Source organism: Zootoca vivipara, chromosome 5 (assembly GCF_963506605.1).
Source record: "Zootoca vivipara chromosome 5, rZooViv1.1, whole genome shotgun sequence".
NCBI classification, from domain to species: domain Eukaryota; kingdom Metazoa; phylum Chordata; class Lepidosauria; order Squamata; family Lacertidae; genus Zootoca; species Zootoca vivipara.
Window position 1 is genome coordinate 2,856,602 of NC_083280.1, and position 126,210 is coordinate 2,982,811.

Below are 126,210 nucleotides of genomic sequence, written 5' to 3' on the forward strand. Positions count from 1 at the left end.
GCCAGAGCCGTCCCTTCGCCCTGGCTTGTCTTGCTCCTTTGACATGGACTTCTGCTCCTGGACACAGATGGCCTCCAACGTTTTTAACTGGACGTGGCACAAAGGTCCGACACAGACAACAGATACTGGACCATCCTCCGACCACACCACAGGAGGTGAGGAACATCAAACCATCGCCGCCTTCGGAAGCCTTCCAGGAGACCACTTTGGCCTGGACTGGCACATGGCGCTCTCAGTGAAATGGGGCAGGCAGCCTTCCCTCCAAGGGCCTTAGATCAAGGAGTGCTGCACTTGGCACCTCCTCCTACATGCCCTGATGACAAACTGGCCAAAGAAGGTGCTGTCCCTTCTGCACAGGATCTCCCTCCATGTAGATGGCCCAAGCATGGCATTGCATCCAGCAACTCCCCAGGGACCCCCAGGTGAAGCAGGGCCCCGTATCTTACAAGTGTGGTTCTTTTCCCCCCAGAGGGCTATTTCATCTACCTGCAAGGCCATGTTGCCAAAGAAGGGGATGCAACACGCCTGGTCAGTCCTTTCTACAACTTCACCAGGCCCCACTGCTTCTCTTTCTGGTATCACATGTACGGTGCGGCCCAAAGAATGGCCCTGCGAATCTATTTGGCGTTTGAGAGCGGATCCCGTGAGCTAATCTGGTCGCAGTCTGGGAACAAAGGGGACCGGTGGCACAGAGGCGAAGTCAGCATACCCCAAGGGGGGAAAGCACAGGTAACGGAGACCCTCGCAGGTGATGCACCTTGCAGGTGTGGCCTGCAGCACCTGAGCCTTGTCTGGCCAGGAAGCTGATTGGAGATGCCTTTTCTCCCTAGATCATCGTGGAAGGCGAGCGGGGGGAAGACGTCTGCAGTGACGTGGCTGTGGATGACTTCTCCCTGGAAGAGGGAGATTGCCCAGGTAAGATCAGCCAGTCAATGCTGGGTCTGGATGGAAGAGCAGAGCATCAGCGGAGCTCTGAATAGTCCCAGTACAGTATAGCTTGTTTTTTTGACAATGCTGTGCTCTGTGTGCATGAGAGAAAAACATCCAAGCCGTTATAATACATGTTTCATTTGTCTAATTGGTTTTTGATAGTAGGCTCTTTTGACATTCAGCAATATATACATGAACCAATCCTGCTCATGACGTTAATGGTCAGTTCTTCAGAGTCCACCTTGGGTTGTGTCCCAGGGTCAATCTGTCCAACATGCCTCCTCTTCAGTCCCAGCCAGGACTCCCTGGTGTTGGAAGATCAGCCAGGCAGGAGGCTGCATGTCTGGGACCCAGGACAAGGCTTCAGGCACTGGCTACTCCCAGAGTCTCCTGCATAACTGGCCTCAACACCTTTGGAAACTAACCATTTTGGTTTGACACATTTTCCATTTCCAATTCTCATCCTAGGACTGACTCCAGCAGCTCACACACCTCTCCCCATCATCACCAGCAGCAGCAGCACAGCCCCTCCCGCTGTAGCACCCTGCTTGTGGTTGACACTTAGCTGAAATGAAATATTCAACGCAGCAATAGAGAAATTAAAATAATAATTTATTTGTCAGACAAATAAATGATAGGCCCAGTGGTATAGTTACCAAAAAGCTCTGCCTGCTCTAGCCCTGCTGGTCAGCACTTATATTCCCTCAGCCCAGCCCCCTTGCTCCTCCTTTGGCTGCCTCTGTCCAATCAGCTTGGTTGAAATTCCTATTGGCTGTGTGCTAGAGCCAATAATAAAAGATACACCCATTTCCTATTACTTTTTATGGGAGACAAAGAGCTATATTTACTTCTATCATAAATGGTAGACAAGTAGTCATATATCTTACATTTGCCTAAACAAGGAACCTTAATTACCAGATCACCTTTGCCCTTGCATCCCAAAACAAATGGCTAAAACAAAATGATTAAAAGAGATGGCTATGGTAATAAATTCTATCTAATCAAAAGCCTGGATTTGCATTCCCACACACCTAGGAGCCATAAGAATCTAACATAAGAATCTAACATTTCTTACTTTCTAAATCCTTTGCATAACTCCATTAAGCCAACAAATCTCATAAAAGGCACATTGGTTTATAATTGTATACAATATAACAGGAACTTTCAGAAAAGGTTTGTGTACAAAAGACCTCAAGCAGAGGCTTGAAAAGGCTCTTTAGAAATGAGCCCCCCTTTCCTTCCCAGCTGCTGTTGTCATTAGCTCTTCCCAATTGCTCTAACATTCTCAGTAAACCTTAAACTTTAGAAAAATAATGGCTAGGACTCTCTCATGGTATCACTTTCTGTTAAACAATAAATCTTACTTATTTACCAACTCTTAATTAGTGTATTTGCAGCTGGGTTGTATTTTTTAAATATGCAGGGTCATCTCCCAGCCAGTAATTTTAACCTTTTACAGCCTGAGAGGCTGTAAAGGCCTTTTGCTTGTCATAATTCAGGGGCCCTAGCAAGGAGAGCAGGAAAATAAACAAACAACAGTTAGAATGCTTAGCCGGCTGGTACAGCATTCAGACATTTGCAAATATATCTTTTAAATTCATAGAGGCCTCAATCAGGTGCCTCACCGCCACAGGTCAGCTTCCCTGGCATAAAGAGCCCCTTGATTTTCCTGTGTGACTTTTGCTGGCATTTCCATTCCCTGCTTCATTTTCTAATGTTTCCTCTGGATACGAACCTGGATTCTAGCGTTGCTTGTTAAGGGGAGTGAGAGCACTGGTGAGCATCAGGAGTGGTTTTGGAGATGGTCTCCAAGCATCCACATCAACCTTTCTCCTCCATGCTTTGCCAGAGCCGTCCCTTCGTCCTGGCTTGTCTTGCTCCTTTGACATGGACTTCTGCTCCTGGACACAGATGGCCTCCAACGTTTTTAACTGGACGTGGCACAAAGGTCCGACACAGACAGCAGATACTGGACCATCCTCCAACCACACCACAGGAGGTGAGGAACACCTAACCATCGCCGCCTTCGGAAGCCTGGACTGGCATATGGCGCTCTCAGTGAAATGGGGCAGGCAGCCTTCCCTCCAAGGGCCTTAGATCAAGGAGTGCTGCACTTGGCACCTCCTCCTACATGCCCTGATGGCAAACTGGTCAAAGAAGGTGCTGTCCCTTCTGCACAGGATCTCCCTCCATGTAGATGGCCCAAGCATGGCATTGCATCCAGCAACTCCCCAGGGACCCCCAGGTGAAGCAGGGCCCCGTATCTTACATGTGTGGTTCTTTCCCCCCCAGAGGGCTATTTCATCTACCTGCAAAGCCATGTTGCCAAAGAAGGGGATGCAACACGCCTGGTCAGTCTTTTCTACAACTTCACCAGGCCCCACTGCTTCTCTTTCTGGTATCACATGTACGGGGCGGCCCAAAGAATGGCCCTGCGAATCTATTTGGCATTTGAGAGCGGATACCGTGAGCTGATCTGGTCGCAGTCTGGGAACAAAGGGGACCGGTGGCACAGAGGCGAAGTCAGCATACCCCAAGGGGGGAAAGCACAGGTAACGGAGACCCTCACAGGTGATGCACCTTGCAGGTGTGGCCTGCAGCACCTGAGCCCTGTCTGGCCAGGAAGCTGATTGGAGATGCCTTTTCTCCCTAGATCATCGTGGAAGGCGAGCGGGGGGAAGACTTCGGCAGTGACGTGGCTGTGGATGACTTCTCCCTGGAAGAGGGAGATTGCCCAGGTAAGATCAGCCAGTCAATGCTGGGTCTGGATAGAAGAGCAGAGCATCAGCGGTATATTTTCCCTCTCCCCCCTTTCCATCTCTCTCTCTTCCCGCCTGTGGAGCAGGGGCTCTTCCATGCTGCCGGAGCCCTGGCTCTCCCTCTCTGCTTCCTGACTCGCTCCTTCAGACCCTGCGCTTCCATGGCTGCTTGGGGAGGAGCTGCTCTTGATGATGGGGGGAGGTTCTCTATACGCTCTACCCCTTACATCCGCCCCCCTCCAGGCCCCCCCTCCCCCGAGGAGATGGGCAGCTGCGGAGATGATTAGAAGCCCAAAAACTCCGTGGCATCCGAGCTGGTGGGGGTGAAAACGTGCTCCCAGCCTGAGTCCTGCGAGGATACTGGAGGTGGTGACTGAAACCCTAGGAAATCCGTCTCGTCCGATCCCGTGGGAGTGAACACCTGTTCCCAGTCCGTGATCAGGGTCTCTGCGCTGGAGGGAGCGCTGAACTCATACCCCTCTTCCCGATCCTGAAACCTTGCTTCCCATTCCCATAGAGATCCCTGAGGCTCGTCATCCCCTGGGGAGATTTCCCCCCTCCCCTGCCAGTGCCTCTGAGGTCTCCCTCCCTATATATATATATAATTAAATTTTTCCAAATAAACAAACAAAACAAACAATTTTTTTTATACAGTTCATCTTAAATTCACCCATCTCAGTTCATTTTGCTCTGCTGAGCTGTGACTTCCCTCCCTCCCCTCATCCGGTTTTCTTATTCACTCCTATCTTGCAGTTCTTTTGTTTCCCTTACTTAAGTCAGTTCGTAGGATTTATTTCAATCCTGCAAGTGTTTTTAAACTTCTACAGTTCTTCTCCATATAATCCACATATTTACTCCAGTCTTTTTGGTACCTTGTCTCTCCCTGGTTTCGGATCTTGCTAGTCAGTCTTGCTAATTCCGCATAGTCCATCATTTTCGCCTGCCACTCATCAATCGTTGGTAACTCCTGAGTTTTCCATTTTTGGGCTAACAATGTTCTAGCCGCGGTTGTCGCATACATAAATAATACTTGATCTTCTTTTCCAATTTCCTCTCCTATAATTCCTAATAAAAACGCCTCTGGTTTTTTGGGGAAAGTATATTTGAAAATCTTTTTCAGTTCATTATATATCTGAGGTCTCCCTCCCAATGTGCCATGGTTTTGGCCAGTGCGGAAACAGCGCATGGAATTCTTCCACTAAGTATTCCTCCTGCACCGCATGAGCCGGCACCCAGGCATTCTGGGAGGCCAGAGTGTCCTCCCAGGCCATGAGGTACTCCAGACCCCCCTCCCCCCACCTTGAATCCAGGATTTCAGTGGCCACATTCAGATTCTGTGGTACCCTGTCCCTCTGAATGTTTGTCTGCGATGTGGTGCCTTCCTTGAACCCGGTGCTTTCCCGGTAGGGGGATAGCAATGACCTGTGAAACACTGGGTGTATCCTCATGGAGTCTGGGAGCTCCAACCTGAACGCCACTGGATTGATTTGATGCGTGACTGTGAATGGCCCCAAGCGTCTGGGTCCCAACTTCTTGCACCTCCCCATTGCTGGAAGCCCTTCCGAGGATAGCCACACCTTGTCCCCCACCCTGATGACCTCTCCCGGTCACCAGTGGCAGTCTGCACCCTTCTTGTAGGCTTCCTTTGCCCTATCCAAATGCTCCCTAAGTTGTTGGTACACTGTCTCCATTTCCTCCGCCCAATCCTCTGCTGCGGGCCCATCCTCCTCTTCCCATTCCCTCCACGGGAAAGCTCTGTGGTCCCGCCCGTAATTGGCCTTAAAGGGCGATACCCCTGTGGAGACATGCACTGCATTGTTGTAGGCGAAATCTGCCAGTGGCAGACGATCTACCCAGTCCGTCTGCCGCTGGCTGACGTAACACCTCAAGTACTGTTGCAGTATGGCATTGGCTCTCTCTGCCTGGCCATTGGTCTGGGGGTGTCGGGCCGTGGAGAGGCTGACCTCCACATGCAACATGCTCATGAGCTTGCACCAGAACCTGGAGGTAAACTGCCTCCCCCTATCTGATATCACCCTCAATGGTAAGCCGTGCAGTCTGAATATGTGGTCCACGAACAGCTTTGCTGTCTCCTCCGCTGAGACAGCCCTTGCGCATGGTACAAAGTGACACATCTTGGTCAGGAGGTCCACCACCACTAGCACTGCTGTCTTGCCTCTTGAAGAGGGCAAATCAGTGACGAATTCTACAGACACCACCTCCCAGGGCCTATTTGGCGTGGGCAACAGCTCCAGGAGTCCCGCCGGCGCTGCCCTGTCCCCTTTTGCCATCCGGCAAGTGTCACAGCCTCTGACGTAGTCTCTGACGTCTTCCCGCACCCCTGGCCACCAAAAGTGTCTCATGACTAGTTGTGTGGTTTTGTCCCTTCCAAAGTGTCCCGCTGTCGGATTGTCATGCATCTGTCAGAGGACCTTGCCTCTCAGAGAGGCTGTGGGTAGGTACAGGGCTCCCTGGTAAAAGAACAACCCCCCTTTCTCCGCAAAGCCCTTGTCTGTTCCCCTCCCTTCCCTCAGGTCTCGGACTATGCGTTTGGCGAACTCGTCGTCTGCCGTCAGTTTGGTCAGTTCTGCATCACTCACCACCGCTCCCCCAGAAGTCCAGGCAGATGGGGGAAAGATGTGTTGGAGTGTCGGTGGCTGCTCTTCCCCCATGTACTCAGGTTTGCGTGACAGGGCATCTGCCCTGACATTCTGCTCTCCTGGTATGTAGTGGATGGAGAAGTTGAAATGGGAGAAGAACTCCGCCCACTGTATCTGCCGCTGGTTGAGCACCCTGGCCGTCCTCCAAAACTCCAAGTTCTTATGGTCTGTGCACACTTGGATGGGGTGCTTGGCGCCCACCAGGAAGTGTCTCCAGTGTTTGAAGGCGGCATGTATGGCCAGCAGCTCCCTGTTGAAGACCGTATAATTGCATTCTGCTTGGTTCAGCTTTCTAGAGAAAAACGCACACGGTCGCCATTCCCTGTTGGCATCCAATTGCAGTAAAATCGCGCCCAGCGTCCTATCAGAAGCATCCGTTTCAATGCGTAGTGGTGCGTCCTGCACCACGTGAATCAAGTTCTGTTCTGAGGCAAACACCTTCTTCAGGCTCTCGAACGCTGCTTGCGCCTCCGCTGTCCACCTGAATTTCTGCTTGCCTCTTAAGCAGTCTGTGATGGGTGCCGTGACGTGTGAAAAGTTCTTGATGAACTTCCTGTAGAAGTTGGCAAAGCCCAGAAGGCGCTGGGCGTCCTTGCGTGTCCTGGGGCTGTGCCAGTCTAGGATGGCCTGCACCTTGTCCTTGTCCATTGCCAACCCCTTGTCCGATAGCTTGTAGCCCAGGAACTCCACCTCTGTGGTGTGAAACTTGCACTTCTCCAATTTCACATACAGGTGGTTTTCCTTGAGACGCTGCAAGACTTCTCGGACGTCTCTCATGCTGCTGAGGGGTGTCAGAATATATCAGAATGTCATCCAGAAAAACGACGCAGTTCTTGAAGAGTAGGGACCCTAGGACATGGTGCATGAAGGCTTGGAAGCAGGCCGAGCCCCCTTGTAGCCCAAAGGGCATAACCAAATATTCAAACGCACCTAGCGGTGTGTAAATCGTGGTCTTCCACTCATCCCCTTCCCTGATCCGTATCAGGTTGTACGCCCCTCGTAGGTCCAGCTTGGTGAAAATCTTGCCACGGCGTACCGCTGCCAGCAGATCGTCCACCCTGGGCATAGGGAAGGCCACAGGCTCCATGAAGGAATTCAGCCTTCTGAAGTCCACTACAAGCCTCTTCTGGGGCGTGTCTCTCTTGTCCACCCAGAACACTGGACTGCCCCCTGCTGCCTTGCTTTCACGTATGAATCCTCTCTTGAGGTTCTTGTCGATGAATGCCCGCAGGTCTGCCAGCTCCTGATCCGACATGGAATACAGCTTGCCTGGCGGTAGTTGGGCCCCTGGTAACAGGTTGATCCGACAGTCAAAAGGCCTGTGCGGGGGTAGGAGGTCCGACTCTGCTTCGCTGAAAACCTCCTGCAGGTCCCAGTAGGGCTTGGGGATGGCCATGCCACCTTGCACCTGCATCGTGGCCACTGTAGCCAGAGGAGGTCCCTCCCCACGTTGCTGCTGCATGCAATGTTCTATACAGTAGTCCGAGCCAAACGTGAGGGACCTCTGGTGCCAGCTTATGGAAGGGTCGTTGCGCGCCAGCCCGCTCATGCCCAGAACTATGGGCGGGTCTGACAGGGTGGTGACATTGAACGCCAGTGTCTCGAATGTCTCCCCACTTTCATCTGCATGGGTGGTGTCTGATGGGTGATGGCGCCTCCCAGCAACTCCCTTCCATCAATGGTGGAGACTTGCAAAGGGAAATCTAGCTGCAGGAGGTGAATCTGGTGAGCCTCTGCAAACGTCCTATCGAAGAAATTGGCCGAAGCACCTGAGTCCAACAGCACCAGGACGTCCAGGGGGTAGCCATTAGGCAGTGTTAACGTCACTTCTACTATGACTCCTGTGCTGGGAGGTGTGGGCGGGATGTACTCTGTCGTTTGCGGGAGGGCAGGAGGGGGCTGTCTCCTGCAGCCAGGCTTCCCCGTTTCCCTGATGCTGAGCAGTTTCCGCTGGTTCTGGGACCACTATCCCCACCTTCCCTTGCCATTCTCTGCGCCTGGGACATTTGCGAACCTGGTGGTCAGGGGCGTTGCAGAGAAAGCAGTTGCCTCCCCTTCCCTCCTTCCGTTTTGGCGCCATTGGGTTTTGAAAGTTGCGCGTGCGCGCTCCATCAATCTGCATGGACTCTGGAGCTGGGAGGGGGTTGGGAGGAGCTGCAGCTGCAGCGGGCTTCTCCTGAGAGCGTGGGAACCAAGGATGCGTTGGGCGTGCTGCCTGCCTGTCGTTCCATCTGGATTCTTGCCTCACCCCCACTGCTAAGGCTGCTTTACTCAGCTCATCCATAGATTTCGCCCTCAGACCTCTAGAAAGTTCATCCTTAACTTCAGGGTGCAGTCCTAGGTAAAATGCGGGCTGGACTGGCTCTGAATTCAGATCCCATCCCAGCTTGTGAATCAGCATGGTGAATTTAGACCAGTACGCTCTCACCATCCTCCTCCCCTGTGTTAACCCATGCAACTCCTCTTTGACCATGTCAATCTGAGAATCGCTTGAGAACATTATATTCATCGCTTGAAGAAATTGTCTGATATCTTGCAACGCTGGATGTTCCGATGCGATTAGTGGACGTACCCACTCTCTCGCCGATCTCTCCAGGTGCTCAATCACAAAAGCTACTCTCTGGTTATCGTCCGCAAACTCTGCATCCTGCAGTTTTAAGGCGTATTTCATTTCTGTCTCAAAGCCTAGAAAGTCCCAAGGATCCCAATTGAACTTGCTCACTAAGGATGGGACTCTTCTCCCAAACCCCCCTTGGGGTCCCCTCTGGTCTGCTAGCCTCCTTTCATCCAGCTGTGCTTGCAGCTTGGCAACGTGGGCTACGAGTTCTTGCTCCCTCTGGGTCCGTTGTCTTACCTCTTGCAGAAGCTTCTCCATTTCCTGTCGCACTGCGTGGGCTTCTCCTGTGGCCGCATCCAGCTGTCTTTTGGCGTCGGCTGTGACTCTTTGCAGCTCCAATTTGGCCGCCTCGGCCGCTGCCCTCGCCTCCGCCAATTCCACTGAACTCATGGTGCCGCTTTCTCGAGAGTAGCCTCAAAGAGTGCCGGATTGCTGTCAGAGTTTATTACGGCTACTCCTGAGTAATGACTCGCCACATACTTGTCTTTTAAAGTCTTTATTGGTGCACATTATTTACAGTGTGATGAGCTGTCGGTTTCATGTCCGCTTATTCCGTGTCACAATCCGGCACTGCCCCTTTCCGCCCGTTTGACCAACATAAGAGCCTGGGGACAGCGAATCTCCTCCCTTTTCTCCTCCTCCTTAATTCTGGTGCCGGGTGAAAGGGTCTTTTCCCTCTCCCCCCTTTCCATCTCTCTCTCTTCCCGCCTGTGGAGCAGGGGCTCTTCCATGCTGCCAGAGCCCTGGCTCTCCCTCTCTGCTTCCTGACTCGCTCCTTCAGACCCTGCGCTTCCATGGCTGCTTGGGGAGGAGCTGCTCTTGATGATGGGGGGAGGTTCTTTATACTCTCTACCCCTTACAGTAAGCAACAAGAGTAGACCCAAAACAGTGAATTCCAGCCTCAACTTAAGTAAAAATTTTAAAAAAAATGTCCAGTAGCACCTTAGAGACCAACTAAGTTTGTTCTGGGTCTCAGCTTTCGTGTGCATGCACACTTCTTCAGATACACTGAAACAGAAGTCACCTGACCCTTCTATATAGTAGTGGGAGGGTGGGGTGGGGTTTTTCTCAGGAGGGTAGTAGGAGATGGGTGATTGATGGGTGATGGAAATACCTGGTCTTAATAGAGATATTGGATTCTCTGCTGCTCCAGAGAAGCGGACACGGAGCAATGGATTCAAACTACAGGAAAGAAGATTCCACCTAAACATTAGGAAGAACTTCCTGATAGTAAGAGCTGTTCGGCAGTGGAATTTGCTGCCAAGAAGTGTGGTGGAGTCTGTTAGAATATTGGGGTGTAAATCCCAATATTCTTTTTCTATTGCCACTGGCTTCAGTTAAAAAGACAGCAAACAATCGTAGGTTGTTAATCTACGTTTATTTAGAGAGTGTGGTTTAAGTGTGTTCGCCATCACTCTCCGTTCAGAAGTGAAAGTAGAAACAGAACAAAGAAACATCACATGACAGGAGATCAAGTTACAGCCGAGCTCCTGTGTGGGAAAGTACAGCAGTCTCATAAAGTAAACAATCAGCCACATGCAGCATCTGTGCCATGCAGAGGATTTATGCTAACATCTCCCCTGAATCCTGAAATGGAAAAAGATGCAAATGTGAGAGCATCATTAAGAGAGGTGAACAAACAGTTGTCATAAACAAAGTAGGACTTTCCTGCTGTGGAACTCTCTGAGACTGGATTTACCAGTTTTGGCTTCCAGGGGACCAGAGCAGTTGCTCTGTTGACAGAAACAGTGTTGCGTTTGACAACCTGTTGTTGTGGCTTAGCCTGTGTGACTGCTGCCTGTTTTGGAGTTCTAAGCACAGCTAAATTGGCAATTGCTGTGTTGACAAACTCCTGGGAATACCGATTGGGTCCTCTAGTGATCCTTTCAGATCTTCGTAAGAGGTGCAAATCCTGTTTACTGAGATTCTCCCCTTCAGGACTTTTGGGAGAACTCTTACCAATGGTAAACAGCGGTTCAAGTGCTTCTAGCACTTTTTCATCATCCGATGATGGTCTGTTAAAAACAACATGAGTTCCTTTTTGTATGACTGTCTCCCCTATGTCAGAGCTACTTGGGGTGGAGCCATCAGCAAAGGAGTCATCTTCACTACCACTCGTGTCAGTGTGGGAAGCATCAAAAGCATTGGCATCTATGGGAAAGCTATCAAGAACAAGTGTTTCTTGTGGCGTAGGAGTGTGTTCTACCTCTTGAGTAAGAATCACCTCATTGGAAGAAAGCAACAGAACTCTGTATTGACCTTCCTCAAAACCCAACAGAATGCCTTGGACTGGCTTGCCCTCAAGCGAAGCCACCCACATTTTGGTTCCAAAAACCTTAACGTTGCTCACATCAGGCTTTTATTGGAACAGAATCTCAAAAGGAGAACGGTTCTGTCCTTTAGGAACCTGTCTGAGCCACTGGTAAAGAAAAGCTGAGATGCTTTCAGCCCACAGTTGTTCAGACAATTCTGAACTCAGCAGTTGCGCTTGCATGCCTGCTTTTAACTCAGTGTTAATCTTAACACATAAGTTTTTGTCCCAAGCTGCCTGGGTTTTGGCAAACTTGTGGTGAATGCCTTTGTCATCAAATAAGGCTTGAAACTCCTGTGAAGTAAAAAGAGGAATGTCATTGGTTAACAAACATTCAATTTTACAACCATGTTTCAGTTCAACCATAGCAGAAAATTCAGAAAATTTCACAAGAGCCTGCTGAGGCTTTTGCAGAGGATAAAACCACGTATATTTAGATAAGTGGTCAGTTATCAAAAGATAATATTTGGCCTTGCCAAGGGACTTCGGCATAGGACCAAACACATGAGCAGAAACGATCTGGAAACAACGTGTTAGACCTTGCTTGCTTGGTCGCGTGCGTGCCTCCTTAGGCTCCTCTGGACCTGTTAACCAAGCATCAACAACGTTAAAACATGCATCACTCTTATCATAAGATAATCTGAAAAGGTTATCTTTGTCTCTGTGTCCCTCTAAAAGAACTTCTCCATTTTTAGAAATCACACAGGTGCCCTTGTGAGAACACAGCTCAAACCCCTTCTCATCAATTTGAGAAACACTATTGCCACTGGCTTCGGTTAAGAAACCAGCTGTGATGGGTCCAAATGCAGAACTATTGTTGCCCTTGCCTGTGCGTTGCGATTCAACCACCTCTGGCCTGGCAAAACGGGCGGTGCGTTCCGAATCAACTCAACAAGTCCTTGCCGGATAAGAACACATTCCATTTTTACACTCCACGTTGCGTAGTTTGTGTCATTTAACAGAGGACACAAACTCTTGGATATTTGTTCTGAATCCCCGGCCTTAGCCATCTTGCTTTTTTAAGCGTGCCGCTAGCTTCTGACTTCAAAGTACAAAGAAGCTGCAAATTAGGCTTTTGGCAGGCATCTGCAATTAAGCTGCCACTTTAGAGGTTTTATTGCTGCTTTAATTCAGTCCCGGTTACTCACTGCTCCGGTGATAAGGAATGCAGACTTTCGTGCACTTCCTCCCCTGGAACGCAGGAACCCGGTGACTCCCAAGCAGGTGAAATTCCCTCTGGATCAGCTGCATGCAGATTGAGGCCTCCGTACGTGCCTGTTTACGCTTTTCAGAAGTCCGTGGATCGTCAGCCAGAACTCTGCTACCAATGTTAGAATATTGGGGTGTAAATCCCAATATTCTTTTTCTATTGCCACTGGCTTCGGTTAAGAAGACAGCAAACAATCGTAGGTTGTTAATCTACGTTTATTTAGAGAGTGTGGTTTAAGTGTGTTCGCCATCACTCTCCGTTCAGAAGTGAAAGTAGAAACAGAACAAAGGAACATCACATGACAGGAGATCAAGTTAGAGCCGAGCTCCTGTGTGGGAAAGTACAGCAGTCTCATAAAGTAAACAATCAGCCACATGCAGCATCTGTGCCATGTAGAGGATTTATGCTAACAGAGTCTCCTTCTTTGGAGGTCCAGCAAATTGCAGCGCTTTCCCAGGTGGAACTTGCATCCCATCACAGCGTTGAATTCCACCCTCAACTAAGTATCTTAACCTTGAGTCTTTTTACGAAAACCATCCTGGAAGCCACTCTGTGGCTGCTTTTAGTGCTTCTTATTTCTGCTCCAGATAGCATGGGAGATAAGGTCGCATTAAAGAATCTATTCCGCTTCTCACCATTGCAAAAACATTCTCAGCCCCCTCATTTCGCACCTCTAACACCACGATCAGAAGAGTCCCTCCTACCACAGGTGAGTTTTCTAGAGTCACGATCACCACAATTTCAGTTCTCTTCTACATTTTCTGAGATCTCCTCTGCATACTAGATTGGATTCAAGTACTGCTTGCTAAGGCAAGGCAATCACGGCAGACCGGTGAGCCTTAGGAGTGAACTCGGAGCTAGTCTTCAGCATTAGATTCTTCTCCTTCTGAACTCTGCATTTTGGCAGGTGTTGCTCTGGAAGACCGGGAGAGCATTCCTTGGGGAAGAGTTGGATTGTGTTTCTCAGCTGTGCTCTGGGGGATGGAGACAAGGGGAGAAGGAAACCAATTTTGTGTTTCTGGTAATGAGCTGCAGCCCATACTGGACAGCCCACCCCTCCAAGCATCCACATCAACCTTTCTCCTCCTTGCTTTGCCAGAGCCGTCCCTTCGCCCTGGTTTGTCTTGCTCCTTTGACATGGACTTCTGCTCCTGGACACAGATGGCCTCCAATGTTTTTAACTGGACGTGGCACAAAGGTCCAACACAGTCAGCAGACACTGGACCATCCTCCGACCACACCACAGGAGGTGAGGAACACCAAACCATCGCCGCCTTCGGAAGCCTTCCACTTTGGCCTGGACTGGCACATGGAGTTCTCAGTGAAATGGGTCAGCCAGCCTTCCCTCCAAGGGCCTTAGATCAAGGAGTGCTGCACTTGGCACCTCCTCCTACATGCCCTGATGGCAAACTGGCCAAAGAAGGATCTCCCTCTGTGTAGATGGCCCAAGCATGGTGTTGCATCCAGCAACGCCCCAGGGACCCCCCAGGTGAAGCAGGGCCCCGTATCTTACATGTGTGGTTCTTTCCCCCCCAGAGGGCTATTTCATCTACCTGCAAGGCCATGTTGCCAAAGAAGGGGATGCAACACGCCTGGTCAGTCCTTTCTACAACTTCACCAGGCCCCACTGCTTCTCTTTCTGGTATCACATGTACGGGGCGGCCCAAAGAATGGCCCTGCGAATCTATTTGGCGTTTGAGGGCGGATCCCGTGAGCTGATCTGGTCGCAGTCTGGGAACAAAGGGGACCGGTGGCACAGAGGCGAAGTCAGCATACCCCAAGGGGGGAAAGCGCAGGTAACGGAGACCCTCGCAGGTGATGCACCTTGCAGGTGTGGCCTGCAGCACCTGAGCCTTGTCTGGCCAGGAAACTGATTGGAGATGCCTTTTCTCCCTAGATCATCGTGGAAGGCCAGCGGGGGGAAGACTTCCGCAGTGACGTGGCTGTGGATGACTTCTCCCTGGAAGAGGGAGATTGCCCAGGTAAGATCAGCCAGTCAATGCTGGGTCTGGATGGAAGAGCAGAGCATCAGTGGAGCTCTGAATATTCCCGGTATATTTTCCCTCTCGCCCCCCCTTTTCCGTCTCTCTCTCTTCCCGCCTGTGGAGCAGGGGTTCTTCCATGCTGCCGGAGCCCTGGCTCTCCCTCTCTGCTTCCTGACTCGCTCCTTCAGACCCTGCGCTTCCATGGCTGCTTGGGGAGGAGCTGCTCTTGATGATGGGGAGAGGTTCTCTATACTCTCTACCCCTTACAGTAAGCAACAAGAGTAGACCCAAAACAGTGAATTCCAGCCTCAACTTAAGCAAAAAGAAAAAAAATGTCCAGTAGCACCTTAGAGACCAACTAAGTTTGTTCTGGGTCTCAGCTTTCGTGTGCATGCACACTTCTTCAGATACACTGAAACAGAAGTCACCTGACCCTTAAATATAGTAGTGGGAGGAGGTGGGTGATTGATGGGTGATGGAAAGACCTGGTCTTAATAGAGATATTGGATTCTCTGCTGCTCCAGAGAAGCGGACACGGAGCAATGGATTCAAACTACAAGAAAGAAGATTCCACCTAAACATTAGGAAGAACTTCCTGACAGTAAGAGCTCTTCGACAGTGGAATTTGCTCCCAAGGAGTGTGGTGGAGTCTCCTTCTTTGGAGGTCTTTAAGCAGAGGCTTGACAGGCATATGTCAAGAATGCTTTGATGGTGTTTCCTGCTTGGCAGGGGGTTGGACTGGATGGCCCTTGTGGTCTCTTCCAACTCTATGATTCTATGATTTGTGTCTCATTACATATGCTAATCATCAGCATACTATCCCTTGCTTTTTCCTGTCAGATTAATTGCAGTCGTTAACAGTCATCAACAGGTTTACCATACCCATTGAGTCAATCACCCATCTCCTACTACAGTGGTACCTCGCAAGACGAATGCCTCGCGCAACAAAAAACTCGCCAGACGAAAGTGTCTAGCGATTCTTTGTTGCCTCACAAGACAAAGCTTTCTATGCCCGCATCTTGCAAGACAAAAAAATTTTTTGCCGCCTTCTGCTGTTTGTTTCCGCAAGATGAAAATTTTTGTAAGACGGCACGACCTGCAGAACGAATTATTTTCGTCTTGCGAGGTACCACTGCACTCTGTTGCTGCTGGCTGGCTATTGGCAGGCGTTATGTGGAAGTTTAGGGGGTGAGGGCAGGGTTAGCATTGGCATTGGCACAGGGTTGGATTGGGGGTCTCAGATGTACTCTGGGGCTAAGGAACCGTATTGAAGGTCTTGAATTGCAGTTTCACTGACCTTCCGATTCCCAAATCCTCCTGGAAGAAAACCTTAAGAGATTGGCTTTTCCTTAACAATGCATGAATCAGCAGTAGCTTTTATTTATAACATGGTTGACTATCTTAAGAAATCCTTCCGTCTCATCTGAGTTTTTGGTAAAGTGCAAATTGTACTGTTTGATCATTGGAAAGGCAGGCAATTAATCAACACAATCTCTGTGGTTTGCAATCGACCACTGATGTTCACGTCAGGAGACCTGTCAGCAGAAGCCACGAGGGAATACTTACGTTTGTGCAATGGGAACGTCCCTCCTGCGCCCACCAAACCCCCTGTGAGCCCCCTGATGTTGGCAGGGGTTCTGGTGGTCAGCAGAACACCCAGAGTAAAACATGGGAAAGGGAAAGGGGAGATGGTTTCATCCAGCAAATTGCAGCGCTTTCCCAGGTGGAACTTGCATCCCATCACAGCGTTGAATTCCACCCTCAACTAAGTATCTTCACCTTGAGTCTTTTTACGAAAACCATCCTGGAAGCCACTCTGTGGCTGCTTTTAGTGCTTCTTATTTCTGCTCCAGATAGCATGGGAGATAAGGTCGCATTAAAGAATCTATTCCGCTTCTCACCATTGCAAAAACATTCTCAGCCCCCTCATTTCGCACCTCTAACACCACGATCAGAAGAGTCCCTCCTACCACAGGTGAGTTTTCTAGAGTCACGATCACCACAATTTCAGTTCTCTTCTACATTTTCTGAGATCTCCTCTGCATACTAGATTGGATTCAAGTACTGCTTGCTAAGGCAAGGCAATCACGGCAGACCGGTGAGCCTTAGGAGTGAACTCGCAGCTAGTCTTCAGCATTAGATTCTTCTCCTTCTGAACTCTGCATTTTGGCAGGTGTTGCTCTGGAAGACCGGGAGAGCATTCCTTGGGGAAGAGTTGGATTGTGTTTCTCAGCTGTGCTCTGGGGGATGGAGACAAGGGGAGAATGAAACCAATTGTGTGTTTCTGGTAATGAGCTGCAGCCCATACTGGACAGCCCACCCCTCCAAGCATCCACATCAACCTTTCTCCTCCTTGCTTTGCCAGAGCCGTCCCTTCGCCCTGGTTTGTCTTGCTCCTTTGACATGGACTTCTGCTCCTGGACACAGATGGCCTCCAACGTTTTTAACTGGACGTGGCACAAAGGTCCGACACAGTCAGCAGACACTGGACCATCCTCCGACCACACCACAGGAGGTGAGGAACACCAAACCATCGCCGCCTTCGGAAGCCTTCCACTTTGGCCTGGACTGGCACATGGAGCTCTCAGTGAAATGGGGCAGCCAGCCTTCCCTCCAAGGGCCTTAGATCAAGGAGTGCTGCACTTGGCACCTCCTCCTACATGCCCTGATGGCAAACTGGCCAAAGAAGGATCTCCCTCTGTGTAGATGGCCCAAGCATGGTGTTGCATCCAGCAACTCCCCAGGGACCCCCAGGTGAAGCAGGGGCCCGTATCTTACATGTGTGGTTCTTTCCCCCCCCAGAGGGCTATTTCATCTACCTGCAAGGCCATGTTGCCAAAGAAGGGGATGCAACACGCCTGGTCAGTCCTTTCTACAACTTCACCAGGCCCCACTGCTTCTCTTTCTGGTATCACATGTACGGGGCGGCCCAAAGAATGGCCCTGCGAATCTATTTGGCGTCTGTGAGCGGATCCCGTGAGCTGATCTGGTCGCAGTCTGGGAACAAAGGGAACCGGTGGCACAGAGGCGAAGTCAGCATACCCCAAGGGGGGGAAGCGCAGGTAACGGAGACCCTCACAGGTGATGCACCTTGCAGGTGTGGCCTGCAGCACCTGAGCCTTGTCTGGCCAGGAAGCTGATTGGAGATGCCTTTTCTCCCTAGATCATCGTGGAAGGCAAGCGGGGGGAAGACTTCCGCAGTGACGTGGCTGTGGATGACTTCTCCCTGGAAGAGGGAGATTGCCCAGGTAAGATCAGCCAGTCAATGCTGGGTCTGGATGGAAGAGCAGAGCATCAGCGGAGCTCTGAATATTCCCGGTATATTTTCCCTCTCCCCCCTTTCCGTCTCTCTCTCTTCCCGCCTGTGGAGCAGGGGCTCTTCCATGCTGCCGGAGCCATGGCTCTCCCTCTCTGCTTCCTGACTTGCTCCTTCAGACCCTGCGCTTCCATGGCTGCTTGGGGAGGAGCTGCTCTTGATGATGGGGAGAGGTTCTCTATACTCTCTACCCTTTACAGTAAGCAACAAGAGTAGACCCAAAACAGTGAATTCCAGCCTCAACTTAAGCAAAAAAAAAAAATGTCCAGTAGCACCTTAGAGACCAACTAAGTTTGTTCTGGGTCTCAGCTTTCGTGTGCATGCACACTTCTTCAGATACACTGAAACAGAAGTCACCTGACCCTTATATATAGTAGTGGGAGGTGGAGGGGGTTTTCTCAGGAGGGTAGTAGGAGATGGGTGATTGATGGGTGATGGAAAGACCTTGACTTAATAGAGATATTGGATTCTCTGCTGCTCCAGAGAAGCGGACACGGAGCAATGGATTCAAACTACAAGAAAGAAGATTCCACCTAAACATTAGGAAGAACTTCCGCTTCTCACCATTGCAAAAACATTCTCAACCACCTCATTTCGCACCTCTAACACCACGATCTAACACCACAACATAGGGACCCAGGTGGCGCTGTGGTTTAACCCACAGAGTCTAGGGCTTGCTGATCAGAAGATCGGCGGTTCGAATCCCGGCAACGGGGTGAGCTCCTGTTGCTCGGTCCCAGCTCCTGCCCACCTAGCAGCTCGAAAGCACATCAAAAGTGCAAGTAGATAAATAGGGACCACTCTGGTGGGAAGGTAAACGGCGTTTCCGTGTGCTGCTCTGGTTCACCAGAAGCGGCTTTGTCATGCTGGCCACATGAAACAGAAGCTGTCTGCGGACAAACGCCGGCTCCCTCGGCCTATAGAGCGCCGCAACCCCAGAGTCGGACACGACTGGACCTGATGGTCAGGGGCCCCTTTACCTTTAACACAACGATCAGAAGAGCCCCTCCAACCACAGGTAGGTTTTTTAGAGTCAAGATCACCACAATTTCAGTTCTCTTCTACATTTTCTGAGATTTCCTCTGGATACTAGATTGGATTCAAGTACTGCTTGCTAAGGCGAGGCCATCACGGCAGACCGGTGAGCCTTAGGAGTGAACTCGCAGCTAGTCTTCAGCATTGGATTCTTCTCCTTCTGAACTCTGCATTTTGGCAGGTGTTGCTCTGGAAGACCGGAAGAGCATTCCTTGGGGAAGAGTTGGATTGTGTTTCTCAGCTGTGCTCTGGGGGATGGAGACAAGGGGAGAAGGAAACCAATTGTGTGTTTCTGGTAATGAGCTGCAGCCCATACTGGACAGCCCACCCCTCCAAGCATCCACATCAACCTTTCTCCTCCTTGCTTTGCCAGAGCCGTCCCTTCGCCCTGGTTTGTCTTGCTCCTTTGACATGGACTTCTGCTCCTGGACCCAGATGGCCTCCAATGTTTTTAACTGGACGTGGCACAAAGGTCCGACACAGTCAGCAGATACTGGACCATCCTCCGACCACACCACAGGAGGTGAGGAACATCAAACCATCGCCGCCTTCGGAAGCCTTCCACTTTGGCCTGGACTGGCACATGGAGCTCTCAGTGAAATGGGGCAGCCAGCCTTCCCTCCAAGGGCCTTAGATCAAGGAGTGCTGCACTTGGCACCTCCTCCTACATGCCCTGATGGCAAACTGGCCAAAGGAGGTGCTGTCCCTTCTGCACAGGATCTCCCTCCATGTAGATGGCCCAAGCATGGCATTGCATCCAGCAACTCCCCAGGGACCCCCAGGTGAAGCAGGGCCCCGTATCTTACATGTGTGGTTCTTTCCCCCCCAGAGGGCTATTTCATCTACCTGCAAGGCCATGTTGCCAAAGAAGGGGATGCAACACGCCTGGTCAGTCCTTTCTACAAGTTCACCAGGCCCCACTGCTTCTCTTTCTGGTATCACATGTACGGGGCGGCCCAAAGAATGGCCCTGCGAATCTATTTGGCATTTGAGAGCGGATCCCGTGAGCTGATCTGGTCGCAGTCTGGGAACAAAGGGAACCGGTGGCACAGAGGCGAAGTCAGCATACCCCAAGGAGGGAAAGCGCAGGTAACGGAGACTTTCACAGGTGATGCACCTTGCAGGTGTGGCCTGCAGCACGTGAGCCTTGTCTGGCCAGGAAGCTGATTGGAGATGCCTTTTCTCCCTAGATCATCGTGGAAGGCGAGCGGGGGGAAGACTTCCGCAGTGACGTGGCTGTGGATGACTTCTCCCTGGAAGAGGGAGATTGCCCAGGTAAGATCAGCCAGTCAATGCTGGGTCTGGATGGAAGAGCAGAGCATCGCTTAACAAAAGGTTTTTTCTAGCGGAGGTTGCCTCACTAGACGAATTCGTTTTCGTCTAGCGAATCGCGGTTTTCCATAGGAATGCATTGAAATTCAATTAATACGTTCCTATAGGCAAAAAAAAATCAAAAAAAATCAGTGCATTCCTATGGGATTCGCTAGACGAATTTTTTCGTTATACGAAAAGACCCGTGGAATGAATTAAATTCGTCTAGCAAGGCACCACTGTATTCCAATAATTCATCATGAAGTTTCTTAAAGAATTCCGATTTCCCTTCATTAGGTGCATATATTCCGACAAACAAATATTTCTCACCTTGTATCAATATTTCCACCGCCAAATATATTCCTATTTCATCTTTGAATATGAGTTTGGAGGCCCATTTTTCTTTCACGTAGATTACAACGCCTCTTTTTTTGACTCTATCTGATGAAATATATTCTGTTCCCAGCCTTTTGTTTTGTAGGATTTTCCTGTGATGTCTAGTCACATGAGTCTCTTGCAAACAAATCACATCCAAAGTGTGCATGCACACGAAAGCTCATACCAAAATAAAAACTTAGTTGGTCTTTAAGGTGCTACTGAAGGATTTTTATTTCATTTTAAATCACATCCAATTTTTGTTTTCTCAGTTCATGTTGAATTCGGTTCCTTTTCGGCCGGGAATTAAATCCATTAATATTCCAACTCAATATCTTTAAGGACATGATGTCTAGGCTGATGATTCTGTTCCTAAGGTGAAATCAACAATACCTCCTACTGCACCTTCTAGGTCCTGGCCACCTGCAGCTACAGCACCTGATGTTTCTCCTCTATCTTGTAGTGATGATGTTCCAAGTTCCCTTTCGTATTTCTGCATGAACTTCTTCTTCTCCTCCGGTGTAGAGATTTTAACTTTCTTGCCTTTGTATTCAAAAAACAATCCCTGTGGAAATTCCCAACAAAATGAGATTCCTTGTCTTGTCAAAGCATGTGGCAAGTCCATATATCTAGTTCTGTAGTTAAGAAACAGCTTAGGAATGTCTTTAAAAAGCACCACCTGTTGTTGTTTTATGGTCAACTTCTTCTCAAAATGAAGGCTCAAAATGAAGTCTCACTGTGCTCTATTCTGGAATTTTACCATGCAATCTCCTGGTGATCTTGACCCTTTCCCCCCCCCTGGTCCAAATCTATATACTTGCTCTACAATCTTCTCCAGTTCCTCTTTGTCCAATTTCCACTGTAGAACAAACTCTTCAATGATGGCTTCTCTCAGTATTTTCCGCCCACCTCCGGAAAATTTCGAATGTCAAGATAGGATTCGTTCTGTTTCATCTGTAGAAATGCGATAGAAATCTGGGTTGCTTCCTCCTGTTTCTCCAAGGCCAGTCTACGTGTCTCAAGTTCTGATACTCTTTCCGAGACTCCTTGTATCTGGAGTGTGTTGGTTTGTACTTCTTTTTTGAGAGAAGACAAATCTTGCTGAATTTCTTTTATTCCAGTTGCACTTGCATTTACTACTTCCTCCACCTTATCTAGACGTTCTATCATGTGTTCTTTAAAGTCTTTTAGTGCCTCTAGTATCTGGCCTGTGTGTTCAGGCCCTGGCTGTTGTGGTGTTGTTTTTCTTTGTTCTAATGGTGGAGCCTTCTTTTGCTGAAAAAAAATTCCTTCAGTAGCACCTTAAAGACCAACTAAGTTTTTATTTTGGTATGAGCTTTCGTGTGCATGCACACTTCTTCAGATCAAAGAAGAAGAAGTGTGCATGCACACGAAAGCTCATACCAAAATAAAAACTTAGTTGGTCTTTAAGGTGCTACTGAAGGAATTTTTTTTCATTTTACTTCGATCCAGACCAACACGGCTACCTACCTGTAACCTTCTTTTGCTGTTCCAGTAGAGTTGATTCCGTAATTGTTGTCTTTTTATCTGTTGCTGGTGGTAGCTGAGCTGTGAGTCCTGTTATTTTCCTGTGCTGGTCTTTCGGGGATTGGGTGGGAATATTTGGTACAGAAAGTTTCCTTACAGCTCCAGCCATAACAAGAGCTGCTGTTTCAAGGTCACTCTTTGTTGCAATCCTGGCTGGAACTTGCTAAAATCCCAATACACTATTACAAAAAGTCTCAATTTGGTGTTACAAAGTCTCTTTTAACTTATAAGGCACAAATTGTATCGTTTCTCAATCGATTTGTTGATTTTTAACAGTTCAGACTGCTGTAGGTAACTTCAAAGCCTTTTAAAAGGAAGCAGAGTTCAACAGTTCAGCAGCACAATGAAGCCCTTTATGACGTCACAATGCCTGTCTGTCTTCCTGGGGTCTCTGCTCTCAGGAGTGAGTACGGTGGAGAAAAGAGTCTTGTGGATTCTCTCTCTGGGCTACAATTTTAACAATTCCTCCTGCCTTTGCCTGTTCGGCAGGGTTTGTCCTTTTTAAAAGGGAAGTGGGCTTAGCAGTAAAAGTTCCGCAATCGGCTGCTATCGCGTCAATCGCTCTCCGTGTGCCCCACACTCCGTGTCGGGATAGGACGGACTTCCAAGTTCTTTGATGTCCTTCCCGCGTTCCAAATTATAAATTTAGTTAAATCTTTTAGTCACTTACGCTTCGGTCTCTTTAGCCTCTAATTTTGAAAGAGTTGGCCGCCTCCGCTGTGAAGTCCTGCAGCTATGCGCTTCAAAGCTAGCGGTGTATGCTTGCCGCGTCGCAGCTCCAATCCCCCCCCCACTCTTGGGGGCTCCGAAAGGTAGCCTTACCGGGGGAGGGGAGAGCCCGCTCTTGACGTCCGCCAAGCGTCTGCCTCCAAAACGCGCAATTTGGAGTTTTTCGTGGGGGTCTGTCTCGCTGGGACAGTGTCCCCCTCCTTTGAAGCGCTGAGATTGTCCCCGCTGAGAGAAACTCCGACTTCTATGGCGCCGCGACCAACCGGAAGTCTTAGGAGTGGACTCGGAGCTAGTCTTCAGCATTGGATTCTTCTCCTTCTGAACTCTGCATTTTGGCAGGTGTTGCTCTGAAAGACCGAGAGAGCATTCCTTGGGGAAGAGTTGGACTGTGTTCCTCAGCTGTGCTCTGGGGGATGGAGACAAGGGGAGAAGGGAACCAATTGTGTATTTCTGATAATGAGCTGCAGCCCATACTGGACAGCCCACCCCTCCAAGCATTATTTTCGTCTTGCGAGGTACCACTGTACTCTGTTGCTGCTGGCTGGCTATTGGCAGGCGTTATGTGGAAGTTTAGGGGGTGAGGGCAGGGTTAGCATTGGCATTGGCACAGGGTTGGATTGGGGGTCTCAGATGTACTCTGGGGCTAAGGAACCGTATTGAAGGTCTTGAATTGCAGTTTCACTGACCTTCCGATTCCCAAATCCTCCTGGAAGAAAACCTTAAGAGATTGGCTTTTCCTTAACAATGCATGAATCAGCAGTAGCTTTTATTTATAACATGGTTGACTATCTTAAGAAATCCTTCCGTCTCATCTGAGTTTTTGGTAAAGTGCAAATTGTACTGATTGATCATTGGAAAGGCAGGCAATTAATCAACACAATATCTGTGGTTTGCAATCGACCACTGATGTTCACGTCAGGGGACCTGTCAGCAGAAGCCACGAGGGAATACTTACGTTTGTGCAATGGAAACGTCCCTCCTGCGCCCACCAAACCCCCTGTGGGCCCCCTGATGTTGGCAGGGGTTGTGGTGGTCATCAGAACACCCAGAGTAAAACATGGGAAAGGGAAAGGGGAGATGGTTTCATCCAGCAAATTGCAGCGCTTTCCCAGGTGGAACTTGCATCCCATCACAGCGTTGAATTCCACCCTCAACTAAGTATCTTCACCTTGAGTCTTTTTACGAAAACCATCCTGGAAGCCACTCTGTGGCTGCTTTTAGTGCTTCTTATTTCTGCTCCAGATAGCATGGAAGATAAGGTTGCATTAAAGAATCTATTCCGCTTCTCACCATTGCAAAAACATTCTCAGCCCCCTCATTTCGCACCTCTAACACCACGATCAGAAGAGTCCCTCCTACCACAGGTGAGTTTTCTAGAGTCACGATCACCACGATTTCAGTTCTCTTCTACATTTTCTGAGATCTCCTCTGCATACTAGATTGGATTCAAGTACTGCTTGCTAAGGCAAGGCAATCACGGCAGACCGGTGAGCCTTAGGAGTGAACTCGCAGCTAGTCTTCAGCATTAGATTCTTCTCCTTCTGAACTCTGCATTTTGGCAGGTGTTGCTCTGGAAGACCGGAAGAGCATTCCTTGGGGAAGAGTTGGATTGTGTTTCTCAGCTGTACTCTGGGGGATGGGGACAAGGGGAGAAGGAAACCAATTGTGTATTTCTGGTAATGAGCTGCAGCCCATACTGGACAGCCCACCCCTCCAAGCATCCACATCAACCTTTCTCCTCCTTGCTTTGCCAGAGCCGTCCCTTCGCCCTGGTTTGTCTTGCTCCTTTGACATGGACTTCTGCTCCTGGACACAGATGGCCTCCAACGTTTTTAACTGGACGTGGCACAAAGGTCCGACACAGTCAGCAGACACTGGACCATCCTCCGACCACACCACAGGAGGTGAGGAACAAAAAACCATCGCCGCCTTCGGAAGCCTTCCACTTTGGCCTGGACTGGCACATGGCGCTCTCAGTGAAATGGGGCAGCCAGCCTTCCCTCCAAGGGCCTTAGATCAAGGAGTGCTGCACTTGGCACCTCCTCCTACATGCCCTGATGGCAAACTGGCCAAAGAAGGATCTCCCTCTGTGTAGATGGCCCAAGCATGGTGTTGCATCCAGCAACTCCCCAGGGACCTCCAGGTGAAGCAGGGGCCCGTATCTTACATGTGTGGTTCTTTCCCCCCCAGAGGGCTATTTCATCTACCTGCAAGGCCATGTTGCCAAAGAAGGGGATGCAACACGCCTGGTCAGTCCTTTCTACAACTTCACCAGCCCCCGCTGCTTCTCTTTCTGGTATCACATGTACGGTGCGGCCCAAAGAATGGCCCTGCGAATCTATTTGGCGTTTGAGAGCGGATCCCGTGAGCTGATCTGGTCGCAGTCTGGGAACAAAGGGAACCGGTGGCACAGAGGCGAAGTCAGCATACCCCAAGGGGGGAAAGCGCAGGTAACGGAGACCCTCACAGGTGATGCACCTTGCAGGTGTGGCCTGCAGCACCTGAGCCTTGTCTGGCCAGGAAGCTGATTGGAGATGCCTTTTCTCCCTAGATCATCGTGGAAGGCAAGCGGGGGGAAGACTTCCGCAGTGACGTGGCTGTGGATGACTTCTCCCTGGAAGAGGGAGATTGCCCAGGTAAGATCAGCCAGTCAATGCTGGGTCTGGATGGAAGAGCAGAGCATCAGCGGAGCTCTGAATATTCCCAGTACAGTATAGCTTGTTTTTTTGACAATGCTGTGCTCTGTGTGCATGAGAGAAAAACATCCAAGCCGTTATAATACATGTTTCATTTGTCTAATTGGTTTTTGATAGTAGGCTCTTTTGACATTCAGCAATATCCTGCTCATGACGTTAATGGTCAGTTCTTCAGAGCCCACCTTGGGTTGTGTCCCAGGGTCAATCTGTCCAACATGCCTCCTCTTCAGTCCCAGCCAGGACTCCCTGGTGTTGGAAGATCAGCCAGGCAGGAGGCTGCATGTCTGGGACCCAGGACAAGGCTTCAGGCACTGGCTACTCCCGGAGTCTCCTGCATAACTGGCTTCAACACCTTTGGAAACTAACCATTTTCGTTTGACACATTTTCCATTTCCAATTCTCATCCTAGGACTGACTCCAGCAGCTCTCACACCTCTCCCCATCACCACCAGCAGCAGCACAGCCCCTCCCGCCACAGGTCAGCTTCCCTGGCATAAAGAGCCCCTTGATTTTCCCGTGTCACTTTTGCTGGCATTTCCGTTCTCTGCTTCATTTTCTATTGTTTCCTCTGGATGCGAACCTGGATTCTAGTGTTGCTTGTTAAGGGGAGTGCAGAGCACTGGTGAGCATCAGGAGTGGTTTTGGAGATGGTCTCCAAGCATCCACATCAACCTTTCTCCTCCTTGCTTTGCCAGAGCCGTCCCTTCGCCCTGGTTTGTCTTGCTCCTTTGACATGGACTTCTGCTCCTGGACCCAGATGGCCTCCAACGTTTTTAACTGGACGTGGCACAAAGTTCCGACACAGACAGCAGATACTGGACCATCCTCCAACCACACCACAGGAGGTGAGGAACATCAAACCATCGCCGCCTTCGGAAGCCTTCCAGGAGACCACTTTGGCCTGGACTGGCACATGGCGCTCTCAGTGAAATGGGGCAGGCAGCCTTCCCTCCAAGGGCCTTAGATCAAGGAGTGCTGCACTTGGCACCTCCTCCTACATGCCCTGATGGCAAACTGGCCAAAGAAGGTGCTGTCCCTTCTGCACAGGATCTCCCTCCATGTAGATGGCCCAAGCATGGCAGTGCATCCAGCAACTCCCCAGGGACCCCCAGGTGAAGCAGGGCCCTGTATCTTACAAGTGTGGTTCTTTCCCCCCCAGAGGGCTATTTCATCTACCTGCAAGGCCATGTTGCCAAAGAAGGGGATGCAACACGCCTGGTCAGTCCTTTCTACAACTTCACCAGGCCCCACTGCTTCTCTTTCTGGTATCACATGTACGGGGCGGCCCAAAGAATGGCCCTGCGAATCTATTTGGCATTTGAGAGCGGATCCCGTGAGCTGATCTGGTCGCAGTCTGGGAACAAAGGGAACCGGTGGCACAGAGGCGACGTCAGCATACCCCAAGGAGGGAAAGCGCAGGTAACAGAGACCCTCGCAGGTGATCATAGAATCATAGAATCATAGAGTTGGAAGAGACAATTTCTGGACAATGAAGTTGTCTGCAAGGCCAGTGAGGAATCTGTTCGACCTTATGCTCTTGGCTGAGTTTGACATCCAACAAATATCAGGATAGTTGAAATCCCCCATTACTACTATCTCACTTCCTTTTGAATGCTTGGCCATCTGTTCCAGGAAGGCATCATCTGTGTCCTCAGTTTGGCTTGGGGATCTATAGTAAACTCCCACAATGAGATCACTGTTATTTTTCTCTCCCTTAATTTTGACCCAGATACTCTCAATTTGGCTTTGAAGTTTTAAATCCCGGATCTCTTCACACGTATACACATCCCTCACATATAAAGCTACTCCTCCTCCTTTCCTGTTTGGTCTATTTCTCTTAAATAGATTGTATCCCTCTATTACTACATTCCAGTCATGAGACTCATCCCACCAGGTTTCAGTGATGCCTATTATGTCGTATTTAGTTTGCTGTACCAAGAGCTCAAGTTCATCTTGTTTATTTCCCATGCTCTGTGCATTAGTATACAGACATTGAAGACCGTTGATCATTCCCCCATGTCTCTTATTTAAGGATATTTTCCTCCCACCACTAGGTCTGCATGCTGCTTGCTCCATTTGGTCCTTGACATTTGGATGATCATCTTCAGCATTTGATAGACTCCTACCTTCAGGACCACTGTCTCCCTCCCCCACATAAGTCAGTTTAAAGCCCTCCTGGTGAGGTTTTTGAGTTTCATGGCAAAAACATTCCTCCCAACTTTTGTGAGGTGCAGCCCATCACTTGCCAGAAGTCCATCTTCAAGAAACTGCAGACCGTGATCTAGGAATCCAAACTGTTCTTGTTTGCACCATTTGCGAAGCCAGTTGTTCACTTCCCCTATTTTTCCCTCTCTCCCTGGGCCATGTCATTCAACTGGGAGGACAGAAGAGATGACAATTTGTGCATTTAATTGCTTCAACTTCCTGCCCAGAGCCTCATAATCATTTTTGATCTTCTGTAAGCTATGGCTTGCAGTGTCATTGGTTCCCACATGCACCAAAAGGAAGGGGTATTTGTCGGTGGGTTTTATGATTCCTTGCAGCCGTTCTGTTACATCTTTGATCTTGGCCCCGGGTAGACAGCACACCTCTCGAGACATCTTGTCAGGCCCACAGATCACTGCTTCTGTACCCCTCAGTAGGGAATCCCTTATCACCACTACACGCCTCTTCATAGGCTTGGTCGGGATTCTTCCATGTGCTGTCCCTTCCAAGGTTACCTGCATTTTCCCGGAGGACTGACTTTGCTGCTCGTCTTCATATTCCTGATCAACTGTGATGAGGGAGAGATCCTCAAATGGAGTCTGTTCCTCGTCTTCCGTGTTAAAGGAGAGCACTTCAAAACGGTTGTGTAATTCTAAGCACTCAGAGCGATCCCTGGGCCTTCTGATGCACCTTGCAGGTGTGGCCTACAGCACCTGAGCCTTGTCTGGCCAGGAAGCTGATTGGAGATGCCTTTTCTCCCTAGATCATCGTGGAAGGCAAGCGGGGGGAAGACGTCCGCAGTGAGGTGGCTGTGGATGACTTCTCCCTGGAAGAGGGAGATTGCCCAGGTAAGATCATCCATTCAATGCTGGGTCTGGATGGAAGAGCAGAGCATCAGCGGAGCTCTGAATAGTCCCAGTACAGTATAGCTTGTTTTTTTGACAATGCTGTGCTCTGTGTGCATGAGGAAAAAAATCCAAGCCGTTATAATACATGTTTCATTTGTCTAATTGGTTTTTGATAGTAGGCTCTTTTGACATTCAGCAATATATACATGAACCAATCCTGCTCATGATATGTACATTTTGGTTTGACACATTTTCCATTTCCAATTCTCATCCTAGGACTGACTCCAGCAGCTCTCACACCTCTGCCCATCACCACCAGCAGCAGCACAGCCCCTCCCGCCACAGGTCAGCTTCCCTGGCATAAAGAGCCCCTTGATTTTCCCGTGTGACTTTTGCTGGCATTTCCGTTCTCTGCTTCATTTTCTAATGTTTCCTCTGGATACGAACCTGGATTCTAGTGTTGCTTGTTAAGGGGAGTGCAGAGCACTGGTGAGCATCAGGAGTGGTTTTGGAGATGGTCTCCAAGCATCCACATCAACCTTTCTCCTCCTTGCTTTGCCAGAGCCGTCCCGTCGCCCTGGATTGTCTTGCTCCTTTGACATGGACTTCTGCTCCTGGACCCAGATGGCCTCCAACGTTTTTAACTGGACGTGGCACAAAGGTCCGACACAGACAGCAGATACTGGACCATCCTCCGACCACACCACAGGAGGTGAGGAACATCAAACCATGGCTGCCTTTGGAAGCCTTCCAGGAGACCACTTTGGCCTGGACTGGCACATGGCGCTCTCAGTGAAATGGGGCAGCCAGCCTTCCCTCCAAGGGCCTTAGATCAAGGAGTGCTGCACTTGGCACCTCCTCCTACATGCCCTGATGGCAAACTGGCCAAAGAAGGTGCTGTCCCTTCTGCACAGGATCTCCCTCCATGTAGATGGCCCAAGCATGGCAGTGCATCCAGCAACTCCCCAGGGACCCTCAGGTGAAGCAGGGGCCCGTATCTTACATGTGTGGTTCTTTCCCCCCCAGAGGGCTATTTCATCTACCTGCAAGGCCATGTTGCCAAAGAAGGGGATGCAACACGCCTGGTCAGTCCTTTCTACAAGTTCACCAGGCCCCGCTGCTTCTCTTTCTGGTATCACATGTACGGGGCGGCCCAAAGAATGGCCCTGCGAATCTATTTGGCGTTTGAGAGCGGATCCCCTGAGCTGATCTGGTCGCAGTCTGGGAACAAAGGGGACCGGTGGCACAGAGGCGAAGTCAGCATACCCCAAGGGGGGAAAGCGCAGGTAATGGAGACCCGCGCAGGTGATGCACCTTGCAGGTGTGGCCTGCAGCACCTGAGCCTTGTGTGGCCAGGAAACTGATTGGAGATGCCTTTTCTCCCTAGATCATCGTGGAAGGCAAGCGGGGGGAAGACGTCCGCAGTGACGTGGCTGTGGATGACTTCTCCCTGGAAGAGGGAGATTGCCCAGGTAAGATCAGCCAGTCAATGCTGGGTCTGGATGGAAGAGCAGAGCATCAGCGGAGCTCTGAATATTCCCAGTACAGTATAGCTTGTTTTTTTGACAATGCTGTGCTCTGTGTGCATGAGAGAAAAACATCCAAGCTGTTATAATACATGTTTCATTTGTCTAATTGGTTTTTGATAGGCTCTTTTGACATTCAGCAATATCCTGCTCATGACGTTAATGGTCAGTTCTTCAGAGTCCACCTTGGGTTGTGTCCCAGGGTCAATCTGTCCAACATGCCTCCTCTTCAGTCCCAGCCAGGACTCCCTGGTGTTGGAAGATCAGCCAGGCAGGAGGCTGCATGTCTGGGACCCAGGACAAGGCTTCAGGCACTGGCTACTCCCAGAGTCTCCTGCATAACTGGCCTCAACACCTTTGGAAACTAACCATTTTGGTTTGACACATTTTCCATTTCCAATTCTCATCCTAGGACTGACTCCAGCAGCTCACACACCGCTCCCCATCACCAGCAGCAGCAGCACAGCCCCTCCCGCCACAGGTCAGCTTCCCTGGCATAAAGAGCCCCTTGATTTTCCCGTGTGACTTTTGCTGGCATTTCCGTTCTCTGCTTCATTTTCTAATGTTTCCTCTGGATGCGAACCTGAATTCTAGCGTTGCTTGTTAAGGGGAGTGCAGAGCACTGGTGAGCATCAGGAGTGGTTTTGGAGATGGTCTCCAAGCATCCACATCAACCTTTCTCCTCCTTGCTTTGCCAGAGCCGTCCCTTCACCCTGGTTTGTCTTGCTCCTTTGACATGGACTTCTGCTCCTGGACCCAGATGGCCTCCAACGTTTTTAACTGGACGTGGCACAAAGGTCCGACACAGACAGCAGATACTGGACCATCCTCCGACCACACCACAGGAGGTGAGGAACATCAAACCATGGCTGCCTTTGGAAGTCTTCCAGGAGACCACTTTGGCCTGGACTGGCACATTGCGCTCTCAGTGAAATGGGGCAGCCAGCTTTCCCTCCAAGGGCCTTAGATCAAGGAGTGCTGCACTTGGCACCTCCTCCTACATGCCCTGATGGCAAACTGGCCAAAGAAGGTGCTGTCCCTTCTGCACAGGATCTCCCTCCATGTAGATGGCCCAAGCATGGCAGTGCATCCAGCAACTCCCCAGGGACCCCCAGGTGAAGCAGGGCCCCGTATCTTACATGTGTGGTTCTTTTCCCCCCAGAGGGCTATTTCATCTACCTGCAAGGCCATGTTGCCAAAGAAGGGGATGCAACACGCCTGGTCAGTCCTTTCTACAAGTTCACCAGGCCCCGCTGCTTCTCTTTCTGGTATCACATGTACGGGGCGGCCCAAAGAATGGCCCTGCGAATCTATTTGGCGTTTGAGAGCGGATCCCCTGAGCTGATCTGGTCGCAGTCTGGGAACAAAGGGGACCGGTGGCACAGAGGCGAAGTCAGCATACCCCAAGGGGGGAAAGCGCAGGTAACGGAGACCCGCGCAGGTGATGCACCTTGCAGGTGTGGCCTGCAGCACCTGAGCCTTGTCTGGCCAGGAAACTGATTGGAGATGCCTTTTCTCCCTAGATCATCGTGGAAGGCAAGCGGGGGGAAGACGTCCGCAGTGACGTGGCTGTGGATGACTTCTCCCTGGAAGAGGGAGTTTGCCCAGGTAAGATCAGCCAGTCAATGCTAGGTCTGGATGGAAGAGCAGAGCATCAGCGGAGCTATGAATAGTCCCAGTACAGTATAGCTTGTTTTTTTGACAATGCTGTGCTCTGTGTGCATGAGCGAAAAACATCCAAACCGTTATAATACATGTTTCATTTGTCTAATTGGTTTTTGATAGTAGGCTCTTTTGACATTCAGCAATATATACATGAACCAATCCTGCTCATGACGTTAATGGTCAGTTCTTCAGAGCCCACCTTGGGTTGTGTCCCAGGGTCAATCTGTCCAACATGCCGCCTCTTCAGTCCCAGCCAGGACTTCCTGGTGTTGGAAGATCAGCCAGGCAGGAGGCTGCATGTCTGGGAACCAGGACAAGGCTTCAGGCACTGGCTACTCCCGGAGTCTCCTGCATAACTGGCTTCAACACCTTTGGAAACTAACCATTTTCGTTTGACACATTTTCCATTTCCAATTCTCATCCTAGGACTGACTCCAGCAGCTCTCACACCTCTGCCCATCACCACCAGCAGCAGCACAGCCCCTCCCGCCACAGGTCAGCTTCCCTGGCATAAAGAGCCCCTTGATTTTCCCGTGTGACTTTTGCTGGCATTTCCATTCTCTGCTTCATTTTCTATTGTTTCCTCTGGATGCGAACCTGAATTCTAGCGTTGCTTGTTAAGGGGAGTGCAGAGCACTGGTGAGCATCAGGAGTGGTTTTGGAGATGGTCTCCAAGCATCCACATCAACCTTTCTCCTCCTTGCTTTGCCAGAGCCGTCCCTTCGCCCTGGTTTGTCTTGCTCCTTTGACATGGACTTCTGCTCCTGGACCCAGATGGCCTCCAACGTTTTTAACTGGACGTGGCACAAAGGTCCGACACAGACAGCAGATACTGGACCATCCTCCGACCACACCACAGGAGGTGAGGAACATCAAACCATGGCTGCCTTTGGAAGCCTTCCAGGAGACCACTTTGTCCTGGACTGGCACATGGCGCTCTCAGTGAAATGGGGCAGCCAGCCTTCCCTCCAAGGGCCTTAGATCAAGGAGTGCTGCACTTGGCACCTCCTCCTACATGCCCTGATGGCAAACTGGCCAAAGAAGGTGCTGTCCCTTCTGCACAGGATCTCCCTCCATGTAGATGGCCCAAGCATGGCAGTGCATCCAGCAACTCCCCAGGGACCCTCAGGTGAAGCAGGGGCCCGTATCTTACATGTGTGGTTCTTTCCCCCCCAGAGGGCTATTTCATCTACCTGCAAGGCCATGTTGCCAAAGAAGGGGATGCAACACGCCTGGTCAGTCCTTTCTACAAGTTCACCAGGCCCCGCTGCTTCTCTTTCTGGTATCACATGTACGGGGCGGCCCAAAGAATGGCCCTGCGAATCTATTTGGCGTTTGAGAGCGGATCCCCTGAGCTGATCTGGTCGCAGTCTGGGAACAAAGGGGACCGGTGGCACAGAGGCGAAGTCAGCATACCCCAAGGGGGGAAAGCGCAGGTAATGGAGACCCGCGCAGGTGATGCACCTTGCAGGTGTGGCCTGCAGCACCTGAGCCTTGTGTGGCCAGGAAACTGATTGGAGATGCCTTTTCTCCCTAGATCATCGTGGAAGGCAAGCGGGGGGAAGACGTCCGCAGTGACGTGGCTGTGGATGACTTCTCCCTGGAAGAGGGAGATTGCCCAGGTAAGATCAGCCAGTCAATGCTGGGTCTGGATGGAAGAGCAGAGCATCAGCGGAGCTCTGAATATTCCCAGTACAGTATAGCTTGTTTTTTTGACAATGCTGTGCTCTGTGTGCATGAGAGAAAAACATCCAAGCCGTTATAATACATGTTTCATTTGTCTAATTGGTTTTTGATAGGCTCTTTTGACATTCAGCAATATCCTGCTCATGACGTTAATGGTCAGTTCTTCAGAGTCCACCTTGGGTTGTGTCCCAGGGTCAATCTGTCCAACATGCCTCCTCTTCAGTCCCAGCCAGGACTCCCTGGTGTTGGAAGATCAGCCAGGCAGGAGGCTGCATGTCTGGGACCCAGGACAAGGCTTCAGGCACTGGCTACTCCCAGAGTCTCCTGCATAACTGGCCTCAACACCTTTGGAAACTAACCATTTTGGTTTGACACATTTTCCATTTCCAATTCTCATCCTAGGACTGACTCCAGCAGCTCACACACCGCTCCCCATCACCAGCAGCAGCAGCACAGCCCCTCCCGCCACAGGTCAGCTTCCCTGGCATAAAGAGCCCCTTGATTTTCCCGTGTGACTTTTGCTGGCATTTCCGTTCTCTGCTTCATTTTCTAATGTTTCCTCTGGATGCGAACCTGAATTCTAGCGTTGCTTGTTAAGGGGAGTGCAGAGCACTGGTGAGCATCAGGAGTGGTTTTGGAGATGGTCTCCAAGCATCCACATCAACCTTTCTCCTCCTTGCTTTGCCAGAGCCGTCCCTTCACCCTGGTTTGTCTTGCTCCTTTGACATGGACTTCTGCTCCTGGACCCAGATGGCCTCCAACGTTTTTAACTGGACGTGGCACAAAGGTCCGACACAGACAGCAGATACTGGACCATCCTCCGACCACACCACAGGAGGTGAGGAACATCAAACCATGGCTGCCTTTGGAAGTCTTCCAGGAGACCACTTTGGCCTGGACTGGCACATTGCGCTCTCAGTGAAATGGGGCAGCCAGCCTTCCCTCCAAGGGCCTTAGATCAAGGAGTGCTGCACTTGGCACCTCCTCCTACATGCCCTGATGGCAAACTGGCCAAAGAAGGTGCTGTCCCTTCTGCACAGGATCTCCCTCCATGTAGATGGCCCAAGCATGGCAGTGCATCCAGCAACTCCCCAGGGACCCCCAGGTGAAGCAGGGCCCCGTATCTTACATGTGTGGTTCTTTTCCCCCCAGAGGGCTATTTCATCTACCTGCAAGGCCATGTTGCCAAAGAAGGGGATGCAACACGCCTGGTCAGTCCTTTCTACAAGTTCACCAGGCCCCGCTGCTTCTCTTTCTGGTATCACATGTACGGGGCGGCCCAAAGAATGGCCCTGCGAATCTATTTGGCGTTTGAGAGCGGATCCCCTGAGCTGATCTGGTCGCAGTCTGGGAACAAAGGGGACCGGTGGCACAGAGGCGAAGTCAGCATACCCCAAGGGGGGAAAGCGCAGGTAACGGAGACCCGCGCAGGTGATGCACCTTGCAGGTGTGGCCTGCAGCACCTGAGCCTTGTCTGGCCAGGAAACTGATTGGAGATGCCTTTTCTCCCTAGATCATTGTGGAAGGCAAGCGGGGGGAAGACGTCCGCAGTGACGTGGCTGTGGATGACTTCTCCCTGGAAGAGGGAGTTTGCCCAGGTAAGATCAGCCAGTCAATGCTAGGTCTGGATGGAAGAGCAGAGCATCAGCGGAGCTATGAATAGTCCCAGTACAGTATAGCTTGTTTTTTTGACAATGCTGTGCTCTGTGTGCATGAGCGAAAAACATCCAAACCGTTATAATACATGTTTCATTTGTCTAATTGGTTTTTGATAGTAGGCTCTTTTGACATTCAGCAATATATACATGAACCAATCCTGCTCATGACGTTAATGGTCAGTTCTTCAGAGCCCACCTTGGGTTGTGTCCCAGGGTCAATCTGTCCAACATGCCGCCTCTTCAGTCCCAGCCAGGACTTCCTGGTGTTGGAAGATCAGCCAGGCAGGAGGCTGCATGTCTGGGAACCAGGACAAGGCTTCAGGCACTGGCTACTCCCGGAGTCTCCTGCATAACTGGCTTCAACACCTTTGGAAACTAACCATTTTCGTTTGACACATTTTCCATTTCCAATTCTCATCCTAGGACTGACTCCAGCAGCTCTCACACCTCTGCCCATCACCACCAGCAGCAGCACAGCCCCTCCCGCCACAGGTCAGCTTCCCTGGCATAAAGAGCCCCTTGATTTTCCCGTGTGACTTTTGCTGGCATTTCCATTCTCTGCTTCATTTTCTATTGTTTCCTCTGGATGCGAACCTGAATTCTAGCGTTGCTTGTTAAGGGGAGTGCAGAGCACTGGTGAGCATCAGGAGTGGTTTTGGAGATGGTCTCCAAGCATCCACATCAACCTTTCTCCTCCTTGCTTTGCCAGAGCCGTCCCTTCGCCCTGGTTTGTCTTGCTCCTTTGACATGGACTTCTGCTCCTGGACCCAGATGGCCTCCAACGTTTTTAACTGGACGTGGCACAAAGGTCCGACACAGACAGCAGATACTGGACCATCCTCCGACCACACCACAGGAGGTGAGGAACATCAAACCATCGCCGCCTTCGGAAGCCTTCCAGGAGACCACTTTGGCCTGGACTGGCACATGGCGCTCTCAGTGAAATGAGGGAGCCAGCCTTCCCTCCAAGGGCCTTAGATCAAGGAGTGCTGCACTTGGCACGTCCTCCTACATGCCCTGATGGCAAACTGGGCAAAGAAGGTGCTGTCCCTTCTGCACAGGATCTCCCTCCATGTAGATGGCCCAAGCATGGCATTGCATCCAGCAACTCCCCAGGGACCCCCAGGTGAAGCAGGGCCCCGTATCTTACATGTGTGGTTCTTTCCCCAACAGAGGGCTATTTCATCTACCTGCAAGGCCATGTTGCCAAAGAAGGGGATGTAGCACGCCTGGTCAGTCTTTTCTACAACTTCACCAGGCCCCGCTGCTTCTCTTTCTGGTATCACATGTACGGGGCGGCCCAAAGAATGGCCCTGCGGATCTATTTGGCGTTTGAGAGCGGATCCCGTGAGCTGATCTGGTCGCAGTCTGGGAACAAAGGGGACAGGTGGCACAGAGGCGAAGTCAGCATACCCCGAGGGGGGAAAGCGCAGGTAAGGGAGACCCTCGCAGGTGATGCACCTTGCAGGTGTGGCCTGCAGCACCTGAGCCTTGTCTGGCCAGGAAGCTGATTGGAGATGCCTTTTCTCCCTAGATCATCGTGGAAGGCAAGCGGGGGGAAGACGTCCGCAGTGACGTGGCTGTGGATGACTTCTCCATGGAAGAGGGAGATTGCCCAGGTAAGATCAGCCAGTCAATGCTGGGTCTGGATGGAAGAGCAGAGCATCAGCGGAGCTCTGAATATTCCCAGTACAGTATAGCTTGTTTTTTTGACAATGCTGTGCTCTGTGTGCATGAGAGAAAAACATCCAAGCCGTTATAATACATGTTTCATTTGTCTAATTGGTTTTTGATATAATACATGTTTCATTTGTCTAATTGGTTTGACACATTTTCCATTTCCAATTCTCATCCTAGGACTGACTCCAGCAGCTCTCACACCTCTCCCCATCACCACCACCAGCAGTACAGCCCCTCCCGCCACAGGTCAGCTTCCCTGGCATAAAGAGCCCCTTGATTTTCCCGTGTGACTTTTGCTGGCATTTCCGTACTCTACTTCATTTTCTAATGTTTCCTCTGGATACAAACCTGGATTCTAGTGTTGCTTGTTAAGGGGAGTGCAGAACACTGGTGAGCATCAGGAGTGGTTTTGGAGATGGTCTCCAAGCATCCACATCCACCTTTCTCCTCCTTGCTTTGCCAGAGCCGTCCCTTCGCCCTGGCTTGTCTTGCTCCTTTGACATGGACTTCTGCTCCTGGACACAGATGGCCTCCAACGTTTTTAACTGGACGTGGCACAAAGGTCCAACACAGACAGCAGATACTGGACCATCCTCCGACCACACCACAGGAGGTGAGGAACATCAAACTGGAAGCCTTCAAGGAGACCACTTTGGCCTGGACTGGCACATGGCGCTCTCAGTGAAATGGGGCAGCCAGCCTTCCCTCCAAGGGCCTTAGATCAAGGAGCGCTGCACTTGGCACCTCCTCCTACATGCCCTGATGGCAAACTGGCCAAAGAAGGTGCTGTCCCTTCTCCACAGGATCTCCCTCCATGTAGATGGCCCAAGCAGGGCATTGCATCCAGCAACTCCCCAGGGACCCCCAGGTGAAGCAGGGCCCCGTATCTTACATGTGTGGTTCTTTTCCCCCCAGAGGGCTATTTCATCTACCTGCAAGGCCATGTTGCCAAAGAAGGGGATGTAGCATGCCTGGTCAGTCCTTTCTACAACTTCACCAGGCCCCGCTGCTTCTCTTTCTGGTATCACATGTACGGGGCGGCCCAAAGAATGGCCCTGCGAATCTATTTGGCGTTTGAGAGCGGATCCCGTGAGCTGATCTGGTCGCAGTCTGGGAACAAAGGGAACCGGTGGCACAGAGGCGAAGTCAGCATACCCCAAGGGGGGAAAGCGCAGGTAACGGAGACCCTCGCAGGTGATGCACCTTGCAGGTGTGGCCTGCAGCACCTGAGCCTTGTCTGGCCAGGAAGCTGATTGGAGATGCCTTTTCTCCCTAGATCATCGTGGAAGGCAAGCGGGGGGAAGACGTCCGCAGTGACGTGGCTGTGGATGACTTCTCCCTGGAAGGGGGAGATTGCCCAGGTAAGATCAGCCAGTCAATGCTGGGTCTGGATGGAAGAGCAGAGCATCAGCGGAGCTCTGAATATTTCCGGTATAGCTTGTTTTTTTGACAATGCTGTGCTCTGTGTGCATGAGAGAAAAACATCCAAGCCGTTATAATACATGTTTCATTTGTCTAATTGGTTTTTGATAGTAGGCTCTTTTGACATTCAGCAATATCCTGCTCATGACGTTAATGGTCAGTTCTTCAGAGTCCACCTTGGGTTGTGTCCCAGGGTCAATCTGTCCAACATGCCTCCTCTTCAGTCCCAGCCAGGACTTCCTGGTGTTGGAAGATCAGCCAGGCAGGAGGCTGCATGTCTGGGAACCAGGACAAGGCTTCAGGCACTGGCTACTCCCAGAGTCTCCTGCATAACTGGCCTCAACACCTTTGGAAACTAACCATTTTGGTTTGACACATTTTCCATTTCCAATTCTCATCCTAGGACTGACTCCAGCAGCTCTCACACCTCTCCCCATCACCACCAGCAGCAGCACAGCCCCTCCCGCCACAGGTCAGCTTCCCTGGCATAAAGAGCCCCTTGATTTTCCCGTGTGACTTTTGCTGGCATTACCGTTCTCTGCTTCATTTTCTAATGTTTCCTCTGGATACAAACCTGGATTCTAGTGTTGCTTGTTAAGGGGAGTGCAGAACACTGGTGAGCATCAGGAGTGGTTTTGGAGATGGTCTCCAAGCATCCACATCCACCTTTCTCCTCCTTGCTTTGCCAGAGCCGTCCCTTCGCCCTGGCTTGTCTTGCTCCTTTGACATGGACTTCTGCTCCTGGACACAGATGGCCTCCAACGTTTTTAACTGGACGTGGCACAAAGGTCCAACACAGACAGCAGATACTGGACCATCCTCCGACCACACCACAGGAGGTGAGGAACATCAAACCGGAAGCCTTCCAGGAGACCACTTTGGCCTGGACTGGCACATGGCGCTCTCAGTGAAATGGGGCAGCCAGCCTTCCCTCCAAGGGCCTTAGATCAAGGAGTGCTGCACTTGGCACCTCCTCCTACATGCCCTGATGGCAAACTGGCCAAAGAAGGTGCTGTCCCTTCTGCACAGGATCTCCCTCCATGTAGATGGCCCAAGCATGGCATTGCATCCAGCAACTCCCCAGGGACCCCCAGGTGAAGCAGGGTCCCGTATCTTACATGTGTGGTTCTTTTCCCCCCAGAGGGCTATTTCATCTACCTGCAAGGCCATGTTGCCAAAGAAGGGGATGTAGCACGCCTGGTCAGTACTTTCTACAACTTCACCAGGCCCCGCTGCTTCTCTTTCTGGTATCACATGTACGGGGCGGCCCAAAGAATGGCCCTGCGAATCTATTTGGCGTTTGAAAGTGGATCCCGTGAGCTGATCTGGTCGCAGTCTGGGAACAAAGGGGACCGGTGGCACAGAGGCGAAGTCAGCATACCCCAAGGGGGGAAAGCGCAGGTAACGGAGACCCTCGCAGGTGATGCACCTTGCAGGTGTGGCCTGCAGCACCTGAGCCTTTTCTGGCCAGGAAACTGATTGGAGATGCCGTTTCTCCCTAGATCATCGTGGAAGGCAAGCGGGGGGAAGACGTCCGCAGTGACGTGGCTGTGGATGACTTGTCCCTGGAAGAGGGAGATTGCCCAGGTAAGATCAGCCAGTCAATGCTGGGTCTGGATGGAAGAGCAGAGCATCAGCGGAGCTCTGAATAGTCCCAGTACAGTATAGCTTGTTTTTTGACAATGCTGTGCTCTGTGTGCATGAGAGAAAAACATCCAAACCGTTATAATGCATGTTTCATTTGTCTAATTGGTTTTTGATAGTAGGCTCTTTTGACATTCAGCAATATATACATTGACCAATCCTGCTCATGATGTTAATGGTCAGTTCTTCAGAGCCCACCTTGGGTTGTGTCCCAGGGTCAATCTGTCCAACATGCCTCCTCTTCAGTCCCAGCCAGGACTTCCTGGTGTTGGAAGATCAGCCAGGCAGGAGGCTGCATGTCTGGGAACCAGGACAAGGCTTTTTGTGTACAAAGAAACAAAAAATACAAAAACATAAATTCTTACTTATAAACCTTATTTCAAATCTATTGACTTCCTCTCCCACCTTCTGCTGCACTTCTTGATATTTCATATTTAGTAAATTCTAATTCTTACATAAAATCTTAGATTCCTTTAGATATTATCATTTTACTACATCTCTTTTCCTTATCTTTTATAGATTCAGTCTATATCTTACTTCCTAATTAAAATATCCTTATCTTCTAACAATACATATTTTTAAACCTTATCGTTATCTACAACCTCCTTGTATCTCCCTCACTGTCATTAGATCAATCTATTACATGCTTTTTTTCAAATAGATTTTAAATTTCTTCCAATCTTCTTCCACTGCTTCTTCACTCCGATCCTGAAGTCTCCCCATCAACAGACAGTTCCATATATTCTATCAGCTTCTTCTGCCATTCATCCACAGTTGGTAATTCTTCATTCTTCCAATTCTTTGCCAATAGTATTCTTGCTGCTGTTGTGGCATACAAAATTTTTCCTTGTTTCATATTTTGCTTCCATAACCTTTCCCAATCCTCCACCATGATGTTGTGCCCCACATCATTTGCCCATTTTATCATCACGCTTTTCGTTTGCTCGTCTTTTGTATGCCATTCCAACAATACATTATACATTTTTGATAATTTTTTACTTTTAGAATCTAACAATTCTGTTTCTATTTTAGACTTTTGTATTTGGAAACCAACTTTTTTATCCATTTTAAACATTTCATTAATCTGATGATATTGAAACCAATCATTTACTTTGCTTTTCAACTCCTCATATGATTTAACCTTTATCTGATCACCAACTTGCACCAAGATATCCCTATATCTCAACCAATTTGTTGACATGTTTAACCTTTTTTGAGTTTTTGCTTCTGCCGGTGAAATCCATCTGGGTGTTTTTGGTTCTAACAGGTCTTTATACCTGTTCCATACATTGAAAATAGTTTTCCTGATAATGTGGTTTTTAAAACCTCTATGCACTTTGACTTTATCATACCAAAAATATGCATGCCATCCAAACGCATTGTCGTGACCTTCCAAGTCAAGTACCTCTTCGTTTTCTAAGGCAAACCATTCTTTTAACCAGCAAAAGGCTGCTGCATTGAAATATAACTTCAAATCTGGTAGGGAGAAACCTCCTCTTTCTTTCACATCTGTTAAGAGTTTATATTTAATTCTAGGTTTTTTCCCTTGCCAGATAAATTTTGATAATACCTTTTGTCATTCTTTAAAACATGCAACATTATCAACAATAGGTAATGCTTGGAATCAAAATAACATTTTTGGCAATACATTCATCTTTATAACAGAAATACGGCCAGTCATAGATAACTTTAAATTTGACCATCCTTCTAAATCATGTTTTATCTCTTTCCAAACTTTTTCATAATTATTTTTAAACAAATTTATATTCTTAGCTGTCATATTCACCCCTAAGTATTTCACCTTTTCCACAAAAGTCAATCCCGTGATATCTTGCAACTTATTAACTTCATCTATTGTTAAGTTTTTGCCTAAAACCTTTGTCTTTGTTTTATTTAATTTAAATCCTGCCAGCTGTCCGAACTCCTGTATCAACTCCAGCGCTTTTATAGCGCTTGTCTCTGGCTCCTGTTGTGTCAACACCAAATCATCAGCAAAGGCTTTTACCTTATATTGTCTTGCGCCTACAGTAATTCCCTTCACTTCTTCATTTTTCCTAATCATATTCAATAAAACTTCCAGGACCGAAATAAATAGAAGAGGGGAAATTGGGCACCCTTGCCTGGTACCTTTTTCAATCTTAATTTCCTCTGAAACTATATTGTTAATGAGTCTCATGACTGGTGGGATGAGTCTCATGACTGGAATGTAGTATTAGAGGGATACAATCTATTTAAGAGAAATAGACCAAACAGGAAAGGAGGAGGAGTAGCTTTATATGTCAGGGATGTGTATACCTGTGAAGAGATCCGGGATTTAAAACTTCAAAGCCAAATTGAGAGTATCTGGGTCAAAATTAAGGGAGAGAAAAATAACAGTGATCTCATTGTGGGAGTTTACTATAGATCCCCAAGCCAAACTGAGGACACAGATGATCCCTTCCTGGAACAGATGGCCAAGCATTCAAAAGGAAGTGAGATAGTAGTAATGGGGGATTTCAACTATCCTGATATTTGTTGGATGTCAAACTCAGCCAAGAGCATAAGGTCGAACAGATTCCTCACTGGCCTTGCAGACAACTTCATTGTCCAGAAAGTGGGAGAAGCAACAAGAGGATCAGCCATTTTAGATCTGGTCCTAACCAATAGTGATGACTTGGTTAGTGGGGTAGAAGTGGCAGGATCATTAGGTGGGAGTGACCATGCTCTTCTGGAGTTTATTATCCAGCGGAAAGGAGCAACCAAGCATACTAGGACTCAAATTCTAGACTTTAAGAAAGCCGACTTCAGAAAACTTAGGGAAACGCTGGGTGAAATCCCATGGACAGTAATACTAAAAGGGAAGGGAGTTCATGATGGTTAGGAGTTTGTTAAAAGGGAGATATTAAAAGCACAACTTCAGGCAATACCAATGAGACGGAAACATGGAAGGTGCCTAAAGAACTTTTGACTGAGTTAAGATTTAAAAGGGATATGTACAAAAAATGGAAAAGGGGGGAAATCTCCAGAGAGGAATTCAAACATATAGCCAGCACGTGTAGAGACAAAGTCAGAAAGGCTAAAGCACAGAATGAACTCAGGCTCGCCAGAGAGGTTAAAAGCAACAAAAAGGGCTTTTATGGGTATGTCCGTAGCAAAAGGAAGAACAAGGAAACAGTGGGGTCACTTAGAGGAGAAGATGGTGAAATGCAAACAGGGGACAGAGAAAGGGCAGAACTCCTCAATGCCTTCTTTGCCTCAGTCTTCTCCAAAAAAGAAAACAATGCCCGACCTGAAGAATATGGAGCAGATGATTCAGCAGGGGAAACACAGCCCAGAATAAGTAAGGAGGTAGTACAAGAATACTTGGGTAGTTTAGATGTATTCAAGTCTCCAGGGCCAGATGAACTACATCCAAGAGTATTAAAAGAACTGGCAGAGGTGATTTCAGAACCACTGGCAATAATCTTTGAAAATTCCTGGAGAACAGGGGAAGTTCCAGCAGACTGGAGGAGGGCAAATGTTGTCCCTATTTTCAAAAAGGGGAAGAGAGAGGACCCAAACAATTACCGCCCAGTCAGCCTGACATCAATACCAGGAAAGATTCTAGAGCAGATCATTAAGCAAACAGTCTGTGAGCACCTAGAAAGAAACTGTGTGATCACTAAAAGTCAGCATGGGTTTCTGAAAAATAAGTCATGTCAGACTAATCTGATCTCAATTTTTGACAGAATTACAAGCCTGGTAGATGAAGGGAACGCTGTGGATGTAGCCTATCTTGATTTCAGCAAGGCCTTTGACAAGGTGCCCCATGATATTCTTGTATAGAAGCTGGTAAAATGTGGGCTAGACAATGCTACCATTCAGTGGATTTTTAACTGGCTGGCTGACCGAACCCAAAGGGTGCTCATCAATGGCTCCTCCTCATCCTGGAGAGTAGTGACTAGTGGGGTGCCACAGGGTTCTGTCTTGGGCCCAGTCTTGTTCAACATCTTTATCAATGACTTTGATGATGGGCTTGAGGGAATCCTGAGCAAGTTTGCAGATGACACCAAATTGGGAGGGATGGCTAACACCCCAGAGGACAAGATCACACTTCAGAATGACTTTAACAGATTAGACAACTGGGTCAAAGCAAACAAGATGAATTTTAACAAGGAAAAATGTAAAGTACTACACTTGGGCAAAAAAAAAATGAAAGGCACAAATACAGGATGGGAGACACCTGGTTTGAGAGCAGTACATGTGAAAAGGATCTAGGAGTCTTGGTAGACCACAAACTTGACATGAGTCAGCAGTGTGATGCAGCAGCTAAAAAAGCCAATGCAATTCTGGGCTGCATCAATAGTAGTATAGCATCTAGATCAAGGGAAGTAATAGTACCACTGTATTCTGCTCTGGTCAGAGCTCACCTGGAGTACTGTGTCCAGTTCTGGACACCACAGTTCAAGAAGGATACTGACAAGCTGGAACGTGTCTAGAAGAGGGCAACCAAAATGGTCAAAGGCCTGGAAACGATGCCTTATGAGGAACGGCTTAGGGTGCTGGGTATGTTTAGCCTGGAGAAGAGAAGGTTAAGGGGTGATATGATAGCCATGTTCAAATATATAAAAGGATGTCATATAGAGGAGGGAGAAAGGTTGTTTTCTGCTGCTCCAGAGAAGCGGACACGGAGCAACGGATTCAAACTACAAGAAAGAAAATTCCACCTAAACATTAGGAAGAACTTCCTGACAGTAAGAGCTGTTCGGCAGTGGAATTTGCTACCAAGGAGTGTGGTGGAGTCTCCTTCTTTGGAGGTCTTTAAGCAGAGGCTTGACAGCCATCTGTCAGGAATGCTTTGATGGTGTTTCCTGCTTGGCAGGGGGTTGGACTGGATGGCCCTTGTGGTCTCTTCCAACTCTATGATTCTATGATTCTAATTATTATCTTAGCTTTCTGGTCAGAATAAATTGCTTTTATGCCGTTAATAAATCCTTGTCCCATTTCCATGTTTTCCAACTCCATGAAATATTATCAAAAGCTTTTTCTGCATCTATAAACTTTAACACAGCTTTAGTGTTGATCTTTACTTCTAGCCGTTCTAAAATATCTATAATGTTTCTAATGTTATCTTTCATATGTCTTGCAGGCAAAAAGCCTGCTTGGTCTTGGTGGATCTGATCTATCAATATTTTCTTAAATATTGCAGCCAAAATGTTTGTAAAGATTTTATAATCCACATTTAACAGGGAGATGGGACGATAATTCTTCATTTGTGTTCTGTCCATGTCTGGTTTTGGTATCAGGGTTATATAGGCCTCTTTCCAGGTGTCAGGCGCTTTGTCCCCTCTTAAAATGTTGTTACACACATCTTTCAGCGGTTCTGCAAGCCAGTCCTTTAATACTTTATAGTATTTCGCCGAGAGTCCATCTGGTCCTGGCGCTTTGCCAATCTTCATTTGTCCTATTGCATATTCTATTTCCTGGATCGTTATGTTGTAGTTGAGTAGTTTTTTCTTTTCTACCGGGATCTTTTGCAGTCCATTCTTGTTCAGAAAGCTTTTAATCTTGTCCGTTTGATCTTTTTCTTTCTTGTAAAGTTTTTTATAATACTTCTGAAAACAACGCCTTATTTCAACAGGGTTCTGTATTATTTCCTCATCCTTCTTTAATGTTGTGATCGTGTTCATCTTCTGTCTTCTCTTCAGCTGCCAGGCGAGCAGTTTCCCACATTTATTAGCTGATTCAAAAGTTTTTTGGTTCATCAATTTGATCTTCCATTCGATTTCTTGATTTAATATCTGCGAATACCGAACTTGTAATAATTTTATACTTTTCTGGAACTGTTGGTTCTTTGGGTCTGTTCTTAATTTCTTTTCCTTTTCTTTTAATTGCTCCAGAATTTTTTCTTTTTTCTCATTTAATTGTTTTTTCCTCATTGCATTTTGTTGTATCAAAAATCCTCGCATGACTGCTTTGCTTGCATCCCAAATCACCCTTTTGTCCACTTCAGTTCTCAGGTTTATCTCAAAATAGTCCTTCAGGGTTTTTTGGGCATCCTTTACTACTTTTTCATTTCTCATTAAAGCATTGTTCATTCTCCATCGGAAGGCCCCCTGTATATTTAATTTGATATCAAGGCTTACTGCATTATGATCAGAACAAGTTCTTGGGTAGATCTCTGCTTTCGATATCTTAGGTGTCAGTTCTCTAGAAATCCAAATATAATCAATCCTTGACCACAATTTTTGTGATTCTGAATAGAAAGTCCCTTCTTTTTCTAATGGGTTTTTAATTCTCCAGGCATCTATTAAATCCAAATTTTCTACCATCTCAAAAAAAGATTTGGGTAATCTTCCGTCGTTCGTGGACTTCTGCCTCTGTGATCTGTCCATTAGAGTAGATGATACTGCATTCAGATCCCATAGAATCAAAATTTTATAATCCATATAGTCCAATAGGATGTCATGAATCTTCTGAAAAAACATTGCTTTTGCATCATTCGGCGCGTAAATTCCCAAGACAAGCCATTTTTCGCCTTGTGCTGTTACTTCCACTGCAATATATCTGCCTTCTTCATCTTTAAATAGTAATTTCGATTCCCATTTATCTTTAACATAAATCACAATTCCCCTTTTCTTGACCTTGTCCGATGAGATGTAAGCTTGCCCTAGTTTTTTGTTGACTAGCAAATTCCTGTGTTGTCTTTTGATATGGGTCTCTTGCAGGCAAATAATGTCCAAATTTTGCTTTGCCAAATCATGCTGTAGTTGACTTCTTTTAATTTTGGCGTTTAATCCTCGTACATTCAACGTTAAGAGTTTTAATGCCATCTTCCTCTTTATTTCCCTCCGACTGCTCCCAGGGCATCTAGTGGTGATTCTGGCAATTCTGGAACTTCCAAATTCAAATCCTTTGCGTGTCTCTCCAGGAACTTTCTCTTGTCTTCAAGATTTCTAATTCTTGTAGTTCTGTCTTTAAAGGTAAAAGTCAATCCCTTGGGAAATTCCCAGCGGAACGGAATATTCCTCTTCTTCAGGGCACTTGCCAAATCCAGGTATCGGTTTCTAAATCCCAGGAACAGTTTCGGGATAAATTTGAACAGGATAACTTGTTCTCCTTTTATCTTCAAATTTTCTTTAAAATGCCAGCTGAGGATTTCGTCTCGTTGAACTCTTGTCTGGAACTCTACAATGCAGTCTCCCAGTATTTTAGTTCCCTTCTGTCCTCTTGGTCGCAATCTATAGACCTTTTGTATCATTTTCTGAAGTTCCTCTCTATCCAATTTCCACTGGTTTATAAAATCATCTATCACCTGGTCTTTCAAACTTAAGTCTTCTTTGTCAGCCTCCGGGTATCGTCTTAAAATTAAGTGGTGTTCGCGCGCCTGCATTTGAAGAAAGGCCACAGAGACCTGGGTAGCTTCCTCCTGTCGTTGAAGAGAAATTCTTTGCTGTTCCAATTCTGTAATTCTGTCCGCAGCTGCTTTAACTTGCTCTTTACATTCCTTTGCTTCTTTTGTAGCCAATTCCGAATCTTTTTGCACTTTGGTAATTGCTTCAGTATTGGCTTTTACCGATGCGTCAATTCCATCCAATCTATTGATCACTGCTTTCACCGATGCATCAACTGCTTTGACGTCTGCCGAATTCACATCCAATTGTTCTTTAATTTCTGTCAGGGCTGTTAGAAGTTGCTCAAATTGTGCTCCTTGTATTCCTTGTTGTGGTCCCTGTACTTCTCCAGACTGCAATACTGGGTTGGATGCTCTTCTAGGTTGGGCCCCAGCCTGAGCCTGGGCCTGTGATGCTTTCTCCAATTTTTCTTGAGCCTTGGATCTTTCTTTGGACGATTTTTGACTGCCCGACATCATTAAAACAAAGTTCTAAATCCACAGGCTCTCTCTTTTGCTGGTACTTGCAGCTGCAGCTTCAAGGTCAATTAAATCCAAACAGTGATAATGACAATCCAGTTCCCAGCAATTCTTTCAAGGCTGAAAATACAGCTGGCTACCTGTAGAGGGCAGTGCAGCAACAAACAGGGAAATTTCCACACTATTTCCAATCATACACGTAGTCCAGCCAAAATTTTTAAAATCCGTTATTCTTAATCCCCCTTTCAACACACAGGCAGAAAATTGCTTTCCCCCCCCAGCTCTGACACGGCTCTGACAGCTGCCAGAATAGATCAAAGGCACTTTAAACAGAGTTGAAAAGTTCAAGCGGCTAGCAGGGCATTGTGATGTCAGCCTGTCTGGTTGCCGGGGGGGGGGGCTCCCTTTAGAAGCAGATTGCAGCGTGAATATCAAGTCCAATTTTACCAAATTTCAGGGGTCTCAAGTACACAGTCCACTCTCCCTTTCCTCTGAATTTGGGGAGAATTCGAGTTGAAGTTTAGGAGATATTAATTTTTTTAAGATCAGCATCCGGTTATAGCTGCTTGTCTTTACTTTCAGTTTTAAACGCAGCGTTGGGGGGGGGCTCCCTTTCGGAGCAAATTGCAGCATGAATATCAAGTCCAATTTTACCAAATTTCAGGGGTCTCAAGTACACAGTCTACTCTCCCTTTCCCCAGAATTTGGGGATGTTTCGAGTTGAAGTTTAGGAGATATTATTTTTTTAAAATCAGCATCCAGTTGTAGCTGCTTGTCTTTACTTTCGGTTTTAACGCAGCGCTGGGGGGGGGGGAGAGACTTCCCAATCCCCTTAAACCCCTCTCCGCTTTTCCAATTTCTTTCAAATTAAGAAGAATCTTACTTACAAAGTCCAATTAAAATTTCCAAGTCAATTTGGGAAGAAGTTGCCGCTCAGTTGGTGCCGTCTCCAAGCTGCACCTGGATGAAGTAGCGTCGTTTGCAACCCGCTCTCTCTCGCTGCCTCTGGGGGCTAGCGGGAAGCGGGGAGACTCTTCCTAGCTCTGCCGGACCCACGTCCCCAACCAGCCCAGGCTGGGGTTTCTTCTGGGGTTTTTTTTAGCTTCCACCCCCCCTATCTCCTCCAGGCAGGGGTCTCAAAACTCAGAGACCTCTTTGGGACGACTTTCCCCCCAATGGCGACAACCGGAAGTTCCAGGAGACCACTTTGGCCTGGACTGGCACATGGCGCTCTCAGTGAAATGGGGCAGCCAGTCTTCCCTCCAAGGGCCTTAGATCAAGGAGTGCTGCACTTGGCACCTCCTCCTACATGCCCTGATGGCAAACTGGCCAAAGAAGGTGCTGTCCCTTCTGCACAGGATCTTCCTCCATGTAGATGGCCCAAGCATGGCATTGCATCCAGCAACTCCCCAGGGACCCCCAGGTGAAGCAGGGCCCCGTATCTTACATGTGTGGTTCTTTCCCCCCCAGAGGGCTATTTCATCTACCTGCAAAGCCATGTTGCCAAAGAAGAGGATGCAACACGCCTGGTCAGTCTTTTCTACAACTTCACCAGGCCCCACTGCTTTTCTTTCTGGTATCATATGTACGGGGCGGCCCAAAGAATGGCCCTGCAAATCTATTTGGCGTTTGAGAGCGGATCCCGTGAGCTGATCTGGTCGCAGTCTGGGAACAAAGGGGACCGGTGGCACAGAGGCGAAGTCAGCATACCCCAAGGGGGGAAAGCGCAGGTAACGGAGACCCTCACAGGTGATGCACCTTGCAGGTGTGGCCTGCAGCACCTGAGCCTTGTCTGGCCAGGAAGCTGATTGGAGATGCCTTTTCTCCCTAGATCATCGTGGAAGGCAAGCGGGGGGAAGACGTCCGCAGTGACGTGGCTGTGGATGACTTCTCCATGGAAGAGGGAGATTGCCCAGGTAAGATCATCCAGTCAATGCTGGGTCTGGATGGAAGAGCAGAGCATCAGCGGAGCTATGAATAGTCCCAGTACAGTATAGCTTGTTTTTTTGACAATGCTGTGCTCTGTGTGCATGAGAGAAAAACATCCAAGCCGTTATAATACATGTTTCATTTGTCTAATTGGTTTTTGATATAATACATGTTTCATTTGTCTAATTGGTTTGACACATTTTCCATTTCCAATTCTCAACCTAGGACTGACTCCAGCAGCTCTCACACCTCTCCCCATCACCACCAGCAGCAGCACAGCCCCTCCCGCCACAGGTCAGCTTCCCTGGCATAAAGAGCCCCTTGATTTTCCTGTATGACTTTTGCTGGAATTTCCGTTCTCTGCTTCATTTTCTAATGTTTCCTCTGGATACAAACCTCGATTCTAGTGTTGCTTGTTAAGGGGAGTGCAGAGCACTGGTGAGCATCAGGAGTGGTTTTGGAGATGGTCTTCCACACTGAAATCTTCTCCTGCTGCATTCTGCCTTTTTTTGAAGACATTGGCCTGGAAGCCCACAGAAGGAGGGCAGGGTTAGCAGTGGTAATCAGCTGGATTGGGGGAATCGGGGGGCCTCTAGGACAAGGGGAGAAGGTACCAAAGCCTACACTTCAGGTTATGGGTCTCTTCTCTGCTGACCTTGGATTCGTCCAGTTCCCAAAGTATTAGATATGTTATTTCCTTAACCGTGGGCCTAGGGAACTTTGCAATAATCAACGAGAGCTTTTGCTTGTAACATTGGTTCATCTTAACACATCCTCAGTATTTCTCTTCACTGAAGATTGGTGAGATGCTGAAACATCTGTTAAGATAAGCCCATCACATGAAAAGCAAAAGCTCTCACTCATCCTTGGACGTTATTCTCCCCACGCATTGTTGATGATGCAGGGACTAGATTGCCCTTCCCTCCACATGTTCTGGGCGTCCTGTGAGCCTCTTGTAACAATGGATCTGCAGGGGCCATCCCGTTGCAGGAAGAGCAACACAGAGACTGCATAGGGCCTACTGCTGGCCTTCTGGAATGAGCCTTCCAAGGATGTGTGTCCACCTTTGTCATTCTCACTTTGTCAGATTTTCCCATTCACTCTGATTTCTCTTGCTCCTCTTATGTGTACTTTGACTGCTGTGGCCCTCAACAAACCAAGGGATTGGCAGTGCCCATTCAGTTCCAAGGAGGATGACTTCTGGCATGGGCACCAGCCTACAGAAGCTGGACGCACACACATTTGGTCCTGCTGGAAGGACACTTCCACGGAGGAACATCAACCTTTCCCTCTTGTTTTTTCCAGAGCCTTCTGTTCAGTGCAATTTCTCTTGCTCCTTTGATGAGGACCTCTGCTCCTGGACAAAAGCCATTTTTCACAGCTTTGACTGGGTGCGGCACAAAGGCCCAATAGCCTCACCTGGCACAGGCCTATCTTCTGACCACACCTCCGGAGGTGAGGGAGGGATCAAAGTATCTCCAGGGCAGGGAAGAAGGGCAGATAGGAGACGCTCACATGTTCCATGAAATCCAGGGGCCTCAGCCTCAGCCTCTACCAACCCAGCAGTTCAAAAGCAAGCCAGTGCAAGTAGATAAATAGGTACTGCTGTGGTGGGAAGGTAAAAGGCGTTTCCGTGAGCTCTGGTTTCTGTCATGGTGTTCCGTTGCACCAGAAGCAGTTTAGTCCGGCTGGCCACATGACCCTGAAAGCTGTCTGTGGGCAAACGCTGGCTCCCTCAGCCTGAAAGCAAGATGAGCGCCGCAACCCCATAGTCTCCTTTGACTGGACTTAACCGTCCAGGGGTCCTTTATCTTTACTTTTACTATTGTCTGTTTTCTGCGGTGATCCAGCACCACCACTTCAGAAGTCCTAAGGCACTGCAGCTACCAGCTCATCAGTGATCAGGTGATGCAAGGATTCATCCCATTCCCATGTGCTTCTCTTTCTCAGAGGGCTACTACATCTACCTGGGAGGTAACCAAACCAACCCACAAGAGGTGGCACAGCTGGTCAGCTCAATGTGCACCCCCACCAAACCACACTGCCTCTTCTTCTGGTATCACATGTATGGCACATCACCAAAAATGGCGCTGCGCATTTATGTGATCTCTGATAATGGAACACCTAAGGTGATCTGGTCTCAGACTGGCAACAAAGGCGACCAGTGGCACAGAGGTGAAGTCAGTGTACCTCAGGGAAGACCTTTGCAGGTAATGCAACCGCAGGTGTGGCCAGCAGCACCTGAGTCTTGTCCACCCATGAAACTGACCAGAGATGGTGCTTCTTCCTAGATACTCCTGGAAGGGGCGCGGGGGAAAAACTCCCAGAGTGTCGTGGCTGTGGATGACCTCTTGATAGAAGCGGGAGATTGCCCAGGTAAGACTCCCCAGTGTGTTCCAGTCTGGCTGCACCTTATTGGACTAGTGTGGGTTGTTTTAGTGGCCATGGGTGGCAGGACGAAGGGGAGAGAAACATCCCTGGTTTTTTATGTCAGCAATTTATTATTATTATTATTATTGTAAAGCTCACGCTGGGTTGTGAAGCGTGACCCTGAGATGATGCAAGACCAGCTGCACACCAGCCTGAGCATGAACAGGGAACGTAAAGAGGTTCAGGGGAGTGCCTTCTACACCAGGCTAAAGGTGTACACACCCACCTTTCTCCTTCTTGCTGTCAGTTTCCTCCATTCGATGCAATTTCTCTTGCTCTTTTGATGTGGACTTCTGCTCCTGGAAACAGTTGCCCTCCAACGTCTTCAACTGGACGCGGCACCAAGGCCCAACGCCCTGGTTCAACACGGGACCATCCCGCGACCACACTTCAGGTGGTGAGTAGGGATGAGAGCGTCACCACTGTGGGAAGCAAGAAACCCTTGCGCCCTCAAGGAAATGCATGAGCCAGCCAGTCTTAGACATTCCAGAGGCTTCCACCAGGGATTGCAGATGCAGCAGGGGATGCTTGAATCCTGCTCTCCTTGTAATAATAGCAACCTGCCAGATGAGGTCACTGGCGGTCTGTTTCCTGCTGCGCTGCAGCGCCACCACTGCGGAAGACCCACGGGTGGCATAGCAGCTCCCCAGCAATCAGACCATGTAGGGCTCTGTCTCTGTCACATGTGGATTTCTTTTTCAGAGGGCCATTATATCTACCTGGACGGCAGAGCTACCAAAATAGGGGACACAATGCACCTGGTCAGCCCTGTCTGTGGCTCCTCCAGGCCCCATTGCCTCCGCTTCTGGTATCACATGTACGGGGCAGCTCGAACAATGACACTGAGGATTTTAGTCGTCTCTGGTGGCGCCGCACCTGTGCTGCTCTGGAGTCAAACCGGGAACAAAGGGGACCAGTGGCACAGAGGTGAAGTCAGTGTGGCTCATGGAGAAAACATGCAGGTAAGGGGGGCACGGTCAGGTGCGCATCTGCCAGGTGTAACCAGCAGTACGGGAGCCTCGCCTGGCTATGGTCCTGACTGAAGATGCTGCTTCTCCCTAGATCATCCTCGAAGGTATGCGGGGCGAAGACGTCCGCAGTGACATGGCTGTGGATGACCTCTCCTTGGAAGAGGGATTTTGCCCAGGTAAGACACCCTCCCCACACACCCAGTAAGGTTTCTCAGGGTGGGTCTGAGCTTAGCTGGACTAGAATGGCATGGTGGACTGGCAATCGGGGTGGCTAAAGAAAAGAAGAATACCCATGTCTTTCCATATCAGTGCTTCAGCACTCACCCTCGGTTGTAAAGCACGTCCTTGAGGTCATGCAGGACAACCAGCCCTGTGTAAGACTGAGCACAGGGCTGCCTTAAGCAGATGTGGCGGCGGGGTGCAAAGATCCACCTGGCAGGCCCCCCCCCCAGGTTGCCCACTCCCAGGCACGCAGGAGGGTGGAGTTGGCTGGCTGCCTCAGCGTCTCGCTGGCTTGCTCGCCCCCAAACTCGCGGCGCAGAGCCGCCCGCAGCAGAAGAGCCCACTGCATCACTCCGACCAACGGACGGCCTCTTCCTCGGACTCAACTCTCAGGCCCCGGACTCTCAGCCTGGCGCCCCTGAGAGCCCTGCACCCCTAGTGCCTATGGGTAAGACGGCCCTGACTGAACATGAAGGGTGCACAAAGAATTTGGGGGATTGGCTTCTCCTGGTGGTCTGCTGCCCCTTCAGCCTGGCCGTGTCTGTGTGTTCAACTGGGGCTTGCATATTTCAAGACTCTGCTTATGTCTCCGTTGCTGCTTTGAGTCATTCTCCTTTCTTCCCTGAGCCTGCAAATAGCATGGTATGTAGCCTTGAATTAAGGAACCAATGCTCTTTCTCACAATAGGAGGAATTGCGGCAGCACCCCCACACAAGAGCCCCCCCAACAACGCTTGAAGCACTGCGCTCACACTTGGGCTCACCTCTCTTCCTACCTAATGGACCTTGTAGCCAGTGAACATCGGCTGATCTTCAAAATGACCAGAATTAATGTATTTCTGATGAATCAATGGTTTTCCAATGATGACTACTGGCAAGGAACCTTCAACAGAGTACGAAAACCACTAATCCGATAACTGATTTACTCTTCAAGATACAAAAGAAGATTGTGGCGCCAAATTCACAGATAGATAGCAAACTTTTCTAATTGTATTGTTAAACAACTAATTGTTATAGCTGAATTTATTTGATTTTTTTTAAAAAAAGATGAATCTATTTCCTTGGTTACTTCACTTATGAACACTTTAAATCTGGCATGTTGAACTTTTCTTATTTTCCTTTTGACATATTTGAAAACTCTTTACATATTTAACAACTCACCTTTCAGCATATGAACTTTGTATTATATCTTTTAATCAGCTAAGATTCCTAAACCGATTATTACTGACAACTGAGCAATAATTGTACTGAGTGGTAGATTAACCATCTGTTGGATTCATTCATACATAATTTACTTTAGCTATTAAAGAAAACTAACTGAGACATCACGTCTAATAAACAGATAGAAACAGATTCTAAAGCTGGGGGGGAAGTATGGAATGGGAAAAAGAGAAAAATGACTGTCTCATCTGTAGTGGATATCAGTCTACAGTGGACAGGTTGAAAACTCTTGTTAGCTATGATTTTAAATAATTGGAAGACTAGATGTTAGGAAAACCTAAGCCTGCAGAACAGTCATTATTGAGTAGGATAGAGGAGAAGATATAAAACGCAAGGGAGGCTTCAAGCAGTGGTCCAATTAAAGAAAGGGAGAAGGAAGTCTTAAGCAAAATAAATGAATTATCAACTTCTGTAAAGAATATGGAACATAGGTTTGTAGGTATGCATATGGATAAAAATGAAATTTCCAATCCCAAACTGAGAAGAAGGCAAGAAGTATTAGAAGGATGTGGCTGTGTGGCTTTTCTGATGGGAAGAATCCGGAACCAGCAAGACCAAAAGGACTGGAACAAATTTATATTATATATGAAAGACAACTGTAAGCAATTAACTTCATTAGCATGTGTAAGGGGGAAGGCTTACAGAGAACAGCCCCTCCCTCATCAGGAGCAGCTCGTCTCCGAGCAGCCACGAGAGCGAAGGGTCTGATGGGCAGAGCCAGGAAACGGAAAGGGAGTGACAGCCCTCTAGCAACATCCAAGAGCCCTTGCTCCATAGGCAGGGAGCGAGGGAGGGTGAAAGAGGGGACAGGAGTCAGTCAGTCCGCAGGCCATTCCCCCCCCCCCCCGACACCGGAATTGAGGGGGCGGAGAAAAGGGAAACGCTTCACAGTTCCGAGGCTTTTATGTTGGTCTAGAACATGACGGTCGCCAGTGCAGGAATCTGATTCGGAGTGAGCAGACATGAAACCAGCAGCTCGTTGCACTGTAAATAATGTGCACTAATAAAAACTTCTGAAAGACAAGCATGTGGAAGGTCGTTACTCAGGAGTAGCCACAACAACCCTGACAGCAGGGTTATCTGAAGATCTGTAAGATGAAATTCCTACCTATTCAGGTTGAGTGAGATAATATTTTAGGTAATGATATAACAAGGACAGGAAACGAAGCAAAACGTAAAGATGTAAAGTTTAATTTTGTAAACCATGAAACAGGAGGGAAGTCATTAGGCTCAGTTGAGCCAAATAGATAAAATAAGAGGGTAAGATGTTACGTAATGTGATTATATGTAAAACCAATAAAAATCACACACACGCATATGTAAGCATATGGATAAAAATGATTTTTCCAATCCCAAGCTGAGAAGGCAGCAAGAAGTATTAGAAGGACGTGGCTGTGTGGCTTTTCTAGAAGCCGCCTTGTACCAAGTCCTACTGTTTGTCCATCTTCTTCTGTATTGCCTACACTGACTGGCAGAGGCTCTACAAGGTTCCAGACAGGGGTCTGTGCCAGCCCTACGTTCAGGTGCCAGGAACTGAAGCTGAATGTTGGAAGATTCAGGATAAAAGAAAATACCTCCCCACGCAGCCCATAATTAAATTTGCTTCCGAAAGAGGGCGGCTGGGTGGCCGCCAACTGGGATGGGTTTAAAAGAAGATTTAGAGAAATTCCTGAAATATAAGTCTGTCCATGGCTACTACCTGGGATGGCTGTGCTCCAGCTCCTTTGGCAGAGGCCAGGTGCTTCTGAATCCCAGTTGCAAGAAACTGCAGGCGGGGGAAGAGAGGCCTTGGGTTCGGGTCCTGCTGGTGGCCTTCTTCCCATGGGGGCCTATTGGGTTTATATGTTCAGTTTATAAACTCTGTTAAAAAGAAAAGAAAAATGTACGGGATGGGAATAATTCGTGATAGAAACAATTGTTAGATACCCATGAAGTAGTTCATTCCTTTCTATAGGAGCAAAACCACAAAAATATGTATTGTTACTCTTTATGTTCCTTCCCTTGCTGCATGATATGTGCATAGACAATGGATGAACAGCAAAAAAAGGTTGTGTCACCTGATGTCAAGGAATTAATCGCCCCTATGAAAAGAACGGAATACGCAACAGGATCAAAAAAAAAGGAAAATGCAAAATTGAAATCACTATAGGACACCCATATTAAGAAAGGAGAGGAACGCCTGTTGGAGAATGTAAAATTAAAACCCAGTAAAGAGGCGTAGCAATCATCATCAAATATAAGAATCACCAGTATGTTTTTGAGGATGTATTAAAGAGCTTGAGCAGGAGATTCATCTTCAGCGGAAACCATTTGTATGGCGTAGAATGTCTCCTAAGGAGCATTTATACCTGTAATGACTACCAAAAAAATACCTTTTGAAAATAAGGAAATAAGTGTCTTAATAGATTCTAGTTGGAAAAGGAGGGCCTTCAATGGGTAAGGGGATTTCAATGGCATTTTGGACCCCCAAATTGCCCAATCAAGAGTAAAAGGGGGAAATGGTGCCTTACAAAATATATTATTAGACAATATAAAGCATGTTTTTCACCATCTAGAAAAAAGATTTTACATTTTTTAAATCCACTAGAATACCCATTGAATCCTTTGCTGGCCACATCTCTGAATGCCAGGATAGAATCTCAGGTGTGTGCCAAGAGCGACCCTGGACTGTTGGAATAGATTGATGATCAGACTCAGAAAGGAATCCAAGGTTTGCGCTTGGACCAGGGCTGGATTGAGGTTGGGTGAGGCCCTCAGCTACTTTGTCAACAACAAATGGTCATTGTTTTTCATGTTGAATATATGCTATCTGGTCATTGATGGACCTCATAGGTATCTCAAGCCATTTGCGCATCACAAAATAGGAGCCTACACAACACAAAACACTGTTGCTGTAAGTAGGATTTATTTTGTTGTTTATCTTACATTTTGGAAATGTACATACAAATGTCTTCTTCCCTTGAAAAATTTTTTGGGGGGTCCCCAAGAGAGTGGGGCCCTAAGCTAGAGCTTGTTTAGCTTTACGTATATATGTAAATCTGGCCCTGGTTTGGACAGTCTGGCATTGCAAAATGGACCGGCTTTTGTGGAACAAAATGGATCGGCTTTTGCCGCTGGAGACACAGCCAAGTGGAAGAAGCCAAGGAAGGAGATTCAGTCCAACTCCATTTTGCCTTCAGTTCTAGACCCACTTGGCTGGGAGGGGAATACACTGAAATCAGTGGGATGGTTTCCCTGGGGGATCTTGAAGCCGCCTCTTCCTCTTGCCACATCATAATACAAATAATAAAGACAATTATACATTCCACATTAAAATTTTTGTTGTTTTTTTTTAAATACATTTTATTCCAATTTCCCAAATTCAACAAATTAACAAAACCAATCTTTTATACAAAATCTTATATTCACATCTTTTACCTTGCTCCGCCGAGCTATGACTTCCCCCCCTCCCTTCATGCGGGTTTCTTGTTAATTCCCTTTTTTGCAGTTCCTTTTTTGACATATTGGTCAATTCGTAAGGTTTATTTTAATCCTGCGAGAGTTTTTAATGATCCACATTAAAAATTTTGAGGGGACTTCCTATGTTCTGGCTGGTTGGGAGAAATATATTTTTACTTGTTCTCTCTTGTTTTCCCCCAATATCATATTTCTGATCTTAACCCATTGTCTTATGACCCCAGTCACTGGTATCGACTTTCAATTGTGTTTAACAAATCCAAATTCTCTGGCTGGCCTCTGTTAAATTTTCTCCTACCAATAAAGAACCTACGTAAGGACTCTAGACGGGCTCTTGGGTACCCCATAAGCGATAAAGGAACAGGTGTTGTTTCTTTCTTATAACAGTTGGCTTTGGCATTTTGGCCTGGAGAGTCAGAAATTGCATCACACACCAGGTTCCTGTGGCTCAGGCAGGCCAAGGGGTGATATTCCTGAGGATTTAGCAAGTTTCACCTAGTTCCAGCCAGTTTACACAGAACATTTGCATTGGGCAAACCTCAGCCAAGGAGGTTCCTCGATCTAGGAGAGAAATCCCTTCAGGAACTTCCCCGGATGTCTCCGTGGGGTCTCTCTTTCGGAGAGCCAAGATGGCTTTTGGGTTGCAATCCTGCACTACTCTAGACATGTGGTTTGTATACTTATGGATGTGTGTTTGCCTTGTGCAATTATCAAAGTTTATTCTATATTTGAGACCTTCAGATTCCTTTAGCAATACAGAGGAGGAGCACATTAAACACCAACTTTCTGCCCGTGAGACAGAGAATTATTGCATCTAGCACCCAAGCCTTATGAGGAACGGTCAAGGGAGTCGGGTTGGGATAAGCCTAGAGAAGAGGAAACTGAGAAGGGGGACGCCTCAAGGGCTGCCCCATGGAAGGTTTCCTGCTGCCCCAGAAGGCAGGACCTGAACCCATGGCTTCAAGTTACAAAATGGAAGATTCCGACTCAACATCAGGAATTCCGACTCAACATCAGAAACAGTGATCGCTGTTTGAGAGGCGAACGGATGGCCTTGGGAGATGGAGAACTCGCCTTCCTTGCAAGCTTTTAAGCAGAGGTTGGACGGCCATCTCTCAGGGATTCTGTCGCTGAGATACCTGCCTTGCAGGGGGCTGGACTAGATGACTTTTGGGGTCCTTTCCAACCTGGCAACTCAATGACGTTCATCTTAATGCCAGTGAAGTCTTCCCTCTCCTTCCCCAACTCCCCAAACCTTGTCCTGCCCTCCAGATACACACAGATGCACCAACTTTGTGGCACATTTTTGCAAGTTGCAGAACTCCAAATAAATGGCTGGCAACAATCACATAAAAGAAAAAAATAACCACTTTATTCTCTTTGGGAAAGCAAAAATGCAGAGTTGGCTTTATTTTCCACACAGCGGACAGTGTTCCCTCGTGTAACCCTTCCGCTGGAGCAGCCTGGTCCCCGTGGAAGAGGCTGGAGTCCCTCCTTCCCTTGCGTGGGCACAGGGACCAGGCCCTAAATTTCCCCACTCAGGCAGGGCCAACAGCAAAATGCCCCCCTTGGCAGGGGAGAAACCTCCTTGAGCTGGATAAACAAAGGCAGGCTCCGTGTGCACAGTCAGAGGGGGTTCCCGTGGGTCTCTATCAGTCTCTCTGTGCACAAAAAGTCCCTTTGGGCAAGTCCTCCTGCGCCAGCCTGCGGCCTCCCCCAGCTAGTTCTTTTCGCCCGCCTCGTCATAGGCAGGGTTGATGTAAGCTTCACTCCTGGGCTCTTCTGCAAAGTCCTTCTGGTGGATGGGGGGCCACTTTGCGTCCTTCTCCAGCTGCCGCTGCAGCTTCCGGTACTGGCTGGAGGAGTGAAAGTGGAACAGCTCCTTGATCAGCAGCCAGAGGCGGTGGTTCTGCAGGATGCCGTCCTGCAAAGAACATGGGGGCGTGAGAAAGGGGCCCATCCAGTGGCCGACTAAATGACCCCAAGCAGGACCCAAGCACAAGAGCATCTCTCTTGCCTCCTGGCTTTCCAAAGCGTAGCTGCCTCCAATCCCCAAAGCATCTGGCGGCATAGAAGCTGCATGGGGGGAAAGTTGCCTCTTTGGGAATTCAGTGGCTAGATTGCTCACCGTGGCAAGATGGTTGGAGCCTACGGCACCGATCCTGGCCCGACTGCACTGGCTGCCACTTAGTTTCCAGGCCTCATTCAAAGTGCTGCTTTTGACCTCTAAAGCAGGGGTCGGCAAGGTTTACCGGCCATGGGCCAGATCACTTCCACTCTGCGCGTGCCCAGACACTGAAAACCACGCCTGCACAGAAGCAATTTTGGGCGTCTGGACATGCGCAGAGGCGATTTCCAGTATCTGTGCATGCGAAGACGCGGTTTCTGGCACTGCTCGGTGAGGGCGGGGGACTCGCCGAGTGGGTGGCTTGGTTCAGGGGCGGCTCGTGGGCCAGTAAAATGGTCTTTGTGGGCCGCATCTGCCCCATAGGCTGCACATTGCTGACCCCTGCTCTAAAGCCTTAAACGGCTCAGGACCACAATATTCCCCATGTGAACTGACCTGGATCGTAAGATCATCTTCTGAGGCCCATCGTCGTGTCCCTGCTCTACAAGAGGAGTGGCCACCAAGAACGGGGCCTTTTCTGTGGTGGCTCCCCGCTTGTGGAATGCTCTCCCCAAGGAAGTTCACCTGGCACCAGGTGAAAACGTTCCTCTTCAGTCAGGCGTTGGGATGAAGAACATTCTATGCCCTTTAAATGTGTTTGGGGTAGGGGGGTATTGAGGTTATTATTAGCAGGCATAGGCAAACTCGGCCCTCCAGTTGTTTTGGGACTACAATTCCCACCATCCCTGACCACTGGTCCTGTTAGCTAGGGATGATGGGAGTTGTAGTCCCAAAACATCTGGAAGGCCGAGCTTGCCTATGCCTGTTATTAAGATTAGGATTTTGTGTCTTCATTTTGTATTTGTATCTTGTAAACCGTCCTGTGGTTTTCAGATGGAGGGCAGTATATCAATTTAATAAATCATCATCATCATCTGTTGGTGAGCAGGAGGAGGATGCTGAGCCTGAGGGACCATTTTCCTGACCCTCTTTAACCCCCCCTCCAAATCCCCTCCACATCCCCTGAACCACCACCAGCAGGTTCCCACAACCACCGGGAGTAGGTAGCGCTTGGCTGGAAGGGAAAACTCTGAGCCAGTTACTGGGGAAACGAAAAGCCGCCGCTCAGAGGCTGAGCATCGGCCTTGCAAGCAGAAGCTCCCAGGTTCAATCCCCGCTGGGACTGAGAGACCCCCGCCTGAAATCGTGGGCAGCTGCTGCCAGCCAGTGTAGACAGCATTGAACTAGATGGGCCAGCAGCCGGACTTGGCGCAAGGCCGCTTCCTAAAAGCACGAGCGCCTGCTCACCTCCACGAAGAACGAGACGGCAAATGCCACCAGCAGCATCAGCAGCACATAAACCCTCCAGATGGTTGGGGTGCAGAGTAACTGTGAGAAAAGAGGTTGCAAGCTGGTTTAGGTCAGCCTGCCTGGCACCTGCCCCCTCCTTCCACCCCCCCACCCCCTTTGAGCCTGGCCCAGGGCTCTGCGTTTTGTCCTAAGCGGAGAGCATGGTGCTCCAATCTGGTGCCGGCTGCCCATATCCTCACGCTGAGGGGCGCTCTGGGTTCTCCTCACACTCTGAACAGGAGTCTCCCGCTGCCCCATGGCACTTCCGGCTCACCTCCAGCCCTTTGTAGATGGGGTCAAGGTCAGCGAAGAAAAAGAAAAGGGCGACTCCAAGTTGGACGCACAGCAGGCCAGAGAAGATATCTGGGGAATCAAGAAGACGAAGAGCCCCCAGTGAAACCCAGGAATTGGGGGGGGGGCTCTAGGATCAGGAAGAGCAACAGGAGATGGGAGGCAGCAATCAAGCAGGTTCCCATGTGCCCCTGGATGGACCTCAGGAAGGGCGGCTGGCCACGGGGGCTGCTCCTTCCTTCCTTCCTTCCTTCCTTCCTTCCTTCCTTCCTTCCTTCCTTCCTTCCTTCCTTCCTTCCTTCCTTCCTTCCTTCCTTCCTCTTTTGCCTGGCCCATATTTTGATCGCATGATGTACCGATTAATTCCCCAGGGTCCAAGAACTGAACCCGTTGAATCCGACCTAGTCGGATGCACAGAAAATCTGAGCAGAAATCTTGCTCCACTGAGCTCCAATTCAACAGGTAAGATCTGATTTTCACAAGGTCCAGCCATGGAAAAAGAAGAAAAGCTCTCGGACCCCCAGGGGGAAATAATTGGTACACAATGCAGTCAAAATATGGATCAAGTGAAAATGTTGATGAGCCCTCCCTCCCTCCCTCCCTCCCTCCATGGGACAACTGCAGAATGCGTGCCAAAGCAGATAATCTCAAAGGCCTTACAGGGGTGTGATAAGGAGCCAAGAAACAAGGCATGGAAAGTTCTCTGAGCACCGCAGGAGAATGCTACCTGGTCTGTGCCCACAACCAGGCCCCTGGCAAGGCTGGTCCTGGTGTATTGGGGCTCTGCTGGGTTGGGTGGGGCAGAAGTCATCATGAATCGAAAAGGCAGAAAAGGACGTAAGGGTCTGCTGCCCCCCCCCCAGTTAACTCACAGTTGGTGTAGATGGGCTTCCGGAAGGGTTTCCCCTTGGAGAAGACAAAGGCTGCGATGATGCAGTTGACGGTGACCAGTGCCCAGAGGGTGGTGTCCTCATAGCTCAGGACGAAGTGCTCCGGTGCCGTGGCGTTGCTGGCCGTCCCGTTGCCTGGAGATACAGGGTGGTCTGCAGTAGGGCACCCCCTGGAAGGAAGACCCCACCCCCACATCCAGCGTTACTTCCTCTGCCTCATTGTCCTGGTCAGATGCAGGTCAGAATGAAGAGGCAGGGGCAGATGCTGGCGAAGTTAACTATTCATTCAAGGAGATGGCATGCAACTCGGCAACCCTTCCCAGCAGGTCTTGGCCCTAAGGAACAGTTGCCAGGGCTGAAGGTCCCTGCCTTCTACCTAAGGCTCCTCCTCTCCCGGATGTTTCCCAAGCCATCTCAAACTGCATCTTTGCACCTCTGGTCGCTGTTCCGCTCTTCTCCTTATTCTAGGAGACCAGGGGAAGGGGAGCTTGTGGGAATGTTCAGGGTGACAGGAGAGGATATATTGTTTATTAATATCCTTCCTAACTTGCGCTAGCAAGAACCTTTACTTAGCAGAGTTACATTCCCCTTTTTACATGCAGAGCAGATAGCTGGTTGCAGGCTCGTGTGAGCCTCTCACCATTATACAATTCAGTCTGCCTCAGATTGAATTGTATAAAGGTAAAGGGACCCCTGACCATTAGGTCCAGTCGTGACCGACTCTGGGGTTGCACGCTCATCTCGCATTATTGGCCGAGGGAGCCGGCGTATAGCTTCTAGGTCATGTGGCCAGCATGACAAAGCCGCTTCTGGCAAACCAGAGCAGCGCACGGAAACGCCGTTTACCTTCCCGCTGTAGCGGTTCCTATTTATCTACTTGCATTTTGACGTGCTTTTGAACTGCTAGGTTGGCAGGAGCTGGGACCAAGCAACGGGAGCTCACCCCGTCACAGGGATTCGAACCGCCGACCTTCTGATCAGCAAGCCCTAGGCTCAGTGGTTTAACCCACAGTGCCACCTGTAGGTTTGTATAGTATAGTTCCTGGTAAATTCCCTTTAATCCCTCTTAAAAGAATAAAGACGCCACAATCTTATTTAAAGTCAATAAAAGAAATTTACTTACATCAGTTCACCGTGTGATCCCTGAAGGCAGACTTAGTTAAAAATATGTACATGTGGATCTACCCCATATGGAGGTATAATCCGAGTGCTTATGCTAGCAGAGAAGCTAGCAGAGCAGTCCTAGCTTAAGGTTGGTCAAACGATGAAGGAAGTCAAAGAGAGAGAGAGGTGTGCTGCATGACTCGCCCTTTTGTTACCTGGACACAGGGCGCGGCTTCTCGCTCGTGGGGCTCTACTGCGGCGCCGGCCTGCAGCGCAGCCAGAGCCGCCGCCACGGCAGGAGCCAGAGCCGAAGCTGGGCCGGGCACGCAGCTGGCCGCTAGCCTGGCCGCCTTCTACATGTGCTTCCAGCCGGCCTGAGGCAAAGCCGGAGCCGGAGCGGTACCGGAGCAGCGGCAGCAGCAGCAGCGCCTGGAGATCAGCAGCGCTGGCAAGAAGCCTCACGGGCCATGCTGTAGCTGGCACTCCCCTTTGCCAACAACCGCCGGAAGGTGGGCGCTGCAGAGAGGAACAGGGTCCTAGTGCCCCTGCTCCGCTTGCTTTGCTCCCTGCTCTCCCGAGCGGCACGGCTGGCGGGGGGAAAAGGGAGGCCTCCGCGCAGCTCCCCCACTTGCTGGGGCACCCCTCAGCACCCCTCAGCACCCTGGCGCCCCGCGCCACTAGAATCAAAGGGCGAGCTGGCCCTGCCTGGACAGGTAAGGTCATGCCCACGTTCTATCACATGGAAAAGGAAGGATGCTCCAGCCAGGAACAGGAAGTTTTGACTGGCTGGACCAAACATTCCCTCGCATGTCTTCTCTAGCATTACAAGGAATGTTGTACTTGGCTGCCTCTCATGGATCACATCTCACAGAGCTAAAACTCTGTTGTCCCTTCGGCACCCAGCACCATCTCCCAATTCTTTTTTTTTTAAAGGAGATACTTTGCAGCTCAAAAGGATGAGGCCTCTAACCTCGCCACAAACAGATCAGAAGGAAGGCTCCACCCAGGGAGCAGAGGCAGCCTGGGGGAGCTCCAAGGGAGATTTTGCCCCCCCCCACCCTCCCACTGCTGCCTCTGGGAAGAAGGGGAGCCTCTACCCTTCGACACCAGCAAGAGGGAAATGGCACCCCCTGGCCACCCACCCCAGCCCACCTCTAAGCCTCTCCCTGGGAGGTGCGTTCTTTGGATGGGAGCCTCACCTGTGGCTGCGCACAACAGAGTACCAGGGCTGCTGCTTCACATACAGGAAGGCGAAGACTTGGACGATGAGGGTGAAGAGGACGTTGAGGATGATGGAGAGCAGGAGCGACGGGGAGAGGAGCCGCCCGGGGGGTCGGTAGGGGGCCAGCTTGGGGTAGGCGTGGGTCAGGCTCACTGTGGGGAGAAAGACATGGCATGGAGAAAGCGAAGAGAGAAAGGTTGCCCTTCCCTCTACCCTAACAATATATATTTTTATTATTATTCAATTTTAATTACAATGATCCAAAACAGCCACATTATCCGAATACCAAATTACAATACAATACAATTAAATAGCCAATTATTCAAATACCAAATTAAACAATATTGGGGAACGTCTTGTGTGCTGGATTTCAGGGTGCAAAGTTCTTATTTCTTTATGCTTCCATAATCTTGATCAATCCAATTACAACAGTTCCGATCTTGGTCCTTTATTCTACAGCCCCTGGTTTCACGGATTTTGTTCGTAATTGCATATTTAATAAATTTTATTTCTGCAAGAGGAGTTTATGAGGAGTTTATGTCCTGTAACTTTCTGTGTGAGATGTTTGTTTTCCCTTTGTTTCTTCATTCTCCCTGTTGTAATCCAACAAATTCGGCTCTTTGCTTCCACTTTTTCGCTCTCTCTTCTCTTCGCTGCTCACAAGGGCTGCATGTTTCCATGCGCCATTTTGTCTGTCAAAGTCTAACAAAAGGTCTGGCGTCCGGCCATACGGAGGCGGAGCTAGCTGCTCTGGCACCCAGAGCAGTGCACCTAAGGACAGGGCAAGCCGCCCACGGCAAGTGTCCTGGGGGGGGGGACCTATGATGAGCAGCGAGCATCCCAGGGGGGCCACGCCCGGGGGAGGCCTGGCGATGTCACCCCCCTCAGGGATGACCCCTGGGGTGGACCACCCCCACCGCACCCCCCTCCTCCACCACTGCCGCCATAGCCCTGGGCAGGTCTCCAACTTAGCTTTCTCATCCCACACTCAGCGGCTAGTGATCTGGCATCCCACCAAAGCGATGGTAGATCTTCAAAAGCCATAGCCCTCCTTGTGATTCAGTGGAAGCTCGATGCTTTAAATCAGGGCTCAGCAAAAAAATTCAGAGGGCAATTGGGCCAGATCTGGCCCGCAGATCGTAGTTTGCCGACCCCTGCTTTAAATTGTATCAACTCTCTCTCCTAACACTAGAACTGGTGGACAGCCAACGAATATGGGAAGATTCAGGATGAATCAAAGAACGTCCTCCTTCATGCAGCGCATCGTTAATCTGTGGAACTCCCTCCCGCAGGAGGAAGTGATGGCCAGCAACTTGGATGGCTTTTAAGAAGGATGAGACCCGTTCAGGGAAGGGGAGAGCGCTATTGATGGGGATCAACCGAGATGGCTGTGCTCGGCCTCCACAGACAAAAGCCACAGGAGGAGAGAGCTGCTCTTATGCTCAGGATTCCCATTGGGGCTTCTGGCTGCCCACAGAGAGAACAGGATGCTGGATTAGAGGGGCCATGGGCCTGATCCAGCAGCTTCTCATGTTCTTAAAGACAAATTGCTCTTCTGCCCCACACGCCGCCAGCAAGTAATGTGGGTGGAGATGAAGAAGGAGAGCTGGCCTGGAGGAGTCAGCCAAGGGGAACAGGAGGCTTTGCTGAAAGCAAGATGCTTGCTCCAGGGAGAGTTCTCAGGAAGGTGAAGTGGTGGAGCTCAGGCTTGGGGGCTGCCCCACAACCGTGGAAAGCCCTTCTCTCTCCCAAGCTTTGCCAGAATTTGAACTTCTTGAGCGCTGCTCATTCAGGTTGGGGTAAGCCAAATTCGGGCTCCCTTCAGCTCAAGAGGGAATTTGTGGGTTTCACATCTGACTGTGCACCTTCCTTGTAGCAGCGGCCCCAACCCCCAACCCCCAAGGGAACTCGCCTGCTTAATACACGGCCCCATAAGCCAGTGATCTGCTTACTTGTTAGGCACACGACGAGGGTGATGGCGACATCTTGAAGGAGGTACTGCATATTCCCAAAGATCTGCAGTTGCTAAAAGTGGGGCAGAGGGAGAGAATGAGTTCCTGGAGGGCTCTCAGCCCTGCCGCTTGTGCTCAGATTGTTACCCAGATTGTTACGGAATTAACTCAGACCGAGCGGGAGGGTCGACGGGCCTTTGCAACAGCACCCAAAGATCTCTTGCCGGGACTGGATTCGCACACGGGTCCACGCTCCACTGCGGCAAAATAACTTCCCTCCCTTACAGGATCCCAGGCACCAAACACATTGCTCCTTTAGGCTGAGGCTTTTTAGAAAGATGAGAACCACTGTGGATCAAGTGCCTGACTGCGACCTGGGGAGAGACCTGGGTTCAAATCTCTCACTCGGAAATGAAGCTCGCTGAGGGGGAGGAGGAGAATATAGAAACCACCGCGAGCTCCTTGGAGGAAATGTAATTAATAGTACTATTGCATTAGTATATTAATTATAGTAAAAATAAAATAAAATAAAATAAAGGACTCTGTGCTTCTCTGTAATGCCTTCATTTCTCTTCAGCTAAGCCATTGTCTCCCTCCAAGCTAGGACTACAGTTTAGGGCACGGGTGTCAAACACAAGGCCCGGGGGCCAAATCCGGCCCGCCAGACCTCGTCATGTGGCCCGCCGAGCACCCCAGCTAGCGGGACCCAGCAGTGGGACCTTGCTGCTGAAGCGCCGCGCCAACAAAGCGCCGACAAACAGCTGGGGCCGGGGAAATGCTTTTTGCCCCTGGGTCCCTTCGCGCTCTTTTCTGGCGCTGAATCAAGGCGGCGACCCCCCCTTCCCTTTCTTTCTTCCTCTCTCTCGTTCTTATTCTTTATTTCCCTCTACTTCCTTCCTTATTTCTCCCTTTCTGTCTTCTCTCCCGCTTTCTTTTTCTTTCCTTCTTTATTCCCTTCCTTATTTCCTACTCTTCTTTCTCTCACCTCTTTCCTTCCTTCCTCTCTCCCTCCCACTCCCTCTTTTCTTCCTCCCTCCCCTCCCCTCCCTCTCCCTCTCCTCAGAAACATAGGATGCTGCTTTATACTTCTGGCCCTTAAACCCTGGAACCAGGAGAGCAGCTCCAGTGAGTCAACCTCAGCCAGTCCCTTTGGTGAAGGGTGGTGGCTCACTGGCAGAAGATCTGTCCTGCATGCAGAAGGATCCCAGCATCTCCAGGTACTAGTAGCTCTGCAAAGGTCCTGCATGAAACCCTAGCGAGCCTCCACCACCCAGTGCAGTTACCAAAAATCATTTTTCAATAAATTGTACAATAATTGTACATTTGAATATCTACTTGCCATTATTCTGACTATGTTTCTGCTTTCAGAGCTAGTTATTACTTACATTATTACAAAAAACAGTAATAATTGAATGCAGTGACAATAATTTATGATAATAAAGAGTGGACACATAGTCCTACAGATACAACCGGCCCTTTGAGGGTGACCAAACTGCTGATGCGGCCCCCGATGAATTTGAGTTTGACACCCCTGGTTTAGGGGCACGTGCCGTCAGTCACCCACCATTCGGCCTTTGGATGATCTACACCTGTCAATATTTACATCCGTACGTACCCAATACAGCAGAGCAGTGCCGATGAACTGGTTCATCCCGTACAGGGTCAGGTATTTAATCACCGAGAAGGAGGACACGAGGGCCGCGCGACCTTCCCTGGGGAAGAGAAAGAGGCAGCTCAAGTGCAGAAGGACAACTCGGCAAGCAGCTAGGCTTGCCAGGGCAAGTGCCAGGAGTGTGCCAGTCCCTGTGGGCAGCACCAGGACAGAAGGAAGCGTTCTAATAATTTTAAGGTCTCAAATACAGAATATTCATAAATGCACACATATCTAAATATATGAACCATGCATCTGAAATAGTACGGGAGAGCAATCCTGAAGCCATTCTGATTCTCCCAATGACCTCAAATATTCCCCTGCAGAAAGGGAGGCAAATGGGGAAAGCCTTCCCATTGCCTTTTCGCTTACAAATCCTGTCTTAAGGGCGTATTTGTGTATGAATAGGGTGAGCCTGTGAGCTGGATTCAGGAAACTAAAATACTGGCCATCACCAAAGAAAGAACAGAATGCCCAGGTAATCAGTGACCATTGTCAGGTATCCTGGCAGGCAGGATTTCTGCTGAAGACCGCCTCCTTCTGTGATGATGTTTTTGGGGGTGGTCTTGGGGCACAGTAATAATAATAATAATAATAATAATAATAATAATAATAATAATAATAATTTATTATTTATACCCCGCCCAGTTTCAAAAGTCTGTATAAGGGCTTGCGCACCATTGTTCTGGGTTCCTCCTCCCTCCTGCGTGTGGGGGGAGCACCCTGTTGCAACAGTCCTTTGAATAAAGATCAGGCTTACGTACTAGCCTTCTCAATATTTTCTGGTTGGCCTCTGTTTTCTCCTTATGGACTCTATAGTGGCTCTTGGGAAAAGGAGCAGCTTTTCTTATAACAGAAGGAAGGAGGCAACAGAGGAGAGCCACACTGGATCCCACAAGGCGCCTCCGGAGAGGTTTGGCGTGGCGGGAACAAAGCCACGAAAGCGAAGGAGGCAAAACCCACCTGATCAGTTCCGGCACACACTCGATGTTTGGGATTTGGGAGGTGAAAGGAGAGGCCACGGAGGCCTCTTGCTCGGAGAGGGAGATCCCGGCGTGAGCCATCTTCAAGGCCTGAAAGAGCAGCAGCAACAACAACATCAGCCCCCGCCCCCATTAAATCTCAGATACAGTGGTGCCTTGCTAGACAAAATTAATTTGTTCCACGGGTCAATTCGTGTAACAAATTTTTGTCTAGCGAGTCCCAGTTTCCCATAGGAATGCATTGAAACTTAATTAATGCGGTCCTATAGGCTCTGGGGGACTGGCGACGGCATGCGAAGGGGCTTCGGAGAAGGTCTCCGAATCCCCGTCCGATGCCGGCTGTGTGCGAGGCGGCTGGGGGAGAAGCTCTCTTCTCCCAGCCACCGCCTTGCCTGACTCCCCCGACATGGAGCGCAGCTTCGGAAGCCTCCGAAACTGCACCCCATGCCATCTGCAGTGGGGTTTCTTCGTCGTTTGCCCCCCCCCCCTCCGGGGAACGCAAGCGGCGAAAAACTCCCGCTGCTAACTGCCTTTGGCTGGGGTCTGGTGGCGATAGCGGCAAGAAGGGGTCCTCCCCTTCTTGCCGCTGTCGTCAAGCCTATTCGTATAGCGGAAAATTCGTCTTACAGGGCATTCGTCTAGCGAGGCACCACTGTAGAATCAAGAGAATTGTAGGAACAGGAATTGCCTTTTTAGGACCCACCACGCCCGTGGGGAAAGGGATCCGGGTGGGTCACAAGCTTTATTATTATTATTATTTAACAAAATCTAATTACCTACCCCACAGTCGTTGGCTCCATCTCCACACATCCCCACGTAGTAGCTAGGAGACAGGAGGGAACATCAGTTGAAAGTTCAGTTTTTTAATTTAAAAAACCTCCCCCCCCATTAATTTTCAGGAAAAAATGTTATGCAAAACTTCTTTTTTAAAAGTGTCATTTGTGCATGAAGACGCACATACTCAGAGCATGCTTCCAGCTATTGGGGGCATTTATCCCATTTATTGTGGGATGGGTGAAAGTCAAGCGGGGAAGTTTTTTTAAGCATCCACATAATGTCATTGGCATAAAATTATCAGCCTGCATCCCTTCCCCCTCGCACCTGGATTCACAGCCTTTCTGGTCAAAAGCTGATCAATTAAGAAAACAGAGCTGCTGCCAATGAGCGGCTTGCAATATCTGAACCACCCCTTCACAATACTGTATAAAGCCTTGGGTGCCCCCAAATGGTCTGCAGGGATGGGGACCTGTCTCAATGTGGAGGGTAGCAGCCAGGGTCACCCACAGAGCCCCATGGGGTTGGGGGAATAAACCCCAAACAGTTTTACTGCAACAAGGAGGCAGGGGGGGGGGGTCTGCAAGATCAACAATGGTTTTGAAATGCTATGTTGTTTTTTTGTTTCCTTGCATGCCGTTGAAGGTGGGACTTAGTAGGCGACTGTGATAAATTACCCTGTTTAACGATGTACTTTTTGAATTTTTACAATGACAAAGACTGCTAATGACCTTTCAGGAGCATTGGGATGGACTGAGATAAACGGGCACTGCATTAAGATTATATGTGCTAAATGCCTTTGCTAACTCTGCAGTACGTCTTTTTACAGGAATGTTGCCTTCGGTTCCTTTTATTTCTCCTATTTCTCGCATGCATCTGTAGTAAGATGTCCCTTTCACAAAAGGGGAGGCGATGTTATGAGAAGGGAGTAGCGGTCTGTGCCCCTCGCTCTCCCCAGAGAAAGCTCCTTCTCCCCGACCCCCAAGCTCCGCTCCCAGAATCTCGAGGGCAAGGAAGGAACCTACTCTAGCTTCTGAAATTCTTCCACAAGGCTGGACTTCTGCGCTGGAGACATCCTGGCAAACACGGTTGCGTTCAGAAGAATCTGAATGGGCGGGGTATAAATAATAAATTAATAAATAATAATAAATTATTATTATTATTATTATTATAATCTGTGGATAGAAGAAAAACCCACATGGAATCATAGAATTGTAGAGTGTCCTGGGGGAGGCCAGGGAGGCCGGAGCAGAGGAGGCAATGAAATCTGGGAGCGCCAAATAACATTTGTGGCGTGGACAGAAGATCAAGACAGCCCACCCTGAAAGCGCAGAATGCTTATTGCTTCACAAGACACACATCCGGAGGCCTCTTCCGCCCAAAGAAAGTCTCGCCTTGCAGGCTGGTTCCAAGGAAGCGCCCTTAAGGATGCGTCCTGGTCTCAATGGGGGACCTCTTCCTCATTCCCTCTTCCCCCCACCAGCCCTAAGGACCACCCACCGCCTCCCCCACAGCGTACCTTTGGCAGGAGACTGCCGAAGTGTTTCACGAGGACGTGATAGGTGTACCCGTTCAAGGCGAAGTGGAAGTTGCTGTCTTTCCCACTAGCGTTAGAGATGTCAATGGAGATGTCAGGAGTCTGGAAGTCAGGAATGACGCCCCGGTGACTTATTTCAGAATTTGCGCAATTGGAAGCATCTCAGCCAAACGGCGTCAGAAGCTTGGGGGCGCACCCATTCCACCCAGATTGAACCTATGCGAAGCTCTGGAGCTCCTGCCTTACTGGGGTTTCGTTGGTATTGGGTCCCTCCTCCATCAGCTGCCAGGTAACGGAGGCCCGGTTGGAGCCCTCTGGCTCCCTGGCTTCTACGAGGATCACTCTGCTGTCAATGGAGAACATCCCACAGTTCTTGGCGACTGTGATGGCTGTCTGAAGATTGTCACCTGGAAGCGAGGGGAAGGAAGGAAGGAAGGAAGGAAGGAAGGAAGGAAGGAAGGAAGGAAGGAAGGAAGGAAGGAAGGAAGGAAGGAAGGAAGGAAGTCTGTGGGGCTGTTTGCAGGGTTCATTTGCCTCCCCGTGGGCCTCCAGGACCTCAAAAACCACGGCTGCCCTTCTGCACACCCAAAGGGACTTTGGGCTTCTGTGTATTGAACAGCAGCAATCTTCTCCCTCCCATTGCCGGTAACTAGCTGAAGGTCTCCTACTGAAAGCCCAAAGGCTTCTCCAAATGAGCTTTGCACAGAGCATTCATCCTGACTTGCTTGCGCAAAGCTTCATGGAGCATTTGTTCTGATATTTTTTGGAGGGCAGGTTATAGAACAATGAGCATTCGTTCTGCACTCATCCTGATTTGCTGACAGGGTGTTGACACGTCTTGCCTTCATCATCCATTCACCCCACACTTTTCAATGCATTTCGCAGTCATTTTCCAAACGGGAAGAAAAGGGTTTTTCTTTGCGGCTCTGGGCCAAGAGAGAGCTTTCCTCCACTTAAAATGTGCACACCTGCATCCCACAAAATACTGGCAGTCTGCAGGTGGCAGAAAACCCTTGAACCAAACCCCGCTTTGGGACCACCATCTTGTTTCTATTCGACACCATCCAGAACGGCTTAATCTGTTGGAAGAATCAGGCTCAAAAGCTCAAACCCTGCGTGCATTTAGCCAAAGGTTTGCAAATGCCAGTATATGATCACAAAAGGAGGAGAAAAGCTTCATTTCTTGGGAAAGCTGTCAACTACATTGCAGTTCCAGCCTGCCTCTACCCTCGCCTATGATTTTTAGAGACTGAGCCCAGGGCCGGCGCATCCATTGAGGAGAACTAGGCAGTTGCCTAGGGCGCCAAAATGGAGGGGGCGCTGGCACGATGGGGAGTGCTGCTGGCTTCGCAGGACTCGCTCTGCCACGTGGCCGCTGCACCCCAATGCCACCTACCCACATCCAGGGCCGGTGCAGCCCAGGCGTGCCCGGAGCAGCCCCTTCCTGCGCCGCACGTGCGCCAGAGCCGGGCCTTTGGCTCCAGGCGCCATCGACGTGCTCTACTTCTCGGGCAGGCGGGAGCAGCTGCTGTTGCACCCAGGGGTCCATGACTAAAGCAACCCAGCCGTTGACGGCGCAGGTAAGCGAGAGGGGCACTGGAAAGGGAAGGGGGTGAAGGCTGGGTCAGGCCCGCAGGGAGGAGGCAGACGCCCGGGGGGGGGCGCCATAAGGTGGCAGCCCTGACTGAGCCTCACGTATGTTTGCATCAGTAAAGGCCTGATCTCTCCCCCCCCCAGTTAAAGCCTTTGGGAAACCCCAGGTAGGGAGAACCCCTTGCAAACCCTTTGCAAATGCACAAACACACAACCAAGAGCTGCCCCCCCAACCGCAACCTACCTACCTGTGACCATGACGCTGCGGATGCGAGCCAAGCTGAGTTCTTCCAGGACAGCCAGGGTCTCGATCTTCAGCCGATTCTCCATGACCAGGAGACCCAAGAAGGTCAGGTCGGACTCCAGCTTGTCTCTGGAAGGAAAGAGGGGAGTGTGAGGGGCTTCTGAAGGGGCCCAGAGGAGCTGCTGGACCCAGAGAGGCCTAGGGGGGGGGCTGCTCTGGAGCAGGGCCTTGAGGTGGCCGGCCCCACAGAAAGTCCTCTATGAAGCTGTCCCCCACTATGCCGCTGGCTGCCAGTGAGGCTCATCCACAGTTACGTTATAAGAAAAATACTGCTCCCTTTCCCTTATGGGGTATCCAAGATCCCATATAGAGTCCATATAGGTTCTCTATCAGTAGGAGAAAATAACAGAGGACAACCAGAGAATACTGAGAACCAAAGCAGCTAGTAAGTCTGATCTGTTGCAACTGGGTCCCCCGCTCACCCCACGCAGGGAGGGAGGAGAGGAACCTAGAACAATGGTGTGCAAACTCTTATGCAGTCATACCTCGGTTTAAGGGAGTCAAGGCAATAAGCAACTATTTTACTTTTAAAAGACAACTGAAGGCGGCCCTGTTTAGGGAAATTTTTAATGTTTGATGCTGTATTGTTTTTAATATTCGGTTGGAAGCCGCCCAGAGTGGCTGGGAAAACCCAGCCAGATAGGCGGGTATAAATCATAAATTATTATTATTATATAGTATTTTCAGTTTAAGTACTCCGCGGACCTGTCTGGAACGGATTAATCCACTTTCCATTACTTTCAATGGGAAAGTTCACTTCAGGTTAAGTACGCTTCAGGTTAAGTACAGACTTCTGGAACCAATTGTGTACTTAAACCGAGGTACCACTCTATGGACATTTGAAAATTGCCTCCCCTGTAGCTCAAGACCACCACCCCCCCAGAACATCAAACATACATCACTGAAGAAAACCTGCCTGCCAGGATACCTGATTATGGTCACTGATTGCTTTTACCTGGGCATCCTGGCCATTTTTCGTGTGATGGTAAATACTCAGTTACAGGGCTGTCTTAAGCATATACGGCTCCAGGGTGCAAGGATCCGCCCGGCGCCCCCCCCCCCCGGTTGCCCAGTCCCAGGCGCGCAGGAGGGTGGAGCAGGCTGGCCACCTCAGCATCTTTACTGACACTATCTCTACCCCCTTAATTATTCTTTCCTGCTGGCTACTACCACTTATAATTCTAGCCAGTCAAAACCACTTAAAAGCAGAACCCTTAAATCGAAAACATATATTTTTAACAACACTAACAGCTCTACAAACAACTCTCATCATAACCTTCACAGCTCAGAGTTTATTTTATTCTACATCCTATTTGAAGCAACACTAATCCCCACAGAAGGGAGATGACTGTGCTCCTGATAATGAACGATATAAATTGAGACCATGCCTGGTGGAGACAGGGCAGCCCCAGCCCCTGGGGCCCAACCTCAGCCAGCCTTACCTTTCCAAGTTGTCCAGGTTGACCCCCCTGTTCAGATGGAGCTCCTTGTGAGCCAGCGCAATGACACGGAAGCCTTGAGACGTGAAGCACTTCAGCTCCTGGTGGAAGTTCTTTGGGACTGCCGGCAGGGGAGAGAGAGAGAGAAGAGAGACGCCCGTCAAAGAGCAATGGAGGCGCCTAACCAAGGATGTGCTTGTTTATCATAATAATGATTTAATAATAATAATAATTTATTATTTATACCCCGCCCATCTGGCTGGGTTTCCCCAACCACTCTGGGCAGCTTCCACAAAATATTAAAAATGCAAGAAAACATCAAACCTTAAAAACTTCCCTAAACAGGGCTGCTTTTAGATGTCTTCTAAAAGTCAGAGAGTTGTCTATTTCCTTGGCATCTGATGGGAGGGCGTTCCACAGGGCGGGCGCCACTACCGAGAAGGCCCTCTGCCTGGTTCCCTGTAACCTCTCTTCTTGCAGGGAGGGAAGTGCCAGAAGGCCCTCGGAGCTGGACCTTTAAGACGCCCCCCCCCCCGAAGTCTGACCCAGCCATTTTGAGGAATATTAATTGTGCATTTGTACAAATGGGATTTCTTTTTAAAGAAAAGCTTTAGGGTTTTATCTCACTGCACACTTAGGTGTTGGTGGTGCATGGAGATGCACATGTACAGCATCAAGCTCACCATCCTATATCATAATTAACATTATTATGTATTACATTTGTATACCGCCCTTTCACCTGAAGATCACAGGGTGGGTTTGCGGTATAAATGGGTCCCAGAAAACTTGACAGAGTGGGATGCATCCAGAAGGGTGCATGAGAGCTGCTGTGAACTTGTGACTGGAAGTCTTTGCTGTTCCTTGCAATGTGTGGATGCTGGAGAGAGAGAGCAAGAAGGCCTCCTTCCCTCCCTGCCTCCTACAGGGGCGTGGATGCAGGTGGCGCTGTGGGTTAAACCACAGAGCCTAGGGCTTGCCGATCAGAAGGTCAGCGGTTTGAATCCCCACTACGGGGTGAGCTCCCGTTGCTCTGTCCCAGCTCCTGCCAACCTAGCAGTTTGAAAGCACACCAGTGCAAGGAGATAAATAGGTACCGCTGCGGCGGGAAGGTAAACTGTGTTTCCGTGTGCTCTGGCTTCGGTCACGGAGTCCTGCTGCACCAGAAGCGGTTTAGTCCTGCTGGCCACATGACCCGAAAAGCTGTCTGTGGACAAACATCCAGGGGTCCTTTCCCTTTTTTACCTTACAGGGGCATGGATCTTGGGGCCTTACCGGTGTTGGTTTTGCAAAAGCTGGCCACTGTCTCTGGGGCTCCCTTCATGTAGAGGTCGTAGATGTCCTTCCCAATCTCTTGCGTGATGACAGACATCCTCAGCAGAGAGGAGGAGAAGGGAAACTGGTGCAAGATCGCGATGCCTTCCAAGGGGACCTGGGAATGGCGGGAACAGGAGTCTCTCAGTCAGATGTCTCCCTGCAAGCACCACAACACCCAAGGCGTCTATGTAGGGGCTGGACTAGGAGGCACGATGAGGGCTAGAAACTTGACAAGCAGAATGGTGTGCAGAGGCGGGCACCCGGGATGATCAAGGGTGTGGAAACCAAGTATTAGGAGGAAGGGATGAAGAAGCTGGGTATGTTTTGCCTCAAAAACAGGAGACTGCAAGGTGACATGAGAGTCATCTTCCAGTATCTAAAGGGCTGCCCCACGGAAGAGGGAGCCAGCTTGTTTTCTGCTGGTCCAAATGTCCAAATTGTAGGACCCGAACCAATGGATTCACAATGCAAGGAAGGAGAATCTGATTAAACACCAGAAGAACGTTCTGACTGTAAGCGCCGTTTGACAGTGGAACGGACTCCCTCGGAAGGTAGGGGCTCTCCTTCAGTGGAGGTTTTGAAGCAGAACGTGGGAGGGGGCATCTGCTTGAGTTGAGATTCCTGCATTGCAGGGGGTTGGGCTAGATGACCCCTGAGGACCCTTCCGACTCTACCATCCTACAGCTCTATGATTCTATACTACCTCCAGGATCATAGGGAGCCGGGATGGCCTGCGCTTGAATGCTCCCGTCACTGTGAAGAACGTAGGCTGCCTTGGCTCTCTAGGGACCTGCGTGTGATGAAACAGGAGGGTCGATGGCTGCTGCGCAGGTGGGGGAAATATCCGCCTGCACCTGACTGAACATGTGGGAGGCTGAGTTACCACACCCTGACATGCGGCAGCGGCAAAGAGAGCTGACTTCTCTGCCTCCCCGAGTGGCCGTCCGGCAGAGCTTTTCCGGCCGCTCAACGGGTTTGGGTCATCAGACCCCACCAGAATCTCTGCAAGGCACTTGAGGGACAAAACCGATCAGATTTGCCCCCAGATGCTTAGAAAGTTTGCATGAGTTTTAATCTGTTGTCCTGTGGCTTTAACTTTAAATTACTCCTGTACATTTTTTGGACGGTAACTTCTTTATATTTTTTATTAACCCCTTTGAGGTTTTCCTACACTGTAATTTTTTACTAATGAAACAATAAATAAAGAAATATTACTGCATCCTGAGGATGTAGAGAAGCTGCTTCAAGGAGGGTGGCCGAGCCCCTTGCCCGCCATGCCTTAGGGGATTGGCTGGGTGGGTCCAAGGAGGAAGGAGAAGTATTGCCTGCCTTGAAGAAGCCTTCCCTGGACCCGGAAGTATTAGATCATTCTCACCCGTTGGCTAATATCTCCCTTTGGGGGCGAGTTTCAGATGTGCTTGGAGGAGACTGAATATTTGGATCCAGTTCCGCCTGGCTTCAGGCCCAGCCATGACACTGAGGCTGCCTTGGTCGCCCTGGCTGAGGGCATTTGTCGGGAGAGAGGTGAGTGCATTTTTATTGATCTTGCAGTGGCTTTCAGCCCCATGGACCACCGCATCCTTCTGGAGCATCTCAAGAGGGCTGGGGAGACTGTCCTTCAGCGGTTCTGCTTCTACCTCTAGAGCCCTGTCCAGAAAGTAGTCTGGGGAGGCTGGTCCCATGGGAGTTGTTGTCAGGAGTATGGGCAGGAGTCAGGCTCTGTGGCCTGTAGTGCTTTGCAGGACTGGGGCCTGCCTCAGCTTGTGCTGGAGAAGCAAGGAGTGGCCACTCAGGTGAGGCCACTTGATATCTCACTGCACCTGGTGGCAGGAGCTGGGAGGGATTAAAGCTCAGCATTTCCCTTCAGCTCTTTGCCACAGCAACACTATCCCTGCCTGGTTGCATCTGGCCTCTTGCTCCTTGCTCCTTGGACCCTTGCCTTGCTGACGCCTTGCTCCTCGACCCTTGGACCCTTGCCTTGCCGACGCCTTGCTCCTTGACTCCCAGACCTTTGCCTCTGCCTTGCTCCTTGACCCTGCAACTGCCTGCTGCTGGACCCCCAGCCCTGCACCTGTTCCTGCTTCTACACCACCATCTTGCCTCTGGTCCTGATGTCCTCAGCCAGGGCTTCAACCGCCCGCCGACCGGACCGTGACAGTTGTCCTGTGGTGCCCTGTAAGGATCCATCTTGCCCCCCCTCCCCCCATTCTCGTACCCCACTCTTGAACCTCTTTATGGAGCTGCTGGGAGGTTAGGAGGGAGGTGTTGTCGATATGCAGACGACACCCCTCTCTGTCTCTCTGGTCTATCTGAATTGGGAGAGGGGGCTGAGGTGTTTAGAGGCAGCGATGGGCTGGGTATGGGCCAACAAACTATAAGTGAATCTTGTGTGTCCCGATTTCTCCAGTCCAGGAAGGAGCAGATTAGATTACGGCAATGTGCTCTTACTCGGGGCTGCCCTTGAAGATGCCTCAGAGACATCGACAGACTCGAAATGCAGCGCTCAGATTTGCCTTTCGAACTCACACAAGCCCCGTTTTAAAACAGCTCCATACCGTTGTCCCTTGTTTTACGACCAGGATCCGTTCCGGAGCCCCGGACGCTAGCCGAAATGGACGCAGGGCAAAGTGCTGCATCTGCACACACGCGTGGAGCGGTTTGCGCTTCTGCAAGCAGCAAACCCAGAAGTAACCGATTCTGGTACTTCCGGGTTTGCTGCAGACATTCGCCAGAATGGACGCTAGACAAGGCGGACGTTCACGGAGGTACCTATTACTGTACAGTATTAATTTTCAGGCTCAATTTCAAGCACAGCCACACATCTTCAAAGTTGCAAATGACTTAGGACCCAAGTCCAGGAAGCAGAGGCCACCTCTTCCCTAGAGACCCCCTTGGGTGTGAAGATTGGCAGAGGGGACCCGGCTGCTGGTCCACTCTTCCCCCTGCAATTGTGCACTGAACTTTCCCTGGGCATGCCTGTCTCTAAACTGCCTCCCTCCATGCCTCCCAAGTCAGAATGGCAACAGAAGATGCCTGCTGTGCTCAGCCTGGCTTTTATGTATTTCTTAAGAGCATGGGAAGAGCCAGTGGCCCATCGAGCCCAGAATCTTGTTCTCACAGTGGCCGACCAGATCCCCCAATGGGAAACCAGAAATCAGGATCCGAATACAAGAGCAACTCTCCCCTTCTGCGGTTTCCAGCGACTGGGATTCAGAAGCATCACTGCTTCCAACTGTGGAGGCAGAGCAGAGGCAGGAAGGCTAGCAGCCATCGACAGCCCCCTCTCTTCCTCCATAAATCAGTCTTATCCTCATTCGAGTTGGCGGCCATTGCTGCCTCCTGTGGGAAGGCAGTCCCATAGTTTCACTTTCTTTCATCTGTCCTGAATCTTCCAACAAAAACCTTCCCTTTGTATCCGTCCCAAAGAAGCCCAGGGTAGCCGATGCGCAAAGGAAGCTCAAAGGCTCCTTTGCCCCAGAAGCTCTTTCACTGAGCAGATGCTGTGGTGCTAGCAGCCCTCTGCCTGGCTTGCTCCCCCAGGACGAGAGTGGCAGGATGCTCCGCCAGGGCGGGGGCCGCTCAGGGGAAGGCGCGGCACTTACTTGGGAGGCGTTAGCGTCTGGCTTCACAATGGTGCAGCTGACTTGTGCGCTGCCTTTGGACTCCTCCATTCTCTGTAAGAAGGAAGGAGGGGGAGAAGACACATGGTGACTGGAAAAGTCTCAAGGACTAGATCAGAGGGTGGCAAATATGGTCAAGGGCCTGGAAGCCCCCCCTCCCCCCATTGAGGGAGCTGGCCATCTGCCTTTACATGCTTTAGCTGAGATTCCTGCCTTGCACAGGGTTAGACTAGAGGGCCCTTGGGGGTCCCTTCCAACTCTACAATTCTATGAGTCCATGAGAAGAGGAGACTGAGAGGAGGTCCATGTTTATGGAAGGCAATCTTACTCAGCTACGAGGGATCGCCAAAGAAGAAGAAGAAGAAAGATGAAGGGTCCTGCTGGGTGAGGCCAATGGGGGGCTATCAAGTGCAGTATCCAATTCTCACAGTGGCCAACCAGGTGCCTGGAGGAAATTGGCAAGCAGGATTCGAACATGAGATCTATGTTCACCCCTCTCGTGGCTTCCAGAAGCATTGCTGCCTCTCGACCCCCTCCCCAAATCCTGCTAGCCTTTGTGGGGAACGGATGAAGGCAGATGTCCTCTGGAGATACAACTGCCCACAATCTTGTGCGGCAAATCTTCCAGCGTTGCTCCGCTGTGTGCTCCCTACAGGGGCTTTTGCCATGCAGCAGTGGAAGGACGGACACACCAATGGCGTGAAACGCAAAAGCAGGTTCAGCTGGTATTGGAGCTTGAAAGATTGTGTTGCAAACGAACAGGAAAAACCATGTCCTGGAGCGAAGCCAGAGGGCCCGATTTTTGCTCTGCCCATTAGGAGAGGGATGGACAAAGGTGACTGGCATGAGCCAAGGGGAGAGGACCTCTTGGGCAACGTTCCCACGCTCCTCCCTGCTGGAGGTGGCATGAGGACAAGGCCTTCAGCCACATGAACGTTCCACGGAGCGGGTCCCCGGTGCCAACGGCGTGACCGCAAAGGTCAAGAGCTGGGAAGGGCAGCCTCAAAAATCAAGGCGGAGGGTGACACACTGTTTATGCCAAATTTCCTCCGACAATGGAACAGCCGCTGTGTCCCTGCGCATTCAGGCAACGGCAGAGGAGCTTTGGCACACCACAGGCTCCTTTCTGAGGAAGCCCCTGGCTTTGCACTGCAAACCACAACTGCTCTGCTCAGTGGAGTGCGTTTGCAAACCACTTTTGTTGCCAGGGCCTCCCTCCATCGCTCAGTAACAAAGTCCAAGGGTCCTGGCAGGCCCCCGGTGAGGGTGGCATTGATTTCGGTGAGGCATGCAAGCAGGAAGTGGACCAGGAGGAGCAGCAAAACACAGGGCGACTTGTGCATTCCCCACACTTTGCTAGGCTAGCAAACCGGAGACCCTGGAAGAAACCTCGGATGAACAAGGGCTGCAGATTCTTAGATGTTTCCAGTCCCTGCAGTCAACAGGGGCGTACCCAGGATCAAAATTAGGGGGGGCAAGAGGCGGGGGCAAGCGATGGGAGGGGAGGGGCCACAGTGGGAATGTGGGCGGGGCTACGTTGCCTGCACCGCCCAGCTCTTCCGAGGAGGCGGCCCCAGGCTCCCGCTCCCGGCGCGAAGCTCCAGAGGTGCGCGGGGAACGCGAGCCTGTGGCTGTCTCCTCCACTTACACTCCCCGCTCCTGCTTAGCGCTCCTCCGCTTACGCTCCCCGCGCGCCTCTGGAGCTTCGCGCTGGGAGCGGAAGCCTGGGGCTGCCGCGCCTGCGCCCCTCAGCCTTTTGTTTCTGGGGGGGCAATTGCCCCCTCCTGCCCCCCTGCCTACGCCCATGGCAGTCAACCCTTCCTCCTGGAAGCAATGTGGAAAAAGCACCTGGCATCCTACAGTATATAAGAACATGAATCAGAGCCTGCAGCTGGATCAGGCCAAAGGGGGCCCATCCAGTCCAGCATCTGGTTCTCACAGGGGCCAGCCAGATGCCTGTGCGGAACCCGCAAGCTATGCCGGATTTAGGAAGAAGCAAAACAAGCTCTAGCAAAAAAAATTAAAGGGGAAAAAACCTGGATGTACATTCCCCAAATATAAGATAAAAAAACAAATAAAATAAAACCAACATCCAGCAACAGTGTTTTGTGTTGTGTAGGCTCCTAGGATGTAAGCCATGGCCCCCACCTGCTCGCCTGCTCCCTCAAATATCCCTGGTTTGCTCCTTTCTATATATAGAGTGCCTACATTCTGCATGGACTGGTGGCATGGCCACATCTGCAAATGGCTCGAGATACCTATTAGGTCCATAAATTACCATATAGCATATATTCAACACAAAAAAACAGCGACAATCTGTGGTTGACAAAGGACAGCTGGACATATAAAGGGCACCATTCCCTTCAGGAGCTGAGGGCCTCATCAAACCTCAATCCGGCCCTGCCTGCAAGCAGGAGTTGAGGGCAAAAGGAGCTCTCTCCTGCTGTGGTTTCCAGCAACTAAGATTCAGAAACACTGCAGGCTTAAACTGTGTAGCCTGCGCAGAGGCATTCTGGTTAGTAGCCAAGGGCGTACCCACCACGGGGCAAGTTAGGGCAGCTGCCCTACTCTAGAAGCCAGCTGCCCCCCCCAAGCTAAAAAGAAAGAAGAAATCTCAATGCAAAAAGCGGGGCGCGCGGCCCCAGCCAGAAAGAAACAGACCAGCCCTCCCCCCTTTCCCCTTTCCATAACCCATCGCACTTTCTCCTCTCCCACTCCCACTATCGAGCTGCAAAAGCGGTGGGGTGTAAACGTAAGAGACAGAGGGATCCTCGCTTGTTCTCCCCACCACACCCCGACCACCCCCACCAAGAAGTCACTTCTTTGTAGTTTTCTCCCCTGCAGCAGGAGAAACAGACACTCCCCCAATTCGAAATAAAGTCAGTCAGCAGCAGCAAACGCACACACACACACACACACACACACACTGCAGGCTCCTTCAACCCTTCCAAGATCCTCCCTCCCCCCCACTTTCTCCCCGGATCGAGGCACTCACACTCACTTTTCTGGCTGGGTGCCTTGATGTCTATGCAGAGCAGCTGCAGGGGCAGCTCAGCCAGGGACAGTGGCTGCGGAGCCAGCCCAGGAGGCACAGTGGGGAGCCGGGTGGGAAGCAGAGGAGGAGGAGGCTGAGCCGTCTGCACTCGGGGCAGAAACAGCGCACCCGGGGGATGGGGCGAGCTGCCCAGAGGGGCGACCAGTGCCGTGGGCAGGGGGGCAGGAGGGGGCAATTGCCCCCCCTAGAAGCAAAAGGCTAAGGGGCGCAGCGTGGCAGCCCCAGGCTCTGGCTCCCAGCGCAAAGCTCCAGAGGCGCGAGGGGAGCGTAAGCGGAGGAGGCAGCCACAGTCTTGTGTTCCCCGCGCACCTCTGGAGCTTCGCGCCGGGAACGGGAGCTTGGGGCCGCCTCCTCGGAAGACCTGGGAGGCGCGGAGGAGGCAGCCCCACAGGCTTGCGTTCCCCGCGCGCCTCTGGAACAAGAATCTGGGGCTGCCTCCTCAGAAGAGCTGGGAGGACGCAGGCCACGTAGCCCCGCCCACATTCCCACTGTGGCCCCTCCACTCCCGCCCCTTGCCCCCGCCCCTTGCCCCCCCCAATTTTGATCCTGGGTACGCCCCTGTTAGTAGCCATCGATAGCCCTCTGCTCCAGGTTGGAAGCCGCCCAGAGTGGCTGGGGCAGCCCAGTCAGATGGGTGGCATTTATTATTATTATTATTATTATTATTATTATTATTATTATTATTATGCCCTGCCTGTGCCTCCCCGCCTTCCAAGCTCTTTCCTCCTCGGCAGCCCTGAGCGCGAATGTTGACTCACCCAGTTGGTGCCCTCAAACATCTTGATGTCCAGCGGATCTCCTTGGATCTTCCCGTCCAAGACCAGCAGGGAATGGCAGGTGGCCATGGCTCTGCAGATGGGCCCCCACGGCAGCGGGCAGTCGCTGGAGAAGATGTGCACAGCCTGGAAGCTGGGAGGGAAAGCAGAGAATGAGCCACAGGGTCCCTCTGGCCAGAGGAAGAAAGAGTCATGGGTGCCGATGAGCCGCTCTGGCCACAAACTGGCCACCGTGCCGAGGGCTCCTTCGAAACTCTCTCCCAGACAAACCAGGTACTCTCTATCACATGGGGTGGCTATGTAAGAAAATTCAGGTGTTTGGGGAGAGCATCCATTCAGAATTACAAAAAAAAAATGTTAAAGATCTCTTTTAACAGAAAACCAGAAGCTTATCTGGTGGGAATTACAGATTTGGATATCCCGTAAGAAACGAAGGGCATCTTTTTATATGCTACAGTTGCAGCAAGAGTTCTTATTGCTGCAAAATGGAAGAGTGATGAAATCCCCTCTATTCGTGAATGGATTCAAAAAATTGACAGAATATGCAGATAGTTTATCAGGGGAAAAAAATAAAGATTAAACCAAAACAGGAATTTGTCTCAAAATGGGAGGTCTTAAAGTATATTTGAAAAAGAATTACAGTAGTTTAAATTCTGTCGCAGCATTCAAGTAATTTCAGTAGTAGCTCTAAGAAAGACATCAGATTTAAGATAAATTAAGGATTAGTCAAATTCGGATAAAAGTGTGTATTGGCAACAAGCAATATATAACTGAAGTAAGGAACAGATGGGAGGTCGGGTCTATAGTTCAAAGAGCAATTTTTGCTTTATTGTTTTGTAAATAATATTGTGTTCATTTTCATTTGTATTTCTGCTTTTCTTCTTCTTTTCTTTCTTCTCGGTGTATCAAAAGAAAACAAAAAGAAAACCTCTCTCCCAAAACACGGCAGGTGTTGCTTGGGATCCAGGCTCCAACTGGGCAAGAGGGAGTCTCAAAGGGTTGTCTGGAGCAGCAATACTGCCAAGGGTGGAAGCAGAAGCCCGTCTTCGGGTCTAAGGCAAAGGCCCACAGCAGAGTTGACTGTACAGTTGCAAGCAGCTCCTTGAAAGCCTATTTCATTTGCCTTGTCTGCAAGACGTCCTCCCGCCCCTTGTAAATGCAGATTGCCCAGTCTGGGATAATCCAATGCAGGGGTCAGCAACCTTTTTCAGCCGTGGGCTGGTCCACCGCCCCTCAGACCATGTGGGGGGCTGGACTATATTTGGTGGGGGCGGGGAAAATGAACGAATTCCTATGCCCCACAAATAACCCAGAGGTGCATTTTAAATCAAAGCACACATTCTACTCATGTAAAAACACGCTAATTCCCAGACTGTCCACGGGCCGGATTGAGAAGGCGATCGGGGCAGATCCGACCCCCGGGCCTTAGGTTGCCTACCTCTGATCCAATACAATGGTACCTCGGGTTAAGAACTTAATTTGTTCTGGAGGTCCGTTTTTAACCTGAAACTGTTCTTAACCTGAGGTACCAGGTACCAGTGAGAGATTTTACTTTCTTGGGCTCCTTGATCACTGCAGATGGTGACAGCAGTCACGAAATTAAAAGACGCCTGCTTCTTGGGAGAAAAGCAATGACAAACCTAGACAGCATCTTAAAAAGCAGAGACATCACCTTGCCGACAAAGGTCCGTATAGTTAAAGCTATGGTTTTCCCAGTAGTGATGTATGGAAGTGAGAGCTGGACCATAAAGAAGGCTGATCGCCGAAGAATTGATGCTTTTGAATTATGGTGCTGGAGGAGACTCTTGAGAGTCCCATGGACTGCAAGAAGATCAAACCTATCCATTCTTAAGGAAATCAGCCCTGAATGCTCCCTGGAAGGACAGATCATGAAGCTCAGGCTCCAATACTTTGGCCACCCCATGAGAAGAGAAGACTCCCTGGAAAAGACCCTGATGTTGGGAAAGATTGAGGGCACTAGGAGAAGGGGACGACAGAAGACAAGATGGTTGGACAGTGTTCTCGAAGCTACGAACATGAGTTTGACCAAATTGCGGGAGGCAGTGCAAGACAGGAGTGCCTGGCGTGCTATGGTCCATGGGGTCACGAAGAGTCGGACACGACTAAACGACTAAACAACAACAACCACTTTAGCTAATGGGGCCTCCCGCTGCTGCCGTGCCGCCGCCGCACAATTTCTGTTCCCATCCTGAAGAAGAGGAAGAAGAGGAAGGAGGAGGAGGAGGAGGAGGAGGAGGAGGAGGAGGAGGAGGAGGAGGAGGAGGAGGAGGAGGAGGAGGAGGAGAAGAAGAGGAGGAGGAGGAGGAGGAGTTGGAGTTTGGATTTGATATCCCACTTTATCACTACCCGAAGGAGTCTCAAAGCGGCTAACATTCTCCTTTCCCTTCCACCCCCACAACAAACACTCTGTTCGGTGAGTGAGGCTGAGAGACTTCTTTGAAGTGTGACTAGCCCAAGGTCACCCAGCAGCTGCATGTGGAGGAGCGGGGAATCAAACCTGGTTCCCCAGATTATGAGTCTACTGCTCTTAACCACTACACCACACTGGCTCTCAGCAAAGTTCTTAACCAAACTATTTCTGGGTTAGCAGAGTATGTAACCTGAAGCGTCTGTAACCCGAGGTACCATTGTACATTTGTTAATTTATTCGTTTCATAAAATTTGTACACCCTTTTCTTGTAAAAACAAAAACAAAAACACAAGAACAGCAAACCCTCAAAATGGTTTATGAAAAAATAAGACTGGAGGTCAGAGGTGAGGAAAGGGGAGCAGTAAAAATGAAGTCTAGTCCACCCACAGGTCAAGGAAGGGTGCAAAATGTTTGCTTTCTCCAATGGAGAGATTTGGAGCTACATTTCCCTGAATCAGAGGCTCAGAAATGCTGATGTGCTTTGAAGCTGTTGTTTCAGCATTTTAACGTTTTGCATGTTTTGAAGTATTGTAATTTTCTCCCCTTGTTTTCATGGAAGGGTCCCCAAGGGTCATCAAGTCCAACCCAAGAGCCCTTCTGCCTCCTGCAGTCGGTCCGCAGAAGGGTCCCTGCCTCCAGCTGGGCTACCCGACCAGAAACAGTTCCCTCTCTTTCTTTCTTGCTGGTCTCCCAGGAAGGAGGCAGCCCTGCATTCTGCTGGCTTCCAGGGAATGATCCCCACCCGCTCCTCCGAGTTAGGAGGAAGTAAGTCAGGAGGAAGGCTCTTTGAGGGCCTAAATCCGCCTTTCAGCCGTCTTTACTTGACAAACAATCGGCCCTTGTTGGAAACTGTCAACATAACCCCCTTAATCCTTTTCGTTCCAGCGGCCAAACGCACAGTGCAGGCGGTTCCCGGCACAGGGTACTGAGCCAAGGGGGGGGGGAGGAGGAGGAGGAGGAGGAGGAGGAGGAGGAGGAGGAGGAGGAGAAGAAGAAGAAGAAGAAGAAGAAGAAGAAGAAGAAGAAGAAGAAGAAGAAGAAGAAGAAGAAGAAGAAGAAGAAGAAGAAGAAGAAGAAGAAGAAGAAGAAGAAGAAGAAGAAGAAGGGAGGATCCATAAAGAAAGCAACTGTACTCAAAGACATATTCTTGTGCTGCTGTACTAGATGGGCCGTTGGCACCTTAATCTTCTGTACTTAAGAAGTGAAAGACTTCTGAAAGGAATCTGCTGCTGTCCCCAAAGCAGTCGCTGCCAAGAGGACTAAATCTGCAACTGTTCGCTGCTGCTGGAGTCTGCAAAAGAGCAGAGCTGGCTTGCTAGATTTCCCCGAAGCCTCTCTTTGGCAGCAGGAAGCCCCACAGCAGCAAACCCCCCCCCCACCCTCCCCTCCCTGTAGGGTTAGAGCCAAGCAGAGGCGGCACCTTCTGCCTGAGGCTTTGCAATACAGCAGGCCCCCTGGGCTGGTTAGTGCTTCTTCATTCATCTCTCCGTATGAAGGTTTACTTAAGAGGAATTTTCTGGCACCCCTGGGGAGTTGGACAAGATGGTCCCTGGGATACAACAACCACAGCTTCCCTATGCAACTCTACCATTCCAGGATTCCCAAAGCCCGGGTCCGCTTTGCGGCCAAGGCGGCTTACCTCCTCTTTTCGCAGGGGACGGCGCCCCAGAGATCCAGGCCATCCTCTGTCAGCGTGCCAGTCTAGGTTGGGGAAAACAGACAGACAGAGGGCATCCCTAGTCAGAAGGCGGCAGCCCCCTGGGTGAAGGTGAGGGATGCACCCACAAAGCGGGGAGGGGGGGCAGAGAGAGACGGGCCTGGAGGAAACATGGGGCACAGAGCTTCCTTCTCCCTTGCCCAGTGGAAGCCCAGCACCTGGGTGCCGCTGAGCCTTGACAAAACACCTCCTGAGGACTAGAAACGTCCCAGGAATGAAAGCGCTGGAGGCATGAAGCATCCTTGGCAGACCCAGGGCGCCTCTGGGGGTTCCAGGCAAGTGTTATTCTTGTGTTGCAAATGGGGAGGGGAGAGAGGCTTGCCGGGGGCTGCATTTGAAAGGGGCTGCCCAGCTCCCACTTCAGCTCAACACCCGCCCCCCACATCCCGGCTCTTCAGGGCTGAGCAGGGAGTCTCTCCCAGCCCTCAGGGTGGGGGGGGGATTGAACCTGGCATCTTTGCATTGCAAGGCAGAGCCTCTGCCACTAAGTCATGGTCCCTCCTGGGGCCTGAGGTGGAAATTCTGTAAAACCCATGACAGTGACGGCAGAGTCACGTACCCAAGACCCCAAAACTGCTAATGCCTGAAGGTTAAGAGCAAGAAGCAACTCCCGATAAGGAACAAGAAGGGCTCTTCGTGTACATTTTTTTTTTAAAAAAAAGAAGGTTGAGAAAGTGTTTCCAAGGACTGGTTGGATGAGAGATGGTGGCATGGCAGCAGACAGCTGGGGAGAAGATGAAACAGCCAAAGGGATGTATATTTTTCCTATAAAGTTTGCAGGGTCGGATTTAGCTTTGATGAGGCCCTCAGCTCCTGAAGGTAATGGGGCCCTTTCTATGTCCAGCTGTCCTTTGTCAACCGCAGATTGTCACTGCTTTTTGTGTTGAATATATGCTAGTTGGTAATTTAAGGACCTCATAGGTATCTAAAGCCATTTGCACATGTTGCCGTGCAACCAGTTCATGCAGAATGTCGGCACCCTATATATAGAAAGGAGCAAAGCAGGGATATTTGAGGGAGGAGGCCAGCAGGCGGGGCCCATGGCTTACATCCTAGGAGCCTACACAACACAAAACACTGTTGCTGGATGTAGGTTTTATTGTATTTGTTTTCTATCTTATATTTTGGAAATGTACATCCAGGTTGTTTTTCCCTTTAAATTTTTTTGGGGCCCCCAAGAGAGTGGGGCCCTAAGCTAGAACTTGTCTAGCTTCTACGTAAATCCGGCCCTGGTCCTAGGGCAAAGTGTACACTCTGGGCTCTACCCTGTAATGCATTAGCGAAAGCAGTGGCTAAAACCCAAATTACTGCATTGCCAGAACCAAAGGATTCAAGCTGCAAGGAAAGAGATTTCAAGTTGCCATTATGGAGGTGGTGGTCTCTCCTTCCTTGGGGGCTTCCAAGCAGACTTGGGGTGTCCCTCCATCAGAGATTCTTGTCAGGGGTTGAGGTACCGTAGATGGCCCTTGGGGTCCCTTCCAACTCTCCCCGTTCTATGATAAAGTCTGGCCGATTTGGAATTTGAAACCCCCAAGGGAATTCCCCAGAGACGGCACCTTGTCGAAGCAGACCAGGTTGATCTGGCCGCAGATGTTGATCCTCTGAGGGCTGATGCAGAAGATCTTCTTCTTCTTCAGCCTCCTCTGGGCGTAGACGATGCCGGTGGTCAAGGCAGCCGGAATGGCTGGAGGGACCGCGGTTGTCAGGAGGAGGAGGGCCATGGTCACCGTGGCTGACGCGGATTGCTGGGGGGGGGGGTGAGGAAAGGGCACAAACACACACAGGACAGATGTGGTCAGCGGGTCACCTTAAGCGCAAGAGGGCAGGGAGGGAGGGGGCTTGGTATAATGTAGCGAAGAACTGCCCTCCCTCCCGCCTGAAAAGCCTCACAGCCTCTTCTGCTGATGGAAGACCACGCACCTCTCCCTCAAGGGGCTCAATCCAAGCCCCCCCCCCCCGCACAACAGCCCCATTTATTTGTTTGTTTGTATGTTTGTATGTTTGTATGTTTCTTTGTTTGTTTGTTTATAGCATCCATTTATTTATTGCATCCACACCCCACCTTTTCCTCCGGGGTACTCAAGGAGGCTCTCCTCCTCCTCCCCCCCTTTCAACCCCACAGCCCTGTGAGGTAGGTTGGGTGGAGAGAAGGTCACAATCAGTGAGCATCACGGCCCAATGGGGATTTGTTTCCTAGCCCAGCACTCTAACCACTACCCCGTGCTGTCTCTCCGAGACTCACCTTGCGGCTCACGTACACTCCGATGGTGTAGATCAGCCCCAGGATGCCGATGAGAGCCAGGCTCACAATGAAGCGGAAGGCCTCTCGGTAGAGGCGGAAGTTCAGGGGCTTTGGGTAAAGGATGGACCTCACCAGGTCTCCCTTGGCGGTGTTGAAACCTGCAGCAAAACGTGGCATGGGTGACACTCGAACGCAGAACACAGACTCAGCCCAAGGAGTTTTCCCCACGCCTTTGGCTTCCCAGAGAACTTGGCACCCAAGCTAAGAGCCCCACATTCCATCCTAATTGAGCTCAAATTTAGGCTGCGATCCTCTGTGCGCTTACTAGGGAGATAAGCTCCACGGAGCCCAAATGCAGCTGTCTGTCTGTCAGGGGGTTGGACCAGAAGACCCTCGGGATCCCTTCCAACTCTGCAGTTCAGTGATTCTAATAAACATGCACAGGACTGGATTTCTTATGGCTCTGGAGTGTGTAAGATTGCATGTGCCTGCGGTCCCAGAAACAGCCTCATCTAAAACTAGCTCTAACCACAATGACTTGTAAGGAACCCAGAGGGCAGGCACACTTTCCCAGCAATAGAATCATAGAGTGGGGAGGGATCCCAAGGGTTCTCTAGTCCAGCCCCCTGCAATGCAGGAATCTCGGTTAAAGAATCCCTGAGAGATGGCCGCCCAACCTCTGCTTAGAAACCCTCCAAGGAAGGAGAGTCCACCACATCCAGAGGGAGTCTGTTCCACTGTATTTACACCTCCCTGTAAATACAGTCTGGCAAGTATCTGTTAGGCTGAGCAGGGCCGGCCCTACGGCCAGGCTGGGTGGTGCAGGGCACCACGGCGCCGGCCCGCCAGGAGGGAGCCACTGCGCTGTGCCTGCCCACCCGCCTACCGCGCTGGGAAACGGGGCGGGAGGGCACCGGAGGGATCCGGCGCACCACGGCGCCAGGGGCACTTAAGACAGCCCTGAGGCTGAGCACACTCTCGATATGTGTAAGAGATTCAGGAACTAAGGATTTACCATCTCCAAGGAATGGCCAGGCTACCCAGAAAAAGCAATCAGATAAGGCCTTATCAGGTATCCTGATCAAGCAACATACTCAAATTTCTGCTAGGGACCACCTCTTTCTGTGATGTATGAATGATGTTTTTGTGGGTGGTCTTGAGCTACAGGGTGGGCAATTTTAAAAGTCTATATAAGGGCTTGCACAGCAATGTTCTGGGTTCCTCCCCCCTCCTGCGTGTCTGTGAGGGGGGGTGAGGACCCTGCTGCAACAGCTTTAATAAAGATCAGGCTTACTAGCTGCTTTGCTTCTCAATATTCTCTGGTTGGCCTCTTATTTTATCCTACCGATAGAGAACCTAAATAAGGACTCCTGGATACCCCATAAGGGAAAGGGAGCAGTTTTTTTCACACAACAGCTGCTTGACTCACCTGTCTGCAGCACGACGGCCCTGACGGGGCCTTTTCCTGCTCGCTTGGTCTGGATGACCTCTGTGCCGCAGAAGAGGACATGTCGCCGGTAGTCTTCCACGCTGTGAACTTTCCAGGGCTTGGTGTTGTCCGTTTGGGGCAAGGGGGTCTTCGTCACGGGAACACTTTCACCTGCAAAGGTAGCCCAAATCCCACCCGCTCAGAGGACATCACCACAGAATCATGGCATCGTGGAGTTGGAAGGGACCCCCCAAGAGTAAGCCCCTGCAAGGCAGGAATCTCAGCTACAGCATCCAAGACAGATGGCCACCCAACCTCGGCTTAAAAACCTCCAAGGAAGGAGAGTCCACCACCTCCGGAGGGAGACTGTTCTGCCGTCAAACAGGATCTTGAAGAACCAGAATAAAGGTAAAGGGACCCCTGACCATGAGGTCCAGTTGTGGATGACTCTGGGGTTGTGGCGCTCATCTCGCATTATTTGCCGAGGGAGCCGGTGTACAGCTTCCGGGTCATGTGGCCAGCATGACTAAGCCGCTTCTGGCAAACCAGAGCAGTGCACGGAAACGCTGTTTACCTTCCTGCTGTAGCGGTACCTATTTATCTACTTGCACTTTGAGGTGCTTTCGAACTGCTAAGTTGGCAGGAGCTGGGACCGAGCAATGGGAGCTCACCCCGTCGTGGGGATTCACACCGCCGACCTTCTGATCGGCAAGCCCTAGGCTCTGTGGTTTAACCCACAGCGCCACCCGCATCCCACCCAGAATACGGTACGTTCTTCCTAATGTCTATGCAAAACTGCCTTTCTTGCAGCTTGAATCAATGTGCATGGATTATTACTAATTATGGCAATTACTTTGCACAGAACCATCAACGCGCACAAGCGCTTTAAGGGAGGCCCTGCCCCAAGGAGCTTGCAAACTGCAATGAAATACAAGGGGAGGGAAACAACGGTGGGGCCATGCAAGGGAAGAGCGTTGTCTTCATTGCAATGGCACAGGCTGAGGTGGCACCGCATGAATGTTGTGCTCCCCTCGGCCGAAAAGGCTGTACATAAGAAGGTAAGAAGAGCCTGCTGGATCAGGCCAGAGGCCCATCCTCTTCAGCATCGTGTTCTCACAGGAGTCATCCACATTTTCATTTTTCATTTTTTTTAATCATTTATTTTGTTTCTATACCACCCTATACCCAAAGGTCTCAAATGCCCCAATGGGAAAGGGGCAAGCAGGATCGGAGCACAATCACCCTCATTCCTCCAGCAACTGAGGCAGAGCAGAACCATCCTGGCTAGGAGCCACTGACAGCCCTCTCCTCCGCCATGAATTTGTCCCCATCCTCTTGTAAAGCCATTCCATTTGGTGGCCAAATCGCTGCCTCCTTCTGGAGAGAGTTCCACAGTTTAATTTACCTGCCACCTTTTAAATTTACCCTTCAGGGGCCGCCTCCCTCAAAATCCCTTCATCTGCATGAGAAAGAAACCAGAGCGGGGGCAGAAGGAGGCCATGAGAGAAGGGGAAAGGGGGGAGGCCAGGACATTTCTATGTACCTGTGAGCATCCCCTCGTTGACCACGCAGCTTCCTTCTATAAGGATGGCATCGCAGGGCAGAGAAAACTTCTGGCTTTCCAAGAGAAGGACATCTCCTGGGACCAGCTGGCAGGATTCCACCTTGCAGCTCCCTGCAGAAAAAGGGCCTCTCTGTTAAAGCACAGGTTTCCCAGGAAAAGTGCCAGGACAAACAGCAACAGCAACCGCTCAGACGCAGTGAGCTGTTCCTAAAAGTCTGGATAGAACCTTATGCTTGTCCCTATTGGTATTCATTTCAGGGGGAAAGGCAAGGTGTTGTTGTTGTTGTTGTTGTTGTTGTTGTTGTTGTTGTTATTATTATTATTATTATTATTATTATTATTATTATTAGCTGGTTTGGGCCCAGTTTTCCAATCTGTTTTTGGATTTAATGGAAACGGGGGGGGGGGTGGCCCCAGGGCCAGATTTAAGTTTGAAGAGGCCCTGATTTCCTGAAGATAATGGGGCCCTTTCTGTGTCCAGCTGTCCTTTGTCCACAACAAATTGTCACTGCTTTTTATGTTGAATATATGCTATATGGTATCTAAAGCCATTTGCACATAACAAATAGGAGCCTACACAACACCTCGGTCTACAAACGGAAGCCAAACGGCAGAAGGGCACCGGCAGCGGGAGGCCTCATTCGGGAAAGCACGCCTTGGTTTAAGAACAGTTTCGGTTTAAGAATGGGCTTCCGGAACGGATGAAGTTCGTAAACTGAGGTACCACTGTATTTGTTTTTTTATCTTATATTTGGGAAATGTACAGTACATCCAGTTTTTCCCCCTTTAAATTTTTCGGGGGGCCCTAAGCTAGGCGGCTTCCAACAGAAAAATAAAACACAGTAATCTATTAAACATTAAAAGCCCCTGAACAGGGCTGCCTTCAGATGTCTTCTAAAAGTCTGGTAGTTGTTTTCCTTTTGGACATCTGTTGGGAGGGCGTTCCACAGGGTAGGCGCCACCACCGAGAAGTCCCTCTGCCTGGTTCCCTGCAACTTGGCTTCTCACAATGAGGGAACCGCCAGAAGGCCCTCGGTGCTGGACCTCAGTGTCTGGGCAGAATGATGGAGGTGGAGACACTCCTTCAGGTATACTGGACCGAGGCCATTTAGGGCTTTAAAGGTCAGCACCAACACTTTGAATTGTGCTCGGAAACGTACTGGGAGCCAATGTAGATCTTTCAAGACCGGTGTTATGTGGTCTTGGCGACCGCTCCCAATCACCAGTCTAGCTTGTTTAGCTTATACGTAAATCTGGCGCTAAGTGGCCCAGAAGAGTTTGGGAACCCCTCCTTTCAAGGTCCCCTGGAGCACCTTGCCTTGAGGCTGCCCAGTGTGGGGAGATGGGGAAGCAGGATAGTGCCGGGGGAGGGGAAGGGGAGGCTGTGGGGCAGCTGTCTCAGGACCGCAACACACACACACACCTTTGTTCTTGGTCCAGGCCATGACTTCCACCTTGTTGTGCTCCTTCACCAGGTTGTGCAACTTGATCGATTGCTGCGGAAAGAGGAGACTTAGGCGCTGAGCGTGTCTGAGCAGGGACGGCTGGTCTGGGGGGAGGGGGGCCCTTCCAGCCAGCTCCTCTTTGGTGGGTAAAATTCAATCGCATGCAAAAGGAGAGCCTGTTGGATCAGGCTAAAGGGGTCCCATCTAGTCCTGCATCCTGTTCTCACAGGGGCCAACCAGGTGACTGTGGGAAACCCTGTGGCAGGGAGTTCCAGTTTAACTATCTGCTGTGTGAAGCAGGATTTTCTGGCACAATATGGCTAAGGGGGTCTGCAGGGGGTCAGCAGGACACGCAAGCTGCTTAAAGGTAAAGCAAATAAAGGCAACTGAGCATCCCATTCCCTCATCCCTCCCCCAAACAGAATTGCAGAATTGTAGAGTGGGAAGGGACCCCTAGGGGTCTTCTAGTCCACCCCCTGCAATGCAGGAACCGCAGCTTAAAAAAAAAAAAGATCAGTGTTAAAGAGCAGCAGTTAAAAGCCAGACAGAAAAGCTGGTCAAATAAACCAAAGGCTGAGTGGAAGAGATGCCTCTAAGGCAGGGGTGCCCAAACCTTTTTCAAAGTTTGATGAAGTGAACATGTGTGATGGCCAACCAAAGTTGCTGAGCTTTTTTCAGAATTTAACCCCAAAGTTGTTCAGCTTTTTAAAGGATTTAACCCAGACATATACTGCCGTGGGCACCGGATTAAATCGCAGCGTGGATCGCCAGCGCACACGTTCTTTCCCTCTCCTTCCCTCTCCCTCCCAAGGCAGTGACGGCGCCCCCTCCCTCCCTCCTCCTGGCTTCTCCCCGCCCTGCCTAGAGGAGGAAGGGGGCTGGGCTTTGGCCAGTGCCAGTGCCAGTGCCAGGGTTTTTTGCGCCCTAGGCGAGATCACCTTCTGCCCCCCCCCAATTAATTAAAAAAATAAAAATAAAAAATAGAAAAAATTAAGAAGTAGAAAAAATAAAAATAAAAATAAAATAAAAAACAGCTGAGAGGCGCGCGGCGAGGCGGCCCCAGGGGAGCGCGAGCCTGGGGCCGCCTCCACTGCGCCTGTCAGCTGTTGAGCGGCTTCAGGCCACTCTCCGGAGGCACACGCGTGCCTCGGGATAGCAGCCTGAAGCCACTCAACAGTGACAGGCGCAGTGGAGGCGGCCCCAGGCAGCGGCAGGCAGGCTGGCCAGCCCCCCCTCCATTTTGGCGCCCTAGGCAGCTGCCTAGTTCGCCTAAATGGACGCGCCGGCCCTGGCTTGTTGGTGCCAGCAACAGCAGCACTCAACCGGCTGCCATTTTAAGCAGCCCCTCTCCGGAGCCCTTTTGCGCACTGCTCATTGTCCCTGCCGCTCGCAAGACGCAGGTAAGCAGCCACCGGGGCTCGTGGTTCTCTTGCATCCTTCCCCCCCCCAAAAAAAATATAGTCCGGCCCCCCACAAGGTCTGAGGGACAGTGGACCGGCCCCCTGCTGACCCCTGCTCTAACCTAAGGTTACCAGATGTCCCTGTTTCCCAGGGACAGTCCCCAGATTTACAAATCAGCCGCCTGACAAAATCCATCCATTCCGACTGAAGTTGAAAAGTGTCCCCAGATACATTGAAAGCCAAGAAGGGGGCAAGCACTTGTCGCTCAACCCCGTTGATCTCAGACAGGAGAAACTCTCCAGGACGGCAAAGTTTCACATGGGCGAGGGAACAGCCCTGCAGGACGAGGCATGGGAATAATGCAGAAAGTGCCACCGGGCATGTGCAGAGCACATTTCCCTACCCGCTTAAGAGATGCCGCCTAACCCGCTCTCTGCAGCTTGGATTAGACACGGGGGTCAGCAAACTTTTTCAGCAGGGGGCCGGTCCACTGTCCCTCAGACCTTGTGGGGGGCCGGACTATATTTTGAAAAGAAAAATGAACGAATTCCTATGCCCCACAAATAACCCAGAGATGCATTTTAAATAAAAGGACACATTCTACTCATGTAAAAACACACTGATTCCCAGACCGTCCGCGAGCCGGATTGAGAAGGCGATTGGGCCGGATCCGGCCCCCTGGCCTTAGTTTGCCTACCCATGGATTAGAGGGTGGTGCCCTGCAGCGTGAGAGAGGGCGAGGTCTTCCGGGAGGCTTAAAGCACTCCCATCCCCAAACATTGTTTGCTTAGAATTAAAGCTCTACTATACAAATCTGACAGATTAAAGGCAGCAGTGACCTCTTGTCCTGAGTTCCAAGCTTTCAAGTTCTGTGTCCGAGTCCCCCCCCCCATACTTTTTTTTTTTAACCCCAGAGCTTTCCCTGCGAAAACTCACTCTTTAAAACTGAAGTGCAACAAATGGCCATTAGGGTTTTCCACAGACTGCTGTTTGTTCCAATTTGGCTTTAAAGAGCAGGTTTCTGCTGGGAAATCTCTGGAGCAAAAACCAACAAACACAAAAAGAGAGCACTCGGGCATGGAGCTTTAACCGTGCCCGGAAAGAGCGGAGGAAAGCTACGTTTGGAGAAACCCTGACCAGGGCAAAAGGAGCGGCAGACTCACCTGTCGGAGGTCGTACACCGTGAGGGCGATGGAGATGACGGACAGGATGATGATGGCACTGGAGTACTCGATGTATCCCTGGATCAGCCAGAGGGTCAGCGTGAAGGTTTGGAAGATGTAAAAAGGGTTCAGGATCTGCAGAGAGAGCACAGGACAGAGAACATCAGTCTGCCTGCCTGCCTATCTCTGATTGATGAGCAACCCAGGGATCCATGCTGGGCCTCTTGTCAACTAGAGAGGCAGTGTGGTGCAGGGGTTAGAGTGCTGGACTGGGACCAGGGAGAGACCAGGGTTCGAATCCTTGCTAAACAGCCTTGGCCTAGTAGACCTGAAGGAGCGTCTCCACTCCCATCTTTCAGTCCGGACACTGAGGTCCAGCTCCGAGGGCCTTCTGACGGTTCCCTTGCTGCAAGATGTGAGGTTACAGGGAACCAGGCAGAGGGCCTTCTCGGTAGTGGCACCCGCCCTGTGGAACACCCTCCCATCAGATATCAAGGAAATAAACAACCACCCGACTTTTAGAAGGCAACCCTGTTCAGGGAAGTTTTTAATGTGTGACATTTTCATGTATTTTTAATCTTTTGTTGGAAGCCGCCCAGAGTGGCTGGGGAAACGCAGCCAGATGGGTGGGGTAGAAATAATAAATGATGATGATGATGATGCTCCTCCTCACTGGGCGTGACCTTGGGGACCAGTCACTGCTTTCTCTAAGCCTAGCCTACCTCACGGGGTTGTTGTGGGGGCACATGAGCACCACCTTGAGCTCCTCAGAGTAAAAGGTGCAACAAATAAATAGGTCTCTCCAGGGTAAAACTAGCAGCCTTAGCACAACCTCCCCACCCATCCACCCTGCCATGGCGATGGCTGCTGCCTCTTTCCCTGCGATCTTCGGAGGAAGCGTGGTATAGATATTGAACAAAGAACCACAATAAAAAGGGACCCCGTTACCTCTTTAAAGAGCAATTTCCAGATGGGGCGGACTTCAATTTCAATGGCGTTGGGTCCGCAAACCAACCTCCTGAGAAAGAGAGGAGAGATGGAGGAGACCCCGTTAAGACCTGACTCGGAACAGGAATTATTTGTGTATGCAACAACAGCGGCAAGAATTATATTAGCACAAGCTCGGAGGACAGAAGAAATACCAGCGCAAGAAGAATGGCAAGGGAAACTTATGGAAGATGCAGAACTGGCAAATTTAACAGATAAATTACATGAAGAGGATAACAAAGACTTTAAAATACCTGTATATTCCTGCGTATAAGACTACTTTTTAACTCATGAAAATCTTCTCAAAAGTCAGGGGTCGTCTTATACGCCGGGTTGTATTTCTTATATGGTGAGTATATACCAAACTCTATATTTTAACTGGAAAAGTTGGGGGTCGTCTTATACGCCCAGTCGTCTTATACGCCGGAATATACGGTACCATTTACAACATGCTGTAAAACACTGACAATTCAGAAAGCAAGTGTAAAGGTCAAGAAACGACAATTCGGAAATTAATTAAATGTAAGAAGTAACTTGAAGAAAATTTGGTATGAAAATTATCAGAATGTAAGAGCATTCAGCTAAAAGAGGAAAAATGAGAGAAAATTTAAGCAGAAGTAGCAAATTGTTAAAGAACCAGAAGGGGAAGTTGAGCGAAGTCACCGGGGGGGGGGGTAGTTTTGTTTTGTTCTGTTTTCTTTTATATGATAAATGTGTTGAATATTAAATTGTAAAATGTAATAAAAACTTATTACAAAAAGAAAGAAGGGATTAAACTGATTCCTGCTTTGCAGCAGGTCGGACTAGATGAGGAGCGGCTGCCCAGCTCTGACTGCCCTGTGGAGCACACCTGAGCGCCTTCTCTTTGCTCGTCAGCCCGTCTCCAAACTTGTGATGGATTTCGTAGCAAGTGTTGGAGTCCTCCAGCGACCTAAGAAGGAGGCAAGGCAGAAAGGTGACACGGCATTTCAGCCAGGGCCCGTCCCATCCCTCAAAGTCACCTGCCATCAAGTTAAAATCTCACCCAATTCTCAGGAACTGCTTTTCCGTGAGGTCCCAGACGTAACGGATTTTTTGTACATGGATGTATCTCACCTGTTAGAACAATGCATGGTTACGGTTACGGTTATTTATTTAGAAGCATCTGTAAAAATGAATGGATTGGGGGGAAATGGGAACAATGTTTAAATTAACTTATTATGAAATAATACCTACAGGTATAAATGCCTATAAATTAATGTGTAAAAATACATATAAATCCTCAGATTTCTTGGGAAATGGGTATTTTTAATAAAGTTTCGGAATGATAAGTTTCATGATAACGTTCCGCCATATGCTGTCTTTATGAATATTTCTTTGGTTTACTTTATTGAATCTAAATTTTAAAAAATAAAAAGCTGTAGCTTCAATGCTAGGGATGAGTTCCCCCATTCCCCATGGAGCCAGGCCAGGGAGGTGTTTTTTTTTGGGGGGGTGTTCCTGAACCTCCCGTGCGGTTCCCAAACACCTCCCACAATGCTCAATGGCTCTGAATGTGCCCCCTTTGAAGCATCCCAGCCCATAAGCAGAGTAGGGTCATCTCTGCTGTGCCCCAGTTAACTATGCCATGTCAGGAGGGGGCGAGAATGGTGCCCTTGCCCCACTGCACAATCTTGTCACCTTTGTCAGAGTCCGGTGTGCCCTGACAGTGACCTTGGCATGACAAGGGCTCGGAGACCTAGAAGTCAGGAAATTTGCCCCAGGGAAGTATTTTCAGAATATCCTTTTGGGGTCCAGAGGACCAGTTGGCATCACTCCTCTCTAACCTCTGCCAGACGCAGAATGCAATTTTACACATCACTTGGGAAGACAGGCAAACGAATGCCAGTGTACTGGAAGAAGCAAAGATCACCCGTGTCGAAGCAATGATTCTTCAACATCAACTTTGTTGGACTGGTCATGTTGTGTGGTTGCCCGATTATCATCTTCCAAAGCAACTACTCTATTCCAAACTTTAAAATGGAAAGCGTAATGCTAGTGGTCAACAAAAGAGGTTTAAAGATCTCAAGGCAAAGCTTTAAAAATGTGGTATAAACACCATCAATTGGGAAACACTGGCCTGCGAGCGCTCCAATTGGAGAGCAGCCTTTACCAAAGGTGTCGTGGGCTTTGAAGACACTCGAACTCAGGACACAAGGGAGAAACGTGCTAAGAGGAAGGCACGCTTGGCAAATCCACACCGTGATCAACTCCCGCCCGGAAACCTATGTCCCCACTGTGGAAGGATGTGTGGATCCAGAATTGGCCTCCACGGTCACTTACGGACTCACTGTTTAAACCGTGTTTATGGAAGACACTCTTACTCGGCTACGAGAAATCGCCAAAGAAGAAGACAATTTCCTCCGATCTAAAAAGGAAGGGGCAGGGAAGGCAGGGATAGAAAGACGTCTCTTTTCGGTGCCCACCACTCATTTGCCGGCTTGTGCCGAGGAAAGCTCACCGTCATTCCAGGCTTCATGATGGCCCTGCTGAGGATGGAATTCTGGTCTGCGCCGAAAAGGAGGTGGTCCAGCTTTTCACTGTCCAAGACACTCTGCAGATCAAGGTGGATCACCTTCTTCCTGGTATATTTCTGAAACTCATCCTAGGCGAGGGAAAACACAGCATGACTCCTCTTGGAATTCACAATCCAGTTTAAGCAGGACAAATAACACAGCTATTGATACAAGCCTTAGCGCTTTTCCACACTCAACTTCTGCCCTGCTCTTTCCAGGCTGAAGTCCGCACTTTAGCGTTCTGTGTCCAAGCATGGAGAGTTTTTTGTTTTTTTGCCCTGGAATTTCCCCCCCAAAAAACCCACTTCAACGCTGAATCGGACCAAATGTCCATTAAGGTTTTCCGCAGATTAATGTTTGCTCTGATTGAGCTTTAAAGAGTGGGTTTCCATGGGGAAACCTCTGGAGTAGAAAAAAGGTGCTTGGTCACAGAGATTTAAATCGCAGACTGTACCTGGATTTAACAAGGAAGGGTCCACTTCCTGGTTGCGGAGCTCAATGAATTTCAGATGTAATGATGATGGCCTAAAAAACTACACCATGGATTCTTTGATTCCTGCATGGCAGGTGGTTGGACTAGATTACCCCCGGGAGTTTCTTTCCTACTCTAAAATTCGGCTGCGAGGGATCGCCAGAGAAAGAAAGAAAACCTCCCTAAGTTTATCCCATCCTCTTTTAAAGCCCTCCGAATTGGTGGTTGTCACTGCCTCCTGCAGGAGTGAGTTCCGCAGGTTAACCAATTCTCTGGTTACTCCCCAGCGAGATGTGGGAAACTCAGCCTGCAGGAAGCTCCGCGATACCCTGCCTGGCTGCAACATCCGGGGATGAGAACTTGGGGAAGCTGCCTGGGAGATGCAAAAGGCACCCACCGTTGTCCGCAAGAGCACGACGTCGGCATCTTCCAAGTCGCAGGGCACGCAGTTGGCCCACACGTCCCACTCGGGCCTCCAGTAGAAGAGGAGAAGGAGGACTCCACAGGACAGGACGTAGCCAGCGATGCACAGGGCCCTTCGGCACCCTTTAGTCTTGTAGCCAAATATATCCTGGGGGGGGGGGGAGGAAGAGATCGGTGTATTTCAGTATAAATGCCCTTGCACAATCAGAACTGCAGGTGGAGGAAATGGACAGAGAGAAGGGTTTCTCCCTCTCGCATAATCAGCGCCGGATAAGCGAAACAAGCTCTAGTGGGGCCCCCCAAAAAATGTAAAGGGGAAGAAACCTGGATGTACATTTCCAAAAAATAAGATAGAAAAACAAATAAAATAAAACCTACATACAGCAACAGTATCAAATGGCTTGAGATACCTATGAGGTCCATCAATTACCATCTAGCATCTAGTTACAGGTAGGTAGCCGTGTTGGTCTGAGTCGAAGCAAAATAAAAAAATTCCTTCAGTAGCACCTTAAAGACCAACTAAGTTTATATTTTGGTATGAGCTTTAAGTGTGCATGCACACGAAAGCTCATCTAGCATCTATTCAACTCATGCGAAAGGCTGGACTAGATGAATCCCAAACTGGAATTAAGATTGCCGGAAGAAATATCAACAACCTCAGATATGCAGATGACACAACCTTGATGGCAGAAAGTGAGGAGGAATTAAAGAACCTTTTAGTGAGGGTGAAAGAGGAGAGTGCAAAATATGGTCTGAAGCTCAACATCAAAAAAACCAAGATCATGGCCACTGGTCCCATCACCTCCTGGCAAATAGAAGGGGAAGAAATGGAGGCAGTGAGAGATTTTACTTTCTTGGGCTCCTTGATCACTGCAGATGGTGACAGCAGTCACAAAATTAAAAGACGCCTGCTTCTTGGGAGAAAAGCAATGACAAACCTAGACAGCATCTTAAAAAGCAGAGACATCACCTTGCCTACAAAGGTCCGTATAGTTAAAGCTATGATTTTCCCAGTAGTGATGTATGGAAGTGAGAGCTGGACCATAAAGAAGGCTGATCGCCGAAGAATTGATGCTTTTGAATTATGGTGCTGGAGGAGACTCTTGAGAGTCCCGTGGACTGCAAGAAGATCAAACCTATCCATTCTGAAAGAGATCAGCCCTGAGTGCTCACTGGAAGGGCAGATCGTGAAGCTGAGGCTCCAATACTTTGGCCACCTCATGAGAAGAGAAGACTCCCTGGAAAAGACCCTGATGTTGGGAAAGATGGAGGGCACAAGGAGAAGGGGACGACAGAGGACGAGATGGTTGGACAGTGTTCTCGAAGCTACGAACATGAGTTTGACCAAACTGCGGGAGGCAGTGGAAGACGGGAGTGCCTGGCGTGCTCTGGTCCATGGGGTCACGAAGAGTCGGACACAACTAAACAACTAAACAACAACAACAACATCTATTCAACACAAAAAACAGTGGCAATTTGTTGCTGACAGAGGACAGCTGGACATAGAGAGGGCCCCGTTACCTTCAGGAGCTGAGGGCCTCATCCAACCTCAATCCGGCCCTGCGCATAATACTAGTCGAGCTCCTTCCGATTTATTGTTAAAGAGTGAGCTTTCTGGGGGGAAGTGGTGGGCCAAAAGCAAAACCGCTCACCGGAAGGAAAGACGATAAAATAATGGTATTAGAGGGTTTTTGTAATAGATAAAGGTTTGAATAAAAACACTGCAGAGGTGTCGGTGGGAAGTCATTCTGGGAAACAAAGTTGCTATCTAATTTGAAGCTAATTTGAGAAGTTTTGGAAACTTCATAAAAATTATATTGGGGGGGGAACCTGCTCAGACACATTCCTTGAAAGCACATGACAAGTGGGAAAGTGCTCAGAGCCATGCGCTTTGGTGCAAAGCAAGCAGGAGTGAGGAGAAGCCCTGGCTGCAGAGAAAGGAGAGTAGCACACTTGTTCTCTCTCTCAGGACTGCAGCCAGAAGGGCCCTGATCCACCCTTTGCACCTCAAGAGCAGGCACACCCGTCACCTGGCCTCTGCTTTCATTGCAATGGCGAGACGAAGCCTCTCTCTGTTCCGTTCCAATTGCAGAAACGATTTCTAAATGTGCATCTATTGACGCAAGCGAATTAGCACCTGCAGCTGTTAGGCAAATTGGTTTTTATTCTGCATTTTGTGTTTTCATCCTGTATTTTTATGCTGTGGACTGCCCTGAGATCTATGGATGAAAGGCGACATACAAATTTAATAAATAATAATAGTAATAGTAATAATAAAGGTCCTCTTTTGGAGAATGGTTTGGTTTTTTTTCGTGGGGAGGGAGTCGATGTGTCACTCCTACTGAAACCAATTCCCTTACACACACAAATATATATTTATATATAAATATATATATATATATACACACATACACACACACACACACACACACACACACACACACACACGAAAGGCATTATTCACATGCAAATTGTAACTGAATCCCAAACCAGGAATATTTAAAATAAGCCTTCCTTGAAAATTACATCCATCAAAACAATAGGATTTCAAAGAAAAATGCACTTATTCCTATCATTATCATTATTATTTATTAAATTTGTATGCCAGCCTTCATCCGAAGATCACACACAGCAGGCCATTAATTGCTAGTATTTCTATCCCGCTTACACTGACAGAAATCTCAAAGGGGTGTACAATCGGGGGGGGGGGGACTATTAAAACAGAAAAAACTGTTGCAGAGATGCCGGCGTTTCTACTCCTGGTGCCACCCAAACTCAAAACAGGGACAAATAAAACGAGCCAACAATCCACCAGGAGTGGAAATGCAAACTTAAGGACAATAACTGGCACAACAATTAGCTGCAATCATAGGAAAACCAGTTTAGGATAATCTGCCCCATTCAAATCTGAAGAGGGCTCCACGCAGAGGCAAGAAATTCCTTCATGGTGTCTGACTAGCCTGCGTTTGGCTGATTTTGAATTTGTTTCCAGTTAAGCTATATTTCTATATTTCATGCTCTCTTTGCATTTACAGAGGCACCAAAAATCCCCCCACTGTGAAAAGGGGGGGGGAATAATAATAATAACAACAACAACAACAACAACAACATTTTATAATTCATAATTTTCTAATTACTATAATAAATTATTGCAGCAACAACAACAACAATAACAATTTATACCCCGCCCATCTGGCTGGGTTTCCCCAGCCGCTCTGGGCAGCTGCCAGCAGAATATTAAAACAGAATAAAACTTCAAAAATTACCAACAGGGAAGGAAGAAAAAGAAATAAGGCAGAGCCCTTTTAAAATGTGTTCTTTTGGGGGGGGGGTCATTTTCTATTTTGATGATGTATTTTGTGGTTTTCTATTTTGGTTTTATTCTGCAAACTGCCTTGGGACCTCTGGGTATAGGGCGGTAGATGAATCCAATTTAAAAAACTGTTTTAAAAGTAACTGGAGGCGCGAGGCCATGTGCTCCCTCAGAGGGGCTGGGGCAAATAAATGATACTCTTATTACTCTTCTTCTTATTATTATTCCTTCCTGCCCACCCCATGCAGCCACTGCCCCCCCCCGCCGCTTCCCAGGCCTGCTGGCTCCCCAATCCCGGCCCCTGCGCCCCGGCCTCTGCCCACCCCCGTGTCTCCCCATCCCTGGGGGGGTCCCCAATGCCCACGCCCCTGGTGGCACGCACTTGGGGGCACGTGGGCAGCCTCTCGGGGTCGGAGGGGGCCGTGCCACTGTTGATGAAGCTGCTGCTCAGGAGGCGGCCATGGGAGCTGGCGCTGCCGACTGCCTGCGACCGTTTCGCCACCCAGGGCCAGGGCAGCACCCAGGGGAGCCTGCTCGGCCTGTTCTCCACGGTGCCAGCGGCCAGGCCCCACGGCCAGCCGGGGAGGGAGGCGGAGGCGGCCCCACAGCCAGGAGGAGCCGCCGGGGCAGAACCCCAGCCAAGCAGGGAGGCTGGGCCCAGGGAAGGATGCTCGCAGCCAGGACCGGCCCATCTGTCGCCATCGCCCGCATCCCCATCGCCACGACGACTTGGGACCAGGCCAAGGCCTCGAGAGAGGATGCAGCGAAGGGCCTCCCTGGGATTATAGGAAAAAATCTGCTCCTTTTTCCTCTTCGGGGGCCCAATCCGGCCTGCGGGTCGGTCTAAACTTTTCTGGGGTAAAATAAATTTAAAAAAAACCTCAACAACGTCAACCCTAAAAAAAAGCTCAACAACTTTGTCTAGCCCAGTGTTTCCCAAACTTGGGCCTCAAGCTCTTTTTGAACTACAATTCCCATAATCCCTGGCCACCAGTCCTGCTAGCTAGGGATGATGGGAGTTGTAGTCCAAAAACAGCTGGAAACCCAAGGTTGGGAAACACTGGTCTGGCCCTTCACGGCCCTTCACTTCATCAAATCTGGCCCTCTTGGAAAAAAGTTTGGACACCACTGCCTTACGGGGTACCCAAGAGCCCGCAGAGAGTCCTTAAGTGGGTTCCCTCTTGGTAGGAGAAAATAACAGAGGCCAACCGGAGAATATTGAGAAGCAAAGCGGCTAGGAAGCCTGATCTTGATTAAACTGTTGCAACAGGGTCCTCACTCAGCACACACAGGAGGGAGGAGGAACCCCGAACAATGGTGTCAAGCCCTTATACAGACTTTTGAAATTGCCCCCCCCCCACCCTGTATGTAGCCACCCAGAAGACCCTCTGCCTGGTTCCCTGGAGCCTCACTTCTCGCAATGAGGGAACTGCCAGAAGACCCTCGGAGCTGGACCTCATTCCTTTGAGATGGTAAAAAAACAACGTATATTTCCGTCTATAAGACGGCCCCATGTATAAGATGCCCCCTATTTTGGGGGACACCGGTTCAAGAATATGGGGGGGGAAATACGATCCATGTATTATAGGGTGGCAATGACCAGGGCCAGAATAATCCTGGTCAGGCCACGCAGGAGAGCAAGAAGAACTCCATTTTGTATATTCAATTCTAAATCTCTCTGCCTCTGATAGAAAGCAAACAGGCACAGCATGTTTGCACATCTAATGCAAAGATCTAACCACACACAGCACTTCTAAGAAATTCTAGCATAAACCACAAGAGCAAGAGGATGTAGCCCACCGCAAATTATAAGTAGAGCACAACCACAATTGTGCCTGTAAAATTCCACATAGACACGTGTATGAAGGTACCAGGTACATAACGCCACCTAGTAGAGTTGGGCGGGTGACTTTGCATCTTGGGGTGCTCTCTCTTGATTGGTTGATGAAGTACTGCAGAAAGGCTGATCTTCACTTCACTCTGTCAAAAAGGTATAAAAGCACTCTGTGTATGCCCATGGGTCGGGCAGAATGAGAAACTCATTCTCACTGCCACCATTTATTGCAATAAATGTTTTAATAAATCTGTTTTATAATATGTACAACTGCCTGAGATTTCGTCTGGTCAATTTGGGAAGCCAATCATCCATATTACATTCCTGGTGTCCTAACATTTCTGGTGCCGTGACTCGGATGAGGGCTTTTCCCTGAACCAGAGGCAGTCCCCTTTTGCCCCACTGGACAGGGCGCAGATTCCTAACGGCGCCTCTGGTCTGGTGCACACCGGCAGACTTTTTCCGGATGATCAGAGGTGGCCCTTGAGTTTCCGTGCCCTGAACGAAGAGGCAAAAGGACCGAGGTTGGAAGGGAAGAACAGGAAAAGCCGGCTGGGGTAAGTAGAAAGGGAAAAGGTACCTTGAAGGGAATTGGCCCCCTTTAATGAGGGGAAGGGAGATCCTGATCACATCTCCAGCGTGTTGGTAGTACTCAGTTAATCAGAGGTCAACTGGGGAACCAGGCGCTTTGGGTAAAAGGCAAAGGGAGGAGGAAAATGTATATGTTAGTACTAGTCAGTAGGGAGGAGGTCCCCTGACAAATAGATACTTAGGAAACAAGGAAAAACTGGGAGGTAGAGTGTGGTAAAGTGTCCAATGCATGGTATGTGTGGCAAAGTTTCCAGTGCATGCTCTGGTTGAATGAGAGGATACTTTACAGGGCCATAAATGGGAGGAGTATGGTAAAGAGGAGGGGAAAATGTGATTTCCCTCAAATTCATGATAGATAAATTCAGAATGCTATAAAAGAAATTTAATTTACAAGTCCTGCCAACAACAAGTTCGGAGAAAAAAAAAAAGGTGGCGTCAACCAGTATTCCCCCCCCCCCCGAGAGAAGAAAGGCATTGTGAGAAAGAAGATGAAGAGAAAGGCAGTGGTTAAACAGCAACAAATAATGGCTCAAGGACCAGTGAGGAACCAGAAGGGGTTCAAAGGTCACTGGTGAAGGTCAGTTGCTAGGACGGAGATGTCTCGGTCAATGTAAAAGAGGAAGGAAGAGTGTTCGGAGAAAGATGGGACAAGGGGGTCCCAGCAGAAGAGAGTTCGTCGGTTTGGCAGGCATGGCAAGGAGCCGTGGTCAAGGTGACCTAAGAGTTACCTGCATCTGGACTTTGTTATAAACATAGGCACCCAGTATTCTGTTTTTAAATATCCTTGAAACAGCACCAAAAAGCCAAAAGAAGCATCAGACTTATTTTATGCCTAAAAGGGCTGTACAAACAGACAGCGGAGGATTGGTTCAGAAAAATCATCTCTGGAACCTTTAAAATGCTATTCACCACACTAGAAATGAGGCTACCGCCGCACAGGATACTGACAAAATGCCAGTAACGGTGCTCAGAAAATGTTTTCATATGCTTCAGCTGGCTTCAAAAGAAAAGAAAAGAAAAATTATGTACTTAAGTAGTTCACAACGCAAGAGACAATAGATTTTATTTGAACAATTAAAATCTTTTCCCCAAGTCCTGTTGGAACTGTGCAGACTTTAGTTTTTGGGGAAACTTACAAGAATGGGGAAAAAGAGACATTTGAGTCCTTCAAAAAGCAAACTACGTTTAAAGGGTTTAACCCTCCTACCTGCAACCCCATTTCATATGTTTTTGTGACAGCAACATGTTGGAAAATTTGTAGAACTGCATATTTTAATGAAATGAATGTCTGTCAACTAAAGAATTTAGGATAAGGTAGAAGGAAGTTATACTGAATTGAGATTTGTGTGTAAAGACATTGTTTGAATCTAACACTACGTTGGAAGACAGGCTGCAACATCTCAATAACTCTCAAACCTCCGGCAGAGATGTGTGGCGTAACCCCCCTTATTTGGTTACACAAGCGATTCTGCATGATTTGTATTTGCACAACTTGTTTTCTCCTGCAACCTGCACTTAGAGACTGTGGCTGTGCCTGGCTGGTGTTGCCATTTCGGACATTCTATTGTGTGACATTGTGTGACCAAAGACCGTTGCTGTGACAGTAGGGAGAAAAGATGTTATGCTTTGGAGATCCACGTTTCAGGTTACAAAAACACTACTGCTCTAAATGCTTTGACTTTAAAAAATTTTATGTCTCACGGAAACAGCCCGTTGCTACAAAGCAGCTGTAAGTTTTTTCTTCTTCTAGAAACCACAAGACTTTGCATAATTTGAAAAACAGGCTTCAGTATCCTAGCAGAACTCAGCCGTCGGCAGCTGGATGGGAGGCAAATACGGATTTAAAGGACCCCTCCTTAACCCTGCACATGCATGAAGTTCTGTGGAAGGAAAGAGAAACCACGGGGAGATCCTGAAAGATGGACCAGACGTGGAATCCTGTTGCAAGCCTTGTGAAATTCGGCAAAGACTGCTGTAAGGCACTGCTGCTATATCCCAGAGATGACTTCTCAACTAACTGCTGCTACATCCCAGAGATGACTTCTGTGTGCCAGACACACCTCAATGTCCAATACGTGGGACGCACTACCTCGGAGAGTTTGGTGGTGGACTAACCAGCAAGAAGTTCTAAAACAGCAGCGGCAGCTACAAGGACAATCTCTCTCTCCCCCCCCCTCCTTTGTTTTTTATCTACAGGAAATCACTCGAGCGAAGAGCGTGTAGCCTTGCGGAGCCTGACACGATGGTTCCAGCCTGACGCTAGCGAGTCCCTGAGTGAATCCTTGAAGGAAGGGAGACGAGACCCTCTTCATTCCTAGGTGGTGAGGTATCCATTCCATCCGGTGAAAGTGCCTGAGATGACCCCCTGGATCCACACCCTGCTGTACCTAATCAGGAGTGGGTACCCAGCGCACGGTGCACCAGTTTCCCCTTGCAGCGTCTGACCGGCAAAAGACGCCCAGCGCATGGGAAACCGAAGTAGCCCCTGCTGTGACACTCCGGACGCTGTCACTCGACGCACGGGTTGAGGAATGTCCATCTTATGCAGCACCAAACATCAAGGAGACAAGGAGACGCAGTAAATCTTAGACCCTTATATATGTATGTATGAATGTATATTTGTATGGGAGGCATCAATTGAGTGGGACCCACAGTAGAAGTCTACCTGCCCCCAAAGCAGTATCCTTAATTTGGAAGGAAGGGCAGTGTACCTGCCTCACTTGAGCGAACAGACCCAAAACAGTTTCAGAAATTGAACCATGGGGTGGGTTCCAGCAACTCCCTAGGTCATACAGATATGGGGAGGGTTCCAGCAACTCCCTAGGTGATACAGGGCTATAGCTGGGTTGGGGATGTAACTGGAAGAGCTGGCCAGGTGCACCCCTCAGTTCTGGCTTTGGAAATGATGGGAGAAGCTTCTGGTAGCCCACTGATATCTAATGCAAGCCTCTCCTGATTCTGGCAAACTGGAACAATAGCCATTCTTTCTGTAGCCAAATGCTCAGCTAGGACAAACCTCCAATTGTTATATATATATATATATATTCCTGGCCTTTAGAACTGTGTAGGAACTTTTGAAACCCACTGATTTGCATTGAAGCCCAGTACTGAGCTGAGAGAGAACTGTGTATTTTCCTGCTGACATAAAGTTTTGGAAACAGTGGCTAAAGCCCCTTGGCTTTTAGATTTCCAGCAACTATAGTATCCTAGTATCTCTGAAGACTAGTGTGGCCATTATAGATTCATGGCCCACCTGAGAGAAAGAACCCTTTGTTGCCAAAAGTCTGTATTGTGATTTTTTTGTTGTGCCTCAAATGGAAATGCAATGTAGTAGAAAGTGGCACTTGTGCTTCGACAAAAATGATGTTTGTATAATGCAAATATGTGTTCCCAGTTAGGTCTAACACGAAGGCTAAAAACTTCAACAGAAAATGCTTAGGAGTTATGGAAATAGATTAATCAAAAGCTGAACCAGGCTTAAATTCAGCAAGCATTTTTACTCTGCTTTATAGCATCAAGCTGAAGCAGGAAAAAAAAAACTTTCATGGTTATTTTACACTGACAGTTCTGCAGACTGAATGCCTTAATCTACAGGCTCTCAGAGTTTGTGTATAGTCCTATGAATTAGCTGATGGTGTCTGTCCTAACAGTGAATTATTCTTCCCCCTTAGGAAAGATTTCCAACCCCATGTGCATGTGTGGTAGCACTTTTAAACTGTTTAGTGATGCACATTATTCACTTGTTTTAGAAACACTAGCTTGTATACCTTAAGTTAAGAAGTTTCAAAATGAAGGTCTGAATGTGCCAGGTAACAAAATGTAGGTCTGTTTGTGAAATATTTTGCTATTTGATTTAAGAAAAGCAATGTACTATGTCTTTAATGACTGCTAGTTCCTGATCACAGCCGGAGGTTCCTGGAACCTTTTTAGTTCTGGTGACACTAAGAAACATTTAACAGCCTTGGTCAGGTATTTTAACTGTTCAGTAGAAAAGGCAGCCCCCACCCCGAAGTTCTCTATCTGCCTTGCACTGTTTCCCTGGAAGTCAAAAACCTAACATTTGAGCAAGCTTCCAGTTAGCCTTCTTCTGCCCTACATACCTCTTTGCAGCCCAGCAATCTTCTGAGGGCTCTGAACTAGCATCTGTATACAACCAGAGTAAACGTGTTGAGAGTGATGTTAAAAACATTAAGAAGCAGGCTGATTTGTACCACAAGGTTAGCCTAGACGGTGCAGGTCTGCCCAGTGTATGGAGTTAGATTAGTTCTTGGCTCCCAGGTTGGTCATAGTTAAAAGAGATTCTGCTCATAATATTAATTTTCTTTCTTATTGTCTTAGCCCTATGCAGAACCTTGGTCTGTATAAAGCTTCTGGTAGCCCTTCTGAGACAAGCTGAATAACAAGCCTGGGAAAAGTCAGCAGAAGCTTCCTCACTTACTTTGCTCTCTGTTGCCCATCCTTTGGCCTAACATTGGAGCATGGGAAGCTGCTGGCTCCTCTGTAGAATCATAGAGTTGGAAGAGACTACAAGGGCCATCCAGTTCAACCCCCTGCCAAACAGGAAACACCAGGAAACACTGTAGTGCAATGGGTCAATCAAATGGAGATGCAGAAGCAGACCTGTTCTTCATCTCCATATTGAAGAGGAGGGAATATAGGGTGGCAATGACCAGGGCCAGAATAATCCTGGTCAGGCCACGCAGGAGAGCAAGAAGAACTCCATTTTGTATATTCAATTCTAAATCTCTCTGCCTCTGATAGAAAGCAAACAGGCACAGCATGTTTGCACATCTAATGCAAAGATCTAACCACACACAGCACTTCTAAGAAATTCTAGCATAAACCACAAGAGCAAGAGGATGTAGCCCACCGCAAATTATAAGTAGAGCACAACCACAATTGTGCCTGTAAAATTCCACATAGACACGTGTATGAAGGTACCAGGTACATAACGCCACCTAGTAGAGTTGGGCGGGTGACTTTGCATCTTGGGGTGCTCTCTCTTGATTGGTTGATGAAGTACTGCAGAAAGGCTGATCTTCACTTCACTCTGTCAAAAAGGTATAAAAGCACTCTGTGTATGCCCATGGGTCGGGCAGAATGAGAAACTCATTCTCACTGCCACCATTTATTGCAATAAATGTTTTAATAAATCTGTTTTATAATATGTACAACTGCCTGAGATTTCGTCTGGTCAATTTGGGAAGCCAATCATCCATATTACATTTCTGGTGTCCTAACAGTATAAGACGAGCCCAGATTCAGAACATTATTTTCGAGTAAAAAAACCAGTCTTATACATGGAAATGTACAGTACTTAGTTCCTGAATCTCTTACACATATTGAGAGTGTGCTCAGCCTAACAGATACTTGTCAGACTGTATTTGAAAAGGGAGGTGTAAGCCCCTACAGTCAAAAGACAATTGGAAAGCTTTTCCCATTTCCTTCTTCCTTGCAGAGAAATATTTCAGGTCAACTTGGGAGAGTCAAAATGGCTGCAGGATCGTTCTCCTGTACTATTTCAGACATGTGGCTTATATACTTATGTATGAACATTTATGAATATATATGACATGACCTTAGAATTCCTATAACACTGGGGAGAGCAGCCCACAGGAGGAGGAGGAGGGGGCCACCGCAGAAAAGGCCTCTCACTCGGGGGAGAGGCGGTCCTCGAGAGCAACCGTTGTCCCCCAGGACGACCACATGGCTATGGAGACCCCTAACGCTCCCTGGCTGCCCCCACCAGGACTCCCTTTTGCCAGGCTACCTTGAGGGCCACGGCCTTAGTGTTTACATGGCCCAAAATGAGAGTTGGAGGACTCGAGGCTTTTCAGTTAGCGCAAACTGTTTCCCGACTTCCACACATCTAGTTTATTATTATTATTATTTTAAAATTTGTTTATTTTTCAGATTTTGAAATTTACAATCGGTTATCAAGCAACCCAAACAAAAAGAGAATTCCACAAATTCCCCTCCTTCTTCCCCTTTGTGGGTCCTTATCTTAACTTTTTTCCCTCCTGCATCTTCTCTACTCATCCAAATCTATTAAATCTCCATTACAGCCATAGTCCAACGTTACTATAAGCACCATTCCAATCCAACTGATAACGTCAATTGTTTACAATGATTTTTAAGGTAACAGATTCCCCCCCCCCCCATTGCTTCTTAAAATTTTGGTCTTCCTGGTTTCTAAAATCCTCTGGAAGGCACCAGGTCCCATGGGGAAGGCTGGCTTGTCAAAAGGATGCTATAGGGAACGTTGTCAATCAATCGGTTCAAATGTCAGGTCATTCCAGGGGTGTGTGACTAGATGACCCTCAGAGTCCCTTTGAGCTCTACAATTCTACGATTCCCTAGTCAACAACTGCTTTGGCAGAGGCTTCTTCCCCCTCCGCCCTTCATAGCAGCTTTGCTCTGTGTTATAAGAATTTAAGGTCTCAAATATAGAAATTACATGTTCATAAGTTTACAGGGCAAACACATACATAAGTATGTAAACCACGTGTCTTCTGAAATAGTACAGGAGAGGAATCCTGAAAGCATTTTGATTCACCCAGATTGACCTCAAATGTCTCTCTGCAAAGAGGGAGGAAATGGGAAAGCCTCTCCATTGTCTTTTGCTTACCTGTCTTTAGGGCATCTTTGTGTATGAATGGGGTGAGCCTGTGACCTGCATTCAGGAACTCAAGTATTGACCATCACAAAAGAATGGCCAGGCTGCCCAGGTGGTAATGCAGTCAGTGACCATTATCAGGTATCCTGGCAGGCAGGATTTCTGCTGGAGACCGCCTCCTTCTATGGCAATGTTTCGGGGGTAGTCTTGGGCCACAGGATGGGCAATTTCAAAAGTCTACATAAGGGCTTGACACCATTGTTCTGGGTTCCTCCTCCCTCCTGTGTGTGCTGAGTGAGGACCCTGTTGCAACAGTTTAATAAAGATCAGGCTTCCTAGCTGCTTTGCTTCTCAATATTCTCTGGTTGGCCTCTGTTAGTTTCTCCTTTCGATAAAGAACCTACATAAGGACTCTATATGGGCTCTTGGGTACCCCATAAGGGAAAAGGAGCAGGTATCAGCTGGTGATTTAGATATCAGCAGGTGATTAAATGCTTACGTTCAACCTGCTAAAAAGAAAAAAGAAACCCTTCCTGGTTCCTGCATACCAAGCTTCCTTTAAAGGCCAGGAGCAAGCTAGGCTGGTAAAGTTGCATTTTGCTGGCAGCCTTCTCCTGTCTCTGTGGAAGGATCTTTATCTCTTGCAATAGCCTCCCTCCCCTGGCAGTGGAGCACCTGCGGGTTCAGCCCTCAGCCCTCTACACTTAAAAAAAAAACAAAATTGCAAAGGCACATGTCTCGGGCGATAAGGCCTCTCTGCAAAAGCTATGCTTAATGTGTACAAAATGTTGTGTGGAAGTTTGCATTTGCAGAATGGCTTATTTTGCAGAGAACAGGTGCAGAAGCTAAAGCTGCGGGGGGCGGGGGGGAGAGAGAAGGTGTGGAGTCTTTGTTAAGATGGAGTCTGGTGTTAATGGACAACTCATCCCTGGGAGTCTGGGTTTGTCTCAGAAGCCACCAGCATGTTGGGGAAGGGACTTGCCTGCCTCTCTCTCTCTCTCTCTCTCTCTCTCTCTCTCTCTCTCTCTCTCTCTCTCTCTCTCTCTCCCTCTCTCTCTCTCGGACCAGACAGAGAATAGTTCTGGACAGGACTAACAAATAAGAAGCTAAAGAAAACTGGACTGCATTCCTAGTTGTTTAAGAGCAAGGGGTTTGCTTGTATTTACAACATTTTTTGTAACAAGTTTAAAGATGGCAAAAATGACTCCCAGATGAATCCAAGTAAGGACTCAGCTATACACCTGCAAATACAGTGGTACCTCGGTTTTTGATCGAGTTCTGAAACGTTCAAAACCCGAAAATTGAACAGCCGACAGCTAGGCCTCAGGACCTTGCACTCAGTGGAAGCCGCGTGGCATGTTCGACTTCTGAGGCACGTTCAAAAACCGAAGCATCTACTTCCGGGTTTACGACGTTCAAAAACCGAAATGTTCGTCAACAGAGACATTCGAAAACCAAGGTACCACTGGTTACAGGTAGGTAGCCGTGTTGGTCTGGATCGAAGTAAAATAAAAAAATTCCTTCAGTAGCACCTTAAAGACCAACTAAGTTTTTATTTTGGTATGAGCTTTCGTGTGCATGCACACTTCTTCAGATACAGTGAAATGGAAGTTTCCAGGCACTTATGTAGAGAAGGTACCACTGTAAAACATTTGTGTTGTAAAATGCAGTACACAAATGGGACACTAGATGGCGACAGTGAGCTATGTCAAATTCAAAATATTTTTTTCAAAACTTATTTTTAAAAAGCACTTTCACAGTTTTTTTAATATGTTTGTAGATTCCACCCAAGATCCAAGTGGGGGGGGATTGTTTTGTAGGTGAGCTCTCCCCTCCACACTTAGCTGGCCCCTCCTGGAGGCAGCAGCAATGATGGTGGAAGGAAGATGGATTCACCCAGAGGATACCAAGACGGTGGCTAGGTTTGCTTTAAAGCAGCGCCTGGTGGAGAGCTCAGCCTTCCAGCTTTGCGGCACAAACTCCCTCCTCCCCAGTTGTTGTTCCAATCTGCCTTCATCTTGCCACAGATCATCACCCCAACACTTGAGCCCTTGTGGCCCTCCCTCACTCCCACCATTCGGGGCTGCAGGACAGGATACTCCAGCTGGAAGGGGGGGAAATGAGCCCATTTCTAAAAGTGGCTGATCTTAGAAGTGCCAATGCAGCAAGCAGGCAAGGTGGAGGAAAGCCTGGTGGAGGAAGCCAGCAGTGGCGTCGCTGTCCCAGGGGAAGAGCCGGCCTGCGTGGCACAGCCCAAAGTGATGCTCCCAGGTGAGAGAGCAGCCATGGCATTCGGATGAGTCCTGAAAAATGAAGGTGCGGACAGACCCCTTTCCTCACCTCCAGGGTGTGTGGAAAAAAATGTCTCCAGTCCTTCCACTGGGCGGGGGGGGGGGAGAGTTCATGTGTTTCTCCCTCTCCCTCTCCCTCTCTAGGGATGTCACAGGGAAGATGGAGCAGCAAGAAATGAGATTCTGACTCAGCACTGGCAGTAAGAGCCATTTGATGGCGGAATGGACTCCCTCCGAAAGTGGTTCACTCTCCTCCCTTGGAGGTTTTGAAGCAGAGGTTGGGTGGGCATCTGCCAGGTTTTTTTTTTTAAATGTATGGTTCATGCATTGCAGGGGGTTGGACTACATGGCCCTTGGGAACCCCTTCCAATTACACGATTTCACTACTGTAGTTAAACTAACAGACCGTTTCCCTGTCTAAATGGGGTGTTAATCAGTTCAGTTTGGGGGACTGGGAGAAAACGGCCAAAATGGTGAAGCTGATCACCCCAGAAGGCGTGGAACTGAATGGAAGAAAACGTTGGTCAGGAATCTCTGGCTTGTAACCTGAGCAGCTCTGAATCTCTGTCTGGAGGGCCAATGTGTTTTTCCATCCAGTCTGTTAGAAGCAGAAATGCGGGCAACTTGGCCTTTGGCTGCGAGGATACAGTTCTAAGTTAAGTTGCATCCTGTTCCTCTGAGAGTTATGTTGGATCATCTTCTGCTATTTGCATATCCTGTTCCTTGCTTTTCCCTTCCCCAAGACCCACTCATGCAGAATATGCTGATAATTCCTCTTGGGTGTTATGGTGTTTATATCTCATTCCATAAGATGAGCCGCCTTCACTGGTCTTCTGTACCCCAAAAGGCCTCGTTTTGGTGGCGAGAGTCTCACCACAGAGGCTGGAGGCACCTGAGGAAGACTTTCCCTGGTGCCCTCAACTCACAGTGGTAGGAAGAAAGGGGAATGGGCCTAGTGGACTTGGAGAGCCCTAGAGGATCCCAGGCTCAGGCAGTAATAGCTGGCTTTGACCAGCAGCCGCGTCTGGAATTTAGCCTAGAAAGTGCCAATCCATGGAGTCCATGAAGGATGAGAGCTGCCTGCTCTCAGCTCCTGGCACCAGACAAAAATAGTGCTGGCACGTTCTGGAACACTGAAGTTTCCAGATTGTGTCCAAGGGCAGCCCCACATCACACGCATTACGGTAGTCTAGTCGATAAGCAGCTACAGCATGCGCAACCATGGCAAAAAGCCTTTGGCGCAGATGGTATCCCCAACATCCAATCTTTCACGTTTCTGCACCGAGGGAAGCCCCATCGTGTTCATAGAATCATAGAATCATAAAGTTGGAAGAGACCACAAGGGCCATCCAGTCCAACCCCCTGCCAAGCAGGAAACACCATCAAAGCATTCTTGACATATGCCTGTCAAGCCTCTGCTTAAAGACCTCCAAAGAAGGAGACTCCACCACACTCCTTGGTAGCAAATTCCACTGTCAAACAGCTCTTACTGTCAGGAAGTTCTTCCTAATGTTTAGGTGGAATCTTCTTTCTTGTAGCTTGAATCCATTGCTCCGTATCCGCTTCTCTGGAACAGCAGAAAACAACCTTTCTCCCTCCTCTATATGACATCCTTTAATATATTTGAACATGGCTATCATATCACCCCTTAACCTTCTCTTCTCCAGGCTAAACATACCCAGCTCCCTAAGCCGTTCCTCATAAGGCATCGTTTCCAGGCCTTTGACCATTTTGGTTGCCCTCTTCTGGACATGTTCCAGCTTGTCAGTATCCTTCTTGAACTGTCGTGCCCAGAACTGGACACAGTACTCCAGGTGAGGTCTGACCAGAGCAGAATACAGTGGTACTATTACTTCCCTTGATCTAGATGCTATACTCCTATTGATGCAGCCCAGAATTGCATTGGCTTTTTTAGCTGCTGCATCACACTGCTGACTCATGTCAAGTTTGTGGTCTACTAAGACTCCTAGATCCTTTTCACATGTACTGCTCTCAAGCCAGGTGTCTCCCATCCTGTATTTGTGCCTTTCATTTTTTTTGCCCAAGTGTAGTGCTTTACATTTCTCCTTGTTAAAATTCAGCTTGCTTGCTTTGGCCCAGTTGTCTAATCTGTTAAGGTCATTTTGAAGTGTGATCCTGTCCTCTGGGGTATTAGCCACCCCTCTGCAAACTTGCTCAGGATGCCCTCAAGCCCATCATCCAAGTCATTGATAAAGATGTTGAATAAGACTGGGGCCAAGACAGAACCCTGTGGCACCCCACTAATCACTACTCTCCAGGATGAGGAGGAGCCATTGATGAGCACCCTTTGGGTTCGGTCAGTCAGCCAGTTACAAATCCACTGAATGGTAGCATTGTCTAGCCCGCATTTTACCAGCTTCTTTACAAGAATATCATGGGGCACCTTGTCAAAGGCCTTGCTGAAATCAAGATAGGCTACATCCACAGCGTTCCCTTCATCTACCAGGCTTGTAATTCTGTCAAAAAATGAGATCAGATTCGTCTGACATGACTTATTTTTCAGAAACCCATGCTGACTTTTAGTGATCACAGCGTTCCTTTCTAGGTGCTCACAGACCGTTTGCTTAATGATCTGCTCTAGAATCTTTTCTGGTATTGATGTCAGGCTGACTGGGCGGTAATTGTTTGGGTCCTCTCTTTCCCCCTTTTTGAAAATAGGGACAACATTCGCCCTCCTCCAGTCTCCACCTCAAGACAAGACCCACAGGGCAGAGGAGGCGTCGCCCAGAACCTCCTTCTTCGCCATCCCTCCCTGCAAGGTAGGAGGGGGACCACTGCAAGGCTGAGTCTCCCCAAACCCCACTCCATACCCAGGCAGGCTGTCCAGTGGGACTCTGTGATGAATGGTACTGAAAGCCATGGAGAGATCTAGGAAAACCAACAAGTGCCTCCTGGGATAGATCCCAGGAGGGTGACCCAGACAGGGCCCAGATCAAAATGGATCTTACAGTTCTGCATTTCATCCAGAACTCCCTGGAGCTGAGGACCCACTTCCTGCTCAACCCACCTGGATAGCTAGCCTCCTAAACAGAAACACTTCATGCTGCAACCTTTTGCTGCAGTCCCCCTTTTCATTCTCGGCAGGCACCAGCCAACTGACCTGGCCCGAACCCATCCTTTTTTAAGCTCTCCGAGGGCCCATCCACCTGTGGATTCCTGCCAAAGCCTTGAAATGCCCAGGGAGAAAAGAGCAAGCCGTCCAACGTTCCCCCCCCCCCCGCCGCCCCATCCCCTCGGTTGTGTGCTTAGGGGCGCTTCCCAGGGGCCACCCAGTGAGCCAGCCTTGGGCTAGGAGGAGCAAGCCTTCTTCTGGAGCCAAAAGCAGGAGGAAGGAATTCCCGAGATTCCTGGAAATGCAGCTGACTTGGGAAGCTAGAAAGCCCACTTCTCCGCTGCCTCTTACCAGCTCATCCTCCTTTCCCTGGTTGAGGAGGTGGTGGTGGTCCGGAGAAAGGTTTTCCCCCATCAGACTTGGCGGCTGTCAAGCAGTCCAGGGTGTCCTCTCCCCCAAGGATGGCAGCAGCAACAGAAGCGCCGGCTGATCTGACCTCGGGGCAAGAGCTCGAGCTGTCTCCATGGTGTTGCCGCCTGCCTTTAAGAGCACACGCCTTCTTTTAGCCAAATCTGCAGCGGAGAAAAACCTGTTCCAGCCCTCCAGAGCCTTTCAGGCTTTCTCTCTCTCTCTCTCTCTCTCTCTCTCTCTCTCTCTCTCTCTCTCTCTCTCTCTCTCTCTCTCTCTCTCTCTCCTCCCCCCCCCCTCCGGTGTTATGTAAGACCCTGCAGGAGACACCTGAGGAGGGGTGCCCTGTCCAGGTGCCCTTTGACCCTTCGCGTCCACTGGCTCTCCCCCAGACAGAAATTCCAGCCTGGAGGTGCCTGGCATGCAGAAGGGGCCCACCTGCTTGTTGGACTCCTCTCGTCCAGCTCTTTGCGGGCCCCTGCCTCACCCTCACCCCTTCCAGCTGAAGCATCTCAGTCACGTCTTGGAAGGAGAAGAGGAGAGAGACGTGTAGGTACGGTACATTTGAAGCACACACACCCCCAAAAGAAAATGCAGGGAACGGTAGTTTACCAGAGCTACAACTCTCAACACCCTTAACAAACTACAGTTCCCAGGATTCTTGGGGGAAAGGGCTCGTTTGAGAGGAAGGGATATAATATTTTAAATTTTGTTTATGATTGACATCTGACACCCTTTTAAATGTGTTGTGGGGGTTATTGGTTTGTCCTTTTCTTGTTTTTATTATGTATTTTGTGTTTTTAGCTGGTATTTTTATGTTGTGAACCTCCCTGAGATCTATGAGTAAAGAACGGTATACAAATTTTAATAATAATAAATAATAATAATTTTGTAACTGTTTTTATCATTTTTTCCCAGTATAATAAGCACAACCCCCAGGAGGGATATAAAATGAATAAATAAGAGGGGGGAGGTGCTCTGAATGTACGGTGTGCCCTCAGCCTTGGTCGACGGAAGCTTCATGTTTCCAGTTCCATGTTTCTGGGTGCAAAATGTTCTGCTGCTTGCATGAGTTTGCAAAAGAAGGGGAGGTTGTTACGGACCTTGACAGACCATAATATGTTACCCAAGAGTTCTCGGTGGTTCACAAGTCATCCCAGCCTGGAAAGCAGGATGTGGTGTGACAGACTGAACCGCAGAGACAAGACATTGCAGGAAAGGGTTGGGTGATAATAGACACTAGGTTGGCCATTAGTTACAGAAGTGGCGAAAGGTTGGGAGAAATCCCAGGCTCAGATTCCCTGCCCTCAGCCTTTGGCTGGGGGGACTTTGAGGCAGCCTTCCTCAAGGACCCCCCTGCAAAGGGGCGCAACCTTGGGTTGGGGGCTCTTCCAGGATTCCACAGGAGGGACAAAGAACATAAGGAGAGCCCTGCAAGATCACACCAGTGGACCATCTAGTCCAACCTCCTGCTCTCACAGGGGCCAACCAGATGCTCCAAATAGGGAAACCCGCAAGCGGGATTCGGGCCCGGGACCAACTCCCCCCACTCCTGTGGCCTCTAGCAACTGGGACTCAGAGCAGAGCCATCCTGACCAGTAGCCATTGTCAATTTGTCTCATCTTCTTTTCAAGCCATCCAAGTCGGTGGCCGCCACTTCCTCCTGCAGCAGGGAGTTCCATAGTTTAACTATGTGCTGCGTGGAAAAGCCCTTCCTTTTAGCATTTCCGTTGCCCTTTTATGAACCTTTTCCAACTCCCCGATGTCCTTTTGGAGGCGAGGTGACCAGGATTGGACACAAACGCTTTTCCTGCTTTCTGCCAAACGAGCGAGCAGCCCAACTCCACACGACTCCCTTGCCCTCACCTGCCAGGTTGCCCATCCCGTGCCCACCAGAGCGATGCCAACACCCCCCCCCCCCGCCCACCTCACCCTCCATCTCCTTGTCTCCTTTTAAGATCTGGGTGCTCATGAAAACGGAGGCCGAGGTGGTGGCAGTCCGAAGGGAGGAGCTGCCCTGGCCACTGCTAATCCCTTTCAGCACCTGAGATTTGATCTCCCTGTGAGGATCGGTTTACTTTCAGCGAGGGCCAAGCAAAGCTGGCTGTCGTGGGCCAGGGATCATTAAGGGTGGGAACGCAGGGCTGCCAAGCAGGGCTGGGCTGTGGGAGAGAGATGTCGACACCTGGGAATGTGGAGGGTGAGGAGTTATGAGCGCAGTGCAGATTAGGCAATTGGCACTCGTCCCCTGTGACTCACCTGAGTGGGTAGAGAAAACAGGTCTGGTGCCAGCATGAATTGCCCGTCATTCACCCTAAACCACTCGGGGCAGGTCGCAACAATAAAACACCACCACCACCACCATAACAACAACTTACAATCACAGAAATCCTTTAGTTGTGATTTCTGCATTGCAGGGGGTTGGACTAGATGACCCTTCCTTGGGATTTTGCCATCCTGAAATTCTATGAAATAAGGTGGGCCCTAGAAACATGTGCCTCCCATTTCAGAAGCCAGGGTAAAAAGGTGCATCTTCGGCATTATGTGGAAGCTGCCCCATGAAGGCACCAGGCTCATCTGGACCAGGAGCTCCACCGCTTAGGGGGCCAACACGGAGAAGGCCCTCTCCTGGACTTTAGCCTCTGAGGGGCCCCTTCTGCCCATCTCAGCACCTGAGGTGGCCTTTCTGATACTTGGGGTCTGAGTAGTTGAAGGTCATTAATTGATTGATTGATTAACTAATTGCTAAGGCTAGTAAGACAGCATCTTAAAAAGCAGAGACATCACCTTGCCTACAAAGGTCCGTATAGTTAAAGCTATGGTTTTCCCAGTAGTGATGTATGGAAGTGAGAGCTGGACCATAAAGAAGGCTGATCGCCGAAGAATTGATGCTTTTGAATTATGGTGCTGGAGGAGACTCTTGAGAGTCCCATGGACTGCAAGAAGATCAAACCTATCCATTCTGAAGGAAATCAGCCCTGAGTGCTCCCTGGAAGGACAGATCGTGAAGCTGAGGCTCCAATACTTTGGCCACCTCATGAGAAGAGAAGACTCCCTGGAAAAGACCCTGATGTTGGGAAAGATGGAGGTCACAAGGAGAAGGGGACGACAGAGGACGAGATGGTTGGACAGTGTTCTCGAAGCTACGAACATGAGTTTGACCAAACTGCGGGAGGCAGTGGAAGACAGGAGTGCCTGGCGTGCTATGGTCCATGGGGTCACAAAGAGTCGGACACGACTAAACAACAACAAGGCTAGTAAGGGCATTAGCCCCAAGCTGCCTCCTCCACTTCTGAGCGCTGGAAGGTTCAGGACAGATGTCTTCACTCAGCCCAGAGTTAAGCTGTGGAACTCCCTCCTGCAGGAGGCAGGGATGACCACTACCCTAGATGGCCTTAAAAGAAGACTGGACCAATTCCTGGGGGAGGAGGAGGAGGAGGAGAGACGGCTCTGGGTGGCTTCTAGCTGGGATGGCTGTGCTCTGCCTCCATAGCTGAAGGAAGCCATCCTCCTGAATGCCAGTGGCTGGAATCCACAGGAGAGCACCAATCCTGCACCCTGTGAGCAAAGGATCCTGACCTGGATGGGGCCCCTTGGGCTTGTGCCATCAGCCTCTTCAGATGTTGTTATGCATTTTGCAGAAGATTTATTAGTCTGACTCAGCACAGGGCGGTTGCTTCCCTTCCAGCGCTGCTGAGACAGACAGACTCCCAAAGCAGCAGCGCAGACTCTTCCTGAAAAGGAGGTCTTGGGCTGGATCCTGCAAGGCAGCAACCGGGACCAGGGCAGTCCATCTTTTGGACATGGCCAATCCGTCAGCTGCTGTAGCTGCAATTTCCGCACGGCCGGGGGTTGGACTAGAGGACCTTTGGGATTCCCTTCCAGCTCTCCAGTTCTATGAGTCTATGTGGGCCATAGCCTTTTAAATTGTGCATTTCTCCCCTCACCCCAGAAAAAAACATTTTATTTACACAAACATACACTACTAAACAATAATTACATCTCTCTTAAAGTCCAACTTCGGTCTGCCATGTTCCTCACATGAGCTGCTGTATATATTTTTGTTTCTAGGCAGGTTAGGTGAGTATTCCTGTCCAAAAGGAAGTTCAAACGAGTCAAGGTGCTTGGGAAATTGTGCGACTGGCTCTGTCATTGCGGCTGAGAGCCACTCCTGTCTGTCCCACGTAGGGATTTGCTAGCTGGGAATCTTGCAGGGCGGGGGGGGGGGCAAAGCATGGGAATCCCCGCTCACATGCATCCCAGTGACCAGGAACAGGGGATTTCCCTGTGCCTACTGAATGCAGTTTTGCTGAAGAAGACCTTCCATGAGGTGTGGCCTGGTTGTTCATGGAACAATTGTATAACTGACACCCAACTCTATCTCTCTTTCAAATCAGAACCAGTGAAGGCACTGAATGTCCTGTGTGAGTGTCTGGAGGCAGTTGGAGGATGGATGGCGGCTAACAGATTGAGGTGGAATCCTGACTAGACAGAAGTACTGTTTTTGGGGGACAGGGGGCGGGCGGGTGTGGGGGACGCCCTGGTCCTGAATGGGATAACTGTGCCCTTGAAGGACCAGGTGCACAGCCTGGGAGTCATTTTGGACTCACAGCTGTCCATGGAGGCACAGGTTAATTCTGTGTCCAGGGCGGCTGTCTACCAGCTCCATCTGGTACGCAGGCTGAGACCCTACCTGCCCGCAGACTGTCTCACCGGAGTGGTGCATGCTCTGGTTATCTCCCGCTTGGACTACTGCAATGCGCTCTACGTGGGGCTACTTTTGAAGGTGACCCGGAAACTGCAATTAATCCAGAATGCGGGAGCTAGACTGGTGACTGGGAGTGGCCGCCGAGACCACATAACACCGGTCCATAACATTGGCTCCCAGTACGTTTCCGAGCACAATTCAAAGTGTTGGTGCTGACCTTTAAAGCCCTAAACGGCCTCGGTCCTATATACCTGAAGAAGCGTCTCCACCCCCATCATTCAGCCCGGACACTGAGGTCCAGCACCGAGGGCCTCCTGGCAGTTCCCTCGCTATGAGAAGCAAAGCTACAGGGAACCAGGTAGAGGGCCTTCTCGGTAGTGGCACCCACCCTGTGGAACGCCCTTCCACCGGAGGTCAGGGAGATGAACAACTACCTGACATTTAGAAAACACCTAAAGGCAGCCCTGTTTAGGGAAGTTTTTAATCTGTGATATTTTAATGTATTTTTTTATTTGTTGGAAGCCGCCCAGAGTGGCGGGGAAAACCCAGCCAGATGGGTGGGGTATAAATAAATAAATAATAATAATAATAATCTGAGGAAACTGACTCTGGGGGTGGAGGGACTCCCCTGTGAGGAATCATAGAATTGTTGGAAGGGACCCCAAGGTCATCTAGTCCAACCCCCTGCTCTGCAAGGAACATACCGTATTTACACTAATAGAATGTGCCATCGAATGCGAATGCGCACCTCTATTTTCTAAACCTTGAAACCAAGAAAGTATCTGCTGACAAATGTAAATGCGCCACCAAATCTAATCTGCACCCTAATTTTTGCGACATAATTTGGCCAAAAAAGGTGTGTATTACATTCAAGAATATACGGTAGCTAAAGAATCCCTGGCAGGTGCCCCCCCCAACCTCTGCTTAAAATCTCAAAGGAAGGAGAGCCCACCACCTCCCGAGCAAGTCCATTCCATTGTCAAACAGCTCTTACTAACAAAAAGTCTTTCCTGATGTTCATTTGAAATCTCCTTTCTTGTAACTTTAAGTCATTGGTTCGAGTCCAGGAAAGGGGGTGGCTTTTGGGAAGAGTTTGCATGGCAGTCCTTCTTCCTCCTGCTGTGAACTTGCGACTTGTGCTGCAGCATCCTGTGATGGAAGGAAGCAGGTTCTTATAAATTCAGATCCTTTGGGCCCTACAAGCTCCTGTGTGGCAAGATGGGACCCAGAGTAGAAGCTGACCCAGCCCCTGTCCCTGCCTCCTCTTTCCTGATCCGGCCCTTTCATCATCCCATGAGGCCACCCCTGCCCTTCCACCGAAAGCCCAGGTGACTCCCATTTGTTGTTGTTGTTGTTTAGTCGTTTAGTCGTGTCCGACTCTTCGTGACCCCATGGACCAGAGTACGCCAGGCACTCCTGTCTTGTACTGCCTCCCGCAGTTTGGTCAAACTCATGTTCGTAGCCTCGAGAACACTGTCCAACCATCTTGTCCTCTGACGTCCCCTTCTCCTAGTGCCCTCAATCTTTCCCAACATCAGGGTCTTTTCCAAGGATTCTTCTCTTCTCATGAGGTGGCCAAAGTATTGGAGCCTCAGCTTCACAATCTGTCCTTCCAGGGAGCACTCAGGGCTGATTTCCTTAAGAATGGATAGGTTTGATCTTCTTGCAGTCCATGGGACTCTCAAGAGTCTCCTCCAGCACCACAATTCAAAAGCATCAATTCTTCGGCGA

General features: G+C 49.5%; 1 protein-coding gene and 1 long non-coding RNA gene across 2 annotated transcripts; one reads left to right on the forward strand and one right to left on the reverse strand.

Annotated features, from left to right (window-relative positions):
* Positions 1 to 57,315: 57,315 nt before the first annotated feature.
* Positions 57,316 to 119,890, reverse strand: LOC118093641 (probable cation-transporting ATPase 13A5). The gene is made up of 30 exons (XM_035133161.2): positions 119,715 to 119,890; positions 101,620 to 101,793; positions 100,696 to 100,839; positions 99,241 to 99,311; positions 99,067 to 99,147; positions 98,178 to 98,247; positions 97,230 to 97,364; positions 94,644 to 94,716; positions 93,200 to 93,331; positions 91,657 to 91,827; positions 90,228 to 90,385; positions 89,542 to 89,730; positions 87,908 to 87,969; positions 83,820 to 83,970; positions 79,989 to 80,060; positions 76,345 to 76,501; positions 75,076 to 75,193; positions 73,578 to 73,702; positions 71,983 to 72,143; positions 71,719 to 71,838; positions 71,225 to 71,304; positions 70,206 to 70,248; positions 69,406 to 69,515; positions 68,407 to 68,503; positions 66,792 to 66,864; positions 64,817 to 64,991; positions 62,496 to 62,683; positions 61,607 to 61,695; positions 61,291 to 61,371; positions 57,316 to 59,799 (listed from the first exon to the last, which is right to left on the reverse strand). The coding sequence occupies exons 1-30, from the start codon at positions 119,775 to 119,777 to the stop codon at positions 59,596 to 59,598; spliced, it is 3,567 nt and encodes a 1,188-aa protein (XP_034989052.2). The 5' UTR covers positions 119,778 to 119,890; the 3' UTR covers positions 57,316 to 59,595.
* On the forward strand, positions 106,548 to 111,986 carry LOC118093642 (uncharacterized). The gene is made up of 2 exons (XR_004693677.2): positions 106,548 to 110,169; positions 110,208 to 111,986. It is a non-coding gene; the product is annotated as an uncharacterized LOC118093642 (long non-coding RNA).
* Positions 119,891 to 126,210: the final 6,320 nt, after the last annotated feature.

Coding starts and splice junctions, on each gene's coding strand:
- LOC118093641 (XM_035133161.2), bottom strand. CDS start 119,777: ATGGGGGAAAACCTTTCTCCGGACCACCACCACCTCCTCAACCAGGGA. Junction 76,502..79,988: donor CAGACGCTAACGCCTCCCAA/GTAAGTGCCGCG, acceptor CGCCATTCCCAG/GTCCCCTTGGAAGGCATCGC. Junction 64,992..66,791: donor CCTCGTCGTGTGCCTAACAA/GTAAGCAGATCA, acceptor TTCTCCCCACAG/TGAGCCTGACCCACGCCTAC.